The 138,384-nt window shown below is 46.4% G+C and overlaps 8 protein-coding genes across 36 annotated transcripts in view; 4 read left to right on the forward strand and 4 right to left on the reverse strand.

Annotated features, from left to right (window-relative positions):
- Positions 1–466: 466 nt before the first annotated feature.
- Positions 467–36,425, reverse strand: LOC104639309 (excitatory amino acid transporter 4). Of its 17 annotated transcripts, XM_075776459.1 has the most exons (13): positions 35,041–35,136; positions 25,301–25,465; positions 16,131–16,388; positions 15,126–15,263; positions 14,100–14,304; positions 12,851–12,893; positions 11,890–12,230; positions 9,521–9,754; positions 8,273–8,467; positions 7,685–7,819; positions 5,129–5,232; positions 2,831–2,858; positions 467–2,169 (listed from the first exon to the last, which is right to left on the reverse strand). In XM_075776459.1, exons 3-12 carry the CDS (start codon positions 16,342–16,344, stop codon positions 2,854–2,856), a joined length of 1,614 nt encoding a protein of 537 aa, XP_075632574.1. In that variant the 5' UTR covers positions 16,345–16,388; positions 25,301–25,465; positions 35,041–35,136; the 3' UTR covers positions 467–2,169; positions 2,831–2,853. The 17 variants fall into 17 exon arrangements, with proteins under 17 accessions (XP_075632574.1, XP_075632572.1, XP_075632573.1 ...); XM_075776457.1 differs by lacking the exon at positions 2,831–2,858 and having other exon boundaries at positions 35,041–35,144; XM_075776458.1 differs by lacking the exons at positions 25,301–25,465; positions 35,041–35,136 and adding an exon at positions 19,534–20,075.
- Positions 36,426–49,178: 12,753 nt separating this feature from the next.
- On the forward strand, positions 49,179–98,654 carry RANBP3 (RAN binding protein 3). Of its 7 annotated transcripts, none has more exons than XM_075776422.1 (19): positions 49,179–49,282; positions 59,927–59,982; positions 61,405–61,464; positions 69,144–69,347; positions 74,940–74,976; positions 75,067–75,153; positions 76,603–76,674; positions 77,888–77,953; positions 79,750–79,842; positions 80,979–81,082; positions 84,308–84,427; positions 85,076–85,179; positions 87,528–87,606; positions 88,505–88,607; positions 89,512–89,636; positions 91,218–91,338; positions 91,938–92,080; positions 93,864–94,044; positions 94,988–96,538. In XM_075776422.1, the coding sequence occupies exons 1-19, from the start codon at positions 49,261–49,263 to the stop codon at positions 95,029–95,031; spliced, it is 1,821 nt and encodes a 606-aa protein (XP_075632537.1). In that variant the 5' UTR covers positions 49,179–49,260; the 3' UTR covers positions 95,032–96,538. The 7 variants fall into 7 exon arrangements, with proteins under 7 accessions (XP_075632537.1, XP_075632538.1, XP_075632541.1 ...); XM_075776423.1 differs by having other exon boundaries at positions 89,527–89,636; positions 94,988–95,166; XM_075776426.1 differs by lacking the exon at positions 69,144–69,347.
- Positions 98,655–100,892: 2,238 nt separating this feature from the next.
- NDUFA11 (NADH:ubiquinone oxidoreductase subunit A11) lies at positions 100,893–104,794 on the forward strand. Its single transcript, XM_075776438.1, has 4 exons — positions 100,893–101,040; positions 101,192–101,284; positions 103,658–103,780; positions 104,601–104,794. The coding sequence occupies exons 1-4, from the start codon at positions 100,959–100,961 to the stop codon at positions 104,711–104,713; spliced, it is 411 nt and encodes a 136-aa protein (XP_075632553.1). The 5' UTR covers positions 100,893–100,958; the 3' UTR covers positions 104,714–104,794.
- Positions 104,795–107,779: 2,985 nt separating this feature from the next.
- On the forward strand, positions 107,780–112,347 carry KLHL33 (kelch like family member 33). 3 transcript variants are annotated; one of them, XM_075776731.1, is made up of 5 exons: positions 107,780–107,792; positions 108,666–109,193; positions 109,433–110,366; positions 110,761–110,931; positions 111,510–112,347. In XM_075776731.1, the coding sequence occupies exons 2-5, from the start codon at positions 108,671–108,673 to the stop codon at positions 112,084–112,086; spliced, it is 2,205 nt and encodes a 734-aa protein (XP_075632846.1). In that variant the 5' UTR covers positions 107,780–107,792; positions 108,666–108,670; the 3' UTR covers positions 112,087–112,347. The 3 variants fall into 3 exon arrangements, with proteins under 3 accessions (XP_075632846.1, XP_075632844.1, XP_075632845.1); XM_075776729.1 differs by lacking the exon at positions 107,780–107,792 and adding an exon at positions 107,804–107,924; XM_075776730.1 differs by lacking the exon at positions 107,780–107,792 and adding an exon at positions 107,956–108,019.
- A 2,147-nt stretch (positions 112,348–114,494) lies between these two features.
- GP1BA (glycoprotein Ib platelet subunit alpha) lies at positions 114,495–120,559 on the reverse strand. Of its 2 annotated transcripts, none has more exons than XM_010301607.2 (3): positions 120,077–120,559; positions 117,623–118,384; positions 114,495–117,036 (listed from the first exon to the last, which is right to left on the reverse strand). In XM_010301607.2, the coding sequence occupies exons 2-3, from the start codon at positions 117,782–117,784 to the stop codon at positions 114,865–114,867; spliced, it is 2,334 nt and encodes a 777-aa protein (XP_010299909.2). In that variant the 5' UTR covers positions 117,785–118,384; positions 120,077–120,559; the 3' UTR covers positions 114,495–114,864. The 2 variants fall into 2 exon arrangements, with proteins under 2 accessions (XP_010299909.2, XP_075632545.1); XM_075776430.1 differs by having other exon boundaries at positions 118,111–118,384; positions 118,655–120,559.
- Positions 120,560–120,697: 138 nt separating this feature from the next.
- LOC104634947 (butyrophilin subfamily 1 member A1) lies at positions 120,698–130,682 on the reverse strand. 3 transcript variants are annotated; one of them, XM_075776433.1, is made up of 11 exons: positions 129,888–130,682; positions 129,113–129,217; positions 128,146–128,193; positions 127,846–128,038; positions 127,003–127,284; positions 125,873–125,977; positions 124,906–124,926; positions 124,255–124,275; positions 122,974–123,063; positions 122,529–122,561; positions 120,698–121,605 (listed from the first exon to the last, which is right to left on the reverse strand). In XM_075776433.1, the coding sequence occupies exons 4-11, from the start codon at positions 128,009–128,011 to the stop codon at positions 121,088–121,090; spliced, it is 1,236 nt and encodes a 411-aa protein (XP_075632548.1). In that variant the 5' UTR covers positions 128,012–128,038; positions 128,146–128,193; positions 129,113–129,217; positions 129,888–130,682; the 3' UTR covers positions 120,698–121,087. The 3 variants fall into 3 exon arrangements, with proteins under 3 accessions (XP_075632548.1, XP_075632547.1, XP_075632546.1); XM_075776432.1 differs by adding an exon at positions 123,560–123,580 and having other exon boundaries at positions 123,043–123,063; positions 127,846–128,193; positions 129,888–130,602; XM_075776431.1 differs by having other exon boundaries at positions 127,846–128,193; positions 129,888–130,605.
- Positions 130,683–131,377: 695 nt separating this feature from the next.
- On the forward strand, positions 131,378–133,908 carry LOC104634946 (E3 ubiquitin-protein ligase TRIM7). Its single transcript, XM_010301610.2, has 3 exons — positions 131,378–132,068; positions 132,183–132,292; positions 132,947–133,908. The coding sequence occupies exons 2-3, from the start codon at positions 132,235–132,237 to the stop codon at positions 133,465–133,467; spliced, it is 579 nt and encodes a 192-aa protein (XP_010299912.2). The 5' UTR covers positions 131,378–132,068; positions 132,183–132,234; the 3' UTR covers positions 133,468–133,908.
- A 1,603-nt stretch (positions 133,909–135,511) lies between these two features.
- The window catches only part of LOC104634945 (zinc finger protein RFP), a 5,246-nt gene continuing 2,373 nt past the window's right edge, over positions 135,512–138,384 (reverse strand). For both annotated transcript variants that reach the window (XM_075776436.1, XM_075776435.1), the window contains 3 exons: positions 137,905–138,020; positions 136,894–136,953; positions 135,512–136,643 (listed from right to left, as the gene is read on the reverse strand). In XM_075776436.1, the coding sequence (XP_075632551.1) occupies positions 136,129–136,643; positions 136,894–136,953; positions 137,905–138,020 (691 nt within the window). In that variant the 3' untranslated portion in view covers positions 135,512–136,128. The remainder of the gene's footprint in view (positions 136,644–136,893; positions 136,954–137,904; positions 138,021–138,384) is intronic.

Raw genomic sequence — 138,384 nt, forward strand, 5'->3', positions numbered from 1 at the left:
AGCTGCGTTATTCACCTTGGTTCCTGTCCCTTAGGGAACAGAAGACAAGAAAAAGAGATATGAGGGGGAGAAGAGCTAACAGCTTTCACTTTGCTGAAATACCAGGCCATTAATGCAACATTTCAGTGAGTAATGTAAACTCATTATTCTTTAAGCCTCAGAGACCTCTTCCATGTAACCTTTGTTTGGGGTGGCTTTCCTAGATGGAAGTATATGCTTGTGCACTGTGTACTGCATGCAAAGTAAGCCTTGTGCAGCTTAGCCAGTTCATGGACATATGCAAAAGATGGCATCAAAGAGAAAGCTTTAGGGAAAGGCCTTGTAAAAATCTAATTTTAGTATTTGACCCATGACATAGACACACAGAGATAAGGAAGTGTAATGCATAATGCTAAAAGTAATGTCCCTAACTTTGTAAGGTCATGGTCCTGAGGAAAAATTATAGAAAAACCGTAATGGAAAAGCATTGTGGAAAAAATTCCCTTTATTTTTCAAATATGCAAACTATCTTTATTAACACTAAACTCACAGCATGAAGAAAAAGCCCTTGGGAATTAACATAGTCAAACTGCCAGGATGCTATGAACACACTGTACAGCCCTGATTTTCAGTTACCTCATTCTTCCTTGGGCAGAGCAAAAGAAGGATGTACAATTTTAGGGCAGTTTTCATGGGCAGATCTGACTCCTGAAACAAGGTGCACATATCACATATGTAATGTGATGCATGGCCTATCATCTGAAAATCCATATTCTTTATGGATTTTCTCTCTCAAAATTTGAAGAGATGTGTCTTAATCCAAGAGCTCCTCACGTATGTATGCATTGAGATAGATCTCTGCTTCATGCCAAATATCACCATTAGGAGTAAATCTGTTTGCAAATAGGAGAAACTCTGAAAGTTTCTGCAAGTAGAAGCAGCAGGACTGCCATAAAGAAAAGACTGCATAAACTCTCAAATGTTTGATAATTTTAAAAGATAGTTGATAAAATGATGTAATACTTTCAGTTACCCAGTTTTGAAGGCTGAGTTAAGTACAAGGTCAGCGTTGGATTTGGAAGGAGTACAAACACTTTTGTATTCTTGGCTGGGCTCTTAAGGCCTGCCTCCTGGCCAAATCAGATGCAGTGGGGATGTAGGTCTTTGGGATATGCGCAGGGAAGTCAAAGATGAAGTGGGGAATTTTCTCTATACATTGAGCAGTTCTCATTACATCACCAGCAGGTACAACTCGAAGTCAGCATGCATTGAACTCCTTCCTGGTAAACCTTGCCTTGGAAGACTCATTACTGGAATGAAGTAAAATAACCTCTGTTGTTTTAAGGATGGGTCTAGTTGGGTAAATCAGGGTGGGCATCAAAATGAAGTATGCAGCTTTACAGAGTGAGAGTTTATATTGCCTTTCCTTCTTGGATTAGCAACAAAAATATTATCTCTGTGTATATGTATGTTTGTGCACATGTGCCCCTTTCATATGTATATAGAGAGGTGTATGTGTATATATATGTGCAAATTCCTGACAATACTTTTACTGTTTGGGTACTGTAAACAGATAGATAATCCCAATCATAAACTGGCTAACAACATGGGTAAACACCAGAGCTAAAAACTATATCAGCTGAATTCTGAAATTCCCCATGGGAGACTGGTTTGCAGTATTTGAAAATGAAGCCTCTACTTGTTTGTGCTCCATTAACCTTGTGTTGAAAGCAGGAAATCACAAATGGCAAGGTTTGGAGTGTACTGCTTTGTGGGAACATCTGAGATCATGTTGATGCAATGTGGTATGGAGAGCCCCTTTTGTGATATGTTTACATGTCTGCTAACAGCAACTGAAAACAGGTTAGACTCCTGCTGAGTTTTATTAAAGTATCATTAGGATCCTTCCAGATAGCTTTTAAAAATGATCGGGCTGGAAGGACCCTTTGCAGTATCTCTAAACCAGAAAGCACGTGCATATATTATAAAGCCAGAAGGGACCCTTACGATCATCTAGTTTGACCATCTGTATAACCCAAGCCATAGGACTTCCCAGAATTAATTCCCATTTGAGTTAGAGTCCAATCCAACAATATTTTCTTCCAATTCATCCATCAGTTTGCCCTTTATGTGCAGGAAGTCTCTTCAGGATTAGAATTCAATGCTTTCTTGAAAAATTGGACAAATAATCTGAAAAAAAAAAAAAAGAAAAACAAGATGCAGTTCAATGTGGACAAATAGAAATTACTAAGGTAACAATAATCAACTGCACAAACATAGGCTGTGAAATAACTAGCTAGGCAGCAGTTCTGCTTAAAATGATGTAGAAATGTTTACCACTGGAGTGGAGTCAATGCTATCATACTGTTGTGAAAAAATAAACCACTTTATTGGGTTTTATAAGCAGGTCTGTTCTTTTGAAGGTTTAGACTCATGTCAGCTGAGCTGTGTTAATGATAAGCTAGTGCTGTCTTAGCCCGCTATAGATACAAGCTAATGCGGTGTTATCTTAGAACTGTTTGATTAAGATCCAGTCTTTAGATACAGCCATCTCATCAAAGTAAGAGTCTAACCTCACTAAGATTTAAGATAAGATGAACAGACTTGAATTTGCTGTATGTATGCATCATGGACAGTTATACTGATCAGCTGATGCGTAGCATGCTGTTAAACTATGGTAACTTGGGTCTAAGATCTAAATCTTAATGTACATGAAATATTCTTTCCTCAGTGCTCAGCTCTAATAAATCTTTAGTTGGATTGTTGTGTCAAATTTTAGTTACTCCACTTTAAGAAAGATGTGGAACAGCAAGAAAAAAGTCCAGAGCAGAGGAACGTGAATGATTATTACCTGTGAGGGTATACTGGGTCTGTTTAGTCTAGAAAGGAGAAGAGCAGACATTATAATAGTATTCATACAAGATAAAAAAATGCTGCAAAGAGGTGGATGATAATTTGTTATCCTGCTCACTTGCCCCCTGCTAGAGCAGATCTCTTGTCAGAATAAGCAGCCTGCCTCCCACAGTCAGGAAACAGCCTGCTGCCTCAGGCTCTGGGGCCAAATGGAGATACAATACACTTCTATTTACCCTGATGTGTTTTCCACTTTTATGTGAAAAAGATGCATTTGTCCATTTATCTCAGATTCCCAACAATTGTTCAGTCCGTAAAAACAGAATACTCTGCCTACAGGATGTGGAATGTGGCAGCACCTATATATAATCCTGCAATTCTTGAAGGACCAAAAAGAGCCTCAGGGTCTAGCTTTGGACATCTCAAGAAATGTGTTTTTGGAAGCTTTGTTAGTGCTGGGGAGCTAAGCATGGGCAGTTGTGTGGCTGTGGTTGGCAGAGCTGACTCCAGCTGATGCCTCTGAGGTCTTCCTTCCCAAGGTCCACTTGGGTGCACCTCTGAGTGTATGGCTAGGGCTTCTGGATGAAAAGGATGAGTGTGGAAGGCCAGGGTAGAGGGGTTTAAGTGATATACTGGGTTTGGAACAACAAGCAGACCTCAAGTAAAAGCTGCCCAGTTTAGATAGTTTGGCTGTGCAACGGGGGGCTTCTTGCTGCTGTTTCTGAGCTTAGCCATTTCTAAAGCAGGACAGCTACACTGTAGTAACCCCAAAACTGTGGATCCTTTCCATCTTCCTGGTTGTGTCTAGACATTAATTTTCTGGATGTTCATGGTCCTAGAGATTATGGAGCAAGCCCTGCTGGTCCTCTTTACTGGAGTGAGAGATACAGGCTGTGTTCCTGGCCATGCCAGGGAAGGGGGATAGAGCATGGATGAAGCAGATCCCTACTTCTTGCTTGAACCTCTGAGATGTGTTAAACAGAAGCTGAGCTCCATTTGGTAGGAATTGAGAAATTTATCCTGAATTTATAAGTTTGGGGTCTGGCAAACTTCTACAAGTGCTGAGCAGTGATTGGGTACTGACTATAAAAGATAGGAGCTATAGAAAGATAAGTTTTGAAGCACATTCTGGAGCAATGTGACTGAAGGGAAGTCACTTCTGAAAATAGCCAAAGATGAGCAAAGGAACAGTTTCCTTAGGACACTTAGAGTGAAACTGTTTTCTGAGCAAATCTGGGGTGGGTCATTCCTGGCATGGAGGTACCACCCAGCTGCTCAGGTGGGCAAACTGTTCTTAAACTTTGCACTTCCCCTTCTGGTTTCACCAAGAGAACAGCTTGCTAAAGAGAAATGAAGTCAACTGGTGTTTGGCAGAGCTTGGTAGAGGGGAGAGCTGTTTCTGAGGCTGAATAATGGATATAATAAATTCTTCAATTTATTTTCTCTGCTTTCACAATCCTTTAGCAGCTTGCACTAATGAAAAGCCTGTTGACCCCTATTTGTGCTACCAGCCAGCACAGTAAGCCCTATCCCTGCTGTATGGTCCCACATTCCTTCAGGATCTGGGTGACTCCAATACTGCAGACAGAAGGGTCGCCAGAGGAGTGAGATGCTCTCAGGAAGCATCATTGTGAACACCAGGACTGTGAGCAAGGAGGACACTGTGTTTATCATAAACACTCTTGCCAGTGAAGTGCTGAACAGGAGTGCCAGGGCTCTCCAGTGATCTCCAAATGGACAACACTAAAAGCTTTATGTGCTTGGGGGAAGCCACTGACCAACTGAAGGCTGTATCCTGCAGGGAAGAGTCATCACGGCAACGCTTTGGTGCCAATCCACAGGTGGTGGTGTCCCCAACCCACCTTGCCACTTAGCTGTGCTCATACTTTAGCTTGGAAAGGAAGGAGCTCCTAGTCCATCTCATTCGCTGAGTCTTCTTTACTCAGGTCTAGCTCTTGGACCCTATAAGAATGACTAAATCAGGCTTCTGTGGAATAAAACTTTCTTTGCAGTTTAATTGTCTCCTCTTTAATGCCAGTCAGGAAGAGATGGGGGAGAAACAGGATCAGGGAAGAGGCATGTGGCAGAGGGGGGAGAAAAATGTGCGTCTTGGAGAGTGGATCTTTCTCTGTCCTCCACTATGGACTTCTGTTTCAGGTCTTGGCTTTTTACAGCATTAATCTGCACTCTGCTGCCAGATTTCACAGTACTGTCTCACTCCTGGGGTGCCTGCAGGTGTCATTCTGTGGGCAAACCAGGTGGGAGAGCTGCTCTTTCTCCTCTATCACAGAATTACCAAGTTCGCAGTCCTGCGCATCTAGCTCATGCCGGGAGAGATGCTCCACAATGCCAGCCCCCAGAGAATCTCCCAGGACGTTGGTGGTCGTTCTAAGGCGGTCCCTGAAAAATCAGAGAGAAAAATGAAATACAGCTTCTTAGTAACAGCTAAGGGGATGAAGAGTTTCTACTTTTCAAGTCACTCTAATAATTGACACTTCAACATTGTCAGGAAAATGAGTCCCAGAGAGCATTCCTTGATTGTTAGCCCTGAGCACAGGCTTCACATTCATTCCTGCTCTGTTGCATTCCCAGTTTCTCACTGAAAAGATTTGGATTTGCCACAAAACAAGGGAAAAGTCATTGTGGTTCCACACAGACGGTTTCCTTTCCAAAGGGCTGCTAAGGCCTTTCTGCAGACTCAGATGAGCCTTGCCACATCTGTTACACTTGAATTGCATTTTGTTTCACAAAAAGTGCAGAAATTATGGTGCAAACCTATGATTTAGTGCTGCTGTGGAGCCAGATTTCCTCAGCATGGACAGTATACACTAAGACAAGGCACCAGATTCTTTGTGCAAAATAGCAAATCTAAAACACCCTTTGCAATGAGATATTCTCCACAACCACAACACTATGTAAGAGCTGAAGCTATCACCAGTCCAGCAACCCATCACATCCTTCAGCAGTAACAACAGATAAGACTTTTGGTACCTGATTGAAACCAACCTTTCTGGGAAAGTACAAGAGGTAACCTGGTGTCGTAGGAGGCAGAGCCTTTTCCAGCCAAGTCTGCTCTTATGCACAGTTCACAGGAGAAGTGGACCTATTGGACAAGACTGTTTCCAACTGCTCAGCCATGGCTGGGAGCAGACTTTGGCTGCTTTGGCTACAAACCAGCAATACAAGATACAGAGGAAACACAGTCAGTGTATCCCTGAGTCAGGATTTTGTTGTGTTTCAGAAGACTGAGAGAGCAAAGACTGTGCTAAAATGCATTCTTCAATCTAGTTCCCAAGATCACTCCAGTGAAATCACTTATCCCCAGGTTTAAAAGGGAAAGCAAGCTGAAGTAGAGCAATGTAGCTGTGCCCATCTGGATAAGGAATTGGCTGGATGGTCGCACTCAAAGAGTTGCGGTCAGCAGCTCGATGTCCAAGTGGACACCAGTGATGAGTGGCGTTCCTCAGGGGTCGGTACTGGGACCAGCGCTGTTCAACATCTTTGTTGGTGACATGGACAGTGGCATTGAGTGCACCCTCAGCAAGTTTGCTGAAAACACCAACCTGTGTGGTGGGTCGACACACTGGAGGGAAGGGGATAGGCTCCTGGGCGTCCAAAGGGACCTGGACAGGCTGGAGAGGTGGGCCCATGCAAACCACATGAAGTTCAACAAGGCCAAGTGCAAGGTCCTGCACATGGGTTGGGGCAATCCCAAGCACAACTCCAGGCTGGGCAGAGAATGGATGGAGAGCAGCCCTGAGGAGAAGGACTTGGGAGTGTTGAGGGACAAGAAGTTCAACACGAGCCAGAAATATGTGCTTCCAGCCCAGAAAGCCAACCGTGTCCTGGGCTGCATCCCCAGCAGCGTGACCAGCAGGTCGAGGGAGGGGATTCTGCCCCTCTGCTCCACTCTGGTGAGACTCCCCTGCAGTGCTGCGTCCAGCTTGGGGGTCCCCAGGACAAGAAGGACATGGAGCTGTTGGAGAGAGTCCAGAGGAGGCCACGGAGATGATCCGAGGGCTGGAGCACCTCTGCTATGGAGACAGGCTGGGAGAGTTGGGGTTGTTCAGCCTGGAGAAGAGAAGGCTCCGGGGAGACCTTAGAGCCCCTTCCAGTCCCTGCAGGGGCTCCAGGAAAGCTGGAGAGGGACTGTTGACAGGGGCAGGGAGTGACAGGACAAGGGGGAATGGCCTGAAGCTGCAGGAGGGGAGATGGAGATGAGATCTGAGGAAGAAATTCTTCCCTGTGAGGGTGGTGAGGCCCTGGCACAGGGTGCCCAGAGAAGCTATGGCTGCCCCTGGCTCCCTGGCAGTGTTCAAGGCCAGGCTGGATGGGGCTATAGGCAACCTGGTCTGGTGGAGGGTGTCCCTGCCCATGGCAGAAACTAGATGGGCTTTGAGGTCCCTTCCAACCCAAACCATTCTGTGATTCTATGATCTAAACACTCTTCAACTTTGTACAGCCCAGTCTCATCCCCCTTTCTGTGTTTGGTAGCACAGAACCATCACTCTGCAGTGCGAATTTGCTTATTATTGACACAACCTGTCCCTATCGGTCTGGAGATAGTTTCTGGGTGCCTTATAAGATAGAGCAAACTGAGGACATTCTGCTTAGTGACCAGGCTCATCTGCAAGTGACCTCTGATGCCTTGGATCACTGAAGTACGTGGTGAAGACTCCAGCGTGGGCAGAGAGGGCTGCTGTGCAAAGGTCTCATGGATACGGGTGTGTTTTAAGCTTAATGATACAGGTTACGGAGACTGTTTTTAGCAGAGACATTGGCAGTACGGACGAACTCTGTAAGCACTGGCAGGGAGCACAGAGCAGTGCATGCTGCTGAGCAGAGAACTTACAGAAACCAGTCCACAGCGATGATCAGTGTAATGTCTTCAGTAGGCAGCCCCACTGATGTCAGCACTATGACCATAGTCACCAGTCCTGCCTGGGGAATACCTGCGGCTCCAATGCTGGCTGCTGTGGCGGTGATGCTGGAGGGAAAAGGAAAGCATAGCTATGAGCAAAGGGAAGAAAAGAGGTAGTCATATTTGAAAAATGTCAGGAGGTAGCTCAAACTCATCATCTACAAAACATCTTGGCAGTCCTTCTGCCCTGGTCACCGAGCAGGATGGTGACACGTGGGATATCAACACAGGAGCCAGGCTCCCCCCTGCCAGGCCCCCATCCACAACAGACTGCACACTGCAGCTCTAGCTAAGGGATAGCCTGGACCTGGAAATGCAACAAGGGCTCAAGTGGATCCTCAAAGACGCGATGCCCAAGTCATACATGCTTCTACACCCGGAGGTGTAGTACACCCTTCTTTTCCATACTTTTTTTCCCCTCGTTTTATCTTCTGAGCAAAAGAGGAACCTGACCACACCTCAGATAAGCCAACAAAACTGAAGCCCTTCCTGTAGTCCCATAGCTCTTTCAAAAGTCACCTTATTGTGATGATCTGCCCGAAGTCAAGTTCATAGTTGTTGACTTGTGCAATGAAGATGGCTGCAAGGGCCTCGTACAGAGCAGTGCCATCCATGTTAATTGTAGCTCCCACAGGCAGAACAAACCTCGTGATGCGCCTGTCCACACCATTGTTTTCTTCTAGGCACCTGAAGGTGATGGGCAGAGTCGCTGAGCTGAAAGGAATTAACAAAACAACATGAATTGGGTATATGCTGACTTTGGAAGAGGGACTAAGCCTCTGCCTGGTTTATGACCTTACCCACCTGCTTTTTCACCCTGCCATGTGAGCCAGAGGCCAGAAGCTGCTAGGAGAAAGAACAGTCTAAGCAAGGCTTCCTCAGATATGGTGCACGCTGCAGTTGCACATTCAGACATGGCTTTCCTCAGGGGGCTGGGACAGGGGCTGTGTAACCCTGAGGCTGATGATGCTAGTATAACACCAAAAGAAGGTGATGCTGGAGGATTCAGGGTGCACAGGACAGAGCCTCAAGACCAAAACTCCTTTCCAGCTATTAAAAAAACCTGGAACCCTTTCCCACCTCCCTCAGTGCCTGCGACAAGAATGACCCATGTGTGAGAATATATATTGCAGAGAAAGTAGAGAATTGTTTCTGAAAGAGAACATAAGCAGGAAAAATGCTATGTGTTGAGAACGCACGTGGGAGAGGCTGTTATGTGCTTGTCAGGAAATGAATATAGCAAGAAACACAGCACTTCGTGAAACAACAGCTACCTACAATCTCTTGCTTTGGCTGTGTTGCATGGCAGTGGGCGTCATTGAGCATACGAGCGTTTATGCTCTTGCCTCCTGTGAGTTTATGCCAGCTGCATACTGTGTGTATGCCCAAGACAGAGAAATGTGCAAATGCGTGTGAGTACATGTGTATGAGAGGTATGTGTATGGGGAATAATGCTGCAGTTCAGTGGGATTTGATATTTGTCCTGAGCTCAGCATTTCAGTGCTGCGAGCAGAGTCACCACCATGTTTGGTAAGGAGGAATGTGGGCCATGCCCTGATGGTTAGAGGTGGCCACGTGATTAGGGCTCCTGAGCAGGGGGCGTGGGAATTTTTCCACTCTCAAATGAGCTTGGCTGGACCATTGCAAAAAGCTGCTAGTGCTAGAAACTGTGAGACTGCAGTGCTGCACTGAGGGCAACGGAGTGCTGAGGAGCAACCCCAGAGTATCCACACCAGCCCCAACCCTACTCCTAGGTAGCCATCATACCTTGAGGAGGTGCCCAGGGCTGTGATGAGGGCCTGCAGAAGGCCTGCAATGAATACCCAGGGGTTTCTGTGAGTGACAATGAAGTAGAGCAGTGGCAGGATGCAGAGGGCATGAATGAGGAGTCCAACGATGACGGTGAGTGTGTACATCCCCAGCTGGCCTCCCATCACTGCTAGGTCATCCATCTCCAGGATTTTGCCAGCGATTAAAAACATGATCCCAACTGGAGCGTACCTGGGGCAGAAACACAAGGCCGATGCTCAGAACTGGCACCCACACTTTCATACCAGCTTTAATGCATGCTGTCTGGACAAATCCCCAGTAAGCCAGCACATCAGAAGTGTTCACTGAGCCTAATCGTTGGATGATACTGCTGGTTTCTTTTCTGGAGAGAGCTGTGACTTGTTTACCATATGGTCAAAAACCAGCACCTGTTGCACTCTCAGGGACCCCTGAGGAGTCTTCAGAGTCCCTTTCTTTCCTAACGGAGCTTGGGCTGAGAGTATTTTATTTTACTGAGAGGCACAGGGAAGTACAGGAGAAACAGGGAATCGGGGAGTAAAAGCAATAGTGTCCTATAGGCTCTGGGATATCAGCCTTGCTATCTTCAGATATTCACATTTAGGGAATAGGAACATATAGAGAATCTATAGCTGGTGTAGCAAGGACTGGACACACCAACACCTGTGAAAGCAGCCATGGCTTATATAAAAACCCATTCTGAGGTACACTGCTATCCTTTCCATTCCTTATGGATTTTTCCCCCTCCATAACAATGCATCTCATGAGCAGCAGTGAGGCTCCACAGAAAGGAAGCCAACACACAGACATGGAGAAAATCATGGGCACTAAACTAAACATGGACAAATAACTGGACCAAAGAAAATTTCAGCTCCACTGCCACACCTCTCAGGGCTTGGCTTCTACAGCTCAAGAGCTCACATGCAATTCATGCAAAAGGCTCAGAGGTCCACATGCCAAACTCCAACTTAGCCTAGGAGGTTTGGAAAAGTTTCAGGAAAGGATTTCACAAATATTTCATTTCCTCTGACCTTCTTCTTAGAAGACATTCTCGGCTGCAGCTAGTGACCAGATCTCCCTATGAAAAACAAGGTCCTGGGAGATGCTCTGCAGACTGTGGCTTCAGGACGGAGTGCTGGGCTGCAGCTGACAGTCCTGCCTCCTGTACCAGCAGGATTTTGTAAGTCAGGAGGTCTTTCCAGACACTACCTACTGTATGTGCATGGGGAGTTTCCTGAGTGTAACCAATGTGCTATACATCAATACTCTGCTTTCCTTCACTGTAACGGGGAGCTGAAAGAGAAGATGTTGAAGGCACCTTGCACTTGTCTCTGGGAGTAGTGTGCAGGTCTACTTGTTCCACTGTGCTCATGCTCTCCCTTCTGTGCCCTCAAGCAATTCTTATCTCTTCTTAGGAAAGCAAGGCCCCAAGTTGTGGCTTATCCGCGGAGGAAAAGATCCCAGAGGGACTGGGGCTCGCCAGCACTCTGCTATGAGCTCAGAGTTGTTCTTCCCCTTTGTGCCTTTGTATAAGTCCTGTCCCCCTGTGCCCAAGATGTTGCTCTGAGATACAAGACTGTGACTGGAAGACCAGGGAGAGGCTTCAGGGCTGACAGATCCCCTCCCTGTCAGATATACCCATGTATACTGCCGGCCCCGCATCTCTCCTGTTTTGCAGTACCTACCACAAACTCCTATTTAGACCTTGAGCTCAAGAGGGATAAAGAACTTCAGATAACTACATTTGGTAGAATGCTGCTTTCTAGAGAGGATTTGTCTCAGCAATGCCTTGCTTATCTGGACCATGTAGCACAGGCAGCCTTACACAGAAAGCAACAAGCAGCTGAGCTCTAGAGGAGTCAGGATCTGGGAGACCTCAAACTGAAAGGCAGTAACTTTGAGTTGACCTTGTCAACCCAGCTCAGCTCTCAGAGCTAATGCATACAGGTGCCATCCTGATTATTGTTATTGTGATTTGTAGCTAAGTCAGACTCCTGGAACATAGCTGGAAGGAAAGCTTTCAGTGGGAAAGCCTCACACCCTACCCCTGTTGGTAAGGCTAAGAGATCTTCCACTCCAGCTCTCTGGTCTTCCAAGGATGTTTCCAGCAGCCTCAAGGAAAGCAAGTCCTGGTGTACCTGATATTTCTAAGGTAAAAACAAAAAACAGGAAATGAAATGTGAACAAATATCCCATCCAGACTTTTCCCTCCAGCCTGATAGAGCCAAAGGAGAGCTGTGCCCATCTGCTTTTCCTATGCATGTCATCCTTAAAGCTACCCCACTTCTCATCAGGTCAGTGGAAACTGCACCTGCAGACCTCCTGCTCCAACCGGCCGTGCTCCTCACCAGATGATAATGGCCACCAGCCTCATGATGGCTTCGTTGAGGCAGTTAAAGAACTCCCGCAGGGCCCGTCCCTTCTGCTTCATGCTGCCGATCACCAAACCGAAGCACATGGAGAACACTACCAGCCCCAGCGCGTTCACCCCATTGGCTGAGCCCGGGATGGGAATGACTTCTTCAAAGGTCAGCACCTCGGAGACGGTCCCCAGAGCATGAGTGATGTTCTCCAGGATGCCGGTGAAGTTCTCAGGCACAGGGATCTGAGTGGTTGTGACACCTGCTGTGACATTGCTGCTGTGGAGGACGGTTCTGGTGAAGACCCTGGTGCTGTACTGCGTCTTGTACTGAAAAGACACAGATTATCAGATGTGCTCACAGGCCCCGGTTCAGGAGCTCAGGACAACATGCTAGGCTCTTGCATCCCTTCCTAAAGAAAGGAGAGTACTGCAAGTTTCTGTTGACCTGTGTGGGAAACTTGCCTTGCCTGTTCTCAAGCTCCCTAGCTTAGTACTTTCATTAAAAGTTCATAGAGCTGAAGCTCAAAAGAGACCATTGGAGCATCTCAAATCCCTAGGACTGAGATATTCTGGCTTCTCTGATAACCCCTTATACTGCTTCCAAGGACACTAGCACGATGGAAGAGACAAATCCTTGGAGAATCTGCTCCCATTTCACTGCCAGTCCAACCCTGCTACCTGAGATCACATGAACCCTTCCCTGACTCTGAGTGGAGTGTGGGGTGGGACGGAGGTTGAAGCCCCCATCTACAGACAGCTTGAAAAGCTTGTGTGGGGGATGCTATAATACAGACTGATGACTGCAATGCTTCATGGAGCAGTCAGACCTGGGGAAGTGTGAAGGCAGTGTAAAGTAATCGCTATTCCATCCCTCACAGAAGTAGGTTGGACCATGGTCTGGGGCACAGGGCACAATGGGAAGTGATAGGCCAGGTGGGATTTCATACCTGTTTGAAGCAGGCTTCTACCAGGTTGGGCGGGAACATATTCCTGCAGTAGATAAAACAAGGAAAGAGTTATTGACCTGTTTGACTAGCAAGAAAACATGGGCTTCCTGGCCAGTGCCTCTGTCCTGAAGCAGTGTCTCTGGTCACAACTGTCACGACGCCAGCTCAGGATACAGAGCAGATGGGCCCTTTCTGTCTGTCTGACAGAAGACGGGAGTATGCTGATCTGGAGCCAGGCACGCTCCTGCATCTTTTCAGACTTCTGCTGCATCTTTTCAGACTCCAGAAGGTTGTATTTCAGGTATGTGGAAAGAGACTGCACACAGACAGAACTGGGATATGGGTCCATTGTAAAAGCATCATCAAACCTAACCGAACCTTAAAACAATGTCATTTTACAATTTTTAATATACTGCCTTGCTCTCAGCCTCATCCCTAAAGCTGTCATTTGAGCTCTCTGTTATCTTTTACCTCAGAAACATAGCTTCATACTTCTTGAGATGGTACAGCTTTGCAATTCACTGTGTAAGGTCACAGCAAGGGAGGGAGAGACAATGTCTCGGGAACCACTTCCTTGATTTCTTTGGGTCAGTGAAGATGGATATTTGGAGTAGCCTTTGCTGGGTGAATTTCTGAAGGGCATGCAGTCATTGCTAATCCTGCTTCCAACCTAACCTTTATAGAACTTTTTTCCCAGCCCCACCATTTGCTGATCCTTTCAGATTATTTTGCACAATCGGTATTTTGTGAGATGCTCTTTTCTTTCTTCCCAAATAGGAGAGATTCTTAGGTAAAACAAGCAGAAAATAAAACAATGTCAGAAAAATGACACCTGAGATATCAATGGAGAAGTTGCATGAGACTCGATTCTTGTACGCTTGTCAGGTCTCAATCCCATTTCTTTCCTTGCTTGCCTTTGGGTTAAAAACTACATATTAATCTTGACAGTGCTAGACATTGATTTTACACAAGTTTTCATTACTTGTTTTGCAGAGCACACCTTGGCCTCTTGCATTAACACCTCTAACAGAAGGGCTGGACTCCAAAGCTCCAGGCCAAGCATGCAATCTCAGCGTGGCAAAGCCAGTTAGCTAGACTAAGCTAGAAGGAGTAGGCTGGGCAAGACTCAGCCAAAAACCTCTTTCTGTAAGAGTGTATGCCTAAAGCTGTGACACTCCAAAAGGACACTCTGTGGAGGAATGTAATCTCACTGATATCATCTCAACATGAGACCATCTTGCTCACCCACCTCACCAAGTCCATGAAGGCATCTGTGGTCTGCACCTGCTCAATTCTGCCTTCTCGGTGAAGCTTCTCTTTAGATCCTTTTCCTGGGTGGATGATGATCACCATGAGGATGCCAATGAAGACTGCTATGATTGTGGTCACCATGTAGTAGACCACAGCTCGCATCCCCATCTTCCCTGAGGCTCTGCCATCCAGCGAGGCCATTCCTGGGGAGTCACACAGACAGACAAGGTGAAAAGGTCTATTGTCTTAGAGGGAAGGGGCAAGCCTGAGGAAGATTCAAAGTGTTCAGGACACATTGCCTGAGTTGGATGGGGAGCTGGGGTCTCTAGGAAGCACAGCATACAAGGGGCAGACTTTGGAGCTGCAAGGTGGTGTCAATATGGGAGAATGTGGCCTATGGTTATGAAGAAGCATAGCACTGGTGGGTCTTAGGCTGCATTTGGGAATATAACAATTTCCTCATAAAGCTCTCAGAAGGGAAATAATACCATGCCAGTACATTGGGCCTTTAAGTCTCTAATGGTGGGATGTTTCAGCAGGTGGAATGCCTTGCAGTCCCTTCCACTGTCTGAAAGTTTGGCTGGCTGGCATGTCTTCTATGAGGACCTGGATGAAACAAACTCTCCAGCCAGTGATCAACTCCAGCTCTTTTGGACTGACATGCATTAATCTTCCCTAGGCTGTAGGAAACCTGAAGCTGACTTGGGCAACAAACTTGTTGGTGTTTGAGGTTACATGGGATGAAATCCTTGTTAGTATTCAAGTGTTGGGCATTGGAAATACCACACTGCGTCCTCCTTAGTCTTCTAAGAAAGCACAAGGCCTTCTGTTTCTCTTCCTCAGTACTGAGCCAGCAGAGGTATGAGTGTGAATCATGTTCACTACAGCTGTAGGTTCAGGCTTGTCACTATTAGCCAAGCTAATCCAAACATCTCCAGCTGGGCCACAAAAGGGTACTCCAACAACAGCTAGCATCCATCTTTGCTGATTATTGCCTTGGCTGAGAGCAGAAAGCACTTCTCACCTGTAATCAAGCTAGACACAATGAGAGGAAGAACCAACATCTGGAGCATACGCATCAGCAGCTCGCCGGGGAAGGAGAAATACTTGATCTGGCGATAGGTCAGCTGGTAGGGCCGGAGGGAAAATGCCAGGATGATCCCTGTGAATCAGCAAGGGATGAGAATGGAAATGGGACAGTGTGATCCAGTGGTCTGTCCCTCAGTCCTACAGTGTGGCTTTTCTCTTTCTCATCTTCTTTCAGCTCCTCCTCTCCCCAAAGGAGCAAATGCTCTTTCTTTTTCTAAAGGGCTATGATCCAGATTTTACTGTATGCTCTCTCTCTCCCTCTGACATATTTATGTGTACAGGAGCCTCGTACTAAACCACGTGTCTCCTTGTTGCTCTGTCTGCTGCTCCTCTGGGGTCTGTTCCCAGGAAGCTCATGAACACAAAAATGCTGTGACCAGAGATATGATCTCCCAGCCTAACCAAAGTGTGACCACACAGTTCAGAGACTTTGTCCACTCACCTCTTAAAGCTGAGTTCAGCCAATGAGTTAGAGACAAATAGCCTGGATCAAAAGCTAGGGACAATCCACTATTTGCTGGGCAGATTTAGTTTGCATTGTATCAGAGCCCTTTGCATCATTTCCCCCTTCTAGTACTGTCAGGCTAAAGCCGTGGGATGAATCTGAAGAGCCCTTGTGCCTGTAACTGCACTCACAAGAAGCCTCTGGACAAACCTGGATGATTTTTTATGAGAGCTGAATCATCAAACCCTTTCTGTTGTAGACTGTTCCTAAGCTGCAGCCAGAAAGGATCAACAAGGACTCCCTCACACACACCCTCTGCAAGGTCTGTTGTCCTTGCACACAAAAGTACTTCTGATTTGGACGGCATTTTGAGCTGTCAGCTCATCAGCTTCACCTCCCCAGCCAAATCATTATGATAAAATAAAATCTTTGTGGAATAACCAGACTTTTCCCTACAATTATAAATGGTGCCCAGTGTTGCCACCAGCTCCATACCTAGTAAGACTGCAGCAATGGTGAAGAGGACGAAGGCATTTCTCCTGAAGAAGCTTTTAGCGCTGTCAGCAGTGATGCTGTGCATCCGCTTCTTGGCCCGCGCCGCTCGCTTCTGCACTGCCTGCTGGAAGCGCTGCACCCGGCTCTCGGCATTGAGCCGCTTGGCTGCGTCCTCGTTGAGGAACAGGCTGTTGACGTGACTCTGCTCGCTCATGGTCAGCACGAGTGCTTGGTCCCCAAGGCACGGCTCTGCCTATGCTGGGCAGGGAGAAGCACAGGAGGGAAAGCATAAGCTGCAGCACCTGGCACCTTGCCTCCATTTTTAGGTCATTTCCCTGGGGCCCTGAGCAGGTTTATTTGAAGTTGATTAATGAGCTCCACTGCCCCTCTGCAAGGAGCAGACCCTGGGACAAGGCATCTGAAGGGCTGCCAGGGTCTTGTCATGACTGTTCTGGTGTCTCTGGAGAAGCTCTGGCCTCTGTAGCACCCAACCAGCAGTGAGGAGCAGCTTGTGATGGCCTGGGCATCCAGAAACAGCTCCACAGCCACCCAGGCTTGTTTGCAGGAGTTTTATCAGTTTAGACAGGGATGAATTTTTATCACCTGGCAATAACACCAGTTCCTGTACACAAACTGTTCCAAATACAACCAAGCAGCAAACAACATGTCTGATATACCTTCTAGATGGACGAGCTCCTACGAAAACAGCTTTTCCCATGACAGCAAGTGGCACTGGCTATTTCTGCAGAAAGAAACATAATTCCTTTGCCTTCTGTGGAGCCTGAGGATAATGCTTTACTGACGTTCCTTCGAAGGCCAACAGGACTTTCAAGTAGTATCTCATGTCAAACTCCACTGATGGGGTTAACCTGCTGTCCTGCCTTCACAAGTGCTAAAAGCAAGATCAAACCTACTCCAAAGAGGTAAATAAAGGACCAGTTCTGCTCATTACCTACTGGCTGCAAAGCCTGGAGCAGTCTGCTGTTCTTTAACTGGTTACTTTTTACTGTTCTTCAACTGCTTACTTTTTACTATTCATCCCATATTCCTCAGAACAAAAGAACAAAGGGGCTACACAGACATACCAGTTCACTTTGGAGTGCTAGAAGGCACCAGCAATCCAACAGTTCTTATCATTAGGACAATTATTGCCTGACTATGCAGGTGCCTTTTTCCTACTGTCACTGTGTCTTGACAGATACAAGGTCTGAAAATTATTCTTGTTGCCAGGAGTTTGCAAAGAAAATACAAGACTAGATGAAACCAAAGAAGAACAAAGTCACCCTAGCACATCAGCAGGTGATGAAAGACCTTTTTTGGTGTTGCAAGTCAAATAAGAGCTACTCCATTTGCAATCCTAAATTTAAGTCAAAGAAACCATCTCAACTGGGATTACATTCTCTATAAAATACACATCTAGTGTCTGCCATTTGGACCCAGATAAATGCCTATCATGAATTGAAGACATTGCCTTAAAGAGGAATTGGTTCATGGCACAACATTGCAAGGTCATTTCCAACAGTCAGATGGAGGAATATCTCCATTCTGACAGAAGATTTGTTTGCACAGATGCTCATGCCTTCATGAGGTTCAGAGCAGTGGAGAAACACCTGAGGTGGCCCAGCCAAGTCACTCTAAGCCCTCCCAAGGCTAAGCTGTTTGAAGACCACTGGCAAAGATTCTGGGCTTCTGCTGCAGGAACTTTGCAGTGCTGCTGTGGTCACCTAGCATTCCATGGATTTTGGTCGCGGACCAAGCGATTCCACCTTGATCACACATTCACTTTCTTATTACACCACGCTGCTTTTATCTGTTGATGGAGCCAATATACATCAGACTGGGTGAAAACTTTGCCTGTCTTCCTCCTTTTCACTGCCATGAGGTCACCCCTCAGCCTCCTTCTCTCCAAACCAGACAAACCCAGAGTGCTCAGCTGCTCTTCACAGGACATACCTCTCAGCCCTTCACCAATTTGGTTGCCCTCCTCTGGACACATTCAAGGACTTTCACATCCTTCTCAAACGGTGAGGCCCAGCACTGCAAACAGCACTCTGATGAGGCTGCACCAATGCTGCATACAGCAGGATAATCCCCTCTCTTGACCGGCTGGTCACGCTGTGTTTGATGCCCCCCAGGATGTGGTTTGCCCTCTTTGGCTGTCAGGGCACAACTGCTGACTCCTCCTGAGCCTGCTGCTGATCAGCACCTCCAGATCCCTTTCTGCAGGGCTGCTCTCCAGCCACTCCTCTCCCAATTTAGGCTTGTACCTGGTATTACTCCCTCCCAGGTGCAGAAGATGGCACTTGGACTGATTCAATTTCATGCAGCTGATGATTGCGCAGTGCTCCGATCTATCTAGATTCCTTTGCAAGGCCTCTTGTCCCTCAAGAGAGTCAACAGCACCTCCCAGTTTGGTATCGTCAGCAAACTTGCTAATGGGGCATTCAACTCCTGCATCCAGAACACTGATCAAAATATGGAGCAGCCCTGGCCTTAGGATTGAGCACTGAGGAACACCGCTGGTGACCACTCACCAGCCACATGTAGCCCCATTCACTACAACACTTTGAGCCCTGCCATCCAGCTGGTTCTTCACCCAGCGCACTGTGAACCCGCTCATCTCACAGCTGGACAGCTTGTCCAGAAGGATGCTGTGAGGGACAGTATCAAAAGCCTCACTGAAATCCAGAAAAACTACATCCACGGCCTTCCCTCCATCCACTGGGTGAGTGACCTTATCATAGAGGGATATCAAATTAGTTAAACAGGATTTCCCTTTGTGAACCCACGCTGACTGTGCCTGATGATTACATTGTAATTTACATGCCTTTCAATAGTACCCAATATCATCTTCTCCGTAATTTTTCCAGGTGCTGAGGTTAGACTCACAGGTGCGTAGTTCCGTGGGTCTTCCCTCACATCCTTTTTGTAGGTTGGAATAACATTGCCTGGCTTCCAGTCAGTAGGGATGCGGTGCAACTTCCTACAGCAGAACGGATTACCACCTAAGGCAATCACTTCTAAAAGGAGAACCACCAAAGAAATTTTCAAACCCCAAAGACCCTCCTTCTTACTCCCAAACCACTCACTCTTCATCAAACAAGCCAGCACACCTTGGTAAGGTGAAGTGCTACCTTACTTTGACAGGCAAAGCTCCCATCTCTTTAGTGAAGTGAAAACATTCACACTGATGGCTCTGAAGTCACCCATCACGGGCTTGCTGCACACAAACCGGGCTTCCATTCACCATGGTGATCTGAGGAGACCCGTGCTGAACCAGGAAATGCAGACTCACCTCTCCTCCAAACCTTGCCTTTCTCAGAGTTAGACCGTAGCACAGCAACGACACGAATTCCTGTACAGGGAAGTTTGGAGCAGAACCCACACATATAAAAGGACTCACCTGCTCTTTTCTTCAGATATCTCTCCATCCACATGCACTGGAAAACGTACTTTTGTGCAAACAAAATGAAATTTCTATTTTCATATGAGAAAGTTCAGGATTAGTCATTAGATCCCATGTTCCACTATATGCTCAGCAGCTTTCTCAGAGCAAAACATACTGCACAGAAGGAACTCACCAGCAGAACTTGCTCCTGTGATGTCCCCACCCTCTTGCTGACTTGGTCCCTTTCTCCATCTGCGTATTTTGCAATACAGCAGCCCCCTCCACAGTATATTCCCTCTGCATCGCTGGCCTGAAATTGTGTAAATATTCTCTATTGCATCAGCTGGAAGTTTTCAGACTGCTACAGTAAGTCATCAAAGTACTGTTGCAGATTAAGGGTCTGTTAATGGCTTGGATTTTTCTTCTTGTGAGGAAGAAGGTGGCATTGCTCTCTTGGTGAAGGTTCTCCTATTCATGGCTGCTTCTCCAAGCTCCACTCTGTCAGAAGCACTGAGATCTTTGAGAGAGCATTTTTGGAGGTAACTTCAAGGCTAGAACCAGGAAGCACAGGATATTTTGCAAGAAAGTTCAATGTTGCAAAACTAATGCCTAGTTCCTGGCAGTGAGGTTTCACATAAACAGTGGAATTTTGGCTATTTTAGGGACATCAGTCAGAAGATGGTGAAAGTGAAAAATGGGGAAGGAAGACTTTTGCACTATATTTTTTTTGTCCTGCTCTTTGCAGGTTTTGTGTGGTTATCTTCCCATCTACCCAGGGAGAAGTTTTCCAGCTTGGGGGTGGAGGACAATAGTGCTTAATGACCTATAAAGAGCTAGTGTCAGATCAGCCAGATTTTTCAAAAACACTTGGCAAGGATCCTATATGAAAGGTTTTTAAAGCAATGGATATATCATGGGATGAAAGGGAAGATCACTTGTGGTGACAGACAAAACCAAAACGGGTAGAATTTCATGGCTATTTTTGCCAATAGAGAGATTTCAGTTGTGAGGTCCAATAAGAAACCGTGCAGAGTGCTGAGCTATTCATCTGCTCACAAGTGACCTGGAAGATCAAGCTGTGTAAGTGAAAAGCAGTAAACACAGGAAGAATAACCCTTAACTGTACACTCTAGTGACTCAAAAAGATATTGGAAATATCCTATGAAAGCACAGGCTGTCAGAAAAACAGCGCTAGGAATTATTACGGAAGAAATTAGGGGACAGAAAAGAAAATGGTCTTATGATGACCTAGAAATATAGAGCAGTACTCCTGTCTTTAGAGGGTGCGTGGCATCCCCCGGCCTGCACTGCTTGACTTGCTCCAGCAGCACGCGGCTACGTCCTTGCTGGCCAGACCCTGCCCGGCCAGGCATCTGGCTGTGATCGGCTCCCAGTTCCCTTGGGAGCTACGAGCCCACGCTGCTCCCTGACAAGGCTTTCTTGGAGGCCAGATATTTGGAGTTGGTTCCCGAGGGTATAGGGTTGACATTTCAGCCTTTGTCTTGCGATAAAGTGAAAGTGCCCGGGCATGATGTATGTTTGTGGGGAATAATACAGCTTTTATGTTGCAACATTAAATGCTCAAAACTGGTTGGTTGGTTTTGGTTTTTTTTAAGTACTCACAACAGAAAAGAGTGAAATTGTTGGGGCAAATTTTAAGCCATTTACTGAAGGAATTTTGCATTTAACTCAGATTCTAAGAAAGCAACTGTGAAAGCTTTCAATTTCTTCTCACTGTATTTTTTGTGCAGGCTGAGCTTCAGGAAAAAAATAACCAATGTTTGACGCTTCTAAAGCTGCCATCACCGAAATGTTCCTGCACTCAGTTATTCAAACAGCATCATCAAGAAGCAGGCTGTAAGTATTTCTCAAGTTTTTTTTTCACGTGTTGAAAGATTTTGCACTTCCGTATTGAGGCAGTTTGCATTGATTGGAGCCCACAAGCAAGTTCCTCCTCAGTGGTGGAAGTGTGAGACTGTCAGCTGGGGTTAAGGGGTGTCTGAAATGCAGCGTAGTGCCCAGTGCTATCTGTCCACAGGGCTGTGTCTGGGGGCAGGATTTTGGGGGGAGCTGGAGGAGATGGGCTGCACCTGCATAGGCAGAGCTACACAGCTAAGAGAGGGCCCAGTTCCACATGGAGCACAGCTCCCAAGAGGTCAGGGCAGTGGTGCTGGCCAGAGAAGGTCAGTTCTGTGTAGCAGCAATGCATTGAGTTTCTGCCAGGGAGAACAGACAGAGTTTGTGCTGCCCTCAGATAACACATTTCACCGTAATGTTTGTAAACAGCGGGGGACATTCATTGTCCAAGCAGAGCTTCACATGCCTTAGCAGTCCTTCACAATGGGAACAGAAACTACATTGGGAAAAAAATCTACTCCGTGCCTGTGCATGGCTCTGCCCTCACTCCAGTCACATGCAACAGCCTCTGGGGTCACGGGGCTGTGAGATTTCTGAGCATGAGGGACACCGCACAAGATCTTTGGTCTGGTTTTGTCCAGGCAATGGTCAGGGTTAGGCTGTGCTGGGTGAAGAGGAAATGCATTTGACTACATGCTTGCAAACGACTAATGACAGTGCAGCCTTTTCTTAGGGCCTCCATCCAATACATCACCCCTGGGACCACAGAGCTCTCTGGAGGTCCCAGGTGGGACCAGCACGAGAGTCCAGAAACTCGGCTGTGTTCGTGCCAGCAGGTCGAGGGAGGGGATCCTTCCCCTCTGCTCAGCCCCGGCGAGGCCACCCCTGGAGTGCTGTGTCCGGTGCCAGGCTTCCTCAGTACAAAAGACATGGACACACTGGAGAGAGTCAAAGGAAGGGCCACAAAGATGATGAAGGGACTGGAGCATCTCTCATGAGGAAAGGCGGAGAGAGCTGGGACTGTTCAGCCTGGAGGAGAGAAGGCTCAGGGGGATCTTATCAATGTATACCTGAAGGGAGGGTGTAAAGATGACAGTGCCAGAACCCTTCTCAGTGTTGCCTAGTGACCAGATGAGAGGTGGTGGACATGAATTGAAGCACCAGTAAATTCTTCTTAAGCATAAGGAAAGGCTTTTTAGCTGTAAGGCAGACTGAACACTGGAGCAAGTTGCCCAGAGAGGTTGTGGGGTCTCCATCCTTGGAGATATTCAAAAGCTGACTGGACATGGTCCTGAGCAACCAGCTGGGGTTGATTCTGCTTTGAGCAGGGAGGGTTGGACTAGATGACTTCCAGAGGTCCCTGTCCACCTCAGCCATACTATGATCCCTCCATCTTCTGCTGATGTGCTGCGAGACAAGGCTTTACAGGACTTTTCAGACAGCACTGACACCCCATCCCTGGCAGTGTCCTGGAGGTGATTTACATGTATAATTAGTACAGGGCTGTGGTCTGGTTCCCCACTATTCTGTCACCATCTAACCCCTGCACAGGACTCTTGCACCACACCAAAAGATAAACAAGGAAATGCTACTTCATGGAAGTGGCCAAGTGCTGTTTGTGGCTATTGGACAGATCACGAGGACCCTGGGGGTTTCCCAGCAGAGGGGGAGCTATCGGTCAAGTGGATCCTCTGTGAGATACTCCTCTGGGACAAGGAAGGTCCTGGCCACTGGCAGGATATGACATTACAGGGCACTCTTGTCATAGTGTGTGGGGTTGAATAAAGTAAATGCAAAGTTCAAGTGAAGACTTTATCTGCCTTCTTGCCCTGCACTTTGTTCTCTCCTGAGGCAGAATATCAGCAGTCAGCCCGTGCCCTGCTCCCTCTGCCTACATATAGCAGCACACTGGCATGGCTTTCTGATTGTTAATGTGTCCAAGAGATGTCAGCCGAATATCACATAACCAACCCCAAGGAAGGCAAAAAACTGTGTGGCCAACACAGCAGAGGAGAGCTCCAGTCTCCAGAGGGTTCAAGCTCTTGGCTGGGACAAACCTAGTTGTCACTACTCAGAACAAATGGATGGGAGACAATGGTTGAAATGCTGGTGCTTTATATCTTGTCCCGCTATTGCTAATGTTTGCATAAGAACACACAAGGGGTTAATCTAATTAGTCAGTTTTACTCCTGGGACTGACAGAAGTCAGCCAAATTAGAAATGCCCACTGCAAAGTCTCTCCCAGGTTTACCAGCCTCCAGGGACTGGGGGAAGAGTGGCAATATGATCCCAAAGCAGCGGTGTTTAGTACGGCGTGTACTGTCACACCACTGCCATGGGCATGGAGTTTGGCACTTGGGCAAGCCTTGCTGCTAAAGGGGTGACGCCGGAAAAGCATGTCAGAGTAAGGCGTCTCCACCTCGACAATGGTTACCCCAGGCTCGCTCTTCCCTCTGCTAACACAAATCTTTTTTTTTTGTTGCTGAAAGCCAGTCAAAGACTGTGAGATAATCAGCACTTTTGAGCCCACTGTTTCTCTTGTCTCCAAGGAAACTCTGCTATTATGTTCAGCATCAAAATCAGCAGGATTTTCAAGGAGGGAAGTCTCCACAGGTAGCAGCAGGGAGGCACTCTGAGGGGGGAGAAGAGGGAGGAATCTCTGCAGGAGGAGAGGAGTTGGGAAGAGCTTTGCACAAGCTAGGCAGGTACGATGGGGCAAGGCAAGGGGTCACCGAGAAAGCTCCACTAGTCTTTCCAAGGTGGACAGCTTCTGGAGCTGAGTCACCTAGTGAGAGGGCAGAAGTTAAATAGCCCATCCTCGCGTGGAGGGAAGGAAGGCTCAGTGCTTGCAAGGCAGGGATGTGCCAGGCTGTTCCAGGGAAGGCAGGCAGGGCCATGTTTTGCCCTCAGGACCCTGCTCAGTGCCCTGACCATTGCAGTTAGAAGCTATCAAGTCCTCCTTGCTTTTGAGCAGATCATTGGCACCCCTGAATAGGAAGCTAGAGTCCCTCCACCACCAGATGAGTAAAATAGGTGCTTTGCATGGACCATCTTTGCAAGGATGGCAAAGGAGGAGTGGATGTCTCCACTCCTGCCTCACTCTGCCCCATCAGTAGCTCAGTGCCTGTGGTCAGGAGCACTGAATCCAGCCACTGTGCTGTTAGCTGGGTTTTTTTCAGTCCTGAGGACCAGGAAAGAGAGGGCTTACAGACCCCCTGGCTGGAGGTATCCTCACCCCTCATGCTGTTGGATCCTTTGCAGCCTGGCCCATTGCTTGCCCCAGGAAGGGCAGTACAAGCTCAAAGCAATGCAGCCAAAGTGCCTATGCTGAAAATTTCCATTCACAAGCCCAACTGGAGTGAACTCAGCCATCTTTGTGTTGCTATAGCAGCCCCTGGCAGGGCTCTGTGCTCAGTGAAGTGCTAGGGCATCTCCATTTTCCACTCGCTACCTGGCAGCCAGCTCCCTCCCAGCCAACTCCTACCACGACAATGGACCCAGGAGAAGAACGGATCTGCCCAGGGTCCAGCCGTGACCCATCTCTGTGAGAGAGCAACGGGCAGGAATTTCAGCCCAGCTAAGCTCTACAGTGACAAAGTGTTCAGCTGGTTTGGGGCCTAAGTCCAATACTGGGAGGACAAGTGCCGTTCTCCCCATTGCTCCCTACTCATGCTAAGGTCCTGTGACAAGGTTGTCTCTCTCTAGCTCCCCACCAGGCATTTCACCCCAGCCCAGAAAACACAGTCCCACTTTTAAAGCACTCCCGTCTGGGCAGTCCCGTCCTAAAGCAGGGTGAGAGCTATCCCTACTGCTCTCTCACGCATATGCCCAAGGAAATCTCCTGCCATCCTCCTATCCTGCTTCAGCCCCTGGACCTGGCACCGCTCTTATTCATGCATTCAGATTTGCTGACAAAACCACTCACCTGGAACAAGTGCCAGTTGTCAAGCAGGAAGGGCAGCAGGTCTTTTTCGTCTTGGGGGATTATTCTGAGTTGTTTCCTTCTTTAATTCTTTAAGCTCAAAGGCAGGATGGAGGATTTTCTCCTTAGAAAGGTGCAGCGTTAGCAGAGAGCTCTGAGCAGTACCTCCTGAGAGAGGAAAGGAAGACTGTAATATGTTCAGGATACATGGCAGTAGGGGGTGGGGGAGTGGCATGTAGGAGGAGACTGAAAAAAATCTTCGATGATTGCAGGAGACCAGAGGATGGAAAGCACCTGTCACTATGATGTTGCATATAGCCCATACTGGATTTAACACGACCAGTGTTTTTGCACTTTCTTCTGCCTCCTCACACAAGCTGCAAAGAGAGTTAGCAGTAACAGAGAGCAGGGCAAGCTGTTAAATGAGAACCAGATCTCATCCCCATCCCACTCCTGTCCCTCGTCTGCTCCTTCCATGAGGGAAGCTGCGTGGAGAAATCCATCCAGCAGCAACCGCTGGATATCCTGAACGGGCAGGTCCTTCACCAGTCCAGTCTGTGTAAGCAGTACCTCAGAGATCCAGACACATCGCTGTGGTTTGTCCGGATCAGCCCGAGGGGATGGACATGCGTCTGTGCCTCAGCTGAATCACTGTCATTTCCCATTGGTGTTTTAGGGAAGTCACAAGGAGGAATCAATTCACTGAGTGTGCAAAGGAAATACATTAGCAATACAGTCTGTCAGGGAACCAGACTCTGCTTTCAAGGAAGCGGGCAAAACTTCCACTGTCTTTACTGATTGATGTCTTAAATATTGATTCCTGCTGCAGTTTCTTTGATAGAAGTTCCACATTTTGAAATTTTAGATAAGTCAGATTGCAGGTGTGAGCACCATGCAGCCAGTGCTGGCCTCTGAATGGGGCAGAGTGAAAAATTACATCTAAAAACCAAGCCCCAGCACCAAGGTTACGAAAGTACCTCTGTTTCTATTCCTACCAGATACATGACTCACAGGGGATCTATCAGTTGTTTCCTGACAGTAGCCTTCTCCTTAATTCAGGTGGCACCAGTGCAGGGGCTTCGCTGCATGCTCCAGCTTCAGCATACCCACAGTGATGTGTTGTGTCTGCAGCTAGAACTTGCCACCGAGTTTGAACTCATCCAGCAAGAGGTAAGTCAAAGCCAAAGTGTCAGGCTCAGCTGACAGGGAGTCCTGGAACTGAAATCCCCCTGAGCCCTATGCTGGACTCTGTGGGAAGAGGAGAGCCTGCCTCTTCGGCCCAGGTTACAAAGAGCAGCTCCCAACACCAACTGGCTTTTGGCAGACATTAATGATAGAATCATAGAATCATTTAGATTGGAAAAGACTTTTAAGATCATCGAGTCTAACCATAAATCAGGGCAGTGATTGGATGGGACTTCTGTGGACAGGCCATTTGGAGCCTGGGGTCTTGACTATTTCTGTCATCCTCTCTTGTTTTAACTTGCTCCCTCTGCCAAATCAGCATGGACACAGGCCGTTGCTGCATCAGGAGACAAGGACATGCTGTCTGCACCTGACAAATTGCTTGGTCTTCACACAACTTGATTGCTCCTATGTAAATCGAGGAAATGGCACTGATCTTCCTATTGAAGGCTACACAAGTTCAATGAGGTCTCAGGTCATGCAAGGGTCAGCCGGGGACTGGAAACCCAAGCCCTGTACCCAGCAAAGTTTCAGTCATCTTTCCAGCAAAGCACATGTTGGAATGGGCTACACAAGAAGACAATTTTATTCCAAAATGAATGTCTTTGGTTATGGGGAATAGACTCCAGCACTCTGCCTGCACCATGCACCCAAAACACTCCTGCAGAAATGTGGCTGAGAGCCACAGAGCCACAGAGGGAAAAGGAGGCACGTCGTGGCAGAGCAGCCTGGTACATCATTGATCTCCTTTGCTCCTTCTGCTGGGTCCACCACATCGGCTGCCAGTGAGGCAGTCCCACAGAAAGGACATCTCTTACTCCTCATGCCCCTGCTTCTCTTAGTGGCTTATCCAGCAGCTTTTCTTACAGAAGGGTACCCAACTTTGCCGTTTGCTGTCTGCTGGAGGCTCGGGTGACCTGCAGCAGTCAAGATCACTCTTTGCCTGGACAAGTGAATTTCTGACACTACCCAGAGAGGGGCAGAGCTTCCATGCACTTGGCCATCCCTCAACTGCTACGCATCCCTCCCTGAATCTACCTCAGGGAGAAATGGTTGGCTAACATTGTCCTTTTCCACTTCCTATGCCTGAAGTTCAGCTTGGCTCCTAGAATCTGTACTAAGTCCTACCCAGTTTTTTAATCCCCTAGGCCTTTTTTAGCCATGAACACACAGTGATGAATGCCTTAAACCTTCTCCTTCAGCAACTTTTTCCATGTTTCATTTCAACTTGCACCTGTGGCAATGTCCAGACATCTTTGAGTTATTAAACAGGACACAGAGCAGCAGTCTGAAGCTATGGAGAAGAGGTCTGCTCTCTCAAGATGGAGGTGCCTGATGCCCAGGCAGTCTTTCCAGGGTGGGGCAGTCCTTGGGAAACAAACCCCATGGTGAGCTAACTCCCCCAGGTCTCTCCTCTTTCCATGAGTGCCAGGCACACTTGATCATCCACATTGCGCAGAGGCCATGTGATACTGTAAGTTACCAACAACGGATAAAAAGGAAACTCCCAATGTCACCCTTGGGCGAGGCAATGAGAAAAGACATGATAACTGCACTTTGTGTCACTGAGTCACCTTATAAAGGGTCTTCTGATGCTATCCCTGCACAGCTGTTGGAAGATAAAGGAAGTGGTTGTTGAGAAACAGCCTGGCATAGCTTTCCCAAATCAGCTCCCTGGTGATTTTCTCCACAAAGCACCTTTCAAAGTGATTTATGCTAATCTCACAAGTAGACTAAAAATGTTACGTAGGGACAGGGCAGTTTGTTTTGCAACCACTTGCTCTTTAAACATGCCCTCAGTCTGTATCCCTGCCCAAAACTTGGAAAGACCTCGCAGGTGATGTTCTGGGTAAAGGACTCTTGAGACAGATTTTTACAGAGGGTTTGTGTGTCTAAAAGAGAGGTTTGCAGGTCTAGTAGAACAACTACCTTTATCATCTCTTTGGGTTTTTTAAGAAAGACATTGATTATCTGTTGGATCTCTAAAAAGCAAAACACCTAAAGATGGGCTAAGTGTTGATTCATAATGTAATGATAAGGAAAAAACCTGCACATGAATCTCTCTTAGCATGCAGTTACGGCAAATTCAGTTTGCATGCACAACCTGGATGAGGCATTGAGGCTGCAGGGTTTGGTTAGAAAACCCCAAGCAGGTGACTGTGTCCACTGTCTCATGGTTTCACTGTCTTCCAGTAAGCACTTACTGCATTGGCCATTTGAAAGGGTTCAGTACTGCGGAAATAAACCCCATTAAGGAGCATGCTGTGGGGAATCGCAGGTGTGAGCGTACGCAGCCCTGTCACCTAAACGTGCTGATGATGGGCGGATGTACGTGAACCTTCCTTACCTAGATGTGCCATAGGAACACGGATGTTTTCTGTGTAGAAGGCCACTGGGATCTTCCCAGTTGCTAACTGTTGTGGGGAAAGATGTGATTTTCTTGTATGTTAGGCAATCCTTCAACCCTTCCTTCCCGGGGTTTTGCAATTCTGTGGTCTTGTTCTCCTTGTTACAGTAACCTTAATTTGGGGGTTGGGATTAATTTTGTATCCTGCACTGCTCACTCGGCCCAGGGAGCAGAGTCCAATTATGCAGCTGTGACCTTCATTCCAAGTTAGCAGAGTTTCTGCAAATGAATCTCCTTTGTGTTTCACAGAGCTGCTCAAATAATGGAATTTCCTTCCTATGGGAAATGCCAATATTTCAACATTTATTTTTGCCCTATTTTGGAACAAAAAGTCAAAATTTCAACTCTTGCAACACATGAAGTTCAGAAAAATTCAGAAATGTAAAGAAAACGTTTTGGTTTGGATCAGACTGATGTAAATCTACTCTCACCTGAGCTGTAATATTTCTTCCTGTGAGTGCCTCTCATGATAACTTTTTTTACTTCGTTGGACAGACTGCAACTCTCGTGATACTGTGCAGTGTCCCCCCTGTAGCCGAGTTGCTATGGTGCATCATCCTTGATGCAGCCTGGAGGGTGAGCAAAGGCCAAGGAGAACAGGGCCAGGAGGGCTAAAAGAGAAAGAGCGTGTGGTGCAGTTCTCACTGACAGCACCTGCCAGGACATTTTGGCTAGAATTTCTGAACGGACAACGAAACAAAGTGATAGTTAAAAAGTGGTATATCTGATGACAAAAATTACTACCTCAAATTTTTGACCGGGTAGTTTCAACTGATGAGTGAGACAAACTTTTGTGAGCTCCTGAAGTTTCTGTCAATCGAAAGTGCCCTCATTTTCTCCTTGGTTCTGCTGAGAGCACAGATGACGGGGATGTTTCAGGTGTTTTGAACCCCAGCTCATGCTCCCTGCTTCTCCCAGGTGCACAGGGAACTTGTCCTGCACATTTCCGGAGGGAGTTCTGCTTCAGGAGTTTGTGTGATTTGGTTTGTACCCTTTTTTTTTAGAAATCTCTGTATATCGCTGTACAGGCCCAGCCAACGCGAACTGCAGGTGCCTGAGGTGGTTGCTCTGGTGATGCCTGAAGTCTTAAAAATACCATTTTGTCAAACTGTTTAAGAAACTTTACTGACACTTCCGCTGGAGAATGAATGAATCCCCTGCTCCCTCCTCGAAAGGTTGCCGGGTGGAAGCTCACCTGGATTCCCCCAGCATGACAATAGGTACGAGGAGCCATTTCCTCCCCTCCTGTTCTGCCCACCTCTGACTCTTCCTTCCAGCCCCATGCTTTTCTACTGGCACTACAAACTCCCTAGCAGTTGTTCTGCGTGATGTATTTGAAAGAGGCTTGATTTAGGTTTCATGCCATAAACAAGTTCTTTCTAAAGACCTTTCTTCAGCTCGCCTTACTGTATTTGTACATTTAACTCTACCCTATTTTATATTTTACCCATGGCTTGGGAATGCAGCTTTCTTCCATGGTTTCTGCAGTACAGAGACAGTTCTAATGCCCATGTGGCACTTTTTTTTTCATTTTTTTTCTTTCATGAGCAGCCTCCATCTATCCTTCTCTCCCACCACTGCTCTGCCTCCTGCAGCGTGTGCTTGGCTGTGCTTTGTACGGCGCAAACAGCTTCCCCAGTTCTCATGCTCCCAGGTTTTGCAGCTCTCTCCCCGCTCACTGCTGCAGGGTCTGTGTGCAGTAGTTTCAGCACGGATGCTAACAGCCATCACCTGCCCGACTGTATATTAGCACAGAGTTTGCATTCTTTGTTAAGAGGCCCAGAAAATCCCTTTCTGCTTCTGCAGTATTTCAGTCACAAAAAACAAAGTACCAGAGCTGTCTTCTATGCTCTACTGGCATTTTAGCTATTAACCAACTCTTTACACATACTAGGAGATTTTTCTTTTTTTTTGCACTAGGCAGTTCACTCACAGTCACTTACTCAAAAGTTTTGACAGCTGAATTTCAGATGTGCCTGATGATTGCTCTGGCTGCTGTAGGGACAGATGTGCACTGCAATCTCACAAGTGAATTCACAGCAGGTAGAAGCATTTCTCAGGGCCCATCTTCCTGCAGCATTTGAAGCGCTATGAAACGCATCCTGCTGGAATGAGGGACACATCACTCCCAGGGATTGCCCTTACAAAGATTTCTTATTGAAACTCTCACATGCAAATTCATTCAATGAGAATATTTCCTGCAGTGGAGAAGGGTAGTGTTCAATACAGCACAAGATGGATGTGCCTTGCCACAGCTGCCCTGGAAGGAGGGAGAAGCCAGGGTAGATACGATGGCTGGGCCTTTCCCTGTCTCTTTCACACCCCTATTTCTGAAAACCAGTAGCTGCCCAGCAAGAGGCAATTCAGACTGGCAGGTTAGCTGAATGTGCATAACAGAGAGAAATGGATGTGAGCTGTTCCTATCCCTTCATCTCCTGCCTTGTCTGATCTCACTCCATTCCTTCTGAGTGATGCTTTTCAAATAGCGAAGCTCAAATCCGAGGTGGTTTCTTCCATGGTCCAGGGTCTTTTCTGGGGATATTCACCTCTACAGAGTTTTTCTCACTTTGCCCTTTCTCTGCTCTGTTCCCTCTCCAGCACATCTTTCCTGCTGCTCTCCCCCAGCTCCCTGCTGCTACAGCTGGGTGATGATGGGACAACCAAGAATGGCTGGGGAGAAGGGAATCCCACCCAATTTCAGAGTAAGAGTTGAGGTCTCAGGAAACACAGGTTATTAGGTTGGAAGCAATCACTCTGGAACAGTCTCTGGCTTGAGTGATGTTAGCAAGTCCCTGGGAAGCCACGGAGGGAGCCAGTGGCAAGGTGGTGGCATCCCATAGGACAGCCATGGTAGCAGGAAGGCCAAAACTGAAAGAGCAGCTGTGTTGAGAGGAAGCTGCAGAGCTGCGTGGAGGGTATACCATATTGTTTGACTGCAATTTTTATGTAGCCGAGCAATACAAAAACAGTAAACAATATTTCTTGGCAGTAGCAGTCCTCTTAACACTAGCGGATACAATTATTATTTGTTCTGAGCGTGCTTTGTTTCTGTGGATGAGACACTGTGATACAGCACCTTCGTGTACACCCTGCTCCATATTAATAAACTGAAATGTCTCAACTGGCAATTAATTACTTCAGGGGGATGGTTTGCATGGCTTTCCAACAACAGCATGTGACTTTCTTTTGAGCATCCTGTATTACTGAGTTGTACAAACTGGAGAAAGTCAAAAAGCCTTACTTGGTCTGATACTACTGCGGGCTAAGTCTGCCTTCTCTGGGCTGGGAAAACAGGATGGAAATGCTTTACTTCTGCTGCTCTGATGATATATTTGTCCAAATTTAACTTGGCCCATTTTCTTTGGCATTCTCCGCATGGTATTACCATGGCATTGTGCTCTTCTCCAACAGCTCCCGACACTGTATATGTGTATATGTATTACAAGGACAAAAGGGACCAATTGTGATCATCCAGTCTGACCTCCTTTTTCAGGACAGGAATAACCCTGTGTTAATTAATTTTCTTTTAAGTAGAATATACTATTTAGAAAAATTTCTGAACCTGCATTACTCTCTTCTGGCGGTGATGAATTCACCACAATTCCAGGCAAATTATATAAGCCTGGGTCTACCTGACCCTGGAAATTATGCATGATAATTAGGAAGAAGCAGTCAGCTGCTGCTGTAGAGGAGCTGAACTGAACTTACTAACGTTAATGGTAATACTGACATTGACACACCAAGAGGCTGCAGCTTAATCAATGTGGATATGCAAACATTCATGCATACAGCACCTGCAGACACACTTAGAGGCTAAAATGCAAATGAGATCTGGCATATGGAAAGCTTAGTCAAGGTGGATAATCCTGCAGCAGTCACTGAGACAGCAGCATCTCCAAGTTTCTTCCAGATGCCCCCTCAAATCATTGCTTCCCTCAGCGTAGATTCTTGTGGTTCCTTCTCTTCTCCCAAGTGAGATCATACACTGCAGACCCAAGTGCTGTGTTGACTTCTGGGGTCTGATTTTGCAATTTGCTTTCCCTTGGGAAAGTTATTCATTGGCTTTCTGGAAGGAGAAGAATTCAAAACTACAGGACTTCAGAGAAAGCAGAGCTCTAGAGGAAATCTACACTCTTGGCTTTCCTTCACTGAATTGCAGAGTCTCCTAAAACCAGCAGCTTTCAGCCACTCCTGATGGATTTTGTCTTTCATTCTCTCAAGTTCTCTCTTGGAAAAGCATGCTCTACCTCTCTCTTCTTCAGAGATTTTATTTCACCCTTTTTATGACACCCTTCAGTCATGTTTCTTAGGCTCCTAATTTTGACAAAACATCTGTTCACCTTGGGGTAGAGCCTTGCTGTAAGACCCCCAAGTGGAGAACTCAAAGGTTCCCAGATCCAGCAGGAATCTTCACATCTTCCCAATGTGGAGCACCTCCTGGAAGCTGTATCAGGAAGATACAGAATCTCCTCTTAAGGACTGCAGGTGATATTAAATGCATCCCCATGCCTATCTGCCTTTGTGGGCAGAGAATGGTATCTTATATCAAAGTCGTGTTTAGCTATCAGCCTACCTTTGGATCTTGTCCAGTCAGCAAGAACTCTGCCAGATCACTCTTTTATAGGTGTAAGTACATTAATGCAGTGTGAAGTCAATAAACCACCTTTCACATTATAGTTCAATAGGCTGAGCTTCATAAGCTTTTCCCCTCCTGTTACACCTTTGACCACTTTGAAGTATTTCAGGGGAAAGCATGGCCTTCCATTCAAACAGTTCTCCAGAGCTGGTGGCTCAGTGACAGTTTTGGCCCATTCGGTGCTACAGAAGGGTCTGCTGGGCGCCCTTCACCCGCCGAGACTGCACGGATTTGGTGCCAGGGTCTCCCTGGCACACGCAGGCAGCGTGAGCTGTGATTCAGAAGGTCTCTGAATTCTGGGCTGTGATTCAGAAGGTCTCCGTACACGTGGAGGGTGCTCTGAGCTGGCCATCCCCTGCCAGCACGCCGCACAGGCGTGTTAAGGGCGATACCAGCGTACGGGATCCCCGCTGCCTCTCACCCGGCATCCTTGCTGAGTTCCCAGCCAGGGAGTTTTCTCCCCATCCCCTACCATGGACCCTAAAGCAGGCAGGTGAAGCAGTGGCCCCACATGCCTGTGGGTGTCAGGCTGAGCTCAGGCAGGCACGCGGGGCCCAAGTCCTTGCACAGAGAAGCTTGGAGTGGTGCTGGCTGCGCGCTGTCAACAGAGGCAATGCAAGCTGTCTCACAGCTCATTACAGAAACTGAGCCAAAGGGAAGGCACGTTCCCAGCTTATCAGGCCACCTCCTCTGTGAGCTCCCTGATCTACTTTTCCAGTGATTGTTCCTGACCTAGGAGAAGCCCCTGAGAAATCTCACAGTTCATAGCCTGCAGCTAAACAGGCATCTGCAAGCAGCCACGGTGGGGAGCTGGGAGCGTGGCACACACAGTCTGACTAACTAGCTGGAAAATTCCACTCCTCTTCATCGCAGCAGACCATGCTGAAGCGTTTGGGAAGCAAACCTTGCCAACGGTGTGTTTATCTGCTCGCCAGGCTGCTGCTCTGCTTTGCTCCCATGAATTGTGCCACATTTGCCAGGAGCACTATCTGCTCAGTCCTCGTTTAGCACTGCAATAAGAAGTAGCTCTGGAACAGTGTCCTCCCTCCTTTCCTCTGCTTTATAATACATTTTTTTTAGCGCTGCTGACAGTCAGTGCTGACAGAGACATGAAGGGTGAGGCTCCAGAACGGGGATGCCAGTAAAACTGACCTTTCCTCCAGCTCCAGTCAAGCCGAGCACAAGAAACCAGTTCCTCTGATGCTTTCAACTCCTTGCACCTCTGCCAAGTGATCAGCTCTAGACAACCTCTCCTTGTCCCAGATTAAGTCAAAACCTTCTAACTTGTATAAAATTGGTCAAACAACTTACAAGGATCTCTTCTTACTCAAAGACTATCAAACCACGAATTATAAAGCAATAATAAATGTTAGCCTTTCAACATTAAAGGAGTACCGACTGGCTGAGGATCTGAAAGCGTTCATGTGCTCCCAGCTCCCATCTCTCTCTCTCTGCCTTATTTGCGCACATTTTCCCCCCTTCTTGGCACATTCCCACCCATGCACACGCTCTTACCTTCTGAATTTGCAGCTGTGGTCACTGTAGGTTTGTTTAATCCCCTGTTAGGAGGTGAGAAAAGCCTGTGAGTGTCTGGGCAGAAAGCCTCATGCTACAATGTCACTCAGGTCACCAGCATACAGCCAGTGCTAACCAATGGGAATAAATCCCATGGGAATTAGACAGCTGTAAATCCTGGAAACTATGCTTCACACTTTGAATGCACTATTGTTGGTTTCCTTGCAATACTATGCAATGAAATAATACCGAAACCTTTGGATTTAAGCAACAAATCAAGAAATAAACATTATTCAGACTTTTCCCTGTAACAGTCCTAAACCATAGAGTGCCTCACTTGCTAATGGCCACAAGGCACCCCGCTGCTTCTGATCGGGGCGGGGGCATAAGGAAATGCAGAGCAAGCAGCTCCACAATTATCCAAGGGACCAAACGTCCACCTTGCAGCAATAGTGTGCTTTTGGCGCTGACAAGGAGGGGAACGAGGCGCAGGCAAGAAGCACTCTCTGAAGGATTTTACTTAGGTAACCTCAGTAACCAGGTTATTTAATAAGGCTTCAATTCCATGATATGCTTCCCCTTAGACAGGTTTTTAGATGTGTATAAAAGTTTCATCCACATGTTTAAATCATTGCTTCAAAAATGAGTTGACGGGGGAGGTCTGCTAGCACTTTCCAGGTCAGCTAATTTAAAATACAGTATCAGAAGAGGGACTGAAATTTAAAGAAGTGATGCTTGCTCAGTCTAACCAACATTTCCAGGGATGTAGCACAAAAATTACTTCTTGAGTTCTGGTTAAAATGCATATCTTGCATAGCTGTGGTAGAAAATGTGAAAGACTAGACTGAGTGAAGTGACACCATCAATATCCTGCCTTTACTTACGTGAAGCCCAAAAGCAAAGCTGCTTCTCAAAGGTCAGAAGTGAGTGAGCTTCTGTTCACAAAACCTGGATTTGCATAAAATTTGTAAGAACAAATTATATTAGAGATATCCCATACCCTCATCATCTATTCCTGCAACAATAGGAAATGGTACAGAATCTCTGAAAACCATAAGAGAGTATTTCCTGGTCTTTGCAAGTCCCTTAGCACCTTTAATGCTTCCCCGGATCAGAAGTCCTGCCTGCATTTGGGATCTCCCATATGAATAACAAAGTCTTCATGCAAAATTGAGCAGCAATCTAAGTATTCTCACTATACCTTCACGCTGCAGACCTGGAGTAAAGCCTGTGGAGGGCTTGGCAGGCAGGGGGGGAGCCCGGGTTCCAACCTCCGCCTGCTCAGGTTGGACGACAGCATCTGCCAACTCCCAACTGCAGAGTAAAGCCAGACACCAAGCTTCTGAAGATGGAAAGAAATCCTTTGGAGAGGAGCAGTTAGCCACAAGCATCACATCCACGGCTCGCTCCTTATTCCTTCTTGTGCCTGTGACTTCTGCTGGCCCCCGTGTGTGAGGCCCCACCGCCTCCCCTCCAGCACCCGGCGCTGCCCAGGGCCAGGCTGGGAGCCAGGGCAGGACAAGCCGTGGTGGTGCACGGATATCTCCTGTGCTATGCACAGATAGCAGCACCGCGAGAGCAGATGGTTGGCAGGGCTCGGATCCTGTTCACTTGCTGCTGGGAGATGTTGGGCAATGGCGGCTGATGGCAGCAGGAGCTGCTGGAGGGGAGAAGCAGAAAGGAGCCAGGAGGCCTGAAGGCAGGTCTCGTAATGGTGAGAGCTGAGGGAGACAGAGCTTGTCCTGGGGATAAAATGGACTACAACTGGTAATAATGCTGTCTGCTATTAATAACGAACCATTTGCAAAGTCAAAACACAGGAGGACCTTCTCATAGCACTGGGGGCCCTGGGAAAGGCCAAACAAGCTCCGTTCCAAGCCCTGAACACTACAGTTGCGACCTGCAGCACAGGGATGGTGCTGATGCCGCACTTGCTACCGTGTCTGCTGGCCCGAGCTGATCCAGCTGCAGAGCTGCTCTTGCGTGGTTGCTCTTGCGTGGTGCTGTGTGGCACCCTGCAGATGCACTGCCTTCCTGGGAATGCGCTCCCGGACCCTGTATGAGGGTTTCCTTCAAGAGATTGACCACTTCCCTGAGCTCAGGCTGCCTTGGCACCACAAGGGCCTCCCTGAAGGCTACGGTGGGATTCTCCTAGAAAGGTCCTGCTGTCCAGCAGGTCATCAGTGGAGACAGACAGCACATCTGACCTCCAGCTGAGTGTCCTGTACAACAGTGTAAACATGGGCTCTGCAGCCAGCGGCCACAGTACAAGCTCCCGTGCACAGTATCACAGGGTGCTGCACGCATAAATGCTTTTCAGCAAATGTTTCCTTTCCCCTTAAGACCGATCATTTCTATATCTACAGTGAATGGTCACCTTAGAAAAATGCAAGAATAGTCTAACATGCCAGCACTATTTCAATAGATAAATCACTTTTATTGTAATATGCTTTTGAGCTTTAGAGAGAAGTGATTTTTCTTTTTTTTTTCCCTGCCAAAATAATAAATATCTTCCTGTTTTGTTCATAGGCAGTTATAAATCTGCTTCTTACAAAGCAAAGTTTGGAAGTGCCCACTCACTCTGCAATGACTGCATTCACAAGAGCTATAGAAGATTGGAATTCGACTCTCTGCTCCATCTGGACAGGGCTGAAACCCATGGTTTAGGGCTATAATCTACCTAACAGGCTATTCCAAGTGGTGAATGCTCTGGGTCCCTTGTTGAGCCCGATCCAGTTTGTGTAGATACAATGTGGTGAAGAAGAGCCAGAAGAGAAAATTGAGGCAGGGCTGGCAGATGCCTGTGGGACGCTGCACTGATTCAGCAGCACGGAACAAGCACAGATGAAAAAATGCAATCACAGATTTGTGCACTACGGACTTAATACTGGGGAAGCCACTAAGACCATCCCGGTTTGACTGAACAATTCAAAATTCTTCTGTCTTTCCTCATGGGTGATGTTTTCCAGCTCTTGCCTTCTCTGGACTCACCAGTTGTTCCACATCTTTTCTGAAGTCTGTAGCATCCAAACAAGGATGCAGTACTCAAAGCAAAGCCTCTTTGGAGTGGTGATTAGAACCGAAAGCTTACTTTAGTTTGCTTACTGGCAGCATTTCAGATCTCCTTAGGATCCTTTTTTTTGCAGTAGTGCCTCTTACAGACCACAGTGACAATCCTGTAATAAACCAGCAAGATGCAGGAATGTGCTAATTCTCAAAATCTCCTGCAGTACTCTCAGCAGGACCAGTAAAGAAAGCTAGGATTTTTTGGTGTCTGTTATACTGTAATTGTTCTGACTTTTACTACACTTTGTATCACGAAGGCACCAAGAAAAAGAAGGCCATGAAGGGCAGGTGGAATGAATTTGTTGTAACTCTAGAGAGGTGGTGGGAGATCACCAATCTTAATTGCTTCTCAGCTAATTTGCAGAAACCAGTTTCCACAGACCTGACCTCCGCTGGGTGAAAGCCGATGAGGCGACCTGCCACAGTTACTCTGCACTTTTCATAGCCAGCCTTTGTTACAGCCACAACATTTACAGCCCTCCTACCTCCCTCAGGATCACACTATTTAGCAAGGAAGGGATGGCTCAGTTATTCAGCAGCTTTGTACTTCTAATTATTTTAAGCCAGAGAGGTATAAGGCAGTCAGCAATGCTGCTTTGCAGAGAACAGTATCTGGGCAAGGGCCACCATTGCCCCGCATCTTACACACCTGATTTTCCACTTGAGACATTTTCTTCCTGGCTCTAGAGTTAAACAAGTATCAGTAGGATGAACCAGCTTCACATCAGCTTTCATAAACACATTTGATGTGGCTCTGATCTGCTGGGACCCTGAAGGACCCTTTTGTGCCTCACTGTCCTCATCAGCAGAATGGCAACAATGCGCTGAAGACCCTTTGTAAATGATGCTCACTTCTGCTGGTTTAAAACAAGAAAAGTCTGACTACTAGAGACTGATACTGGATTTGTGCAGAGTATTGCTGTGAAACTCAATGTAAGGTTGTTTTGCAAAACTAAGGGAGGAGGTTGATAGCACATTTTGGTCATGTTGGTCATCAGAACTTTAAAAGTTCTGAAAGTTTTTTGTTAAAAAAAAGATCCACAAAAATGTGTTCTCTTGGGGTTTGTTTACATCAAAATACATGTTTTCGTCTTTCAGGAGACTCTTTTTGTTGTACAGAGACAGTTGTCTCCCCTGCATAAACCTCACAACTGAAAACTTGTGTCATCCACCCTGGCACTTCATCGGTGAGCGTCTGTGTGCTAGTGCTTAGCTTGGAGAAAGGCTGACTGACCTCCCTTTAATCCGAGATGGCACTCAGCATACATGATGCAGAAGAAAAGAGACTCAGATAACTAGGTGAGACACTTCATCTCCAGCATGTGAAGTGACCCCCATCTGCATGTGTGGCTTTGGGAGCAAGGAGTGCTGCAGCTATAGGCACTGATATGTAAAGCGTGTCACTTTAATAATGTGGGTAACTGTGATATTGACTGAACTGCTGAGATAAGGGCATCTTTGCTCCAGAATCAGCCTCTGTAGTTACAAACACTCTCCTCGCTCTGGGTCCAAGGCAGGAGTGCAAAAAGCTGTGCTTGCACTCAGGTGCAAGCAGCTGCTGCGGTCTAACCCTGCCATCCTCTAGGGAAGCCTATTCCATCTTTTAAAGCCTTTCAGAAAGCTTTGGTAGAGCTGAGGGGCTTGTTGGTGCTCAGGGGTCTCTCTGCAGCGACCTTCATGCTTACAGTCTCGCAGGGGCAGGTTGCAGAGGGGTGTCCAGGTCAGCTCCCTGAATAGTGGTGTTTTCTGGCAGAGGCAGCAAATGCAGTATCACTGGTTTCCTAAGTTTCCACTGCCCAGTCGAGGAGTGCAGGATGTGTTTTGATCAGGAATATTTGGCATCATCCACCCTGGCCAATGCGAGGTGCCTGCATTATCCCAGGTGGTGTGTTGCTGCTATGCCCCTGATTTGCCCTAGAGTAAAGAAGTTTTAGGAGTATAGCGATGGAGATAGTCCCAACTTGTCAGTGAGGTAGGAGTTGCTCATCTTGTGTCACTGAAGGAATCTGTCATTATTGACCGTATCCTTTTCCTGTACAGCTCTGGTATGCTGATATTTCACCATACCTTCTTCAGTGAGATGTCTCTTGAGCAGTGCCTCCTATAATCTTCCTGGAGGTGAGGCGTGCTGGTGTAAGTGGTGGCAGGAGCAGTGTCGAGGGAGACTTCTGACAAGTCGTCTGGCTCCTCCGCACCTGCCCTCTCCTGTGGCCATAAAGACCATATGAGAAATGAGGGCAGGCATGCTGCCATCCCGGTACCTTGGGGTCTTCCCCCACACCCTGGCCTCAGCATCTCCAGTACCCTGGCCCTTCATGCTATCTGGTGTGAGAGCATGTGCCCAGCCCATCCACTTTGGCTGAGCAGAAAGTTGCTGAGTCCCTGCCTGACGCCTCCCAGGAGCTAAACTGCACAGGGGGTTAACCAAGGAGGAGTGCGTACAGGTCCATGCTGGGAAGGCAGAATCATGTGGGAAGCCTATGCTGACTTGCAGCTGCCCAGGAAGGCTCCTGAGAGGGGTCAGGGTTGCTGTAGTTGGTGGTTAACAAAGGTTTAGTGTCCTGGTTAACAAAGGTATAGTGTCCTGCTCAGCATGGCCAGGACACCAAATACTTATCCTGAGCTGGAGCCAGAGCTGAATACGCCGGGCCCCTCTGGAGATGCCTTTATCCGTGCGCCTCATGCTCTGCTTACTTCGGATTTTTCTCTGACATCTCAAGTCTAGAAAGGTGCCATTTAGAATAAAAATTGGAATTTACATAATCAGTGATTTCGCAAGAAAGCATTCTAACTGCCTAATCACAAAATTGTCGTGGCAAAAGTCATGGTGGCCGATAACCCCAACTAGCAACATCCTTAGGGACAGACACTGATTATGAGACACATCAGCACCACACCCCAAAGCTTTTATTTCCTCCTTAATATACACTACAGTTTTTTGAATGTCCACAGTCTGTATTTCTAATTTTCCCAATTATTTTTGATTTTTTTTTCAGTGCTGGCTTTTTTTTAAGCCAAGGCAGACCTTGACTGCTTTTGTTACAGGCAAAAACATTCCAGACTGCTACAGAATCTTTAAAAACATCATGGAGGTAAAGAAGACAGAAGAGACCAAAGGTATTGACTGTTTGCAGGTGCATCCACAAACTTGCCTTTTAAATCATTTCCCTGGAAGAGCCACCCTCATGCTATACAGCCTTTGCAGACCTGAACCTGTGCACTATATGCTATATGCCTCCAGATTTATGGCCTTTCTGTTGTGGTGTAGTGCAACACCTCTGAACTTAGAGGGGCTGAAATCCTGTGGTCCAGCGCTACAGCACAGGGTGCCAGAGCAGGTAGCCATTTAGAGATGCTAAACAGAGAGGTAAGAGCACAGTGAATTGTATGAGCATGGCCAAAAGCAAGGAAGTGAAATTTTTCAGTAAGAAATTGTGAAAAATCAAGTGCTTGCTTCCCCATCTAGTGGTTATGTTCAGAAGGAAAAATGCTCCAGTAAAAATCAGCTGCTGGTCTCTGGAGGCTGGGGCTGCGTGCATGCACCTTTGGGAGGGATCAAACACCACAAATGTGGTCTTACATCTTTTTGCACGTTGATCCTATTCAGATGGACAGGCAGGTGCAGTTATAACTGCCCACGTCCTCTTCTTCTACCTGCACAGCTCATTTCAGACAGTTTTAAATGAAAGAGATCAAAGATATCACAGAATCATAGAAACATATAGGTAGGGCAGGACATTTTGTACTTTAACTAGCTGCTTGAAACAAGGCTGGCTTCAAAGTTACATCAGGTTACTCAGTTGAATTTGGTCCAGTCAAATTTGAAACTCTCCAAGGATGGAGATTCACCCCTTCACTGGTCCATGTGCCAGTACTCCTCTATCGCCTCAGGAAAGCACTTCAAGAAAACAAAGTCTGAGAACAAAAATGCTCTCCAGTCCTGTCAGAGAATGGGCGTAAATCTCCCTTTTTGCTTGCACACTGTGCTGGCTGCAGAGGAAATGCTGTTTGCACTTCAGCTCGTAAGTTGTGCCAAACACAGGCCCAAACTGCCATGGTCTCCCAGCAGTGCAGGGAGATGAGCAAGATTTCTAAGCCTTCTAATTCAGCCCGTGAATAGCCCTAATTACTGAAAGCCTTACACTTTCGGGCTCCATCATCATGTAGAACCTACACAGAGCTATGAGGACCACCAGTGCATTGATTCGAGTCCTGGACCAGTGTGCCTGCAGGGTCAACGCTTGGAAGCAGCATTCACATTTCAAGTGAATTAGAGATGTGAACTACAGGCTATGAACCCTTCCAAGGCATTTCTTTGTGTTTGTGAGTGGGCTTAGTTGCCCTCATGCACATGCACTTTCCTGGAAGCGATCCACAACTTGGAGTAACCCAGCTTGCTTCCTCCAAGAGAAAACATCAGTTTTTCCTAGGAAGGCAGCTTCAGTGATCCCACCATGGTGTTTTTAGGACTGTGCCTGCAGGTCCTGTGTTTTGGCACATCTCTCAGCCCCTCATGGCAAGCAACACCTGGGCCTCTGCTCTCAGGGCCTAGGAACCCTCCTTCTTGTTATCCTACACCACCATCTAATGGGTGCTGGTGATCACACCACAGCCACAGGACAGGGCTGTGCCACAGCCCATGGAGACTGGGTGCTTTTCTCAGCTGACCCTTAAGCGATGCCTGGACAAGGAGGGCTGTGTGCCAGCAGGAAGTCATTTAAATTCTAGAGTTTCAGGCAGCTGGGCTGTTTGTTACATGCAAAGCGAATTAACACAAGAACATTCCCCTTCATGCCAGTGGTGCGTTGCTTCGTGCTGTTGCTGTTACAGGGTCTGCAGCTGAACTTGCATACAGTTCCTGGAAATGCGGAGTAAGCGCACTAATATTCCCTTATTTTTATAAGCCAGGTTCAGTTCTGCAGTGTGTGAGCATGTGAGTAGCTTCACTCGTGAATCAATCCACTGATAGGACCTACTGACCCTTTCACCATAGCAAGTATTTTACCTTGGAGATTTTCCCACTGAAATCATTGTGAATCCTTGCAAATGAGGATATTAGGAGGAACCGAATTCAGTAACAGCCTGAAAGCCTTCTGCAACTATGCCAGATGCCAGAGAAAAGACAAGGTGTAGGCTGTGCAGGTGGTTGGTTCCTCACATGGGCTTCCTCAAAACTGTCAGGAGATGACCTCTTTCCTTACAGCTGGAGTAAGATTGATGGCTTTCCTTCCTCAGGGAAAAACCTACAGCTCAGTCCTCCCTAAGTGGGAAAAAAATGTTTCAAAAGAAATCACCTGCTGAGTTAGAACCTCTGAAAACATTAATGGTGGTAACCAACATCACTGTCATGTTGTTAAAGACACTCACAACAGCTTATGAACACTGTCTTCACAGTTGCGTGTGCCTTAAAATCAGGCCAACAAAGGTGGTTTTGTTATTGTTGCAATTACCAGCAGCAAATCTTTGTAAATCTATGGCTTGGCAGCTTTCAATAACCCAATGTCATTCCACAGCAGTTTCTGGCTGAGGGTCACGATGCAACAGAGGATCTCAGCAGTCACAAGAGGGATCAGGATTCTAACAAAACGTCGTTCTGAAATGGGTCTAGAAGACCCACAGAAATGGTCTGGCAGATGGGAAAGCCCATGACATTGGTCAGCTGAGTATTGGCATAAACCCATGCTGCTGTTGAAGCCCTATCCTTCCTGCAGTTCCTTGTCCCTGCCAGCCCTCTTGTCCCATAAGGAACAAGTCCTCTGAGAAATAACTGCATCAGTGCAGAGACAAGTTAAAAAATAGGTTTTCAAGTGGATCAAATCCAGCAGAACCTGGCGTACACAGAGTCCTGGATGTGCTTCCCAATAAATAATGGTCACTGTATCACTGCAAATGATAGAAGTGCTGGTAGACGGGACCTCTGGAGGCCTCTGGCACAACTTTCTGCTTGAGCCAGGTCCACCACCAAGAGCGGACAAGGTCTTCTGACCAACACGGTGTGAACATCTAGTGACTACCTTCTTGTCCAGGGCACTGGTAGAGCAATAGACTTGGGAATGAGATCATGATTACCTGTGGTGCTGTCTTCACTCTAGAGCCTGTTTCTTCTCTTGCTAATGGATGCTTACGGCGATGGATCACAGTGCTGAGTGATGCTGTTACTATCATTCTGTGGAACACAACACTGTGTATCCTTCAGTGTCTCAGCTCATCCAAATTAAAAAGTCTCAGAAGTAGAAAGCCTTCAAACAGGGTGGGTTGGGGGTTTTTTTTGGGGGGTTGGGGGTTTTTGGGTTTTTTTCTTGAGAGCTCAGCCATGGAAAAATGTTTAATTTGTCAAAGTCATAGTGACTTTTAGGCCATGTCCCTTTAGAAATGCTGACCTAACAATAGTACTAATCAGAAAGTATGGCATTTATAGTATCTTAATGGCATGCACCCAAAATAGATTCTAGTTATATCAGCAAGTTGACAAGCTCACAGGGTACAGATAACTCTTGTAATTAATTTCTAAAAGTCACAGGAACTGTAAAGTTGGTGTGGGTGGAGTTTACTTTTTATTGAAATAATAACGTGCCAGAATCACATTTACCCTGGTATTATTATAGACTTACTTGAAGATAAATTAGATCAGAATCTGGCCTTCAAACTCTGTTAGGAAAAAACTGATACATTTCCTCTCATGCTAATGATGCTGGAGAAGTATGGGCTCTAATTAGAACATGAATAGAGAACACACTGTGACCTGCTGGCGCTTAAGGTCTAGTGAGTGTAACTTTCTGAGGTACGTTCTTGCTAAATCACTTCCCTTAACTAGGTCACACCACCCACTATGGTAGTACCACGTATTCATTAGAGAAGCACAGCACAGTAATTCCTATAATTAAAGCTGCCCGACATTTCCACGATAAAAGCATGTTCACAGTTTCTTGTAGGTTTAACAGGCTTTAATGCTCTGAAGTGAAATTCTCCATGATGGATATCTGTATCAGAATAAGGACTTAAATTCAAAATGTAATTATTGTTTTTTAGACACCACATAATGGGTAATTACTCTGACACCTTTTCAATATTAGTGTTTGGCTCAGTTTGTAGGACATGTCTGCTTTGGGACAGGAACGTAATTCCATAAAAACTGGAGCTAAGTCAGTATCATGGTTTAACCCAGCTAGCAGCTAAAACAACCACACAACCATTCACTCGCTGTCCCCCCAGTGGGATGGGGGAGAAAATTGAAAAGAAAAAGGTGAAACTCGTGGATTGAGATAAAGACAGTTTAATAGCACAGAAAAGGAAGAGAATAATAATAAAAATAATGATAAAAGAATATACAAAGCAAGTGATAAACAGCACAATTTCTCACCACCTGAAGCTGATGCTCAGCTAGTTCCTGAGCTGCCCCACCTCCTGGCCAACCCTCGGTTCTATACAGAACATGACATCATATGGTATGGAATATCCCTGTGGCTGGCTTGGGTCAGCTGTCCTGGCTGTGTCCCCACCTCGCCTTCTCATTGGCAGGCCTGTATGAAAAGCTGAGAAGGCCTTGACTGCTTGGCAGCAACTAAAACATCAGTGTGTTGTCAACATTATTCTCTTCCAAAATCCAAAACACAGCACTGACCAGCAGCTAGGAAGAAAATTAACTCTATCCCTGCCAAAATCAGGACAAGTAGCCACATTGCATATCACTGAAAATTATGGATCTTGTGTGATTAGAGACATGCTAATGTTTTCAGCTAAATTCTCTGCAAAATTGTCTGCACCTAACATGATCCAGCTCTCCAGGGAAGAGGCACATACAAGGTCTAGACCCACACATAGACTCAGGCTGCCATTTGGACATCACACACTAATGCCTAGCCCTGTAAGCTGCCAGTGGACATGCATGAAACAAAAAAATCTTACAAAGCTGTTCAAAATCTAAGGCCATGATCAGATGAGATGATAAAATCAGCTTTAAGTCAGCTGGGAACAAATAAAAAATACTGCAGCCTAATGACCAGGGTTTCACTAATATTGCCTGGGGCTCATTCTGATTTAGCAGTCCTCCGGCTCACTGTGACAACAGGAATTCAAAGACCCGACCGAAAAGCCTGTCTGCCCGCTACTTTCTCCTTGCTCTCTGCTCTGCCCACTCTCAAATTCCAGTACCTGCACTGTTGGAATGTGATCGCAGACCACCTACCCTCCTATTCTCTTAGGTGCTTGCTGGATATTTTCTTGGCTGTTGTTAGTTGTCAAAAGTTGCATCTAGTCTCTGAAAAGTTGTATTTAGTCTGTGAGTGCAGCTGTGGCTTTAGCCATCATGATGAAATTCCTCTTTTTTCCTCTCCGGGGAGCAGATGCAATGGTACTCACTGAAGAGTTAACTGCTCAGCCTCCCTTTTTAGCCTCCTTACAGGCATTATGCATCAGGCTTTGCATTCAAATACTTTGTATTCAGCCTCTGCACCAAACACAGAATAACTAAATAATATTAATTATTATTAATTTCCTTGAACGATTTTCTCTGCCATGTCCCTTTTATTTTAAGTCTTGGATCCTCTCCAGAATTCATATGCTTAATCCCCATGGAAGTCAATGAGTTCAGCAGCCTTGAGGATCTGGGACTTATTCTAGACAAACGCTAATTTTCCACATCTCTTTCCCATTCCTAGCTCCAGAAAGGAGAGGTTCCTGCTCAGGCCTAACCCAAATTTTTCTGAAGCCTTGCTATGTGTCCTCCAGGTATCTGTGGACCATGCCCAGAGCCCTGCCCTCAGCGACCCTGGGGATGACTTGCTCAGGACCACGTAGCACGTCCAATAGTGGTGAGTTTATTTAAGCCAGGGAAGGATGGCAGACCCACCTTGGGTGAAAAGCAACACTCTTAATGGTATTTTTCTTCTGCCTCGGTAACCTGCTGGGTGAGAGGTTAGAGAGGTTCTTCTGTTGCTTAAAGTGCCCCCTTGAATGCGGACATGGCCTTCCCTGATCTCCATGACCTTTTGAAGATGATGGAGCGTGTCTGCTCAGTGACATAAGCCAGCTTTCAGCCCCCTCTGACACAGCCCACTGGGTCCCACAGACTTGTGTGGGCTGCGAGGTCTCAAGAGATTCTTGACTTGATCCTGTCTCTGTCTGAATTCTGTCTCTAAGCACAGAGGCCTGGGAGACCTCCTTGGTGGAGAGTGAGACAAAGACAGCATTTGATGTCCTTTGCCAGTTTCAAGTCTAGTTGAGTTTTGGCTTTCCTAACACCATTCCTGCATGCTGAAGAAGTATTTCTATATTCCTCTTTAGTAGTCTGTTCTTGCTTCCATCTCCTGTATACTCTTTTGTGCATTCACAAATTCTATGTTTGGCAGAGTTTGTCTCCCGACATATCTACTTATTTCCCTGATTGCTGGGACAGACTGCGCTTGCGCTTGGAGGAAGATGTCCTTAATGAGCTGCCAGCTCTCTTGAGCTGCTTTGTCTTTCAGAGCGGCCTCCCACAGAATCTCACCTCACCTGTACCTGAATAACCCAAGGTCAATTCTCTTGAAGGGTCTGTAGTCTGCCATTTGCCATTCTGACTCCCCTCAGGACCTTGGATGCCACAACTTCATGGTTGCTGCAGTCAACACTGCCATTGATTATCACATCCCCAAACAGCCCTTCCTTGGTCGTACCAGATCCAGGAGGATGCCCAGCTGAACTAGATCATGAACTAGATGGCCCATCCAGCAAGTGTGGTAAGAATTTGTTCCCAACACCCTTTAGAAACCACCTGGATTTCTTGTGCCCCCTGTGTTGCTCATTCAACAGCTTGCGCTAGTCATCATACAACTCCAAATATTATTGTTCAATCTACAGAAAAGTTCCACCAAATGCTGACAATGGACATTGATTTACAGATAGGAATCCCATGTTTTTCTAAATCGGTGCCATTCATTTATTCTTACTAACTTTTGCCAGTCTTGCCGTTTTATCCCTGATGAAAAATTCTCCTAGCGGCTAAAGCAGATGGTTTAGATGCATGATACTTGGAAGGATCAGGAGCCTGACCCTGAGATTCTGCTCTCTGCGAGTGTGATGTCTCGTGAGGGATGTATTCAAACGGTCAGGCACCGCACATGGTGTTCTTACACCGTGCCACCACCTCGAGGCAATCACTAGGGGTAAGACTAAAGTCGCGTCTCTCTCGGTGTCCACCTCTGAGGGAGCTGCTGTTGGCTCCCTCATTAGTGTGCACAGACCTCGTCAGCTCAGCTGCCAAAGAAGCCAACGAAACACGAGGCACCATCAGGAGAGCAACGAGAGCACCAGAGTGTGCTTATGTACTATACCATCTCTATACTGTATACACTATACAGTTATCATTTTGTGGCCACATAAAGCTTTGGTGCACCTACATTTTGAGCCTTATGTGCAGTTCTGGAGATGGTAGTCACAGAGAATGGCAAATACTGATCTTCAGGATGGAGCTGCAGTAAATCCAGTAAATCCTGCAAGACTTTTAACTGTGAGGTACTAATGAAAGCTGTAACAGGAATCAAAGATCGTTTAACTCATAGAGTGAACTTCTGGGTCCTGCAGCCATGGGAGGCTACGGAGGCAGACCGGAGGGCACTGCAATGGAACGGACAGCCGGTCTCAGAGGCCCCAGTCTGACGATCGCAGGTGTTGGGTCCCTGCACGGGGAGTGGGCCGCAGAGCGCGGTGGGGGGCACGGGGATCCCCATAACCTGTCGCTGCAGGCGGACCGCAGCCAGGCTGCGCGCTCGGGCCCAGCCCGGCCCAGCCGACACCGCGGAGACCTGGGCCGAGACGTGGGCCGAGACGTGGGTCTGGGCCGCGTGGCAGCAGCCCCGAGGGACAGGCACCTCAGGCACCTCAGGTACCCCAGGCACCTCAGGCACCTCAGGCACCTCAGGCACCTCAGGCACCTCAGCCGCCGGACGCCGCGGACAGCTCGCGCACCGCTCCCGCCCCCGCGCATGCGCATAATCGCGCCCCGCCCACCCCGGGGCAGCCGAGTGCACCCCGCCCGCGGCCCAGCCGAGGCACCCACACATGCGCAATGCCGCCACGGAACGGCCGTGCTTTGGCGCATGCGCTGCCCGGCGGGCCCGCTGTAAGTGGCAGCCGTCCGGCGGCGCGATGCATTGTGGGCGTGATTGAGGAAGTAAAATGGCGGACCTAGCGAACGAAGGTAGGCGGGCGCTGGCGGTGCGCAGCGGTGCCGGCCGCGGGCCCGTCACCAGCCCGGCGCCGCCGCCGCGGTCCCGGTCCGAGCCTGGCCCTGCGATCCGCTCTAGAGGCGCGCCCGGGCGAGGGCCTACCCTCGGAAGCGCCCGCTCCCTGCGGCCTTTCCGTGCCCCGGCCCCTCGGGGACGAGCGGCCGGACAAAGGGAGCGCCGGGCCGGGCCGCCGCGCTCCCCGCCGGCTCCGCTTTGCCCTGCGGGGCCAGCCGCGAGGCAGGCGGCTGCGGGCTGGTGCGGGGCGGCGGTCCGGGGCTGCTGCGCTGGCAGGTGCCTCCCGCCGGGCCGTGGCACCGGGCTTGCGGCGCGGTGGCTCCCGGGGGCGGCGGCGGCGGCCGCCGGCGGGTCCGTGTTGCTGCAGCGCGGAAAGCGTGTCCTGCCGCCCCCGGGCGCCGCGGGACGAGCCCCGCTCACTGAGGCAGCGAGCGCTGCGCTTCTCTCTCGGGGGATTTGTGAGCCGCTTCGTATCTCTCCTCGTCCAGTTGCTTTTTGGGGTCCTTGTCCGCAACCGTAGGACTGCTGTAAATCTTTCCTTAATTCCCCCTTGTGTTAATCCTCCCTCTAGCAAAGGGAATAGAGCCGGTTATGTAAAACTTGGTGAGGTGTAATAATATATATATATTATTTTTAAGCTGAAAGCCTCTGGAGTAAATAGTGACTTCACTTCTCTCTGAAGAAGGTTAGGAAAACATGGGCTGCACTGCTGTAGGATTTGGATATTCTGTTCCAGAGTGTGTAGGATGTTGTTTAAGTGGCAGTGGGCATCAACAGTTTGCCTTTGAGAATGACCAACTTCCCTCAAAGTCTCTGCAAAACCAAGTTTGCCCTGGCTGTGTCTGTTGTTTCTCCTTGTTCTTCTTGGCGGGTGAAAGAGGGGAGGAAGTGCCTGGAAGGGGGTGAATGAAAGTGTGTGTGCCCCTTCTTTCAGGATAGTTTCTTACATTTGAACTCTGTACCAGTAGTAATTACAATTCTGATATTAATGTTAAACAACAGGAAGCAAATATCTGTTGCAGGTGTAGCTTATGAAGATGAAGTCTACAAGCAGCTAACCACATAATTACACTTAAGTTATTTGACAAATCCTGTGATGCAGCATGTCTTGGGCTGTTGACTCCCAAACTGAAGATGAGCTGTCAGTGCCTGAAGAGGCATGATCAGTGGTCTCAAGAGTGGTAGTAAATAGTCAAATGTGTAACGACTAATTTGCGTGAAACTAATGGCAGTATTTACTTGCTGTCGTTGTAATGACTTTATAATAAATTTTGTTGCTTTATAGTGTTCTTTCAGAACCAGAAGTTTGGGAATGACTATCTTAAGTCATGCAAGCCCCTTTGTTTTACCTCCCCATTGTAGTGGGAAATACTGAGCTCAATGCTGAATGTTTCTTTATGTCTTTTGATGCCGACTTGTCATGTGTTTCTACCCTACCTCTATATTTTTGCAGAATCGTGTAGGCTGTTGCGGGAGGGGTGGGGAAGTGTGGTGCCATCTTTGCTTTTTCATCTGATCTTCCTTTTTCTCTCTTTTTTTTCTTCTTCAGACCCTTTCCTGACTCCAGTGACTTCCCTCTCCTGCTAATCTCTTTAGTTTGTGCTCGCATCTTCTTTCAGAGTTGTTATCTTCATCCTTTGCTCTTCTGTTTCTTCTTGCAATAAGAATGTGATATAATCTTTCCTAAGATAAGGCAAGATCAACTTGCTTCTGAAGTATTATATCTTCTGCTCATTCTAATATCATTGGCTGCAATGATTGGTGTTAGTTTTCTTTCATCTGGTTCCATTTTTGGGGTGTCTGTTCTTTGTATACCAGTGCAAATACACATGCTTTCTGGAATTGGTATCCTTCTGCTGAAAGTCAATGGATTTCCTTGTCTTTCTACTTGCCTTGTTAGCTGTCTCTTACATGGCAGTGATGTTCTCGGGTGACTTTGATTTTTCTCCTCATTCTTAAACACATCAATCTGTTTTATTTTTCCAGTTCTGTAGGTAAAGGTTTTATTTCCTCGCACCCAGGTATTTTCAGTCAAATATATGAAGTGACTGTTTTGGTACTGATAATTCTTTAATCTTGTGCTTCATATTGATCTTCTTGTGTTTGAAGTATTTGATAGCTAAATGTTCATGTTCACAAACCAAGCGTGGTTAAAACAAAGCTCTTAATATTACTTCATCTTGATCTGTACAACACTGCTATCTCAATCATTCTTCATTGTGAGGTGTGAAGCTAATTATTCTTTGACACGTAGTAGACACAAGTACCTAGAAAGAGGTCTCAGTCATTCTTACAGCTTGTTTTTGCTTAGCGTGTTTGAACAATAGCTTTTCTTGTCTGTTCATGCAAGTGAAACTTGCTTAGACTCTTACCTGATTACTGCAACAAACCTTCTTCTGGCCTTGAAAAGTGCTGTTTTGTTCTGCCTGTGTCCTTTCATTGTACTAATGCAAAGCTTTTTTAACCTGTCGCTTTTACCATGGCACCCCTTTCTTTCAATTCGTTCATTGGTTTTTCCAACAGTATATCATCTTTACCTTCTAGATACAGAGAATCATGGAATGATTTGGTTTGGAAGGGACCTCACAGCCCACCCAGTCCCACCCCATGCTGTGGGCAGGGACACCCTCCACTAGCCCAGGTTGCCCAAAGCCCCATCCAACCTGGCCTTGAACACTGCCAGGGAGCCAGGGGCAGCTACAGCTTCTCTGGGCAACCTGTGCCAGGGCCTCAGCACCGTCACAGGGAAGAATTTCTTCCTTAGATCTAATCTAAATCTACCCTCTTTTAGCTTAAACGCATTCCCCCTTGTCCTGTCACTACACTCACTGATAAACAGTCCCTCACCATCTTTCCTGTAGGCCCCTCTAGGTACTGGAAGGCTGCAATTAGATCTCCCCGCAGCCTTCTCTTCTCCAGGCTGAACAACCCCAACTCTCTCAGCCTGTCTCCGTAGCAGAGGTGCTCCAGCTCTGTGATCATCTCCATGGCCTCCTCTGGACTCGCTCCAACAGCTCCATGTCCTTGTCCTGGGGACCCCCAAGCTGGATGCAGCACTGCAGGGGGGTCTCACAAGAGCAGAGTAGAGGGGCAGAATCCCCTCCCTCGACCTGCTGGTCACGCTGCTGGGGATGCAGCCCAGGACACGGTTGGCTTTCTGGGCTGCAAGCGCACACTGCTAGCTCATGTTGAGCTTCTCATCAATCAATACCCTCAAGTCCTTCTCCTCAGGGCTGCTTTCAATCCATTCTCTGCCCAAATTCTGATGTCTGTCTTAATCTATTGTCTTAGATCACCACTAAGATGTTAGTACTGCCTCCAAATAACCATTCTACCAATGTCCTTTACACCTTCAAACTATTTTAATGGATGATCTTTCTGTGATGCATTTCTTCAAAGCTACAAGCATTCCCTCTAATATTCTCATAACTACTTCATTTTCTTCATTTGAATTGTTCCTTGAATTTTTTCCATTCACGTGTCTTTCTCTAGTGAGTTGGTGAAACTGTACACCTACCTCTTTGTAGTGGTTTGATGGCAAGAAGGTGGTTGTTGGGTTAAGGGGGTCCTCTACTGTAGAGAAGGGGGGTGAAGGAGGAGGTGGACCAAGCGCCCCTTTCCAAAGAAGCTTGTACTGTGAAATCTCATAGGAACAGGTCCTGGTCTTGGCACTGCCCTTCCTCATAAGAGGAGATGAGCTGGCAAGTGTGGAGCTAATGAAGAGGAAGAGAGAGTAACTTCTCCCCAGTTGTGTGAAGTTTGTCACAAAGATTTAGTGATGTTGTGATAAAAGCTTTGGGGACTGGCATTGTGAGAAGTTTGATCATTGAAAACCAGGATTTTGGAATGGTAGGCGCAATTGTTATTGTTACTATTGTATAAAGTATGAATGATATCAAGACTTTTCTCTGAAGTCTTTGGTATGATGTTCTTTGGTATTCTAGCTGGATCATGTCTTAAAACTGACACGTTGTGCACGTGGCAGTGAAGTATCATGGAGAACTGGACAGCTTCCCGTCAGGCATATATTCATGTAAACCTGAATGCTTTTCTCATTAACTTGTTGTTAATATACAACTAGTAATTTGTTTGTATATAACTTGCTGCTGAAGCTGTTCTTTAGATAGGATTTCCTTGTGTTAAGAATGAATTATTTTATCCCTTTTCAGCCATTGAAAAGGCACAAGTTTTTCTCAGGGCTAAAACTTGATGGCTTTCTTCACGTGTCCTCTTCAGGAGGTGTCTGTACCACCTGTGTTGGCAAACTCTCTCCTTAAACACCAAACAGCACAACTTATTTTGCTTTATGAAATTATTACAATCATGAACTGCATGCTTGGCAAGTTTACTGTAACTGCCTTAAACGTACAGAAGGTGAGATAATTAAAGCAGTTCTTTCAGAGTGAGAGTATCGTTCCTCTGCCAGCCTGGTATGATGCTAACGTTGCTTCTGTGCTGTTTCTGGAGTTTTTTTGCCCTGACTATATAATCCTGTTTGCCTCATGGCAGCTTTCAGAGAGAGGAAGGTCTGTTGTTACTTTGAGGGGAAAAGCTGCACCACTGTCTCTGTTTGTAGACCCTATAATCAAGATACTTTTTCCCATAGTGATTTACTTCAGATAAACTAGTGGATGCAAAGTTAGACTGAGTGATTGGGTTTGTTTTTTTTCTTTTGAGATTTCCTAATAATTCACACTCAAATGCCATAAAGTACTATTTAATTTAGAAGATAGAACTGTCTAAATGCTTTAGTTTTTGTTAACACTTTTTGGAGTTCTTTATAAATGTTTTATCTACATTGCAAAGTAGTTGGGCTGCCTCATGGTTTTCTTCTTCCTGTCATGTGAAAATAAGCTACTTTTTTTTTTATTCCTGTCTTGTAACATTTGCTTTGTGAAGTACCTGAGCTGAAATAGTAAAATTACCTAATGCAGAGGGTGACTTATTTCGATTAATGCCACAAGGGCTTGGGAAATGAAATAACACGTGCTCTGCAAACTCAAAAGGTTTGTGCTTTAAGCATGGTGTATGAAACTTTTATTTTGTCTTTAATATGTAAAAGGCATTCTACCTTCTCATGCCAGCTGTGGAAGTGCTGTCTGGAAGTAGCCTGCTTACTCATGCTATAGGAGACAAAAAAATAAAGGATTTGCAGGTAAATGAGAACATCGGATGTTTTACTTCATAAAAAGCAACTTATCAAAGTTTTGAAAATGAGGCAGAAGTGTCTTTTTTCTGATGTCAGTTATATTTGCCATGACATCGCTTGCGAAGTCTGGCTAGAAATGATCCAGTCATGTTTCTTGTACTTTCTGACATGAAGTATGATTGGACTTTACTTGTGGGGTCTTTCTTGGAGATCAGCTGTTGGTGTGGTAACTTGCTCATTGGTTTCAGTCTATTCGTAGCTATTGGAAAAGAGTCTTATTTGTTACCAGCACCTTTAGAATTTTATAATGCTGCAAATTACCTGTATCTCTTTTAATGTTTTTTTTTAGCATGCTTATTCTGATCTTTGTAACTTAAATAGTATGAAGGTGAAAAAAATTTGTGGCCTGAGCTGTTCAAATAAGCATAATTAAACTTAACTTTGAACTTAAATTTTTCTTGACCCTCAGATGAGCCTTTCACAGGCAATAAATTACCACTCTGAATATTTTTGGTGGTTGACAACCTAATTGCTGTTCTCCTTTTTAACACTCTTTTATTGCTCACAGGTATGATCTACTTTTTCTCTCAGGTGATGTATTGTAATGAGTTAAAGTCAGAGCTTGTATGGTTTTAGTGTTGAAGATTGCTTCTTCAGATCCAAGCAAGGACTTGCCTGCAAGTTTCTCAGTGGGTTTTTTTTCTGCCTGTCATATAGGTTTCCATGTAGTCAGGCACTATTCCACTTTGAAATGTAATTTGGAGTAAATTTAAAAAGAAAGTGTTTGAAAGAGTGTTGTTCTTAGCTTTAAAAAGAAACTTACCTCGTAATACCCTGGCTACAGTGGGTCTGGTGAGGATGTGAGAGTTGTTTTCACGGCGTGGGACCTGGGTTCCTTCTAAAATCTAAAGATTTATTTGAGTCTGCAAGATGGTTGGTGATCTGGGTTGCTGCATGACCTGTGAGGAGAGACTGGAGGAACTGGGCTTGCTCAGCCTGGAGAAGAGCAGGCTTCAGAGAGGCACATCTGGAGTTTCCTGGGTCAGTAGGGAGGTTAGTAAGAAGATAGAGCCAGGCTCATCAGAGGTGTATGGACAAAAGGTGAGAGATGGAACAAGATGTTGAGACTGGATATAGGGAAAAGGTTTTTTTGTTGTTGTTTTGTTGCTGTTTTTCCTACCATAAGGACATTGAGCAGTAGAAGAGATTACCCTGGGAGGCTGCTCAGCCTCCATCCTTAGAAACTAAGACCAGACTGGATAACGTGATTAACCTGGTCTGACTTCATAGCTGACCTTACTTGGAGCAGGAGGTTGGACTAGAGACCTCCTGGGGTCCCTTCCAACCTGAATTGTCCTGTGCTGTTATGGTAGAGACACAATGTTCTCGGTGGCAAAGGAGAAGAATGCTTTCTTGGCTTTTGTCACTGCTTTGCCATGGGATTTACTCTGTAAGCCTGGTAACTCTCCAGAGAAATGCACCTCTGCAGTATACCAGGTTTGAGTTTCCCCCCCCCATTTTGTGCAGTTTTACCTTGTCTTGTCTTTTCACTTACGTGGCCTTCAGATGTGGATTCAAAAGGGACATGGCTTTTGCATCTATACACTCAAAATACCCATTGGATTTTTCAGTAACGGGTCATTTCGTGCCACAGCGAAGGTTTAAAACTTTGTATTGCAAAAATAACTATTGTGGCCCCTAGAGATGCCACCAGCTGCTATGGTTGCATTGGTGTGAACGTGTGGAGAGGTAAAACAAGGCCACGTTTTGTCTAGTTGCAGGAAACATGGTTGACATCACAGTTTGGTACAGCTACAAATGGTCATGTATCAGAGTTAAAAATCTCATGTCAAATAGTATATTTGACTTGAAGATGATACCTCTGCCTGAGCCATTGAGATAGTATTTTTCTGTGTTTTGGTTTCCAAGGCTTCCAAAGCAAGCTGAGTAGGTTTAATAGTACATGCACTTTTCTGACAGCATACAGGGCATATATTGATAATTAATGACTTGACAGTGAAATATATTAAAGGAATCTAGCCTGTTGAGGTTTTTGTAGTTATTCATGCAGGTTGAAATGTCTGAAACTTACGAATAAACTGCAGGAAGGAGTTCTGTGGATTCGGTCACTTTTCAGACTGGTTTAACAGCTTACTGCTGTTCGGAAGTAACTAGGTGGTTTGTCCGAGTCCCAGATCTTCAGACTAGGGACTTAGTGTCTCTATAACAGTAATTACTGAAGGTCTGCTTTCCTTCTTACATGCTTGGGCTTTCTCAGAACACCTTTCCTGAGACTGTCTTAGTTAGAAAATTGACATTTGTTTCTGTGTCTCCAGCTCCTTGTTTTCCCTTGTTTCTGTCTGCTTGTCTGGAGAAAAACCAAGTCTGTTGCACAATTTTTACGACTTGTGTGTCTATTCATCTCTTAAGTGAGGGAGATCTCATGTTCTTTTACATATATTGTACCTGAAGTGTGAAGGTTGGGGTTTTTTCCCTTTATCCTGCTTTATTTTCCCTTTAACTTCATGACAATTCTGTGGACCCGACAGATCCATTTTACTGTAGGTCATCCTTCAGACACCTTAATGGAGTGGAAGCATGCTCGCTAAATGAGAACATGACCATCCACCTCTGATGCTGGCTAGTACATATGACAGCGTAATTCTCTTTGGAGTAACACAAAACAGTAAGACTCAGAAAAATATGCAGTGTTTAATGAAGGGTGGTCAGATTAGTCAATCTAGTGATTCCTTCTTGCTTTGGGCTAGAATTATGGAAACATTTTCCAGCATTGTGGTCTTGTTCAGGCTTTAGAAAGGACATGGTGAACAAGTGTTCCTGACATAGCTAACAGCTACTCCACTGCTTTGAGTGCCTGCCGTCTCGTAGTTCCTGCCTGATGCCATCATGTCCGTTGGTCTGATAGCCAGTGAGTAATAGTGAGATTCCTAGATCTTGAGTACTGGAGGACTGTGTTCCTTTAGCTGATAGGAACTCACGTGTTGCACAAGTGTTGTCTTTTCCCCCTTGACTAACATGCCTGGTCATAGTTTGTTTTACTAGCTGCTTTTTCTCAGTCTCATTTGCCTTAGCTGGACACAATCTTGAATATTTCATTTTTTTTCACTCCATTTTCTTCTTTGGTTCTTCTGTCCAAGATTTTTTTTTTCTGTGAGCTTTTTGCTGTTCCTGGCATCCCTGTTCTTTTTTTTCTGAGCACTCAGTTTTCCATCACCAGATTCCATCTCCTATTTTGTCCCGTTCCTTTGCATCAACTTCTTTGGCTCCCCATCCTAGTCTTTTGCCAGCCATCCCGTGTTTCCTCTGCACTTTGCATTGTTGTTGGATTTGCTGTTTTTATTGTTTGCTTTCTTCTCTCTCCGTACTTCAGTCCTTCATTAAGCACTAAATAGGCAAGTAGTTCTTTTCTGCTTGGTCCTCTTTGGTATCTGTGGAATTTGTTACAGGAGCCTCTTGTATGTCGTGCATTACACAATCAAGTCCTGCTTTCAGGCAGATCTCCAAAAGGGAAGAACTAGTACAGCGTTTTATTGACTGTTTTGGGAGTCTCGGATAAAAATAGTTTGGTAGAACGTGTGCTGGTGGTTGCGGTAATTATAGCATTAATGAATACTAAAGTATACCAAATGTGGTATAAAGAAATAAACGTAATTTTGAAGTGAGAGGTTAAAAGCTTGGACCTTACACGATGGAGCCTCCCACAGGCAAGTTATACTGAGGCCAGGGGAATCAAAATGGATCCCTGGCTTGTTCCCACAAACTCTGGTTTTTGGGATGGGTATAGCAGTTAAGTCTTTGACTTCTGTTAGTAGATTGTTTTTCATTTTTGAAATAGATTGTCTGCATTGCTCTCTTTAATAAGCATTTTTTTAAGATTCAGCACTATTTGACGGATAGAAGAACTTGTAAAGGAATAAAGAGCAGGCAAAATGCTGTGTAAGGAGCTGTATTTCACAATTAATTTTACCTTTTGTAGAACAAGTTAAGTGTCTTGCAAAATCAGTCTTGCAGTGTTTTTGTTGGGTTGTCTCTTTGAGTTAGACTCATGGAAGAGTGGAGAGGCTTTTTCCACTGTCACAAATGAATGCAGAGTTCTTGAAATAATTTTCATAATTTTTATGTGTTTGTCAGGTAAAGTTTCACTTTTTCAGCTAAACTGATCTAATACCTAGCAGTTCCCCAACGGCCAATCTCATCCCCTTTTCCTTATATGCTGACCCAAGTACTTTACTGATGCTGCAACTGATTTATGGAGGGTTTTGTGATACTGTCATTTTTTATTTTTAGGTGCAAGGTAGTTTGTCTTGATGGCCTTATATTTCTTCTAGAACTTGAAAGCCTACTGTGAAAAAGTTTTAACAAAATTCATTTTCTTAAATGTCTGGTCTTGTTTGTAAGATTGAATAATTGCAAAGATGGAACTTTTGCAAAAGAAATTAGCCACAATAGAGCGCTCTGTGAATCCCATTGTTTCACAGCAAAGATGACAGATGTTGTACTCGTCTTTAGCCCTGTAACCACACAGGAGGGTTGCTGACCACACAGTGTATGTGCAATTTCTCTTGAAGTACAACTCATGCACAAGGTGTACCAGTTTGTTAAACTCAGGAAAGCTTGCTTCTGCTTTATTGCCTTCCTCTCTCCCTTCCCCCTCCTCTTTTTTTTTTTTGTCATTAAGACATCGAGGTAGTTTTGATGTCATTAAGGGCAATGGAAAACATACACTCACTCCAGAAATTCATTCTGTTCTTGAAGGCTCGATGTTGATGTGTTTATTTAGAAAATAGTGCCCTGCTAATATTTGAATCGGAACTGCAAGTAGGAAGTAGATGTGCTCTTAAATTCTGCAGGAAAGACTGGTCCCTCTAATAGTACACATGGAATATTTGATTTAAATTGTAGACCTGCAAATGTTGAAGATTTAGGACCTTTCTAAAGGCTTCAATGATAATGAAATGCAAGTATAATCAAGTGTTAGAGCTAGGTGACCTTTAAGAAAGGGGTACGTGGGTGTGTATAGCAAAACTGCCTTTGTGCTAATGCATTACTATGGGGAAGGAAAAACCTTTTTCTGCAAAACATACACGTGTTCAAAAAGTAAACTACTGCAGCAAAGGGCCTTTTCTTCCCTACAGTACAGTAGGGAACTTTTACAGTACAGTAAAAGTATTGGTGTGAAATAAAGATCTGGAAGGAAAAGATGAATAGCTTTCAGATATCAGCTGTATTGTTCTTAAAACACACTTCTTTTTTTCTCTTGAAGATCAAGTCCTTATAATTACATGTTATCAGGAACCAGTGGAAACAATTTGTGTTAACTGAGATTTAACTGGTTTAGGGATTCATTGTCAGTAAAAGCAGCCTAGAACACTTTCATATTAGTCAATAATGAACGTGGTTGGAAAAAACCCAATTATTTCTCTTTTTACAGAAAAACCTGCCATTGCTCCACCTGTCTTTGTATTCCAGAAGGATAAAGCACAGAAGGTAAGGGATTGTTGATATGGTGTGTTTGCTTTTGTTCTGTAGCCCTGACTCATTCCATGGTGAGAAGCCATTGATCTATATTGTTTTGAAGTTGAAGATGGATAAGAGAGCATTAACATTATTAATGGGCATAGAGTAAGGATTTACTGGAGGGTTAAAAGTGGGAAGATGTATGATGGTGGCATGAAATGTGTAGCTCTTCAGAAAGAAGATGGACCAAATCTGGGAGAAAAAGTATTTTCAAAGCTGTATCTTGAACAGGTGGCAAAGGAGTGCTGACAGTTGCAGTTGCATGAGAAAACTGTAAAACTTCTTTTTCTAATAACGAAGTTAAGACAAAGCAAAGGAAGCCATGGTCTAGATTATTGCTTTTCACCTTGGCATATTTAAATGTATCTCATATCTTTGGTTAGTAAGCTGTGAAGTATCTAATTACCTTGGAAAATGGCAGTCTCATTCCCTCCTCTGTCCCTCTACCCCTGCCATGTGTTCCTGTCCCCTGCCTTTGGCTCTGCGGTAGCGGTCACGCAGTGCGGAGGTAAGTTGGAGCTGTGCCATAGGCTGCTGGAAGGTGTTCTGTGGGTGAGTGTGTGTGGGACCGGGAGGCTGATACTACTCAGCCTGTGGCTGCAGAAGGAGTAGAGCTCAGGAGAGAAATGAGGGTTGAAGGAAGGAGCAGAACCTTCTCTTTAGCAGAAATTGCTATTAAGGTAGATGTAACAGAAAACCATGGCCGTGTGGACAACGTGCAGTATAGTTTGCAGTCCTTTTCACTTTGAAAGTGGCACACAAAATGTTATGGATGAGTGCTAGGGTGTAGTTTTCCTTTTTTTCTTCTGCTCCCAGACAGTAAGCCTTCTAGTTTCTTATATTGTAAAAATATTTTTAGTAAAAGAAATTGATAAGAATCTCTCTATATTGCAATTTTTAATTCTACCTGGTTAATAGTAAAAGCTGTTAACGTTTGGAAAAAGAATAATCAAGGTTACCCTTATTTTAGCTGAAGCTGGTGGGAACCAAGAGAAGTGTACTCATGTACACATGATTTACTCTTTGTTGAATCACTGGATTGTTATATTATCTGTGCAATCAGAAAATCTTCTCGAATGTTTGAATAGGAATACTGAACGGTTTTGCAGTTGGTAGCTTTTTTTGGTTTGGAACAAGTACCAGACTCGAGCTTTCTCATGGGTTTAGTAGGCATATTCCTCAGCAGGAGCTTGAAATCTTTTGTCAGCTTGAAAAGGATTTAAATCTGCCATTCTTCTAATATTAGCTAATCAAATTAAGTATATCTTAGAGTAAACACTTTTGAGACATTCCTTCCAATTACACTTTTTACAGTGACCGTTTAACATACTTTGGAGCGAAGGGAGTGCTAGTGTTTGCGCTGTCAGTTTGGATCATGTTGTTTCCTTCTAGGCTCCCAATCACCTGCTGTTGCTTAGACTGTTCCTGAAGCTCCTTCTGAGTTACACCATGGTGAGTTTTCTCCCCGGGTGTCCTTTATCCTGTCAGTGCTTCCACAGGTAGTCTGGAAGCAGCGGTCACAGCAACGTGCAACCCAGGCAGAGCAACGTGGTCCTGTGTCCTTTCTTTACTGGCCTGGTCCTTCAGCGCTAAGCTGGCAGGTCTCGTGCTCTCCAGTTCTTCATGTTGTACCTCCTGCTTCAGTGCCAGGCTGTGCAAGCTCCTGTGTTGGGCTGTGGGACAGCTCTCTCTCACTCTGGTATGCCTGCAGAAAATGTTTGTAAAAAAGCCAAAAACTAAAGGCTTAATGTCTCTTTTGGCTGGCAGAGCGGACCCGGGGTTCCAGGGAGAGGGACCTTCCCCACTGCCTCTGAGGATTATGGTGATGCTGAGAAGGCAGCTGTGAGCAGGACAGCCTCTGCCAAGGCCAGGTGGGATGGGGAGGAGGGACTGTGTGTGACGAGGCCTGTGGGTGAGCCAAGCATCTTGGAGGCACAGGGGTCAGAAGTGAGTTGGGAATTGAGCTACATACAAAGTGATGTTGGTGCTTGAGACGGGGCCAGCTACGGGCAGTACAGGCATGGAAAAGGTCTAGCTCGGCTGGGGAACAGGGCTTGCTCTTGAAGAGTGTACCAGTGACCTCTGCTTGATTGCCAACTTCCAAAGTGTAATACATCTAGCAACAACCATAAATGCTTATGTTAGTGCAATGTGTGGAGATGTACAATTTTCTTAAAAAGGGGGAGGTGGTTAATAATCATTTTGGTAGCTTATACTGTGTGTATTTGAGACTGGAGAAAGAAGCATCAGTGCTGTGCTTCTCGCTGGCTTATTCGATAAGGGCCAAAGCCTGCTTGTTGGTTGTGCCAGTAGCTGTTAATATTGTGTCAATGCTACAAAAAATAGTCAAAGCACAGTGCTGTCAGCCAAAAGTAATAGCCACTTAATATCAGAACTGAGCATCCGGGCCAGCTGAGTGTCCCTTTAATCAACTTAATCAAGAAGAGGTAACTCAGGTTACGCACTAGCTGAGACCTTTCACTGTATTTTTGGAAAGGCTAACAGCTAAGTGGTACAGTTAACGCTTAACTCCACTACTGTTTGCATACAAGGTGCCTGGGTAAGTGTGCTGCCTGCCACAAAAGTTTATCTTTATTAAAGTTAGCAAGGAAAATCTATTAAGAGGAGCAATGTTTTGAAGAAAATGCAAAACTAACTTCAAAATAGTTGACAACACACTTTAAAATTGTAATTTATCTATTTAAATTACAATTTAATTTACATAGATAAATTACGTATTTTACATTTAGCAAAATGTCTGTCTAGTCAAGTTGGTTTTCTTCTGGAGCTGTAAGCAAAGTGTTCATGGAGGCTTTTCAGCACCAGCACAGCAATCTGACAGTAAGCTGAGAGAGAAGACATTGCATTGTGCATTCAATTAACTGTCCATCACCATTGTTCAGATGTTTGCCTGGTGCGCTTCCGCATCAAACAGGACATCCTGAGCAGAATTATTTTGTTGCAGTGTCTACAGCCTCTCTCAGTATCAGGGCGGGGTTGATGCTGTTGTTAACAGCATAATGTTGTTAACATTGTCTACTATTTAAGTTAAAGAACATTATTTTTCTAGAAATCTCTACTTAAGTTTGTGCTTGTAAAGTGTCAGACTTCTATTTCTCCATTAGAAGTTGGAAAATATTCAGCACTATACTAGTCTGGAAACTGGGTTTTTAACTGGTTGTTCCAGCTAAGGTTCTATACGGTTTAGTGAAACATCAGAACCTGCAGTTTGTTGTGTTTATTTAGAGGGGACAAAAAGTGCATGGTGTTCAGAATGATGCCTCTTAATTTTTCTTTCAGTAAGGAGGTTCTAGTTGTTTTCTTTCACAGTTAAAAAGACAGGATTAGTCTATCTGTTCTGATTCTCATTATAGATACCAGTTAATGGTAGATGTTGGCTGTTTCCACATTTGAGTGAGTCTCCATTTTCATTATTCTCATATCTCTTTAACTCTTTAAGAACTAATTTTACAATGTGTGAAATGGAGAGAGTTCTTGCAAATACCTGAACGATAGCATCCAAATACCTTCCTTGTTTGTACGCTGCTATCCATTTTGTCTGACAAGCAGGGCTTCTAGTCCTGACACTAGTTGGAAAATTGCATCAGCTTGGGAAGACTCATAGCTGTTAAGATCTGAAAGCAACATAAGGTCCTAACCTTGCTATGTTAAGCACAGAATATTACTGTTACTCTGTTACCTATCCCAATAACTTATACAGAAACTACACTGTGCTTTTCATAGCACTTTTGAATGAAAGATTTCCATTGATAGATACAATTTTTTTCTGTGATCAGTTTTCTGTCACTTGTAAAAACTTGTGTTTCTGCTCTGAAACTGATTTTAACTTCTACCATAAAACCATGTCATGACAGTTTCTGGCCATAGGTTACTTGAAGTCATTTTATGAAGTTAACTTTTAACATGCATTTCTGAGGTCAAAGTATTCTGAAGTCTTTCTTGCATTTACACATTAAGTAGGTGTAATAGTTCAAACAAATTTAACCAGTAGTGTTGTAAAGAAACAATTTGTCCAAAATGCTTTTAAAGTAGTGTCCTTTGTTCTGCAAGCGTGAGCGGTGGTCATCTTTCAGTTGTTACTGATTCTCACAATACTGGGATCATCATGACTCCCTAGGCATGAGTACTACGAAAAGTAGATTTAAAAAATATTTTTGCACTTTAAAACAAACCATTGTCTATTATGTAGCTTGCACCTTGTCCTCTTTCCTCCACCAGCCTGGGTTGGGGGTAATGGTAGAAGATAGAGAACACTATTTCTAGCTTGTTATATAACTAGTTTTGGTCGGTGTACTGCTTTCTGTAGGTGAATTGGTAGTGGCGAGCTTTTAAAGATGGCTCTGAAGGAGGAGAAGTTACATGGTATTTAGGTCATCTCCCATATGTAAGTGGTGCTGCAAAACGATGCAAAGAGCTTAAGGGCTAACTGGCACCTGGGTCACAAAGGTAAAGGGGTAGTTCTGGAGTGAACAAGGATTTGCATCCTGAAGTTGTTAGATCTGTCATCATGGTCTTAACTGTGGAGCTTTAAAATAGATATGGAGTTGTAAAAGTGATTTAAGTGATTAGAAAGATGGCATTCCCTTGTAGTCTGGAGAGCAAGATCATGAGTTTTGAAAAGAGAAGGTTGTACTATACAATACATAAAGTAAGGATTGGTTGAAGTCCTGGTTTGATGTAGTGTGATTTGGAAACGACTGGGTTTTGGTGGTTCGAGGAGGCGGAAGATTAAAAAATGTTGTTCGTGCTGTGGGCGTGACTTGTAGGTTTAGGATGGTGGCAGAAAGAACCGTGGAGAAAGTAACTTGTGTAGGGAGAGGCAACAATATCTCCTTTTAAGCTCCCTTAGCATCGTTGGCACAGCTGCCAAGAGGTTTTGTTAGGGAGACCTAGTTGAACTGTGATGTAAGTCAATAGTATACTTCAGGAGTTAAAATTAATGCTTAAGAATTCATAATTGTGAATATATTGCTATACTGCCGCACTTCGAAGAGCAATCAGAAACGTGTTTGGAGAGAACAGTTGTGCAAGCTTAGAGGAATATAGAGAGGCTGATATTATCAAAGACTACTGGGAATACCACAAGAGTTGTCCTCATCTCTAAGCAGGTAAAGATATACTGAGAATAGTCTTTTTGGGCGATTGAATATGGGTGCTAATTTGGGGGAAATGAGGAAAGGAGGCATAAATAGAATTGAGGGGAAAAACTGACTTAAGAGTGTTTGTGCCAGTGTTTATAAAAAAAAAAGAATATTATTCCCTTGCCTATATTTGGTGGTTTTAACATCATGTTAATCTTAGCTTTCATGTATTTCTTCACCTCTCTCCTCATTTCCTGCAATACAGAGGAAGCCAAATCTCCAAGTAGACTTTTATGTATTTAGTCTAGGTGTGTTATTTTTGTGCTTTAAAATAGATGTTGTTTAATCTGACTGAGCAAGGTAAGTTTTGTGTAGGTGGCTTCCTAACGTTATTAATCTCTCTGTTGATCTTTGTCTTAGTATTTCAGATACAGGAACAGGTTTCTGCCAAGTTCTCCCTAGAGCTGTACTTATAAGGAACGTTTCCTCTAGAGAAGAGAAGGCTCAAGGAGAGACACAAATCATCACAGACAAAAAGCATTGCAGCAAAAAGGAAGGGAATGAACTGTTCTTTACCAACGCCAAAAGACCTTCAAACGAGAACTTAGATCAGAATTTATGAAGTTAAGAGATGAGAAAACACTTTGAATAGTAAGCATGGCTGAAGACTAAAATTAATTTTAAGATCTTGCAGTTTCCCTTGGATGTGCTTTTTTGAGAACAGCTGTACAAACTTCTGTCTGGAGCAGTTTTGGTTTGACAAATCCTTGAGGCCTTTGTTGGTTTTGTCTTCTATGACTTAAACCACATACTGTTCACAAAATTCTGAAACTTGCAGTAGGTTTTGATCCATTTAATATATTGATTTTTTTAAAATATAATTTTATGTATTGACCTGGCCAATAAATTCTCATCTTGGCATCAGATTTTTCTGTATAAAAGTGGTGATTGGCAAAAATTGCTCTTTTTGTTTCTTTTCTGAGTTTCGTAGCAATATTCTGGTTTTGCTTAGGACAGAAATCAGATTTATGCTGGAAGGTTACCTTGCTTATTTCACTTTTTAAAATACTTGTGATGTATTAGAAGAATTACTTAGATCTTACGCATGTTTACTTAGCCTACTTTGAGATGTTCTAAACTGTATTGATGTGAATCACTTGCAAAATAATTTATTCTCATTTCCACTTAAGTATATAGCACAAGTGTGCATTGAATATTCTTGCCTCTTCTTGCATTATTAGCAATTTTATCTGCAGCTAGAAGTCAGTGTAAATTGCTGGTAAGGCTCCTTCTTTCTTTGAATTTCTCCAATTGCTTGCTGAACCCAAGCATGTGAGCTACTACCATCCACATGATCCTCTGACAAGGGGTTCAGCAGGACGGGCTTTTTGTCTCCTTTAGTTTTGTGTTGGTTTCTTTGAACCTATTCTAGCCTAGTTTAGTTTAACGACTTCTAGCTCTTGCTCCTTGGCAGTCATTGCATTGCCATCCTACGTGCAACTTTGTGGTTTCGTAGTTAAGATTCTTGCTCCTTTCCCCTCCAAATTCTGTGTATTATGGCTGAAGAATAATAAGGATTTAGCTATTTTTGTGTGGAAACACTTCCATACCCTGTTCCTGTGCATTGTTTTGCTTCTTATGGATGCTGGATCTTCTTCAGCCCCAGGGTCTGTCTGTCTATAGTTTCCTAATCATTCCCTGTTGCCCCAAGATCCCTGGTGATGGTTGGCTGCTCCTGAGGTTCATTCTGGCTGTTGACAAAGACAGTCTCCCCTGTCTCCTAGTACTGCTCTGCTTACAGCTTTCAGCATTTTTCCCTGCTGTGGTTTTTAGGTTGTTCCCCCGGGTTCTTGTAAGGCTGTGTGAATAAAGGCAGGGTTGTCTCCATCACCTGTACAGCAGTAGGACTGGGTCAGTGGTCTGCTCAGTCCTACCTCAATCAGCTCTTCTGTAGTGGTCTGACCCTCCCTAGGAAGCCAAGCAAAGGTGGTTATACTGCTGGCTCTCTTCTGATCACCGAGCTGAAGGCTTGCAGATCTACAGATTCTGTTGACAAGGCGACAGAGGTTTAAATGTTAAAACTGTTCTGCACGTTTCCTGAAAACTAAAAACCTGACTGGATCGGTGAGATCCAGATCCAGGTCCCTCGCAGAGAGCGAGCTGCTGTCTCCGCTCGGTGCGGGTGAACTGCTTCTGGCCCCACGGATGGCCAGAGAAGGTCTGGCAGGATTGGAGAGGTGTGGGGAGAGGTTTGTGTTGTGAGGTATGCGGGGAGGTTTTGGGGGAGTGGAGCGAGAGGACCGGAAGACGCATGCAGTGTAAGCCATGAGAAAAATCAGATCTTCGGTGCTGCTGCTTGCATAATTGGTTTTGTGGTTAGTGTGATGCAGGTAACTTAATTCTTGTACTTTTTTTATGTCTATCTCCCCTTGAAGGGGAAGAAATCTGACATTTGGAATGCAGTTAACTTTGAAAGTGAGACTTAGCATAGAAAATGGACTGGGAATAATGGGTATAAAACATTGAGTGGAGGACTGAGGTGTTGACCTCTTGACTTTATGTATGAATAACATACATATAAATGCTGTGACCAGTTCAAGATAGCCTTTGCATGCTGTTCTTCTGAGCCAAAGAGGTAAGAATAGCAGAGTGCTAGAGTTGGTTTAATTTTTGGTGACAAACAAAATGTTTCTTTAACTCTTCTCTCTTGTTCTGTGGGGTTTGAAGTTAGTGTTTGGGTCTGTTAGTCACAGCTTCATATTAAAACCAGAAAATTTTGAAAATACAAAAATCCAGCACCCCTAGCTTTACCTGATGTTATGTTATCCCCATGAAATATATTTTTACTCTTTTGAGCCTGAATGATAGTAACTTCTTGCAAGATTTAAAACTTGAGTAACTTCACTGAACTGAACCTGCTGATAAAATTGCATGTATTGCTGTCTTTTAATACTTGCTTCTGTTTGAGGACAAGCCAAGTCATAGCTTGAAGAACTTTGGGCCCTTAAGATTTAAAAGCTGCTGTTTATTTTTGAGGTTACTGTTTACAGTTTTGCACGGACCTGTGCAATGATGAGCATTTTTAGTCTCTCTTCATTCTACTGAATGCTTTCTGAGAGCAAGTCACGGTTATGTGCTCCTGAGTGACGTCTTTGCCAAGCTGCTTGATTCTCAGATACGTCTCCATAAGACACCATGAGGCTTGGCCCACAGATCGCTGCTGGGAGAACGTCCTTGCCCTGTGTATTATCCATGGAGTATAATTTAGTCCTTTATCACAATACAATTGTTCAGGCTCAAAGCCTTTAACTTTTCATTCTTCAGATGTGTGCAGAATATGTTAATGCTTAATTTTTTGTTCTGCAAGTGGGGACCTGCAGCATTAAATGATCTGAAGAAAGTAAAGAGTCTGTAAAGATGCAGCAAATCTCAAATCCCATTAGTGTGCACTAGCTATCCTGTCAGCCCCCTCCTTGAAATAGATACGCACACTTTTTCATTTACAAAAGAAAACATTGGTGTGGCTTTTCAGATAATTCAGTCATGTGAATATGAAAGGATTGTGTGTCTTGTGTGAATGTTACAATAATGAATTTCTGTTGAGAATTTTATAATCAACCCCACCTCCCTCAGACATGGTCTGAAGAAGCAGTGAGGGACAGTAATTGCTTATTTAATTCTTGTTTTTGAATCTGGGGGTAAAAGCAATTAGCTGTGCTTTAGGCCTTGAGAGAAGGAGTCAAACCCCAACAACCCCATGGCTGGCAAAATGCTCTTTTGCTGGGGACACCGACATTTTTGGTTGACTTTCAAAAAGTTCCAACTAATGTTTTTTGTGGGGAGGGGAAGCTAATACAGCAGATTCTGTTACCTGGTTTTGTGTATTTTAATTGGTGTCTCAGCAGCAAGTAATTCCTTCTGCCATACTGTGAAAAGAGTGGAATTTTAAAGGGATTAGCAGATCCACTAGGACACCTGCTCTCATGTTGCAGCCTTGCATTGAAGGGACGTTGTCTTTTCTGCTCCCAGTCCCCTGCAGAGCAAAAAGGTTTGTCGGATTCAGGCGAGGACCCCCAGGGAGAGGTTGAGCCCCCCCACCATGGTCTGGGTCACAAAGAACCAGCTGGTGAGCGCGACTCTGAGCACCCTGCTCCCGCTGTTGCCTCAGTCAGTGCTACCCTGAGTCCCACTTCTGAAGCCCAGCTTGCTCCTATTCAACAAGAACTGGCAGGGGTAAGTGTGAACCTACCAAGTACTTCTGCTGCTGAGGGGATGAAAGGAAAAAGTCCCTTCCACTAGGAGGAATCTGTTACTGTTAACTTCAGGTAGTGCAGCCCACTACCTGTCTGGTTCTTTGATCTCAAGGGTTAGTCCCCTCCAAGCTGTTGTTCTAATTAGAAATGAAATTTGTTTGGACTCCCTAGTGGGTGTAATTATAGAAAACACATCAAGTATTAATTTTAAAATTTAGTGTGTAAACCGTTTGTTTGCTAAGGATAAGAGCTCTTCTAAAAGAGTGAGAAAGTGGGTATATATGAGGGATTTGCTTCAAGCAGTTAGAGGAGGATCATTTATTCCCTCTGAGCCATAATGCTGCAGCTTGACGAAGTGAGCAACTAATGCTGTGTTTCCACTGGATATAAACAGGAGATTGTCATGCCAACCTGTAAGGTACTTAACAGATTAACAGCAGCAAGAAAGGTGCTAAAGCAGAATTTTGAATTTAGGTACTTTGAAAAAAAAAAATCAGTACCTTGAGGTAGTAAAAGCTGGCAGTGCTGTTAATTTAAGATTTTTTTTTTCTACTGGTGGTGCAGCAAAATATTTTTTTAAAGATTAGATGACTAAATGACTGCTACCATACAGTCCATCAGAGCAATTTTTAAGTGTGTTCTAATCTTTCTGGTTGGTGGACCATGTTTTCTTGGTGCAGGTGTCACTGCTCATTGTGATCACACACACTAGGCATGTACTCTGACAGATTTTCACCTGTTAACACTGCACCTCATAATACCTGCACCTTCTTCTTGCACTAGTGTGGTGGGTTTGGGGCTTGTTTTGTTTTCCAAGAATGAGCCACTTCAAGTAAACCCAGTGCTGAATGGATTGTCATGGCAAGGTACAAACAGCTGTAGGTTAAGCACTTTTTGGTGTCCAAATTGTTGCTTGATGACCTGCTGTAGAAATTTTCCTATTTCAATTTTTTTGAAGGTTAAAGTTTTCAGGAGTTAATATTTTGAAATATAGATGGTAAACATAGTCACAGACTTATGTCAATTTTCTGTCGTTTGAAATGGCCAGTGTTATAGAACTGGCCAAGAGAACTGTATCAACCAGACTTCCAAGGAAAACTGCAGCAAGTGGTCATTATCTTAGACTTGTTCTTAAAGAGCAGAAAATCTTACCCCAGTTAACCCAGGACTGAAAGAAATTTAAGAACCAAAAAAGCTGTTGGGGAATGTATGGAGTAATTCTTGGCTGTACACAAGATATCTACACATCTTTCAACTTTACGCCATTCACTTAATTTATGGAATAGTATGGACATGTAACTGGCCTTCATATGCACTGGCTCACATTTTTCAAATTATCCCAGTTTCTTAGAGTAAAACTGTCTCTTATCTTGAATTATAAAGATCAATGCATCTTCAGAGTGCTCACACTGGTTTGCTGGAGCAGAAAGTTTGATGTAATGTTCCTAGGACCTTGGGAAGATAGACGAATTAAGATTGAGTTCTGAAGAAGAGACACTGCGTATTTCTCGTTTATTTGGTATTGTTTGTACATGCACAGGCAGGTATTTTTGCTACGACATTAACGTGGTGTGGCCAGAGATACAGTCTCTCGCAGAGCTGCTGCTGTCTTGACTTTCACCTGTCTAACCCAAGGCAGCCTATGGCAGGGTGCAGCCACGCCAGCAGGACTCCATTGTTTAAGAGGTTCTGGAACAGCATTTAAGCAACAGCCACGACAGTTAAATAATACTTACATATGTGCAGAGTGTCTGGATTGCAGACTTGCTGTACCATGCTCTGAAGTCCTTTTATGTAAGACTTTTTGCATCTTCAAGGTATCTTTCAAAGATAAATACTGTAAGTGTACTCTTACAGATTTTATCTAATTATGTTGACCTTGAATTTTTACCTGAATTCTCCCTTGCCTTCTGGTTCTGCTCATTGTGACTAAACATAACCTGACAAATTTGTTGAAGTTTGTGTAAGTTCTTCTCTGTTAGTTTGTTGTAACAACTATGTGAAGAAGTAATAGGTAAAGTAAGTAAAGAAGCAGTGTTTGTACTTCAATATGGGCTGGCTAATTACTTTCATTTGCACTTTTAAAAAGCAGTTAGTAGCCTTAAAAAACATAATTTGGTTAATTAGAAATGTGTCTGAATTGTAGGAGCCTCTATTTAGAAATAATTGTAACTTTTCTGTGGCTGGATTTCTAAAAGAGGGAGGAGTGAATAAGTGAAAGGTGGCTTCTGCTCTTAAATGAGGAGTAAATTGTAGGTTGGATGTTCATGTTACTAGTTGAAGAGTCTCCCTCTGGGCTTCTAATGTCAAAGAACTGAATGGAAAGAAGTTGAGTCACTTTAATGGTTCCCAATAGGATGCGATGGTCCTGGCTTTCATTTCTGTTGTGTAGTACACTGGTGTAAAATATGCATTGCTGTAAAGTACAGATTGAGTAGCCTGGGGAGAGAGGCCTGAAATGGAAAGGCTGAACTGCTGTTTGCTATCACTAATTGCAATCAGATTTTTCCCCCCAGTCTAAGTAAACTGTTTGTCATACATATATTCCCTCTATTTTTTGTCTAGTCTCCCCAGCTTCTCCCTAATAAGCAACTTCTGTCTGCAGCAGTAACTTTACAGTATGGCTTCATCAGAAAATGAAGCTTATGCTAATAGAGTATATCTGTGTCCCCCCACTGCCTGTGCCATCTACCTTTGACTTGTCCAAAGGAGCTGGGAAGTACGGAGATCTCGGGTAGAGGCAGACTGGAGAGGAGAAAAAACATCTTGTTGCCTCAAGTATTTGACTTCTCGCCGCAGGGTATTCCACGTTGTTTGTCGTCTAGGTAGGGTCTGTGGGAAATCAGGCTTTGTTAGATCGTGTGCATACAGCTTTATTTTCTTGAAAGCCTTTCTTCTAATGTAGGATTTAGGAATATTTGTCAAGATCTGTAAGACCAAATTGGTCATTGGTGAAGGCATTACTATAGTGGAAAAACCTGAGATTTAGCCAAGGTTGAGGAGGCCTGGTAGGTGAATGCCCAGGTAATGGGGAGTGAATATTGGCAGCAGGTTTTTTAATAAAAGCAAGGAGACAGCGGTGTGTGTCTCTTACTGGATGCTCAGTATAACAAAATCAAAAACCAGTTCCCAGTAGTGTTGGTAACTCTGCAGTGGAGTAACTCGTGCATATTCTCATTCATTTGAAAACAGAAAATGGAACGTGGATATCTTAAATGCTCAGGCAGGAATTTCAGTACTGAGGTAGACATTAATGAGGCTCTCTGGCCTGTCTGTGCTTGGGGATCAACCTATGGGATTATGACTTCTTTTCTTCCCTGGCCTTTAAATTCCTGAGTCTATGAAAGTTTTAGATCTCTTGTTGCATTTTTCTGGTAGGAGTTATTTACAAGGTCTGTCCCAACTTCCCCAAGCAATAATTGAGTGAGCAGTGTAAGGATGGGAGGTGGCGTACCAAATGATCTAACTATTTAGATGCCTATGTAGGGGAGGAATACATTTGAGAGAAAGGGAAGTCCTTTTTTAATTCTGTGCAGCATCTACTTTGACTAGGGTTGGCAATGTCAGTAACTGCTCTAACACTTGTCATGCGGACTCTTGCATAGCTTTAATCTAAAACTCTTGGACTAGGAAGCACGAAAATAATTCAAAGAGTAGATACTTAACTCTGCTTTGCCCTCAGTAGGTGACAGAGTTTTGGATATTGATGTTCCTTGCCCACTAAATGTGTATTTAGTATAAACGTGTACTTAGTTAGGCTTATGTTAGTTAATGAAATCACAATGATGTGATAATTTGAAGCTTGTGCTATACAAGTTTGACCTTTTTTTTTGGTCTGTGTTACCTGAGTGTTGATAATACGGTACATATTAGTAACAGCTTAAGAAATTTTTGAAGTTCAGGGGGAAATCACTTGTTGATTTTTAAGGGTTTTTGTACATAAAGATCTGCAATTCCATTTATGCAAATTTTTTACCAAATTATTTCCTTTTGCTTTCAGGATTTTTGCTAAAATTTGAAACAAATTGCTCGTGTATGTGACACCACTTTCTGTGCAAAATAGAATTTTTTCTGACTTCAGGTGCCGATTGCTGAAACAGATAGATGATATCATGGTTTTCCACTTTAACCTTATCTTTTGGGAAACTAGTGTATGTTGGTAAGGGAGGTGCCTACTGTCTTCCAGTAGCGTGGAGTACTCGACCAGTTATGTAGGAAGAGCACGGATCATCAAATACAGTATTAATGCCATTGGGGTGATAGATCTGTGTGGATGGTGGGGGGTGGTGTTCCAGAACTGCCAATAGCTTTTTCATGGCCCATGCTAAAGGTTTCACAAGTACTTGACCAGGATGCTAGCGAGGTAGCTCTACTTTTCTATTAATGTAAAACAAAACAGAAAACCCCTTAAACTTAACTGCAGAGGCAAAATGCAGTGGAAATGGGTTTTTATTAGCGTTGAGTGAAATACTGATAGTACAGCAGTACCTAGATTCTAAATAGATGCAGTGCTAGGCAGGAAGTCTTGTACTTTCTGGTATTCTTATATCCACAGCATGTCTTTCAGATGATAGTCCTGTGCAGCCTCAACCAGTCGTGCTTGGGGAGGGGGTCTGTGCTGTGGGGAGATCTGCGCTGGGGCTCTGTCCATGAGCTGCTGTTCCTCTGCATCAGCCAAGCTCCGCAGGGAGGCTGCGGGAAGGGGACGTGTCCCTCCGTGTCCTGGGGCAGGAGCGGGACGCAAGGGTAGGGTTGGACGAGGGAGAAGGTCCGGCATGTCAGGAGGTGGTGTTATGAGACGAAGGTGCTAATGCTGCCCTGGTCACCTTCCGAGGTGAAAGGAATCCATTGTGGGATTATGTTTTGCAGGAACAAGGGAAGTTATATCAGCTGAGGAACTGGCAGAGAGTCTCTGAGAGAGATGGAGAAATCCTCAGAAAAGATGTGAAAGCTTTGTTCAAAGACACTTTGAATATTGGGATAGCTGGTAGCCTGTGATGCTTCCTGTTTCGTTCCTGGTACTGTGGAAGATGCTAGGAGTCTAGTCCATTGCTAATTCCTGTCAAAATATTATAGTACTGGTTTATAGAGCATGTCCTGAAAAACATTCCTCCAAGGCTGTCCTTCTGTTGAAGGAACTGATGTCAGTTATGTTAAGAAAAGTGCTTTGGAGTGAACTCCCAAATAATGCCTGTGTTCGTGATGAGCTTGGAACTTCTGTAATGTTTTAAAAATCAAACCAAATTTGAAAATTGTCATTTTCAGATTTTCAATAGAAATATGTAACTGTCATAATTGTTATGTAGTCTTTAAGGATGTTAGTGCTTGGATATGAATTTTTCAGGTATCTTATTTGTAAATTAAATATTTTGAATTAATCTTATTTAATAGTATCTGGGTGAAATTTAATATGCCTACATGTAAGTCATAAAAATAATGCTTTGCCTTGAGTGTCTGTCACTGACAGTAAAGAAAAAAAATAATCTCCAAAGTGATGATTAAAATATTTGGATGTATTCAAAGAGGTTGAAATGTTCAGCATGTGATTTTTATCACTGTCATCTGATTTCAGAGATCAGCAGATGGATCAAGTCCAGAAGATGGGGATGGTAAGAGATTTGATTGTAAGATTAAAAAACCATGAGTATATATGTCTCCAGAATTTTGTGCATTTTCTGTAACTGCTTTTTTTTCTACAGAATCTGATCGAGAGGATGGGAGCTACTGTCCACCTGTAAAGCGTGAGAGAACTTCATCCCTAACTCAGTTCCCTCCTTCTCAATCAGGTAAATGTTGTTACAATATTATGAGAGGTGGGTTTCCTTCTTACACTCTTTTGCAGTTGTGTCAGCAGTCTTACTACTGTCTGTGCTTTGGCTTAAGACCACAGCGAACCTGACTTTTTCTATGGTCTGTGTTAGCAAATTCAGTGAAGCCCAAAGCAGTTGATAGATATGTTTTTTTAAAAATACTTTGTCTGTAAGTTTATATATATGTTTGACTTACGTTTCTCTTCTGATGTGTGTACTTGTCAGGCAGTGACAACTTCGATTGTCATTGCAACTTCCATAAAGGCTTCTTTGAATATTGCTGACAGTATTTGATGGCCTTGGTTTACAGGAAATCTTTCACTTTCCAAATGTCTTAAATTTTTTGGGGTTATGTTTCTCAAGGGTGGGGAAATTGTTTGTGAAACCTGCATCATGTTTAAGCTTAACGTAGACCATAATAAAAAGAGAAGATGGAATTAAAAAGCAAACATGAAAAAAAAATCTAAAATACAAAAGACAAGTGCTCCATCTTTTAGTATAACAGTGTTGAGATGAGTTTTCTGTCTCTCTTCAACATACTGAAGCTTCTTCCACATCCTCATAAAAGCTACAAGAGCTGATAAATATTGCCATACTTTACCTGATGCAAGATCATCTGTTGGAGACAAAAGCCCCAACCTACTATCGTTGTATTGTGACTCCTGATGCATCTACCTCCTGCTCTGATCATCATATTTCATGAACTGCATTGTTTGTGATTCTTTTTACGCTGCCAAAAGTATTTCAACTGCTGAACAGGGCCTTGACCAAACTCCTTACTGCTTCCTTCTCTAGGTCCCAGCAAAGGGTGGAAAAGAAACACTGTACTTTGCCTGTTCCTTTCAAACATTTTTTGCTCTTTTGTTGACTGTTATGCTTAAGTGTGACATCTGCAAATACTCTGGTGTACTCTCCTCTGTTTCTGTAGAATTTTTGTCCTTGGAGGACAGTTCAAACATAAGTTGCCTAGCTCTTAGTGCAAGCTATACTATCACTCTTAAGCCTCTTGAGGAGCCCAGGTATTAGCTTCCACTGTTTAGCAGGCATTGCACTCCTTTCTGCCCTCTCTGCAGAGGCCTTTTGAAATGTTATATGTATTTTGTAATGATATCATACATTCTAACAACACTTTTAATTCCTAGTTCAGCAATTCAGGCTGGGAATCCTGCGTTTATCTTCCCTCCAGAATAAATGACACTTGCTCTTTTTCTGTTTCAGGAGGAACTAAGGGGATTTTGTGGGCAATGACCTGTTTACTTCTGTGGCTGTAATACTGTTTTAGTTTAGAAGAAAGCTAAAATAAACAAAACAAATGACTAGAAAAATCATTTTCAGTTTGCAGCCTTGATATGTCTGGGAACAGAGTTTATAATTAAGAACAATATACACAACTTCTCTTTATCATTCTTTTTTTCTTGACTGCAGTAACAAAGAACAACGTCTTTATGCCATCAAGCTTCTGTGAACCCTCTACAGGGAACTCTGATTCGGAACCAGGTGAGCTTCCTCATTTTTCTGCTTTTTCTCAGCAAACTGCTGTCAGTCTGTCACAATCCAAAGTACTCTGATACTTCAAAAGTAAGGCCCTATCTGGGAGAATGGAGGTGGTGATGGTTCTGATTTTACAGCTGTTCTCTTGCTCACTTCATTGCTTGATCTCATGCTTGCTGGAGGTAATTAAAATAAAAAAATACCAAAATTCTTAAATTCTTCAGGAGTGGTGGTGGAAGACTGCAGTATAACTCTATGCCCACCTGTTAACCTCAAGATAAAACTTAAATGAAAATTTCCCTTATCTACTTTGGATACTGGTTTTTTGATACTGAAAATCAAATCAACCGCGATCTGTGGTCATGATGTTCAACCATGATCTGTGAACCCTGTGTTGACAGTACTGCTCGTTTTGTTAATCGCCATTGTTCTGCGGTTTGGTAGTGTTGGTATCACTGTAGCACATTGTTACCTTATGCTTAAATGGCATGAGAATAATGAAATACAGTAAGATGGTAAGGTGCTGAGTTGTCTTATTCTGAGTGCAGCCATTGTGCCCCTAAAAGGAAACATTTTATAATTATACTCTGGAAGTTCGTAGGAATTCATTTTGTAATAGCTGTGGATTTATGAATATTATTTTTTGAGATTTTGGTATTTTATCTAAAAGCTTTAACTGTAGTTAGGCAAAGGAATTTCTTTTACTTTCATACTATAAAAACATAAGGTAAAAGTAAACGGAAACAAGAAACTTATGCTATGCAATTAAGTTTAACTTAGTTTATGGTAGCAGTTGGGTGCTTGCTAGCAGCTGTCATATTCAGTCATACTTTTGATTGTCCCTTCTTTAGTTTGATTCTCACTTAAAATTACTGTTACGTACTTCTATTAAACCTCTAAGTCCTTTACAGAAGGAACTCCATTTCTCTTGTGAAAACAGTCTGTTTCATGTTTTTCCTGAAAAAGAATTTTGTATTTTTTTTTTCTTGCAACAACTTGTGTTTCTGTCTTTGAGATGTATATTTGCTGTGATGATCACTGGAAATTCAGATTTCTTTTGGGAAAAGGGAATTGGTTCTTTGGAAATCTCCTTATGACTTTGGATATTTCTAAAACTTGTGGGTTGTTACAATGGGAAGAGCTTGAGGAATTTTGTGACTGACTGAATGTATGTAGTATGTTATGGCTAAGTCCTTGTAATTTTGTATTTTGCTTCTAGAGGAAAAGAGCAGTGGATTCCGGCTGAAGCCACCAATACTGATCCATGGTCAGGCACCTAGTGCAGGTGAGTTCAATGTTTTATGCAGCAGTGTATAGAAACCAGTTCAAGCATTTTACTTATTTAGGAGTTGCCCCAAACTGCTATTGTAACTGGGAGATGGCAGTACCTGTGTTTATGCAGAAAAAAATCTTGTATTCTCCAGAGCAGTTATGCCTGTATCCACTGTGCAATGTCTATACTCATATCTAAATTCTGGCTTGGATTGGTCATGCATTTCTGAAATGTATCTCCTAGTTGTCTCTGGTTAGCCTGCTTTGATTCAGTTCTTAGAGTAGTCCTGGGCTCTGAACTCGGTTGCTTTGGTAGCAAAGTGGAAGAAAAAGGGTGCTCCAGGAATGCCCTTAAAAAGTTCAGTGGGCGCTCAGTCTGGGAGCAGGCCAGAGCAACGTCTGAAGGGTTGTTTGCTCCCCACTTCTCTCCTTCACTTTTGACGATAGTGTAGATGTCGGGTCCTTGGTCCTGCCGGTTCAGCTGTACAGTTTGGCTCTTACTGAGTTTTCTGGTAGCTGATGTCTTTCCCATACTGGCTAGGTCTACATCAATATTACAGCTCCTTAGGAGTTTGAGGAAAAAATGAAACTATTTTGGTAATGGAAGTTTATTATTTGTTATAAATATATATATGGAAACTTATTTTGTTGGCAGGGAGAGTAGGAAATTTAAAAAAGAACAAGCTTTTTTGAGCTGACATATGAACGTTTGAACTTTGATAGTTGTTGTGTTTCAGTGGTTATTGTGTCCTTTGAATATGGGTGGCCTGAAATGGAACTAGTTGCAGAATATTCAACTGAGTTGCTGTGAATAACTTCTGTGGCAATACTTCATTGGATCAAGAGTTTGTCTTTGTTTTGCTCAGTGAAGAAAAACTGAACCTTCTGGGATTGCCATAACCTTCTAGAATTGACGTTAGCTTTTTTGTGTTGGTTGGTTCATTTTTTTTATTAAGTTGTTTAAGGTCAGTTGGCTTTTTGAATCAGAGGGGAATTAAAGAGTTGGGAGTGCTCTGTATCGCTGTAGCAAACCAACAAGGCTAGGTTAATTCAAAAAGCCATAAGGTTGTTAAATGAAACAACATCTAAGATTACACTACCAAGACATTTGATTGCATGAAGAATGGCAAAAAAAAATATCATCATTTACCACTATTTGTAAACAACTTCATTGGAAGGAGAAAAGACTTGGAATGCATAGTTGAATAACATGTCAGTTGAATAAGCAGGATTGCTTGTGTACTGTTCATTTCATGTATTTTGACTTTTATTTCTGAGTCATTGTCATAAACTTTCCTTCTATGTTTTTGTGGGTAAGGTAGACAATATATTTTAAAGTGTCTTTTAAGGTTATGAAGTTGTCTTTGCTATTTGGACTAATTCTATTTTGAGACTGAGGGATGGGAAAGAAGGGAGTGGAAGCTCTTTAAATGCCTGGTTTTCCATTGTATGTTCTGTTGGGAAGCAATTATAGAGAATCATAGAACCCCCGACTGGTTTGGGGTGGAAGGGACCTCACAGCCCATCCAGTTCAAACCCCCTGCCATGGGCAGGGACACCCTCCACTAGCCCAGGTTGCCCAAAGCCCCATCCAACCTGGCCTTGAACACTGCCAGGGAGCCAGGAGCAGCCACAGCTTCTCTGGACAACCTGTGCCAGGGCCTCCCCACTGTCATGGTAAAGAATTCCTTCCTTAGATCTAATCTCAATCTACCCTCTTTCAGTTTAGAGATTAATCAGAAAATCAGATGAAGTTGAATTTTTCAACTTTAAAGCTTTATAGCTCTTGAAAAAAGTTTGTACTTGCAGGTCTCCCTAGCCAGAAACCGAAGGAACAGCAGCGAAGTGTGCTACGTCCAGCAGTATTACAGGCGCCACAGCCAAAAGCTTTCTCGCAGATAGGTAAATAATGCTTTTGCTTTCTAGAATACTGCGGGGAGAGAACAAAAATACAAAATCTGTTCAGTGTAGTGTTTTGGGTTTAGTCAGCATCTGCCTTTGTTTTTTCTAGGTTTCTCCTTTCAGAAGAGAAACATCTTAAATGTTAAGTATATCTGTGTTACATAAGGGGTAACACAGTTGAACCTTCAGTTTTTGTGTAGGATGACTGTCTGACGTTGCCACGCATCCAACTTTCGTGTAGTCCGTGCTTGGTTTTTGGAATAAAAACACTTTTAAGGGTGTGGATTGACAATCTCAAATGGTGGTGTTGACCATGGTGTAATAAGCTACAGCTGATCAACTGAGCAGTAGTGGTAGACTTCAGCTACTGCTCAGTGATTTAAAATGCCTAAATCACTAGGAGGTGCCTCTAGGCTTGGGAACCGTTTTGGAGTTGGGACTTTGAGATACACTTTTAATTCTTAGTTTGGTCATGTGTGTTATGTTTATTGTATTGTTAGGGAATTTGATATAGCTAATAGAAATAGGCTTGACTAAACCTGGAAGTTAAGGAAAAGCTGTTCAAGGTGTCCACGTCTCCTAAACTCCAACACTTCCCCAGCCACCCTGCCTTTTGTTGTTTGGAAGTTCAGTTGGACTAAAACAGAAGCAACTTGAGTTAACACTGAGTCTGGCATAGAACCAAACGTTTCTAGCTTGATTTCTTGGCATGTCTGTTGGCACAGATTGGACTCTACAGAGGACTTAATATTGGGGTAGAAATTTTCAGTGGGAGTTCAGTATGTAAGTAGCTAGATCAGTCCAAAGAAGAGTCCTGCTGGCTGTGAACAGTATTAGATTGGAGCAGGGTGGTTGCTTGAAGTTGCATGTGCTGAAGTCCCTGCAGCATTTGTATAGATTAAGTGACTTTTTGCTGACTTGATTTTCTGCATTTGAAATTTTGATTCTGCTAAGAATTGCTGAATCGTGGTCCTCATGTCACTTGCAAAATACTATGGGAACTCTGTAGTTTACATCACAGTGTTTCATGGACTTAAACACGAAAACAGCATGCAATTTGCTATGGAAAACTTCCTACTTTTAGGACCATCTAAGTATCTAGAGAATTTATGTCACTTTGTCATTCCTTGTTGCAGTTCTCAGCAGTGGCACCAATGGTGTAAATATCCCGCCAGATTCTGCGGCCACATCAGAATCACTAAGTAATGCAACACTGAAAAGTTCTGACTCTGAAGACAAGGTGAGTTGGAAAAGGATTGGAAGGACACTCAAGGTGATGAACTTTAAAATAGTATTCTCTGACTGGAGCCTTTTTGTTTAGTAATGAGTGCAGTTTCATTGGTGATAGCCCCCTTATGTATCCGTACTATGGTAGTACACTTTAGATGTAGTTGTAGATTTTGTACTGTCCTAATATTATGCTATATTTATCTTTACTAACTCAGGAACTGTAACAAAGATTTACTGAATCCTCAGTTTAGGATGTTTTTTCATACCTATTTTCCCTCACAAAATATAAAAAATTGCTCAGTTCTACTCCCACTGGTTCCTTTTAGTCCTTCTAGCTTTATTTCTGTCTTGTTTAAAATCTTACTGCTGCTTGAGTGATGCCATCCCTCCTATATATATTGAATTCCTGTAATTTGGGTGTCCTGGTTCAGTGATAGTCAAATACTGCTTTTTCATCTGATCAGGTTGTGTAAAGAAATAAATCTTCCTCTTACAGGTTCATCTCTTACCCTGTGTGCAGGGAGTGGGTCAGAGTAGGGAATTGTCTTCTGTGAGTGGGGGGAAAAAAGCCATCTCCTCCAGTGACTGTCACCAGATCTGACTGGTGCTGCTGTGAGGCCAGAGACTAGGGAGCATTTACTAAATTCCTGTTCCCATCTGAAAAGGCCTTGGTTTTGTGCTGGGTGAACTGAGTGGTTTGTTGCACATGTTCAGTCTTCTCAGACTGCCTAGTGAAAAAGTGATCCCTTGTCCATAGATGATGGCTTTACTGGTGTTGTCTTGATTTCTAACAATTGAATATGGAATGGTGATGAGAAACGTGAGCTGTGCAGAGATCAATACTTGTTGGTTTTTACTTTAGCAAGGTCTTTGACATGGATGGTCTCCAGTATTTTTGCCATAGTCAAATTGGAGAGAGATGTACTGGTTGGGCAGAATTTAAAGTGGGTGGAAAATTGGCTGAACCAGCAAGCTTCAAGGGTAGCAGTCAGTGGTTCTAAGTCTGGGCAGCCGGTTGCTGGAGGCATTCCTCTGGGGCTGGTACTGAGGTCAGTGCTAGTTCATGTTTACATGAACAACCTGACAAGGTGGGGTGAATCTTGTTAAGTTTGTAGATGCCAGTAGACTGAGGGAAGGGGGAAATGGTCAATATGTTGGAAGGCAGGGCTGTTCAGAGGAATCTCAGCAGGCTGGAAAAATGAGCCAAGAGAAACCAACTGATGGCCAACAAATGCAGTCCTGTGCCTAGGGTGAGATAACCCATGTGTCACAAGGACTGGAGAGTGACTGGAAAGCAGCTATGCAGACAAGTGCTTGGAGATCTGGTGTTGCATGAAGGATGCAGAGACAAGTTTTCATGTACAGAATTTATTAGCAGGGTCTGTAGCTGATAGTATTATTTCTAAGGGTGACAGTTATTTTGGTTTGGAGGAGAGGAGAGCAAAAGGGGAAGGAAGAAGGGAAAACTTCCCATGGGACAGCCAGGAAGACGACAGGGGTTCCCCAGACAGGCATCTTCTCACTGGGTGTCCTCTCCAGTGGAGCAGGTAGTGTCCCATAGTACCCTTCCTATAGTAATTATGTAGTTTTCATCAGGATATGCTCAAACTTCCTGCTGTTGGGGTTTTATCTACTTAGGATGCTGTTAATGCTGAGCATGCTTCGATGAGGGGCAGCTGCTATGTGTTCATTAGTCGTTAGGCTTTGTGCATGCATATTGTTGGGTCTTCTAATGTAAATCAAAAGCCATAGGGTAGGAAATTAGGAGAAGGGGAGGGAGTGATTCCCATGCTAGTTGTAATTGCTTCCCAACATGACTAAAGGATTTGCAGGTGCAAGGCCCTGAGTATAAAGGGATGAGAACTATAGTGTGAGAATAGGGGAAGACACTGCTATGGCAGCTGCAGTAAAAGGTTACAGAGCCGCTAACAGAAAGCAGGCTGCAGAGGTGCAGAATAGAAGATGATCCTTAGCAGGACAAAAGGATGTACTGGGCTACTTTAAGACTGTAGCCATTAGGTTCAGAAGAGTGATTATTCCCCTTTACTTGCCACTGGTAGGTGACATCAGGAGTGGTGTGTATATTTTGGGGCTTGCCAGTATGTGAAAGACACACAGCACAAAGGTGACTAGTGACTGAAGCACATGTCTGATGAGAGTGTGAAAAAGCTGAGTATGTTCTGCTTGGGCTAGGGGTGAGGGAATTGAGTTGTTTTCCTTAACTGTCTAGTAGTGGGCTGTAGCAAGATACAATGAGACTTGGAAGAGCTTACGAAACAAATGAGAGACTGCAAGTGCAGGGAGGGAGGATTCCAGTTGGGTATTAGGACAGATTTATCATATTTAGTGCAGTTGAATATTGAACCAGGCTACCAAACTGTAAAACTGCCATCCTTGGATATTTTTTGAGACTTGACTACATGAGGTCTCAGGTAGCCTGGCATAATTTTGAAGTTGATGTTGCTTTGAGCATGGTTTGGACCAAATGGTTATTAGAGATCCCCTTGAACCTTAACTATTCTGTGATTTGTTAAGATGCTCTAATAAACAGAGGAAATCTTTAAATGCAAAATTTGCCTTGTAGCCCTAGAGATATTATTGACTTGTTATTTGTTGTGGTTTAACCCCAGGCAGTGACTAAGCACCACACATCTCTCCCTGTTCCCCCCCTGCAAGGGGATGGGGAAGAGAATAGGGAAAAAACCCTCATGAGCTGAGATAGGCAGTTTAATAGGATAACAAAGGAAGAGAATAATAATATATATAAAACAAGGGATGCACAAATGCAGGCTTACCACCTGTGGAGGACAAAAACCCCACTGATGCCCAGTCTGATTCTGGGCAGTGATTCTGCCTCCTGGCTAAGCCCCCAATTATATGCTGAGCATGACATCATATGGTCTGGAATATCCCTTTGGTCATTGGGGTCAGCTCTCCCAACTTCTTGTGCACTCCCAGCCTCCTCACTGGTGGGGTGGGGTGAGAAGCAGAAAAGGCCTTGATGCTGTGTAAGCACTGCTCAGCAGGAACAAAAACATCCCTGTGTCATCAGCACTGTTTTCAGCATGAATCCACAACATAGCTCCATGCTAGCAGCTAAGAAGAAAATTAACTCTAGCCCAGCCAAAACCAGCACATAATTGTAAATGACTGTGTGACTCACAATGTTGTAATGTGTTTTTTGTTTAAAGAAACTCAATTACCTAGGCTAAAGTTTTCATTTTCTTTTCTTTAGGCAGGAGAATGTCAGAAAAAAGAGTCCAACAATACTTCAGATGATGACAGCTGTGAGAAGGCGGAACTAAATGCACAACAAGCATTTGTATTTGGGCAAAACTTAAGAGATAGGGTTAAGGTAAACATGTGTTTGTTATCTTGACTATGAGTTGATGTATATAAGCGAGTATAAGCAGCAGTGAAACAGATCACTTGTTGGCATGAGCATTACACACTGTTTATGAAGTACTTAGAAGCTACTATATTAACGGGGTTAAAACCTACACGTACATGTGCAAAATTAGAACTGTGAACACTGGCTGTTTAGTAAAACTGGCCTTCCTGACTCTGAATGAATGAATTCTGTTTAGTAGTGTAAGAAGCTTCTTCAAAAATAAATACATCTACTGCAATCATAGGTAACACTTAAAGCTCAGTGCAATGTAATGTTTTCTCTTACCCTTTGGGTCAGAATTGAGTTGAAATGTGTTCCTAAGTCTCGGTTGCATGGGAGGATCTTAACAGAAGGGTGAGAAAATAAAAATAGGACAGCCTGGGTTCAAACCTGTGCATGAAGTAATTGAGTTGGATTGTTAGTACCTCCTGTTGAAGACAGGTTTGAGCAGGTTTCCTGGTGTAACAGAAGAAAGTGTAATACTGGGACGTAGGCTTATATTGTTTTATTGTAGAAAGTATGTGTGGATGGAACTTCGTCTTGGGAAAGAATGAGCAGAAAATTTTGTGGTCAGTAGTTAAAACTGTCCGTACATACTTGCTCTTTTTATAGCTAGGAGATGAAAGCGATGAAACTGCTGATGTGCAGAATGCTGGCCTTCCTACATCAGACGTACCTTCTGCAACGAATTATTTTCTACAGTACATCAGTTCCAGGTGAGACTACAGGAAAACCTGTAGGACAGTTTTCCTTCTTCTGTGTTCAAAATTATTTGTGATTCTGCTCTTTACTGGATGCAGGGCTTATACTGGGTCAGTGGGAACCCAGGTTTCTGAAGAATGAGGTGGCAAACTTCAGATCTGAGGGAATCTTCAATCATCTGGTCAAGGGAGATGCATTTGACACCATTTATTTGGCCAGGTCCTCACCAAAGCCTCTGTAGAAAACTAACAAGCATAAGAAGAGAGAAGTCTTCTCATGAGTGATTAGAAAGAAACAGTGATGGAATAAATTGGCACTATCAATAGAATCCTCTATTGGTGGTGTTCAATATGTTTCATATACGATATGGATAAAGAGAAGAACAGTTAAAGAAAGTTGTCTGTTCATGATAAGCTTTTCAGAGCAATAGAAATGGCCCATATGGATAAGCAGGAACCTAACTGTGGGAGGTCTTTGAGAGAATTTCTGATAAGTTAATAGCATCAGAGGAAACTTGATGTAGGTATACGTAAAGTGAGGCAGCCAGGAGAAAACTGTACTAATTCTATATATACCGTGATGAACTCTGAACTGACAGCCTTCACCTAAGGCTAAGTTGTCGATGTGGCTCTGAAAATGTTAGCTCAGTAGTGGTAAAAAAAAATAAATCGAGTAGTTTTACAGAAAGAGTAGAAAACAAAAGAATTTATTACTACACAGAGCTGTGAATTCAACTAATAACTGGAAAAGCATGGGGAGCAAATCCCATGGAGAGCAATAAAGTAGAGCGACATATCTGCTCCTGGAAGAACCTGAATTGCCGAACATTTGAGGCCTTGAAATAATTGTGGGAAAAGCACCAGTGTGTGCTTGCCTTGTCCTTATATTCTGCATTTTTAAGACCCTGTTGTTCACCACGAAGTAGGCACTAGACAGTTTTGCAGTCTTAATCCCTTTTGACATTGAGCTTTCCGGATGATGCACTGGAGAGTTGGAGAATGCCACAGAGTGACTGTGGATGCCAGGTCAATGCCTTTCCAGAGACATGGTCAGATGTCATTAATCAGATTTGGCAGACAATAACTTCTAACATGTGGTCTTCAAATACTGGAAAACTTGTCTTTCAACTTGTATGACATCTACTGCCATATTTCGACTGAGTCTTCACTTTGGGAGGATTTGTTTGTGCATGGTAGGTCAATTGCCAGAAACCTAGTTTTGGGTTTGCCTTTAAAAAAAAATAAAAAAATCTCTTAAGTGGAGTTGGCTCTGGTTTTTAGCTGAGATGGCAAGACATTATGGCAATCAACTTGTAAAAGGAAATTTCCTCCCTTTGTGTAACACACTACCGGTCCTTTAAAAATTATAAATGTCCTAGATTGCCTGGCAGTTATTGGTAGATCTTACTGAGTTCCCAGATGGCATTTGGAGCTCAGAACTGTGATATTTAATTCCCTTAGTAGGCAAAACTTTCTTCCCCTGAGGATTTCCTCTGTTCTTTGAATTGCTTTATTCAGAAGTAGCAACTCTACATGCACGGTTCAAAGGTTGATTTGTTTCCATTTGAATCATGTAGTTGTGTATGTGCCTCCATTTTCCAAACTTAGTGAAATGCACGTAGGCTTGATTCCAAGTGATCTACGTTCTGCATGTTCGCTTACTAAGTGTGTTGATGTCAGGGAGGTATGCCTGAAGGGAAGGCAGATGAACAATGACTTGTTACGTTTTTGAGTCAGTAAAATAGTGAAGCTATTGTCCTTCCTAAATGGGATTTAAAAATCTGTTAATAAAATGCCACAGGGAGGAGAATGCTTATTCTAGAAGGAAGATGTGAGGGGTGAAACTTGATTGTGAAACTTCCTGGGGAGGCTGCAGCATTGCAGCTAGTCTAATAAAAGGCATTACTTATCCCTGCTGCCTTTGCTTCAGTTATGATACTGCAAGTCTTTCTTTCAATTCTTTCCCTTTCTGAGAAAACTGACCTAAAAATGTGTAGTGGTTCAAGTTTGTGCATGTTGAATACTGTCTAAAAAAAAAGTATGTTACATGATGAAACAGTAAGGCCTCACTTAGCATTCAACATTGCTTAATACATAATTAGATATCCAAAGGGAAGATATTTAGTAACAAAATCATTTGTAATCTTTGAGAGAATTCTCATTCTGTAAAACCAGTATGTGCTCTCATGTTACTAAGTTGAATTAATTTTTGCTTATGTTTCTGTGTCAACCAGTGCTTAATTTTTAAAGCTAGTGACAATCACTTGCTTTTTCGGGAATTTTATCAGTAGAAGATAAACAGATACTGTCCTGACTTAACACCAAACAAAACCAGGGGTTTTTTTTGTTTGTTTGTTTTTCAGTGTAGAGAACTCTACAAACAGTGCAGATGCATCTAGCAATAAGTTTGTTTTCGGACAGAACATGAGTGAGCGAGTCCTAGTGAGTATCCATTGTGTATGAAATGTTGTAATTTTGTGAGTAGTTTGTTACAGATTGTCACTCAGGAATTTTGAGAACCTTTAATTATACTTGTCACTGGAGCACAGTTTTCTTTCAGTGATTTCCCTTGTAGGTAACTTATTTTTGAGTGCAGTGTGGGGGTTTCATTATGAGCTATTGTCTGCCACAGCAGCGCTCTCCAGGATTTCCCTGCCAAGCTTTACCAGCGTAAGGAGATTTGAGTGCCTTCTGTCGTGCACGTGGTTCTCAAGTCCAGGCACTTCATGGCACAGCTTGCTGCTTTAAATGGCTTCTTCAATATAAGTATTTAAGGGTGTTTTATGTTTGCTGTCCTTCAAATTGAGAAAAGGTCAGTGATGTGACCCCTCAGCGGTGGGATTTCGAGTCCAGCAGTAAGGCAGCTGCCTTAGTACTGAGGTATGATTCAGGAAATTCTCTGCTTATTGTGTACCAACCTAAGGTATAACTTCTAGTGCCTCGCTGTTTCCTACTCTTGTTCTTACTGCTCTGCTGGTACAAAAGGGAAACACATAATGCTGTGTGTTCATACCTGTCCAACCACCGAGCAAGGAGTTCAGTCAAATATGCCTTCGGTTGAACTGTAGTTGAAATTGGTTTGCTGCTTTGAACATAACTTCAAAATAAGAGTTGAAATTTGGTTTTGGTTCAGGGGAAAATAATTTGAACTGGTTTTCAGGTTATGCTCCACTCAGTTCCTTGGCTGGGGTAGTAGGATAGCTTTTTGCTGGGGGATTCTTCTTTTGCGGTATGGTTTGTAAACACTGGGGCTTCACTCAGTAATTGATCACTAGTCTTGTTCTGCAGAATTAGCGTATGCTTTCTCTCTTCTGTTTACCTGCTCTTCTTTTTGCAATAGAGTCCACCAAAATCAAATGAGGGTAGTACAGAGAGTAATAAGGAGAATGCTGCTACAGAGTCGGGGTCTGAATCGTCTTCTCAGGAAGCCACACCAGAGAAAGGTGAAAAACAAAATATTATTTTAGGAATCGTAGTTAATCCTGTTTAAATGATGGAATTTTTCAATATCATGCTACTTTATGAAAACATAACATTTTTATGTTGCCGTTACTGTCTCCTGTAACTAAAGATATGGGCTAGGAGTGGGAGGTGATGTGCTGGATGCTATGGAGTGTCTTGTCCTTTTGTCTTTTAATATTAAACATGTACAGGCTACATTGTCTTTTTTTCGTGGTCATTCTGTGGTATTGGGAGTATCTTCGGCAGAATGAAAGTAGAGGGAACTAACAGAGCAATTACTTGGACCTACAGGCTGTAGAAGAAATAAGGCAAACTGTTTTTTAACAATTCTATTATACTTCCAGTGACTGAATGTCCGAGTCAAATGTATATTGCATTGAGTGGGTGCACCAAATGTGTTGCTTGAACCAAGAACTGTTTGCTGGATTCTAGACTTCTGTGACTCCTTAGATTGGCAAGATTTTCTGGAAATTTTGGGAGTTATGGGTTTTCTCCAGCGAACTCTTGCAAGCCAAAATGAAAGTGGAAAATGAATTGTGCTGTACAAGTGTAGGCACAGCTGTATAGCTGGTGGCAGTATCAGTACTGCTAGAGCACCTACAGATACATAGGTCTCCATGTGTTAGCAAAGGTTTTGAAATATTGTATGTAGGGACAAAATTTTTCAATAACTTACCTCCTCTGTCCCTTGTGTCTTGTGCTTTTAAAACAAGTCTTAAAAGACAAGCTTTAACTTCTGCTTTAAACTTCAGTCCTGTTTTCCAATGTTCTGTTAATGTCTGTCTTTTGTACTTTATTCTCTAAATTCTGGTATACTTGGGAGACCTTTATAAATCATACATAATTACATGCTAATCATTCTCAAACTTTCAAAATGTTGTTCAGCTAATAATGTTTCAGAGTCACTGGCAGAGTCTGCAGCAGCCTATACTAAAGCAACAGCCAGGAAGTGTTTATTAGCGAAGGTAGAAGTGATTACTGGGGAGGAAGCGGAAAGTAATGTGTTGCAGGTAAGAAACGGATAAAATAGAGGAGCTTTGAGTTTATGGGGATTCATATGGATGTCCAGCGAATGCACACCACCTGACTCCCTACAACTCAGCCATCCTCTATGTCTTTAATGTATTTTCTCGTGTTAAAATGCAAACTTTGGATATTTGTTATCAGATCCTTACTTTGTTGTTTCTTAATTTCTCCTTTCTGAATAAACTTTAGTGTTTGGGCCATCCAGACAAATCTTAAGCATACTCTCCTGAATCAATCACATAAAAGCTTATGTGTCATGCAGAGGAATTATTTGAAGAAAATGAAAATGAACTCAGTATTTTTAAGTTCTTTAATTATTGTACTACTGAAGATTTTTTAAACTCAGAGTGGACTATTATGCCAGCAATCTGGTTTCTTTCTTGCGTAGCAGAAACCATAAAACAGTACTTGGGAATATGTCTTGAGGTACTTAATTTAATTAGTGACGTTTTGGAAGGATATTCAGTCCTGACTTAGACTTCTCATTTAAATCATGATTTATTTAACATTGTAGTTATTCATTAACTTAAATATGCTTGTTAACTTCAGTATGTCCTTAAGAAAAATGTGCAGGGTTTTCATGTAAAACTAAGTGATATATATTTTTTCCTCCTCTCTCTGTCCTCCAATTATAGTTTTTTCTTGAGATCTTTAAGTTTCTCAGCACCTGAACTGCATTATGTTTTTTTAAGGATAGCTTTTTGCTCTTACGGACAAGCTGGGTTATTCTGACACCAGATAGATGCACTGTGTCAGTAACTAATGCATGGATATCAGTTGCACTTGTCCTACAAAATAGTAATCTGTAATGTTTGTCATCTCGGACTTCTCTTTACCAGACGTGAATGGCCTTTAAATAGGTGTTCTGGTACTTCTCTGTTTCTATGTAATTCAGAAACTCCTGGATGCTTCCTGGGGGATATAAAGTAGAGATATTTGGCAGGGCAAGAGAAAGGGAGCTTTTCTCGGAAGCAGGAGCAGTCCTACCATGAGAAAGTACAAAAGGCATACTTTTTTCAAACTGATGAACCAGGAAGGCAGGGAAAAATACCTCTTGTTTATTTATGACTCTGGGTCAGGCTTTGAGTTAATAATGAGCTAACTTTGTTTGTTCATCCTTTCTTCCTTAATACAGGAAGAATTTTGCTTTGCTTTCATTGTGCTGGGTCTTCCCAGCAACAAATATCAGCCTCAGTGGTGCAAAGTGCACCTAAGACTTAAAAGAATTGACTGATTTAAGACTATAGATAATTCTTACCCAGTCTCTATCACAGTAAGTTTCCTCTGTGGAAGTTTGTACCTCATCTGAAAATTGTTCTTGTTGTTTGATCTTGAACACAGGTATCCATTAAGAATATATAGTGTCTGTTAATAAAACCATAGGAAACCAGACAGCATATTTTTGAGGAACTTATTGCAAAACAGGAGTACTTTGGTTTCCACAGCTATAAACAGTTTAAAATTCCAATATAAAATCTGAATTTTCTTTAACTAGCTCTAGGTGACTAAATAGGAAATATATTATTACTTCAGTCAACCACTGTGTATATATTTTTCTGTTACAGATTCAGTGCAAGCTGTTTGTATTTGATAAAATCTCTCAGTCTTGGGTGGAAAGAGGGCGAGGACTTCTGAGACTCAATGATATGGCCTCCACAGATGATGGAACATTACAGTCTCGGCTGGGTAAGAGGAACCAGGGGAAATGAGGTACTAGATGACAGTCCTGTTTTCATAGGATGCTTCCATGGCACGCAGCAGCATCGACTTGAGGTTACATCTTAGCTACAGCAACTCAGAAGCAGTTTGGACCTTTTCACATCCTTTTATTGCAGTAAATGTGCCAGTTCCTGCCCCTTCTGCCCCTTACAAAAGCACACTACACTTAGCGACTAGAATATTTGACTAGAGATTTATGGTAATGTTCTTCAGATCTGGGCTCTTTGCTTTTTGGGACGGGGTACTTGTGAGGGAGAAGTCTCTTTGAATAGTGCATGATTGTTCAGACTGGCAGGAATGTGCATTAGCCTGAGATTATCAGCTCGGATCCAACTGCTGGACTCTGTATTAACGTACAGACTAAATATCTTTAGACATGACTGATAATCTTGATTAGCCTACTTTCTTCTGATTAGCAGTTGTGGCAAAATTCCTGTTTTAATGGCTTTCCCATAGTATTCTTTGTAAAGAGACTTAAACATTTACACAATAAAAAGCCATTTTGGCTGTTTTAAGCTTCATGTTGCGTCTTTTTCCACCTAACTAATCTTGTATGTTGGCTTTAGTGATGAGGACTCAGGGGAGTCTCAGGTTAATCTTAAATACCAAGCTCTGGGCTCAGATGCAGATCGATAAAGCCAGTGAGAAGAGTATCCGGATCACTGCCATGGATACAGAGGACCAGGGAGTTAAAGTTTTTCTTATATCAGTGAGTATTGGGTTTTGTTTACATCTTAACCTTCATACCAAGATTGGTGCTTGCTTAAGTTGTAGTTGAGGTAACATTCCCATTCTTCTTTGCACCCTACCTCCTTACCCCCAAACCCTCCCCGAAGACTAGGGGCTTGGCAGACTTTGCTTGTCTGAAAAGCCATACTAGATGTGAAGAAATGCCACATAAAAGGCTGTCCTAGGAAGCCAGATTGTCCAAAGCGTTGACCATGGAGTCATGGGATCTGTTCCACACCTACTGAGACTATAACTGTAGTGTAAGGTTAATGCAAATAATTTTTTTGCTATCAAGGGAAGTAGGCATTTTGTAGATTTCTATGTAACCAAAATTAGATCTACCAGAACTTGTAGCATGGGAAGGCTGTCATTGTCTTATCTACGGTGTGGGTGGATGTATAGGAGCGCACTGGAAGTGAAACAATATCTGTCAAGAACATTGAGTTAGTAGTTAAGGATAACACATTTTAACTTTGACTTTCTTTTAATACAGAGTATTCCAAGCAGTAGCAGAACAGTGAATATGATTTCTGTGCTTGCTAAATGGGGAAACAGCAATCCCAATTAGAATTACTAGAACACTTGGGAGATAAAGTCAGCAAGAAAGAAAGGTCATTCTCTAATGTCTGCAAAGAGCACTTACAGATTTTGAGAGGTCTGAACACATTCTTTTGGCTTACACTGATTGTACACAAGGGGTTGCTAAAGAATTAAGTGTTCTTAGGGATCAGAAATTAAGAGAACAGCAACAAATGGTCAGCTTCCCCTGTGACATTGGGTTTGTAGGACTGGAATCCGGAGTCCCAGAGTGGAACTTAATGATACTGAGTATGTATTGATGAAGAAAAAGCAGTGAAATTAATGGATAAGGTTTTTTCAGCATTTTCCCAGATTTTAAAAGTTTATCTGCCATCAGGTTATTCACTGTTGATTTTAGTGTTAATAAAAAGTGTCTTGTATGGAATAACTTATTAACTACAGCTCATTGCAGGGAAATTGTGCAAATATAGAGGTGACAGATTTAAGTGACAGATGGGGAGGATGGAAACAATATTTATGAAAGAATCTGAGAAGTGGGATTGTTACCTTACAGTTAACTTGAAGTAATGGTATTAGTAGTTAATATGAGGAGTTAATTGACATAGTGAAGACAGTTTCATTGTGTTCGAAGGGAGTTCCCTTTTAAATAATGTCCATTAAATACTTAGTTCAGTAGGCCTAGAAGTTGATTCCATTGAAGGCATGAAGTGGCCATTAACCTTTGAGAGTAAGAGAGAGATTCCTGGATAGGTTGTCACAAATGCTTCCATCTGCTACAACTTTATGTCAGTGCCTCATGAAACAAATTACTTCATTATGATTAACTAAAATGTGAAGTTGAGTGATTGACAAACCTGGAAGAATCTGTGCAAGACAATCTTTTTAATTAAAGATCTTTTTAGCATAAGCTTTTGGGAGGTGTCAGCAGAGCTGTGTGACTCCTGGGTGAAGGTTATATAAAATCAGCTAGTACTGGTTATATTAGCCAGAGAAAGTTGATGCTGAGCGGAGAGGAATATACTCTCACCATCAAAGTTTAGTGTATCTGGCATCTTGCAGTGTATACCACAACCCATTCTGACCTAGCTTGAAAAACCCTACATGAGAAAACTGAAAAGTAGATGGTGAAATTGGGCATGACTGGTGTGTATTACATAAGCAGTGTTTTATTCTAATTCTTTGCACCACTTTCTTGTTTCTGAATATTAAAAAAAAAAATGTAGGCAAGCTCTAAAGATACAGGGCAGTTGTATGCTGCATTACACCATCGGATCTTGGCCTTGCGGAGTAGAGTGGAACAAGAGCAAGAAGTCAAGAATGTAGCACCTGAGCCAGAGGTAACGCAATCAAATGAGGAAGACAGTGATGATGATGTCATTGCACCTTCAGGATCTGTTGGAACTGGTAAGCAAGAAAGATAATGGAATTTCCTCTTTTTTCCATACATCTTTCTCTGTTGTTCTTTAAAGCAGACTGTCCTCTCTGTAGTTCTGTATTATAGATGTACTTCTGGCCTGTTACTTCTCACAGGTGTGTCTGGAATAAGACTCATTGCATGAATTGCCTTTTTGAATGCAACTGTTTCTTGCTACTTCTCCAAACTAGTAAAATGTCCTCTGTGCTGCTTCCATCTGAGTTAGTGTCAGTTTAGCAGAGGTTATCTGTGCTTCAATTAGTTCTAGCTTTGTTTATGAGATTTTTAAGGGGTTGTGAGTTGCATTTTTTCTTCAGCATGGCCGAGGGTTGCACGTGCCCCAAGAAGACTGTCTTGGGCTACTTTCAGCAGGCAGGATCCAGACTGACCCTTGAGTAGTGTGCTATTTGGAAATCAGAAGGTTTAAAATGGGGCACGGAAAGAATGTAATTAATTTTGTTGTACATGAGGAGAACATAATTTTAAAAAAGCATGAGTCTTCAGTTTGAGGAAGGCTTCCTTCTATACTCTTCACTTGGGAATCCTCTGTGTTTTGCTTCCTTACGGCTTACAACATCCCATCTTTGACAGAGACCAGTCCTCTATCCTTATTCACTGCAGGGGAAAAAAAAAAAGAAATGAATGTAAACAAAAGTAGTGAGTGGATTGAAGAGGCTGGAAACTTGAGTGTTTAGGTTCTGGGATGCTACGGGGATCCCCAAGCCAAATTAGTCAAGAACAAAGTTCTGGAGTGGACAGAACTTAATCTGGAGAAGGAAGATGTAAGGGGTGGGGGAGGGAGAACTCTACAGTTCTTGTCTGTCACTGGAATCCTGAATTTGAGACTTCTGTAGCCTTCTCAGGTAGAGTCTCTTATTGTAAGGCAAGAAACAAGAGATTTCTTATGACAAAGAACTGCTTTGTTTGTTTCAGGTCCTAATGAGGAAGGTGATGGGCAGAACGTTGGCAGCACATAGCAGATGTGAGCCGATCTGCTTGCAAGGCTGCTATGAACACCATCTTGCAGGCATCTCTGGATACCCCAGGCCAGCTATTATTTCAGGCAGTGTTGGAAGGCTCCAGGACTTAAGAACTGTGCATCCCTGTTCTGTTTGTTTGGTTTTTTGGTCTGGATCAGTAGATTCCACACAAAAAAAGCAGACTTGGAAACTACCTGAATGTGGTTTGGGACGTGAAAGCTCATCATATTGATGAGCAAAAAAAAAAAAAACCCCCAACAAAAAAACACCAACAAAAACAACAAACATTTCCCCTCATCCTTGTAATTGAAATGGCACATTACAGCTTGTCACAGCTTTTCATTGGGACCTTTTGACTGTTTCTTCAGTAGTTCATGTCTTGCAGGCCTCCAAGATAGAACTTTCCGACACTGTTCCAACTTGAATTCTGCTTTCATAACCCCTACTCTCCCTTACGAGTTTCTGCCACTTGCAGGGAAACTGTGTCCTCACCAGTTCCTACACTCACTGACTGCCCTTTTGGGTTCATTCTCTTTTTGGACTGCAGATGGGACAGATTATATTTTTACCTTTTAATCCCAACGTAGGTTGTGGACACTGTTGTTCCCTGTCTAGTGGGTTTGTAAACAGAGAGAAACAAAACATTGTGGTTCACCAGAAAAGCTTTTTTAATGCGGTAATAAGAGACTTTAAAGTCTACAGGACGTTTTGCTAAATCCTTTTCTTTCTTCCCATTTCATTATTGTTATTTGGGGATTTATATTGTGGTGATACTTTTTTATTTTAGTTTTTCAATAAGATGCTCTTGTCTGTTGAAAAAGTGAAACTATTGTTTTGTACTGTTCTTTTCTGTTACTATTTAAGGGAGAGCTAAGCCACTATATATAATAGATGTTGCATACAATTTTTCTTAGAAAATGATATATTTCTGTGGCTACAGTAAAGTGTAGGAGGCATACAGGTTACACCTTCAGAAAAGTTGATGAGGAAACAGCTGTTAGCCCTTGGAAGACTAAAATAGGCTCATGTAATGAGCTCCGTCAGCCATTAAAATAAATCTGTATAATAAAGCAGCTCTCATTTAATGGCTTGATTCAACAAGCCATTTAAGCACTTGCCTGACTTACTACATGTGAATAATCTTACTGAAGTCAATGCAACTATTCATGCTTAAAGTTGAGTACATTTTTAAATATCTTGCTGAATTAACAGCCTTAAATAGAAAATTAACTTCTAACCCTTCCTGTCCCTGTTCTGTTTCCTGAAGTCTTGCAGCATGAAGAAAAAGGTAATATTGCCAGCTTCGAATAGTTTGGGCTGAAGGATATTGTATTCTGTTCCACCAAAATAAAAGAAAGAATGTGTTTTCCTGTGTGTAATTCTGAAGTACTCCTACTGTAACCGTAATTCACTTTTTGCTTTGGATGTTTTCTAATAATTTGGGCCTTTTGTGTGAAAGTTGAGTTTTATTTTGTTATTAAAACATATGGTATATTCTTGTCCAGCAAAGTTGGAATTTGGTAGTCACTAAGAACAGTGACCAGGTCACTTTCCCTGTAAATTCCCCAAACTGTTCTATTTCCTTTATAAATAGTTTACTGATAGATAATTTCTCACTTGCTTGCTCTTTCTCCTGTAGGTTAAGGAGACCTAAAATGCACCACTTAAAAGAAAATTAAAGGGGAAGAAGCATTTACTGTAGCATGAATTGAAAATGAAACCCCAGGTCGTAGCACTAAAGCAACTTTGAAATTATTCAAATAGCAAAACAGTCCTTATTGCCTCTATTTTAATGAAACACACTTTTCTTCACTGTCAGTCGAATGTGTTTCATTCTGCCTGTTGTCCATTGTTAACCACGGTTGGAGACTTAAGCTGTTGGGGCAGGGGTTGCTTTGCTTTTCTTGATAGCTGGTTGGAGGAACATCTTGGGTTGCTTTTCCAGGGAGCGAAAAGGGCTAATGATCAGCTGTGCCACTGCATTTGTGATCTCTCTGGGTTGTCTGCTCGTGCTTTTTTGCATTTTGGGGTTTTTTTTTCTCCTTAGAGTTATGGGGGTTTTTAACCCTGCACAAACCTATTGATGCGCACCCCTTCTCACGCAGCTCGTTAGCAGATGCATAGCATGTTTCCTAATGCCCACCCACACAATTTCTGTGTCACGAGGTCTGGGGAACTTCTGTATTTTCAAATAAGTGATCTGCATTTTGGATCTTGATCTTTTTACACTGAGATACTCAGATTTAAACTCCTCTTTTCACACAGCCTTGCAGCATAAAGCTGCTTGTTGTCAGCATAAAGAAGATTAATAAGGTGTCCTGGTCAGCAGGACTTGTGGAGCAGCAGGCGTTATTTCCTGGGCCCAAGCTCCATGGGGTCTATGCAGAGTCTCACTTTGAGGTGCTTTACCTAAAACGAAATTGATGGTGCATGAAGATCCAGAAAAATGGAATAAGCATGCTTGCTCTGGGGTTTAGTGGTGATACACAATCACCTACAGCATTCTAAAAAATCTGGCAATTATTTACTGATTCAAATTTTATTTCAGCTGTAAGCTTTGCATATATGTTTATAGTGAAGAGGAAGATATTAGTGCGACCTGCTAACAGAACTGGCCATAGATGGAGTTCCTGCCCTGCCCAACAAGATGTGTTAGGCCAAAGCAAAACTCTTCTTTCACTCTCTGCTTTAAGCCTTAGTAAACTAGAGACAGGTAAAGCCAGATAATACCCATGTGTTTTGAAAGATTTATGTAAGACTGTCATATCAAAATGTACGTATGAACTACATTAAAACTTTTATCAGAAAACAAGCAAACATAACACCCCGAGCCCTGTGCTGTATTTCCTGTGCTGGCCATGGCTGTTGATGACCGGGTTTGCTGCCTTACAACAATCTTCTGCTTGCACCACCCTCCTGCTGCATCTTTGCTCTTAGGTCTGTTGTTAACGTAGGGATGTTGTTAGCAATTACTGTGTATCTTGACTGATGTGGGCACAGCCTTTCAAATTTTCCAGGGGGGAAAAAAAAAAGATACTGAAGAATATAATAAAGTTGAGCACATTTGATGAGGAAAATGTTGCAAGAATGGTGGTGTTACTAAAACAAGAAGTAAACCTCTTATCCATAAGATTACATCCACAGGAAATACAGACATTAAGGTAAGAAACTGTGTGGTTACAACATCTTTCTGTAGTCCCGTTCCCGGTGCATGATGCACTCCTTCAGAGAAGACAGGGCAGGGAAAGATCTAAATAAGCCAGTCCTCAGCAGCCCTCCACTGAAACCAGGCTGGGCGGATGGCCAGATCGCTAGAAGCCTGCAGGAATAAAACCCCAACTCTGTAACGACTCTCCCAGTTTCCTGGTCACGGAGGTATCGATTCCATTGCTTAGGTATTGCTGCCATTAAATGACTGTTCCTAACGTGTCCCATTCTGCAGTTTGGCCTCTTGTTTTCCCAGTGAGTGTAGAAAATGGTTTATTTCCTTTCTAGAAACATGTTGCATATTTGAAAATTTACCATGTTTCCCCATAATCTTCTCTAGTTTTAGGAATTCCAATTATGATAATTGCCATAATTTGTCATGCAAGATGTCATTAAACTGACTTTTCACTGTGTGCTTTTCTCCCCTTGTTCTTTGGTCTTTCTGTGCACTGACATGCTTAAACTGAACTCTAGAGTCCATCATGTGGGTAGTAGATAAACTCAGACAGAATCTTAGAAAGGTATTTTAATTTTCCAGGGTAATCTTTTTTTTTTCCCCCTGTGAGGATTAGCACGGAGCCACAGAGGCGCTAAGAATTGCTAAACTAGTCAATCTTAATTCCTGTCTCCTCTGTTTTGGTACAGGTACCTTGCAAAGAAATGCTCCAAGATAATTTCTGTAAGTCTCTTGTTTAAAGGTAGTATTCAGAGTTTCCTTTCAAGGGCTTAAAGATATGGAAGCTGACCTTGTCATCAAGAACGCTCGTAATTCTGTTGCCAGGGTGGGCAGGGAATGCCTTTTCTAAGGAGATCTGGGAACTAAAGGAGCCATCCCTGGTTGAATTCTGGTGGCTTGCCGTCAGCTCCTAAGGAAACCTAGGAAGAGTGAAGTAGCGATGTCGTATTTGGTGTCATCCTGTTCAAGAGACGGGAGGTGTCCAGCCCCACTGGAGGATGTTGCTGCTGGTACCCGTTAGCTGGGCGGTCTGTGCCAAGCCGCAGCCTGGACTGACTGCACACGGGAAATGCTTTTTATATCGGCCACTGGAGAGTCGCTCACCGGTGTAGTCTGTTTTGCAGACAAGATACAATTCCTGTTTCTGCTCCCGGAGAGTTTGGGGAGTGAGTTTAGAAGCAGACAGGAGGTCTATTGATTAAGGCCATAAACAGCTCTGGGAAGAGGAGGATGGGGAGATGGTTTGACTTGCTGGTGGGTGGTTCCGCATTTCTAAAAAGTTAGAGGTAGAAGGAAACAAAGTTATTTGCAGCTCATAGTACAATGGCAAATTGCTCCCCCATTTAACAGTTAAGGGAAATAATACTCTATTAGCTAGTGTGTTTGTAGCCATAGTCTATGGTTAATCATAAAATATTTGGTGTAAAGCTAGTGTTTTAAGAGTAATGTTACTTACCTGAAGCTGATGCTCAGCTAGTTCCTGAGCTGCCCCACCTCCTGGCCAACCCTCGGTTCTATACAGAACATGACGTCATATGGTATGGAATATCCCTGTGGCTGGCTTGGGTCAGCTGTCCTGGCTGTGTCCCCACCTCGCCTTCTCGTTGGCAGGCCTGTATGAAAAGCTGAGAAGGCCTTGACTGCTTGGCAGCAACTAAAGCATCAGTGTGTTGTCAACATTATTCTCTTCCTAAGTCAGCTGCTATGAAGAAAATTAACTCTGTCCCTATGCAAGGCTTAATGACTTCCATACGCTGCTGGCCGTGCCGCACTAGGGGTGTGGGGAGTAGTTAGAGGCGCTGGTGACCAATGGCTGTTTCTTGGGTACCGTGGGGAGGAGCAGCCGGTGCTGGGGGCCCTCCACCATGATTGGGAAATACACAAATAAAATATTTCATAGGCTTTTTCACATAAAGGGGAAAGAGAAGTAGCTTAGCCTGAGCTAAGCGTCAATCTGGTTATGGCTGTCTTCCATTCAGTTGGAGTTATTTCAATGCTGGGGAGCAGGGCTTGCAGGGATACTGCTGAGGAAGCAGGGTGGTCAGCTGTTGAAGGTTTTTATTAGCGAACAGAACTGGAAAAAGAAACACCTACAGTACAGCCTGCAGTAGAGGGTGGCCCAAGTGTGTCAGAATATCATTATTTCAGAAGGAAAAAAGGGAGATACAAATGTAACAGTATACAGAGATAGCTAGAGAATTAGAGTCCTTGAAAATTCATAAAAAATAATCCAAATAGTATTTATCTACAAATATAGCCCTGATGCAAAAAAAAAAAAAAAGCTGTAAAAACCTGTCAAACCACCACAGAACAGCCGGCATTGGAAAATGAAAGGGCCAGAGCGACCAGACACAGGGCTGCACCATCGGAAAGCGACTGCAGAGCCACGGGCGGGGGATGAGCTGAACACATGAATTACAATTCTTTATCTGAAGGATTTCCGAGGGTACGGGCGGAACCTGCCAGCGGGAGCCGCGGCACAGACCGCAGGAAACGCCGAACGAGAGCGTACGGCCTGTGCACCGCCGGGGGAGGCCCCGGCCCTGCCAGACCCGGCGCCCCGCAGGCCCCGACCCCGGCAGACCCGGCGCCCCGCAGGCCCCGGCAGACCCAGGCCCCGACAGATCCGGCTCTCCGCAGGCCCCGGTCCCCGCCCGCCGCCGGGCGAAGAGGGCGGCGCGGCCATGGCGGGGCGGTGCTGTCCCCGTCCTCCCCTCTCGCGAGAGCCCGGCGGTGCTGGCGGCCGTGCCCTTGCGGCGCCATGGCGGGGTACTTGGACGGCCCCGAGGGCGAGGAGTGCCCGCGCCGCACCTGGCTCACCACCCGGGTCGGCGCCGCCGCGGGTGAGGATCGGGGGCGGGGGGCCGCGGCTGAGGGGCCCGGGGGGTCCCGGAGCGTTACCGGCAGGTGCCGGCGGCCCGGCCCGGGCTTGACGGCGGGAGCGCGGGCACCGCCGGCCGGGGCCGCGCTGACTGACTCCGTCCTGTATTGCAGGCTTGGTGGGGACGGCTTACCGCATTATACTGCTGCAGCCCAGCTCGGCCCTGGCCGCCTTGCAGATGGCAGCCACGGACACCGTCACCATGGGTAAGGGCCCGGGGCCGCCGTGTGTCCCCGCTGCCGGGTCGGGCCGGTCCCCGGGGCCGCCCTGCTCTGCCCCGGCACGGGCAGCTCCGGTGAGGCCGCCTGGTTCGGCCTCCGCCTTCACCTTTGTGCTGGGGATGGGCTGGCTGTGCTCCTCGGCGCCCTCGGAGGCAGGTAGTTATTGTGAGGATGGAAGCCAGGAGCCATAGTGCTAAAGTGACTTGAAAGAAGTAAGTGCAAAGCTTTACAGCTGGTGTTTCCTTTTGCTGTATTTCCTCCAGCACACCGCTTATTTGTATGTCAGATCGTACTAGAATAGAAGTTATTCATACGCGGATAACATTTTCTGCCGGATAATGTAATAGCAGTAGTCATATGGGTGATGGCAAAAGTAACTCCTGGATTAACACTTGAGACAGAAGAGCCGTGTCAGCTCAGGCTGAAGATGCATCTGAGGCAGTCTCTGCCTCCCGCGTTCTTTATTTAAAGACATGTTCTGTATTTGAAGTTTTGGTAGCACGTGTTTTGCGATCTGAAGTAAAAGGTGTGTATTTGCAGTGTTTGCAGCACAGTTAGTTTGTGGACAAAAGTATACTGGGACCAAACTTATTTTTTTACTTCATATATTTAGGCATTACACACAATAAGTCATGCTTGTTGAAGAGCTAACGCAATGTTTTTGATGGCAAAAGGAAAATAAATGTGGAGGTTTTCTCATCGTGCTGTATAGCTAAGAAGAAACTATGCAGTTGCCTTGAATTGTTTGTGCTTTGGAAGAGAAAGTGGACACTGGAGGGACAAGCAGGGAACGGAGGCAGCTGTCCAGGTGCAAGGTGCAGATCTGCAAGGCTGAAGCTCCCCCAGCCCCATGGCCAAGTGCACAGTTTTCTTCTCGCCAAACTCTTCTTGTTTTTCAGTCTCCCTTAATGGCTGATGTCACCTTTGTTTCTCCCTGTGCACTCGTGCTCTGAACTGGAGGGTCCAGATCTGCGTTTTTAAGTTGATCAGCTCTAACACAGGACCTGGAATCTCCTGTAAGGAGTCGAGCCATAAAAGGTCATTATAATGGACCAGATAATGTAACCAATTATGATTTCAGTAAATCCGGTAATCCTAAACCAGTGTATTGGATCTTCTCACCAGTTCTCACACCTGAGGAAGGGCTTATCCTGCCCGCTGGTAAGGGGCCAGAACTTGTGGTCTGCAGCCGTCTGTGTGTTTTACCTACAGACTCCTCGGTCCGAGCAGGGAAGCTGAAATACAGCCCTTAGTCTGTGAGTTTTGTTTCTTCAGTGGTCTTTTCAGTTGACTTTAGGATCAGCATAATTGCATTTTCTGCTGAAAAACAGCAGAGGTTTCTGACATGAGCTTGTGGTTTACTAGTTTACCATAGAGATGGAAAATTTTTATCCTGGACATTTTTGTTGTTCCCAAGAAAAATTAATTGAAATCTGCAGATGGTGCCTGGTAGCCAGTTTCACATTTCATGATCAAGAACTTGTATCACAAAGAAAACCTGTGTCAAATAGCTTGACACAGCTATTTGCAAATTTTTCAGTTACATAGATACAGGGTCTGATGGGATGAGGTATGTAATTCAGTGGACAAGACAATGCTACTTTGCAATTTCTTAATTCTATGTATGAAATCAGTTTACAAAATCCAGATCAGTTTACAAAATAATTACAAACACAGTCCATTTTTCTACTGTCCAAAAGTCCTTGCAAGCCCTGGGCAGGCCGAGGAGCGAAGTGCCGGGACAAACCGACCTTAATGAGAGCAGAGCCATCCCGGTTTCTCCGCCTGAATCCCTGCGACTGGGTTCACAGGGAGTCGTGAACTGAGCTTCAGCCAGAGCCCAAACAGAGCTCTGCTATCCCCTGCACCCTGGGAGAATGTTCTGCAGAGAAACCTGCTTCTCCCTTCTCTTACCCCTGGCTGTTTGGGGGCTGCCCCATTGCCTCATCTGGAGGGGGTCTTATTAAGTCTGAGCTAATAACCGGGCTGGGTGCGGTGGCTTTTGTCCGCAGCCGTTGGAACGCACCTGCCTTGTGTGCTGGCACGGCGCAGGGTTCCTGGGGAGCCAGTGAACGGCCGAGCTGGACCTGTTTGCGCAGGACCTGCATGGCACAGAGGTGGCTGGGCCAGGGGAGGTTCCAGAAGGAACCGAACGGGACTTGCAGAATGCCGAGTCTCACCATACGATGGTAGGATACGATGCCCCAGGGTAACCAAAAGCAGATGCGTCTTCGTTTTCCTCTCTTCTCCCAGAGGAACTGTTGTACGGCACGCCGTGTCTCAGAGTTGTACTTTGTATGTACGTTATTGTCAGGTCCTTGAGGGGTTTTGTTTTGGTTTTATACCTCTTGTTTACAGCTACACTGGGAGCTGTGTTTGGCGTAACTACCTGCCTCAGTGCCCAAATCCGAGAGGAACCGGACGATCCCTTGAACTATTTCATAGGAGGCTGCGCAACAGGAGCTGTCTTAGGTGCAAGAGGTAAATGTGGATAATGCCTGTAATGAAATAAGCCCTCTCTTGTTTTAGAAAACTTTCTATTAGGGAAAAATGTAAAATAATCTTGATGTCAGGTGTATTTGGTAAAGATTCATCTCGGCATGTGAATTCCGTTTCCTGTCACTTTTGTTGGCGCTCCACTGTGCAGCTCTGCTAAAATACGTACTGCCACAGAAGGAGTCCAGAGAGAACATCAAGCTGATTTACAGAATGAAAACAGAGCTGGCCCAGTACTGCCAATTATAACTACCAGTAATAACGTGAAATTGCAGCGTATGAAGGATGTAGTTGTGGGAATCCATGTTTTCTTGGCAACAAACGTGATTTATTTTACACAGAAAACAATGTCATCTGCTTTGTGAATTCTTCATGATCTCTGAGGGACAAGCTGTATCTTCCTGCTGTTGCTGCTATGGCATCTTGTCAGGCTAGGTTAGCTCCTGCAGATATTTATACGGCTCTGTTGTCTGTAGGCGTTTTCAAACTCAGCGTTAAAGATGGGATGAGAGTTCGAAGCAGTGATTGTTGTTTTCGTCACTGAAATACACAATTTAAGATTGCCTGTGTAAGGAGATGGGGTGGTGGATTATAGAAATTGATACTTCAAACTGCAAGCTAAAAGCATGAGAAAATGTAAAAAAAAAAAAAAAAGAGTCACTTTTCTGTTTTTTCTTGGCAAACGACGTTACTGATAGTCAAGGGACTATGAGCAGCTCACGGAAAAATTGCAGAGTCTGTCGAGATCTGCCGTATAGTACTTGTGCCCTAACAGATCTTTTATGGTTTGATTTGTTTTTTCCAGCTCACAGTTACATGACTGGCACCACTGCATGTTTGGGGTTTGGAATTACTGCTGCTCTGATGAAGATAGGTAACAAGGAGGGCTGGAGGCTGACGGGACCTCCCAAGCTGTAGATGTAGCCTTTCCTCGCTGTGAGTTGTCTTTTCAGTGCTGTATGTAATAAGACATTGTGTAATAAAGATACTGTCAAATCAGCAGTTGTCACAAAATTTTGACATCGTCTGCCTGTTGGGGCTGAGATGCAAAAACAGTGGAGCCATTGGAGAGGAAGCTTCGATCTGCTGCTCCTGCTGAGATTTGGTTTTCGTGCACAAGTCACTTTGCCTCCGTGTCTCTATTACGTGTGCAAGCTTGAGGGGTACAATTACTGTTGTCAGTCTGGTATTTTAGTTGTTGTTCCTGTAATTCCATAGAATCCCAGCCTGGTTTGGGTTGGAAGGGACCTCACAGCCCATCCAGTTCCCACGGGCAGGGACACCCTCCACTAGCCCAGGTTGCCCAAAGCCCCATCCAACCTGGCCTTGACCACTGCCAGGGAGCCAGGGGCAGCCGCAGCTTCTCTGGGCAACCTGGGCCAGGGCCTCAGCACCCTCACAGGGAAGAATTTCTTCCTCAGATCTCATCTCCATCTCCCCTCCTGCAGCTTCAGGCCATTCCCCTTGGCCTGTCACTCCCTGCCCCTGTCACCAGCCCCTCTCCAGCTTTCCTGGAGCCCCTGCAGGGCCTGGAAGGGGCTCTAAGGTCTCCCCGCAGCCTTCTCTTCTCCAGGCTGAACAACCCCAACTCTCCCAGCCTGTCTCCATAGCAGAGGTGCTCCAGCCCTCGGATCATCTCCGTGGCCTCCTCTGGACTCATTCCAACAGCTCCATGTCCTTCTTGTCCTGGGGACCCCAGAGCTGGACACAGCACTGCAAGGGGATCTCAGCAGAGCAGAGGGGCAGAATCCCCTCCCTTGACCTGCTGGTCACGCTGCTGGGGATGCAGCCCAGGACACGGTTGGCTTTCTGGGCTGCAAGTGCACATTGCTGGGTCATGGTGAAATTCTCATCCCCTAAACACTCCCAAGTCCTTCTCCTCAGGGCTGCTGTCCATCCATTCTCTGCCCAGCCTGGAGTTGTGCTTGGGATTGCCCCCACCCATGTGCAGGACCTTGCACTTGGCCTTGTTGAACTTCATGCGGTTTGCATGGGCCCACCTCTCCAGCCTGTCCAGGTCCCTCTGGATGGCATCCCTTCCCTCCAGTGTGTCGACCCACCACACAGGTTGGTGTCATCGGCAAACTTGCTGAGGCCACTGTCCATGTCACCAACAAAGATGTTGAACAGTGCTGGTCCCAGTACCGACCCCTGAGGAACGCCACTCATCACTGGTGTCCACTTGGACATCGAGCTGCTGACCGCAACTCTTTTAAGTGCGACCATCCAGCCAATTCCTTATCCACCAAGTGGTCCATCCATCAAACCCATGTCTTGCCAATTTAGAGACATTTAGGGACAGTGTCAAATGCTTTGCGCAAGTCCAGGTAGATGACATCAGTTGCTCTTCTCTTATCCACCAGTGCTGTAATCCCATTGTAGAAGGCCACCAAATTTGTCAGGCAGGGTTTGCCTTTAGTGAAGCCATGTTGGCTGTCACCAATCACCTCCTTATTTTCCATGTGCCTGAGCACAGTTTCCAGGAGGATCTGCTCCATGATCTTGCTGGGCACAGAGGTTTCAAGTGGGTCCTGCAGGATTTTTTGGCAAGGATTGGCATTGCACGGCACTGAGTCCATCAGTAAGGGTTTGGAGTCAAAACTTATAGAGGCACTTGGCTCTAGGTTGAGGATGAACAATTTGGGATGGGGGAAGGAGGTATAGATTGCCCACAACAAGGTGTTTAGGAGCCTGGGGGCTTTCTCTGAGAAGCATTTAAGGAAGTCTAGAGCTTACAACTTGAGGGTTAGAATTGGGGAATAGCTGAGGTAGGAAGGGACCCCCAAAGATCTTTCTGCTCAAAGTTGGAGCAGGTTGCTCAGGGCTGCGTCCAGTTGAGTTTTATATGTGAAGCATGTCCAGCAAAGCCACCATGAAGGAGTAGAGGGTTGAGGCACAGCATGCATGAGGAGAGGTGAGGAGAACTGCATCAGTAGCCCGGAGAAAAGAAGGTCGAGGGCTGCTCTAACACCATTTTTTCACAACTTAATGGTTACAGAAAAGGCAGGCTCAGGTGCACAGTAACGGACGAGAAATAACAAGCACAAGTTGCAGAAAGGGAATGTCTAACTAGATAGAAGGAAAAAAAAATCTCACAGTTGGGTAGATAAGTGCTGAAAAATAGACTTGGAGAGGCTGTGGAGTTGTCATCTTTGGGGACGCAGAATTCAACCAGACACATGGGAATGTGAGGGGACAGGGACAGGACGTTTGGGGACAGAGATGCGAGTTAATAGGGAATGAGGGCACTGGGGGAAGCAGGGATGTGGGATAGGGGAGCACAGGGAGGTGTGAGGGCAGGGGAGAGGAGATTGGGGAACCGGAGACACAGAGATTGGGGGACCCAAGGACAGCAGAGGAGGGGACAGAGCGACACACATGGTCACAGCCATGGCAGGCTGTGCTGCTCCCTGGTCTGTGCTCTCTGTGGCTGGTGGGGTCCTGGGGGCGCAGGATGGTCCTGGGGACGCTCGGGGCTGGGCCAAGGGGCTGGTGTCTCCATGTGCTCCCTGACGTCGGGGCTGGCGGGACCCCTGGCTCTTCGGTGCCGGGGCCGGTGGGGCTGGGCTCCGGGAGCACAACACGTAGTGGTGGGGGTGTCACCCCCCGTGGGGCTGGGGGAGCAGGGGGTTGTTTCTCTCCCACTCAAGGACTTTTGAGGGGGCTCTGCTTCACCCTGGGCGCTGGAGGTGAGCAAGGTTTAGGGGGTGTCTGATGACCCCCAAGAGGACCTGGCCAGGGTAACCTGGGGTTTACAGCCCTGCCTGCACCTTCCACTACCTGAGAGGAGAAAAAAAACCTGGCAGCTGCCACCCACTGCCTGTCCTCAGGGAACCCGGGTGTCCTCACTGCCCCATCCCAGGGCTACTGGTCCTCGGACCTCCCTCTGCCTGGGCCTCTCCCAGCTCCTGGCCGTGGCCACGTGTCCCGTCTGGGCTATAATTACCCAGGCGCATTCCTGGGGAGTCACAGGAGCTTCCCGGAGCGGCGGCAGGCGGTAAGGGGGGACGAGTGCGTGGCATGCCGTGCAGCAATGCAGGACACGGCATACGGCACGCACCACGCCGGGCTGCAAAGCGCACGGCCCGAGCAAGGACACGCGACACCATGCAAACACAGCGAGCAACACGTGAGGCACCACTCGTGATGGGGCAGGGGGGTGGCAGCGTGCAGCGCACCACGGTGTGACACAGCGTGCCAGGCAAGGATCAGCGCACCCTGACAGTAAGCGGTGCAAAAGGGCGCACGACGTGCAATGTCACACGCAACTCGCAACGCAATGCATCGCGACACGCGATAGCGCGAGACACAACAGGCAGCGCACAGCAGTCGCTGCTGTGCACTGAACGGGTGGGACAGGTGGCTTCGCTGGGGAGCTGGTCGGGGGACCAGCGGCTTTGCCGCTGTTGGAGCACCAGTAGTTTCAACTATGGGGCAATGATTGGGGACGAACTTGGTAGCATCTGCTATAGGGTGGAGGGTTTGATCGGGGACAGTGGCCTGAGCTTTGGGGCTGTGGCTTTTGGTTGGGGCAGCAGCGCTGGCCATGCATCAATAGCTTCATCCTGAGGATTCAGCAATGAACCAGATGAGGGACATCAGCCTCAGCTATAGGGCAGTGACATGGCCTGTTGGGCTCACCTATGGGGCTTCAGTTTTGCCAATGGGATTTAATTCAGCTATGGGGCAGTAGCAGTTCCTGGTGGCCTCAGCTACGGGGTAGAGGCTTTAGCAATGGATCCAGCAGCTTTCACTCTGGGGCAGTGCCAGTAGCAAGACCCCACGTCCCCAGCCAGGACACCTGCCATGGACCAGAAGGCTCTGGCTATGGGGATGACACCCTGACTCCCTGCTCTGTGTGTTCCCACAGGCAAGATGTGGGTTGCAGAGGGGCCAGCCCCCGCTCAGTGGCACCTGCGGGATGGGGCCCACGCTGGACACTTCCTGGCCACAGCCGACCACCTCCGCACCGCAGGACAGCTGGTGGATGTGGCCGTGGGCCCGGAGGGTGACATGGCCCATGCTGTGGTCCTGGCCTCCATCAGCTCCTTCTTCCTCCGCTTCCTGGAGGGCAGGACCAGAGAGCTGCGCCATGGCCCCCCACCCCATGTCCCCCTGCCACCCGGGGCCACGTTGTGGGGCTGGCGGGCTGTGCTGGCCTTCGCCTATGGGGGAGCTGTGCCCCACGGCCGGGAGAAGGAGGTAGAAGAGGCCGCCAGAGTCCTGGGGGCCCCACGGGTGATGGCTGCCTGTGCCCCGCAGCTGGAGAGTGACCCCCAGGAGGGGGGTCCTGAGCCCCTGGAGGAGCAGTGGGAGACACTAAGAGCCATGGAGCAACTCCATGCCAGTGGCCTGGGCTGTGACCTCCAGCTCCGGGCAGGGGACGAGGTCATCCCAGGTGAGTCGGGGGCAGGGGTCTCCAGGAAGGGCTGGGCAGGGGGGACGGGGCACGCTGGGACAGCTGGGTCCCCTGGCAGGGATACTAGGCTGGGATGAGGAGCTAGAGGTGTCCACAGGGCTTGTCTCCTCAGGGGAGCTGGGGGTTGTGGGGAGGCCCAGGACACTTTCAGTTCTCAGGGGGCTGCACGGTGCAAAGGGTCCCCCACTGGCCCCACCATTCTTCCTCCTTCTCCCCAGTTCAGCGCCTGGCCCTGAGCTGCTCCTGTGACTTCTTCCGGGCACTCTTCACTTGCCCCATGCGGGAGGCCACCCATGACCCCGCCGCCCCACTGGCCACAGGGCTGTCCCCGGCCGAGCTGCGCCTCCTCCTCTCCTTTGCCTACACAGGGGCTGTGGCAGGGCCGTGGCCCACGGTCCTGGAGGCAGCTGAGACCTCCCTGCGCTACCAGGCCTGGGGGCTGCTCACCCTCTGCCTGGATGTTTTCACCCATGGCCTGACCCCAGAAACTGGCCTGGACGTGCTGGCCTTTGCTGTGACTTACGGGCTGGCCCAGGTGGGCCGTGTAGCAGAGGACTACATCTTGGCCACCTTCCCCAGTGTGGTGGCCACACAGGCCTTCCTGGATCTTCCTGCTCACCTTCTCATCCGCCTCCTCCGCTCTGACGGTCTCAATGTCCTCCACGAACTGGAGGCCTTGGAAGCAGCATCCCGGTGGCTAATGGCTAATAGAGATGACCAAGAAGATCTAGCCAAAGAAGTCCTGTCATCTGTTCGCTTTGCCCTCATGTCTGGCCAGGAGCTGAAGAAGGTCCCATCAGTGACTGCAGGGGTAGCTGACCCAAAGGTCCTCCACGAGCTTGTGGTAGCAAGTTTGTCCCCCATGGCCCAGCTGCCATGCCGAGTGCGCTCCTTGCAAGAGGTGCTGGTGGTTTGTGGTGGAGACAAACTGACGACCAACATGGCTGCCCGGAAGCCCAGCAGACACCTCTGGTTTGCCCACCGCTATCTCAGTGCTGTGGGGCTGGTGAAGCAGGTGGAGTGGCGGGCACTGGGACATTTTCCTGATGGCCCACGCTTCCGCCATGCTGTAGCTGTGGTGGGCAACATCCTCTACGTCCTGGGTGGAAAGCGCTACTATGGGGTCCGTGACACCCTGGCCAGTGTCTACAGGTGAGAGCTACAGAGGACCTAGAAGTGCCACATGGTACCAGGACATTGTGGGACCAGAGGAAGTGTTGACAGAGCTAGAGCTGCCTCATGGAGCCAAGGCATTGTGGCATTGCAGTTGGTCAAGTGGCCCCAAGGCATTCTGGGATTGGTGCCCTCCCACTCAGGGATGTTACAGGCTTTTTAGGAGTAGGGCAGGGAGGCTCCTATCTAGAGATGCCTCAAGGCATTATGGGTTTGGTGTTGCCCAGAAGGAGGGGATATTCCCCTGCAAGGGGACCATGTGGCCTCAAGGCATTATGGGATTGGCTGTTTGCTGACCTCAGTGGTGCCAACATCACCTCATGGCATTGGAGGTAACAGGTAGTCTCTTGCCCCCTTTACCTCTCAAACCCAGGTATCAGCCTATGGATGATTCCTGGGAGCGCCTGGCCAGCATGACCTGTGGGCGGAGCTATTTCGCAGCTGCGGCACTCGGGGATTTCATCTATGCCCTGGGGGGCAGCTCGGGTGACCTCTACTGTACAGACACCGTGGAGTGCTATGACCTGGCCAATGACACCTGGAGGTGAGACCAGTTCACCTGGACACCTGCTTTCCTCTGCCCTAGCAGCCCCTTGCATTGGCCAGTGGTGCCATTGAGTGGTCTTTGGGTCACTGAGCCCCCAATGGAGAATGGACCTACGGTGGCCTTTGGGAGAGGTCTACTACATGAGCAACCATGTCCCTTGGGGGTCATTGGGTGTTGGCCAGTGCTGCCTATGAGGTGGTGAATGAGTTTTTGGCCAATAGTATTCACTGAGGGTCTGTTGGCCATCTGCCAGTGAGACGAATCATTTAAACATCTTTCAGCTATGTTCATTGGGTGCTCTGTTGGGTGTTGGTCAATATTGTCCATTGAGGGAGTCCACTGTGGGCTGACAAATGGTGTCTTTTGGGGTCTACAAAGTGTTGAACAGTGATGCCTCTTGGGCATTCATTATGTGTTAGCTGATGCTGCCCACTGGGGCTCATTGGATGTTGGCCGACATTGCCTGCTGAGCGTTCAATGGAGCCATGACTCACTGGAGAACTCCTGGGCAGGCAGTCACCATGGGACTGCCCTGCTTACCCTGCCCTTCATCCCCTGCTTCTCTTCTTGCCCAGGAGGTGCCAGCCCCTGCCGATGGCTCTGTGTGGGCATGCGGCGTCTGCCCTGGATGGTGCCCTCTACGTGTCAGGGGGGTGTGATGAGGCATTCCAGTGCCAGACGTCCTTGCTGCGCTACATGCCGGGTGCGCCTGCCACAGTCCTGGCCCCCATGAATGGCCAGCGAGCTGGACACATCATGGAGGAGGCAGGTGGGCAGCTCTATGTGGCTGGTGGTCTGTGCCAGCGGGATGGGCAGACTGGCTACAGGGACCAGCTAGCCTTTGAGGTCTACAGCCCCAAGCTGGACATCTGGGTCCTCCTCAGCCCCCTGCCCCATGCCCATGTAGTTGGGGGTGCAGCTGTGCTCGGGGGGGAACTGCTCGTACTGGGAGGGTACAGTCATGAGACCTACCGTGACACCCACTTGATCCATGCCTACCAGCCAGGCACTCGGCGCTGGATCACCCGGGGCACCTTGCCCCATGCCTATACTGATCTCCAAGCCTGTGTCCTCACTGTACCCCCTGCCTTGCGTGGCCCCGCCTACCCTGAGGATCCTTCAAGATCACCTGACACTCCCAATAATACTTAGGGGGGCTTAAAAGCTCTGCACCTCATACTGGGATCCCCAGGTAGCATCTATGGGCACCTCTATGGGACAAAATTGCCCCCAGATCTCTCCTCCACAGTGAGTTCCAGCAACCCCACATGTCCTAGAATGTGGGGACCCCGTGGGACACAAAGTCTCCCCACACTGCAACCCTGCACTCCCCTGCCCTGAGCCCTTCACTGGGAGGTGGGGATCCCCCAGTTTCCACTCCCATCCCCCATAACTGGGTTAAATAAAAGTGGCTCCTGAACTGCCCATCTTGGTCTTCTTGTTTCTGCTGTTGAACCCAGACATCCAAGTGCTTCTTGCAAGAAACAGGAGAGCAGGAGACCAATGGCCTGAGTGTGCTGGATGGATGGTGGTGGGGACCATGATTGCCTGGATTCCTGGGTCCCCTGGGGAGCAGTGGGTGGATGGCACTGGAACCTGGGTGCCTGCATTCATTGGGCACGGGAGAGGGTGTGTGTGTCTCAGGATTGAGAAGCATCTTGGGGTATGTGGGGGATCCTGAGGGAAGAGGAGAGTCCTGTGGGTACCAGGGTTCTGGGGTAGATGGCAGGATAGATGGGGGACATTGGGGGATCATGTGGGCTTTGGGGTTCCTACGTGGTTCTGGTAGGTCTTGGCTTCCTGGAATGACCTGGACTGCTTGGTGTGTGGAGACAGGGGAGAATACTACAGAGGACTTGCAAGGAGAGGTGGAGGTAATGGGGATTCTGGGAGATATTGGGGTACCAGTGGTACCTTTGGGGAGGGACTTGAGAATCCTGGGATGCGTAGGGGAGGGTTGCAGGTTCTCACGGCTTCCCAAAACAGTATTTTAGATGTGGTCTAATGAGCACTGAGCAGAGGGGGATGATCACTTCCCTTGGTTAACTGGCTGTGCTCCTTCCTCTTAACCCAGCCCAGGCTTCTGTTGCCCTCTCTTTGCTGCCAGGGTGCACCGCTGGATCTTGTTCACTTTTCCGTCAACTGAGACACACAGGTCCTTCTCCATAGGTCTGCTCCCCCACAGTCTGTCTCCCACCAGCATTGCTGGCGTCTTTCTTCCAACATATATGACTTTGCATTTGTCCTTGTTGGCTTTCATCAGGTTTCTGTCAACCCGTTTCTCCAGGGCGAATGGTACTCCCTGAATGGTAGTCCTATGGAAGCATATGAACTGATCCCTCCCGACCTGGCATCATCTGCCAACACGATAAAAGCACGCTCGGTCACTCCTCCATGTCATTGATAAAAATGTTAAACAGAAGTGTTTGCAGCACAGCTCTGTGTGGTACTTCACACGTTACCAGCGTCCAAGTGGAGGATGAGTCATTAACCGCTAGTAACTGTTCCTGACCTTCACACCGCTTTTTACCTGTGCAATTCTCCGGCCTTTCAGAGCTTGATGGCCTAACCTGGATGCCATGACATTGTGGGAGAAGTGTCAAAAGGAAGTTAAATCTCATGGAGAGATGAGAGCTGATGCATGCTGCCCCTCCACAGAGTGTAAGCACAGGAATGTGAGAAACAGCACAGTTACAAAACAAGAAAAGGCATCCTTAATCACCAACATTGCTATACAAGACCAGAAGGGGCTGAAAAATGTCCCAAGATGTCATAAAAGTATCTGATAAAGGAAAAAAATAATTATTACTCCGCTTTGGTGAGACCCCACCTGGAGTACTGCACCCAGCTCTGGGGGCCCCAGTACAGGAGAGACATGGAGCTGTTGGAGAGAGTCCAGAGGAGGCCATGAAGCTGATCCGAGGGCTGGAGCACCTCTGCTATGAGGACAGGCTCAGAGAGTTGGGGTTGTTCAGCCCGGAGAAAAGGCGGCTCCGGGGAGATCTAATTGCGTCCTTCCAGTACCTGAAGGGGCCTACAGGAAAGATGGTGAGGGACTGTTCCTCAGGGAGTGTAGTGACAGGACAAGGGGTAATGCGTTTAAGCTAAAAGAGGGTAGATTTAGATTAGATTTAAGGAAGAAATTCTTTACTGTTAGAGTGGTGAGGCCCTGGAACAGGTTGCCCAGAGAGGTTGTGGAGGCCCCATCCCTGGCAGTGTTCAAGGCCAGGTTGGATGGGGCTTTGGGCAACCTGGGCTAGTGGAGGGTGTCCCTGCCCATGGCAGGGGGTGGCACTGGATGGGCTGTGAGGTCCCTTCCAACCCAAACCAGTCTGTGATTCTATGATTCTATGATTCTATGACATGCAGCGGGATGTTTTTTCCCACATAATTCTACAGTGAAGGATCAAACATTTGGGACAAAAGTCAGGAAGCTGGGAATAAGTGGCCTTTTGCTCTCTATCTTCACTATTCCAAGTACTGAAGACAACTTTGTCATTCACCATACCCTGCCAGGACTATGGGAGGCCCAATGAAATGAAACCAGCACCCATTTGAAATTCAGACAAAGAGACTATTTATTCTGTGATTAACAACCTGGCACTGAAGTGAAAGCATAGTGCATCTTTATGTGCATCATTTGAACAGAAGCAGTTGGGACACAGTGTACAAAGTAAGCTCTGCTTTCCCACCCTGAAACCAGGCAACATCAGCCCCAAACTATCACTGACCACTTTAGGACATCTTCTCCCCCTGCCAAGTACCCAAGTAATTATTTCAGATCTAGAAGCCTCAGGGTATGTGAGAATAATGCTAGGGGAAGGGGCTGGATGGCTTCCCCTGAGCAAGCAGATCTTTCCTCTGTAAAACAAATGTACGTGAAGCAGAGCCACGACTCTCCATCTCTTTCTCTGAAGAATACAGAAGCATTTACAAGGTGTTGCCAGCATATTTCACTCTGACATCACCAATGGCCTTGACACCCCTGTCCAGACTGTAAGCAGAAGGGGTCCTCAGGGAGCCGAGGCTTGGGACCGTCAGCTTCCTGGAAAAAGACTTGAACGAAGCATTCGGAGGACTATGGTGGACCCACAGCTCCTTTGTGGTGCAGAAGGAGGAACTTGCAGGAGGACTGCGCTGTATCCCCAGGTCTTTAATTGTGCAGTAAGTGACCTCAGGGCACAACTCTACTTCCTTGATGGTACAGAACGTGGAGCGCTGGAGGGGGCTTTTGAAGCTGCTGAGATGCATCTCAGGGCTTCCTGTCGACTCTCTCCAGCTTAACAGTGGATACTGCACCTCTTGGGTCTGCAGGGACTTGTGCCAGGAAGATCTTCCCACCAGACACATCCACACCAGCCAGCCTGCTAGAGCCAGCATGGTCAGGACCAGCAGAGCCAAGGAGGCCAGGTAGAGCACCCAGTGCAATAGGCAGCAATGCCTCAGCACCCACTGGCCCCACTGCGGACCCTCCCCACCTGCCCATGAGCGCAGCAAGGGTAACACCAGTCCTGGGGTGGAGCACGGGCAGAGGGGCACAGATGGAGGTGGAGGGGAAGGTGCAGGCTGGGTGAAGTTTGTGGTGTCCAGGGGAGCTGGCGGTGTTGGGGCATGAGTGGAAAACATGGTGGTGGAGACCACCGGTGTGGTTGACGTCAGAGGAGGAGATGAAGATCTAACAGTGGAAGAGGCCTCTAGCGTGGCAGTAGAAGGCACTGCTGTGGAGGTGGTGGAAGATGCGCCGGGGGACACCATGAGAGTGGAATAGGTGTTGGTAGTTCCAGCGGCAAGGGTGGTTTGGGGACTGCTGCTGGTGCTGGGAGGTCTGGTGCTCATAGTGGTTGGCAGTGAGGTGGTGGAGACGAGGGTGGTGGATCTGTGCGACGTGCTGGCGGGAGCAGCAGTGACAGTGGCGGCCATGCTGGGTGTCTGTGTGGGTGTCAGGGCGGGACTGGCTAGTGCAGGAGTGGTGGTGCTGGGAGCTCTGGTGCTTGCAGGCGTTGCAAGTGAAGTGCCTGGGGCAAGAGTGGAGCAACAAGGGGTGCCGACAGGAGGTCTTGTGGTAGTGGGGGGAGGCCAGGTAACAGCATGAGGCATGGTAGTGTGCTCTTTGGGAGTGGATGGATGTGGAGGGAAGAAAGTGATCGTGGTAGGTTTCTCCCTCATTTCTTCCTCTTCTTCCTCTTCTTCCTCTTCTTCCTCCTCATCCGCGTCCCCCATGTTGCCGCACTTGGGCTTGAAGCGGATAATGGGCTTCTGCCAATGCTCAGGGGGGCTGTGGCACAGCACCTTCTCAGGGGCAACCTCCACCTTTGTCTTCTCCAGGCCCCGCTCTGGCTGATAGACACTGCCTTCATTATCCCTGATCCAGTTCCGCAGGTAGCGCAGGCCGCAGTCGCAGTGCCAGGGGTTCTCAGTGAGGAAGACGTACGCAAAGAACTGCCCCTCAGGGAAGAAGTGGGTGGGCAGGGTCTGCAGGCGGTTCCCTGAGAGCCAGAGGATCGCCAGCTTTTGCAGCTCCTGCAGCAGGTCCTTGGGGAGCTCCTCTAGGACATTGTCTGAGAGGTCCAAGTCCTTGAGTTCCCTCAGCCCCGCAAAGGCCTCCCGAGGCAGCGTCCGCAGCCGGTTTCCTCGCAGGTCCAGGTCCTGCAGCTGCGGCACAGCCCTGAAAGCCCCTGGGGCCAGCGATTCCAGGTTGTTGTAGGCCACGGCCAGGCGGGTGAGTTGAGGCAGCCCCTGCAGGGTGGGCAGGGCCCCCAGCGCGTTGTGGGAAAGGATCAGCTCCCTCAGGGATGGCAGCAGGTGCTTGGTGTGCAGAGACTCCAGCCCGTTGTTGGACAGGTCGAGATCCTGCAGCTGGGTGAGGGGCAGGAAGGCAGCGGTGGAGAGGGACACCAGGTGGTTGGCGTTGAGCAGAAGGATGCCCGTGTGCACGGGCAGGTCTGTGGGCACCGCGCTGAGAGCCTGCCCTGTGCAGTTCACCTCCAGGAGGTCCTTGACCTTGTTCATTTCTGATGGGCAGGGCTGGCCTGGGTCAGCAGTGCTGGCTGGGGACAGCAGGGCCAGGAGGATGAGCGAGAGCAGGGCAAGGACCCGCATGGCCTGGAGGGGAGAGATGAGAGGTGTGGGCACAGGCACACACCTACACATGGCCTTTCTTCCCACGCAAGCACCGTTCACAACAGAGCTGGGACCCCCCCACCCCAGACCCTCTGGAAGCCTTCTGAGCCCCACAGCTCCTCCCTGGAAGGATGGGAGACATGAGTCCCACACCTATTGCCAGCATCCACCCTGTCATCTTGTTCTTGGAGGGCAGCAGGCTCAGCAAGGAGACACCGTCTCTGCCCTTTTGCTCATCTCATCCTGCTCTGTGGGAGGGAGAGCCTGATTCATATACCTCCTCATGGCCGTGCCTCCTCTGCTGGGGTGGCATTGCTGCCCTCACCGCTGCAAAAGCAGCAGCTCTGTGGTGTTCACGTCCCTGCATACCCACACCCACCCCAGCCCAGGAAAGCCGTGTGCTGGAAGAGGCTCCCTGAATATGCCCTTACCCAATGCCAGCTGAGCCCTCTGCTTGATTTGGATTCACAAGGTAGGAGCATGAATCATGTGAAAAAGAGCTTCTCCTGCACAGATGTGGCTACCCAGAGTGCTGATCCCCAGTGGACACCGCTTCCCTGGGACTCACCTGTGGACCCTCCAGCATTTGCTCTCCTGCTGCTTTGCCTCCCTCCTGCCCGAGGACCAGGCGCTGCTCTGGCGCAGCACTGGCGATGGGGCTGCCCAGGCCCTCTATCAGCACGCACAGCTGTGGGAACGGAGCTGCAACTTCCTGAGCAGCCAAAACCATCTCCTGTCCTTCAGCAGAGCACTTGCTTTAACTGCACTGCCACACCACCGTCTCCTTGGAAAAGTCTCAACCAGAGACCAGCTCCATAATTTCTTGATTCTGCGCAGTAAAGGGGGGAGGGTTGCACCCAGGAGGAGCCCTTGCATGTCCCCCTGCCCTGCAAGCTGCACCTTTTTCCATCCCGGCAAAAGGGGCCCTTGCACAAATGTCTGCCCTTTCCTTTGCTTCAAGACAGCTCTTTCTCAGCACTTCAGTCCTTGAGGCACCTCAACCTGGGGACGACAGCCCAGTTGGCATACTAGTGAGAAACAGTTTCTGTACATTACCTCAGCCGGTTGTTTGTGGTGTAGATGAGGGATCCTTTCTTTCTGGCTTGCCGGGAAAAACAGGGATGACTCTTCTGGAGAGCTGAGAGGCTTCTTTAACATTTGTGGGAGAAGCTGCAGCACAGACCAGGCAAGGAGATTAGAGGCAGAGGAAGGAGCTCGGTTTTGCAATTCCTCCTGCTGTCAGTTCCTGCAGCCGAGCTGTCTCCACTTCCCTGGCCCATAGGTCACTGCAGAGCATCTTGGACTGCAGAGCTGGAGGGTCACCTAAAAACTGCAAGAGGAGATATTTGTTTTCTATTGGTTTTCCATTCTCTGGATTGTGGTGGGTCAACCCTGACCAGCAGCTAAGCACCCACCAGCTGCTGACCCACTCACTGCCTCTATAGCAGGATGGGGGAGAGAAATGGAAAAGCAAAAGTGAGGAAAAAAAAAAACACCCCACCTCTGTGAGTCAAAACAAAGACAGTTTAATGAGTGAAGGAAAGAGAGAGAGAGAGAGAGAGAGAGAGAGAGAAAAAGTGATGCAAAAGCATTCACTCACCACTTCCCACCAGCAGATCGATGCCCAGCCAGTCCTCGAGCAATGGTACCTTGGAAAAAACCTCCCCTCACCCCAGTTTTGTTGCTGCGCATGACACTACGTGGTATGGAATATCCCTCTGGTCCATTGGGGTCAGCTGTCCCTCCTGTGTCCTCTCCTCGCCTCTCTCACCCCAGCCCACTCACTGCAGGGGCATTTTAGTCAGCGCGTAGTAAGAGGGCTGGAGGCAGCAGCAGAGGCAGAATTTGGGGGGGCTGTTTTTTGGCTCTGCATCAGTGATTTCCAACACAAAGTAGGGGATAGGAAGGGAGAGAGCAAATGTATCCCTGGCCTTCTCATAGCACCCCAGGGACTAAGCCTGCACATGGCTTCCCCTCCTCCACAGCAGTACTCTTACCCCCACCCTGGACCTACAGCATCCCCCATGACACCACCAGTCGGTCTTCCATGCCACAGCCCCACATTCCCAACCCACAGCCTTTATCATTGCTTCTGTCTCCCTTTTCCAGGTGGATAAATGCACTGGGACACTTTGAACCCTCAAAATGTCCTTCACCCCACCTGCTTCACTCCCTGAAGAAGAAGGAGCAGAAGACCCAAGCAGTCCACTGCAACAAGCCTTGTTGAAGGGGAAGGGGCAGCCTGTACCAGAGGAAAGGGGTGGACGGGTCAGAAATCATCTGCAGGCACACTCTTCCCATGGCTGGTTACGAGCAGTGAGGAGGAGGTCAGGATTGATCCTCCACTGCTCCAGAGCCTGTTCCCACACCCTAGGGGTCAATCTCCCATTAGGTTGTTGCCCCAACCTTGGTTTCACCTGCAGACTGTTTCGAGTGGGTGTTTGGAGGGAACAAGGTGATCCAGATTGTTTCCCACATCCTTTAGCACCTCATCAACACTGTATGTGACTCTAGGAAATAGGAAGGAGATCATGAGGTGATGGTGCCCGAGGGTCATAGAAACATGCAACTGCATCACCCCTGGCTTGAGGAGCATAGTGCTCCTTCTCCAGTGCAGACAGCAAGGTCTGTATCTTCACCTTCACACCAGCCTTCTTTAGACACATGAACGTCTAACTGCTCTTCAGAGCCCTGGCAGTAGGGCCACCCTCATGCTGCCTGTTCCTGTAGACTTGTGACACTGTTCAGGGCTTTGGAACGCTCTTGTGCTGCGTCCTTCACCAAGCCCCTCAGTTACTGCAGGCCTCACAGCTGATTTGGCATCTGCTGCATTGCGTGGGCTTGTGCATGGCGAGGAACAAAGCTGAGACATGAACACCAACCTCTGGGAGCATTACTCCTGAGGGCCGGGCAGGTCTGGAGGGAAAGGCAAAAGCCCTAATAGCATCTCTGAGCTGCTCCCTTTGGGCTCCTCCATGGTGGGAGAATGGAGCTGCCCTAGGCTGATCATGAACAGACCTACCCTGACACACATACAAGTGCATCCTCTTTCTGAGAAGCCCATGAATTCAGCAGTAATGGTGAAGCCTTCCCTGGGGAAGGTCCATGCTTGCTGGACATCAGCTGAATGGAGGATCTGGTGCAAAAGCATGTCTGGCCTCAGAGGAAGCACATATGTCTATCATCCCCTTGCAGGTGGCAGTTTCCACTACTGCAAAATAACCTAGAGTTGCCTGAAAATATGGAGAACCTGGAGTTCCTCAATATGAGATGCCCTTCCTCATATTAATTTTTCATTTCTCCAGCTTCATTTCAGCCCACATGGGTCATTCTGAGCCTGCTCCAGGATCCTCAGCACTGTAAGAAAAAGCAGCTTTTCCTCCCCCAAAATGAGTGACCAAAGGTGCGATCCATCTCAGTGTTAGATGTCACCAGGTCACAGGTAAGCTTATCACCTGGGCTTGTGCTGCAGGCAGGTGTGGGGACAAGCACAGCCATGGACCACTGACATGCCTTCGTTGTGTCCTGCAGGATGTGGTGAACCATTTTCTCCAAAGTGCCTGCAGCTCCCCACGGGGCTAAAAGGAGGTGGGGACAATGCCTCAGGCACAGACATTTGGCGCTGACACACGTACAGGCAAAACCCGCTGAAGTAACTTTATTCCGTGCATTTAAAAAGAAATCCCTGTTGTGGTACTGTCTGTTCAGTGGGAGTGGTGTTCAACAGGTAGACAGCAAGGATGAAAGGCAACAGTCATGGGTTATAATTGGGGAAACTCTGACCAAACATAAAGGGTTAATTCTTCCCCTTGAGACAGGCGCAGCACCGGGACAGAGGTCCAGAGAGGTAAAGAGATCTCCACCCTTGGAGTTCCTACACAATTCAGCTGAACAAGGTGCAAAGACACCTAAGGCAGCTTTGAGGTTAGCCCTGCTGTGAGCAGCAACAGAAACCTCAACAAGTTCCTTCCTTCTGTGAGTCTGAACTCCTGAGGTCCCCTAAAAAAAGCCTTCTCTTGCTCCCTCCCCTTCATCACGGCCACATTTTGAGCCACGTCCCAGGACCCAGCCAGACCCAAGGGTGGACTTTTACGCCCTCAAATGATGCCAGTGGAAATGTGAAGATGGGAATCTCCTCATCAACACTGAAAAATGCCACCCGTCCCTCATCATAGTCCAGAGAGACCCGGATCCGCTTGGGAGTCTGGATTTCAGGAAGGAGAGTGCGATTAGGGAATGTGAGAGCTTGGAAGTGCCCTGCCCACTGCCCCACTGCCCAGATGCCCTCCTCTGGCTTAAACTCAATCTCACCCTTCCTTTTCACATCTTTCCTAGAAACTCCCACAGTCCATCCCCCTCCATCCACTGTCTCCACCTCCCAGTAGTATCTCCCCGAGGTGAAGCCTTCACGGCCCAGCACACAGCGCCACGGGTTAAATCTCTCCGGAATGTCGGGGATGTCCTGCCGTGTGTCTTCTCGTTTCACACTTTTGCAGTCATCAGACAGGACAAGGTCACAATGGGCTGTGTCTGGATCCAGAACCACGTTCACTGCAGGAGAGAGGGAGTCAACACATCAGGGCAGATTCACAGATTCACAGATTAGTAGGGACCCCTAGAGATCATCTCGTCCAACCCCCTGCCAAAACAGGATCACCCAGAGCAGGTCGCACAGGATGGTGTCCAGGAGGGTTCTGAATCTCTCCAGAGAAGGAGACTCCACAACCTCTCTGGGCAGCCTGTCCCAGGGCTCGGTCACCCGCAGAGGGAAGAAGTTTTTCCTCATGTTCAGGTGGAACTTCCCGTGTTCCAGTTTGTGCCCGTTGCCCCTTGTTCTGTTGCTGGGCACCACTGAGAAGAGTCTGGCCCCTTCCTCTAGACACCCACCCTTTATAGTTATAAGTGTTGATCAGATCCCCTCTCAGCCTTCTCTTCTCCAGGCTAAACAGCCCCAGCTCTCTCCGCCTTTTCTCATACCAGAGATGCTCCAGTCCCTTACTCATCCTCACAGCCCTCCGATGGACTCTCCCCAGTAGTTCCCTGTCTGTCTGGAACTGGGGAGCCCCAGGAGAGATCTTTGCTGACTAAAGGTGCAAGCAATAGCTGGCAGACTGCAGCATGGGAAGCTGCACGAGGTGATTCTATCAGTGCAAAGAACGAAAAATGAAGCAGAAAGATGACACCTAGCAGAGAGGGAAGAGGATTGTCAGCAGACCTCCAGGCTGAAGAAGTCCCCATGTCTCTAAAATATGGCCAGCACTGCTCACTGAGGATCAGGACACTCCAGATTTGCCTGAAACTGGGGCATGCACCAAACGAACAAGGGGTCTGAGTGTTACACCTTCCCCTGTAAACTGAGGGTTGGCACAACCATCCCTGGTACCACCAGCATCCCTGCAGGACTGCAACTACCAGGGAGGGAGATTAAAGCGTGGAAGATGATTAAGCACCCTGGAAGACCAAACTTTAATTACCTGCTGCTATAGGCACTGCGTATCTTCTCCATGCTTTAAAAACAAAAACAAAAAAAACCACAGATGAGATTTAATCTGAACACACTTGTGCTGGATTAGCTCAGGATAATGATATGCCAGTGTAGTCACACATTTTCTGAATTGTTGCTGTATTTGTCAAAGTCATCTCACAGTGCGTAGCTTCAGAACTTCAATGTCTACCCCCGTGAAAGGGCTCCGTCCATTTTCTACAAATATAATCACGCTGCCTGTCCCAATTCAGACGTATATCTATGGTCTATTTGTACTTTCTTTGAACACTGAAAGAATTTTCTTCTTAGTACAGAAGGATTACAGGCAATAGCTTAAAAACACATAGAGAGCAAAGGAAAATGCTGTTTCTGAAATGAGCTCAGCATTTGCTTCTTCTTTCTTTCCTAAAAGGAAAGCCAAAACCAGGACATACGTGCAAAACCCAGATGAGAAATTGGCCCAACTGAAGCCTCTCCTCTGTAGGAAGGAGAACCATACTCACCAAGTTCTCCAGCTTGCTTCTCTGAAAAAGAAGATAAATCAGCGCAAATGGGATATTGTGGGATATTGACTGGGATATAACCTCTCCCGTAACAGCCTGCGTGTGCAGGTTTCTGCCAACACTTGGCAATGCAAAGACCTCTCCCACCCCCAGCCTGGAGCTCTGCAGGTGATGGTGTGGGTTGTGCTGCTCCAATCTGGAGCGGGAAGAAGTCTCTGGGAGGTCCCTCGCCTACAAGGGACCTGTCGCAGGGCAGTCGCCCCCCCCGCGCCGCCACTGCAGTCACCCATCCCCAACCCCAGCCACCACCTTCAACCAGCTTTAATTTTTTGCTTCTCAGATTCACTCTCTCCTTCCCCCTCTATGCCCCAATCACTTTTTGGTTCACGTCACACTTTAAAAGTGAAAATTAAAAAACCCAACCAAACAACCAAAAAACAAACAAACCCAAAACCTACCACCCTATAGAGACTCTATAAAAAAAAAAATCCTTTGTGTGGCATAGAAGGAGACTCACCGATTTCTGCATCGCAGTCCCCTGAACAACAAACAGAAACACACGCACGTTAGTATTTGACACAGTCCCTTCCCCGGGACCCCAGCTAAAGGTCCACACAGGGGAGGAGAGGCTGTGACGGAGGGGGCAGATGCCCTGTTTTACACTCTGATTGCCAGGATGCTCGTGATCCCTGAGCGAGCGGATCTCTGCTTATTTTCTCCATCATTTATTTTCGCCTGCATTGGCAAAAATTTAGCAAGAGCTGATTTTTAATAGCAAAAGGGCTATTTCTTGGTAATTCTATGAGCTACAAGCAAGCAAGCAAACAATAACAACAACAAAAAAATGCCCTCTTCAAGTGTTTGGGGTTTTTAAAAAAATTTATGGTAATCAAACAATCTACATCTTTATAAGAAAACTCTCAGCAGCTTAGATTTCCATAATCTTCCCCTAAAAAACAATAACTTTTCAGTACTATCTCACTACTTAAATTAAGAGTAAAAAAATTAAAAATTAAAAGCACTGACAGCCACTCAGGGAAAAAAATCCTAATGACTTTTCAGAGTGAATTTTCACATTATTAGGGGGTCAGGAGAGGGGGGGATGTAAAGCATCTGCCTGAAAAGAACATTCAGACAGAATGAGAGGATGAATAAAAAAGTCTGAAAGTTTTCACAGAGGATTTCACCGGGAAAATGGGGAGCGAGACTTACGCAGTGCTGCCTCTTGCATCGCTGAAAAGCAAAACCAGACCAGAGCATCACCACCAAAGCAAATTCCTTTTTCCCCGATACGCTTGCTGGGGAGGGGGGAGGAGGCTGAAACTGCTCCTCAGCCCAGGACCTCCTCAAGACCTTTCTTCTCAAGACTTTTGGGGATCTTTCCCACCCTCCCCGAACCCACCTTGGGCAGAGGCCAGTGCTGGAGAGGGCTCCAGCTCTAGGGCAGCGGTGAAGGGGCAGGTTTGAATCGACAAGGGGAGGGGGAGCATGGGGTTACATTTCACCTTCGGTGCTACCTAAGCATCCTGCCCCTGTGTCTGCTTAGCGCTGAGACAAAGCTGAGGCCCCTGCAAAATGGCATGTGCTACCCTAAAGGTTCCTCCAGCTTTGGGAAGAACCTTGGGAGCCATTTGAAAAACAAAGTTCATTGTTGGTACAACATCTGTTCACGCTTTCTTTGGTTCTGCAATGTTTTTACTTAAAATTACAACATCATTTCATAATTTCATAAATTAATTTCACAACTTTCTCTAGCTGCTAGCCAAACCATTTCTCTCCCCATCTCCCCCCAGAAATGTGCCCCATGAATTCTTCCATTTGAGGGAATTCTCAAATTTCTGGAAAATGGAAAGTAAAGCTTACCTATTTTTTTTTCATGCTTTCCTGTGAAGGAAAGAAAGAAATGTAAATAATTTCAAAAAGCATCCCTTCCAAAGAGCACCGATTAAACCACAGCCGGAGTTGCAGCCACTTGCAAGGCAGAAGGGCCGCGGGGGCTGGCAGTGCTGCAGTACCTGCACGACCCACCAGCTCCAGCTCCTTTTGGTAAGAAATAGAGGATTTCAATTTCCTTTATTCCTCTGTATTATTTACCCCCCAAGAGGGGTCTTTCAGAAGGAAAGGGAGCCCTGCCAGGCCACCAAAAGTGCCAGGGTTTTTTTGCAGGGCCAGGCAAATTATTGCTCCATTTCTGCAGGCAACGTTTCTCCATCCTCGGCTGGGGCAGAGAAACGGCCGGCTCACACTGCTTTGATGCCCACTTCCTTCTTTGCTGGCCTTTTTGTTGGAGAAACAACCTTTATCACTCTCTACAACTATCTGAAAGGAGGGCATAGAGAGGTGGGCGTTGGTCTCTTCTCCCAAATAACTAGCAAAAGGACAAGAGGAAATGGTCTCAAGTTGGGTCAGGGGAGGTTTAGATTGGATATTAGGGAAAATTGCTTCACCAAAAGAGTGGTCAGGCATTGGAACAGGCTGCCCAGAGAGGTGGTGGAGTCCCCATCCCTGGAGGTGTTCAAAAAACACGTAGATGTGGCACTTTGGGACATGGTTTAGTAGACATGGTGGTGTTGGATTGACGGTTGGACTTCATGATCTTAGAGGTCTTTTCCAACGTTAAAGATTCTATGATTCTATGATTCTTTCTTTTCTTGCCAGAAATTAAACCCCTGGGTCTTTAAGTTCCCTGGCACCGTACATGTGTCCAAGACACCAAGACTCCGGGACCATCCCGGAATTTCTCAAACCCACTTGTTCGTCAAAACCAGAGGCGGCTGAAGAGGACAGTTGCCCAGCCCCCCCTTCCCCAAACACCGCGCCAGGACGATACCTTTAATTTTATACAGATAAACAGCAATAATAAGGAAAGCGACCACAGCAACCAGGACCACACCCAGGGCGGTCATCCAAGGACGGGCGTTTTGGAAAAAGGGATCTGAAAAATAAAGTCCCGAAGGGGTTAGGTTACTCTGCAAGTAGCCAAGGGAAGTAGGTGATTTCTGTTTCACACAAGCTCATCCCAAGCAGGTCTGAATCCCATCAAGGGTGAAAAATCAGTTCCTGACTGTACTTCACAAAGTGACAAAAAATAATACTAAAAAAAAAAAAAATCCATTTTGGCAATTTAGCACTTGTTTGAGGCTGATGATGTTTTGTCTGCATACATTGGGGGGGGGGGGGGGCGGTTTTAAAGGGAAAATGGATTTCTAACCAAATTATTTCTAGTTAAATCATGCTTTCTTTTCCTTTGGAAAAAAAATACTGCATTTTATTAGGCAACATAGGATCAGAAACAGGGTGACATATGCATCAACAGCAACACTCCAGTGCAGAGCAGGATCACCAGGAGAAAGGTACAGGCCTCCCAGGGAAAGAGTCTCCCAAAATTGTTCATTCCCAGACCAAAAAAGGAACAGGATGCAGCTGCAAAGCACGTGATACTGCGGTGCAGTTCGACATTGCATCCCTGCCCCAAATCAATCTGCCAGCAAAAAGGAGCTTTTCTGTGTGTCAAGGAAAAAAAAATAAAAATATATTCAGTATGTGCAGATGCTAAAACAAGACACGACGATTTATTTCTCATACCAAACCTGTAGAACGGGATTTCGCAGTGGGTGAGACTAAGGGCACCGGTTGGCGCCTCCTTTTTCATTTGGTGCCAGGGTTACGAATGTTTGGACATAACCCAGGTGTCTATATAAACCCTGCTACAACGAGGGCTGTCTTTTTCCTCCCCACGCTAAACTACCCACGCTCCAAGACAAAACTGATGAATTTTGGCAGCACACGTGCACAAATGCTGCCGAAAGCTGCAGCTGTTTGCACGCGCAGCGTGCAAAATACACTCGATGCGCTGAACGCAAGCCTGCAAAATGCACCTGAGCTTTTCTGCTGTCGGCGCTTTCCAAGCTCAGCTCCATCGGGAACGTTCCCAGGGCGATGCCCTCGTCCTCTGCTCACCTGATATGTAAAAAGATGATCCCCGTTCCTGGCTGTGCAGGGCATGACGGACCGAGCAGGAGAGTTTTTGGTTCACGTCTCTGGTGAGGATTATGCTGCTTTCCGCTGCAAAGAGGCCGCTCTTGTCCTGGGTAACATTTTCCGAGAGGGATGGGAGATGCCGCCCGTGGGGATCTTGCCACAGCACTTGGGGCTGCGGGTACCAGCCGTCCGAGCGACAGGCCACCCGGATCCCCCCGTCCTGGTACTGCTCCAGCACGATGAGCGGGGCAGAGCCGCTGGCTGCGGGAAAACGGAGACCCGCGGTGACCCTGGGATGCCGGATATTGGGGGGGGGGGGGTTAGATGGCCTGGCTGTTCCTTTCCCTGACAAGAAGGGATGAATTTTGACATAGACAAATCCCAGGTTTTTTGGGGGGTTTAAGTGTCACCTGGAGTCAGGACATTTCTTGCAGGTTCTTTTCACATAACTCAAAGATCTGCCCTGGAGGCTACTACTGCAGCAAAACAATCTGCAGGCGTGGATATTAAAATATACAAGCACAAACCAAGACATGCTTATTATATTACCCACTACCAATTTTTTTTCATACACCCACTTATATGAAGAGAAGAATATCAAGAACACTTCTGAAGTAGGTAGCATATCTCATGAGCTCCTTACGGCCGCTCGGGAGGCAATTTCACCTCTCCGAGACATTCTTGGTATTTTCAACCACGGGACTTAATAAAACCCTATTTCCAAAGCAACCACCTGAAAATGCTGCTGAGAAGAAGGATGCGGAAGAAGAGCGCTGGTTATGAGCAAGTAAACGAGAGGTACCAGGGCCACAGACTACAGACCTGTCACCTGCAGCTCCACCACAGCCTCGTCATAATCCGAGTCGCGCTGAACAAAGCAGGTGTAATTCCCTCTGTCAGACATTTGGACGCGGAAAATTTTCAAGTCCACGCTGCCATTGGCGAAGCCGTCCTTCAGCAGCTCAGTGCGCCCTTGGTATTGCAGCATCTGCTCCCCGTACTGGTCCTGGCCCCCCTTGTAGCGATGCACAAAGGACGAGAAGTGTTCCCGAAACCAGGTCACCTCAATGTCCCGCGCGCTCTGGGCCGGGGAGAAGCGACAAGGCAACACCACGTCCTCACCCATGGCCACGGTGATGGGGCCGGGGGGTCCCGTCACGTTGAACGGAGCTGGGAGAAAACCCCGGAGGAAGAAGAAATAACTGTGAATTTGCTCGGGGGCAGGGGAGACGAAGCCTCTGCTACCATGAAAGCTCTTCAAATCCCTAAACCATGATTTGTTCTCAAGGGGGCAACTGCTGCCCGTGCTGCTCGGGGCTGGGGGAAAGCAGGATGAAGAAGGAAGGAAGTGGCTGGAAGGTTTCTGGGTGGTTGGCTGGGGAAAGCAGACAACATGGGTACACAAATAACTCAAATATCCTCAGCTATTCACACCTATTACAAGAGAAAATAAAAATACTCTGGGCATCTTTTGGAATTTATAAAAAAAGGCTTATTAATAAGCTGGCCACTCAACTCATAGAGAAAGTGGTTTCTGGTTAGAGGAAAACAAAAGCAAATCAACTTTTTTTTTCTTTTTGGCAAGGTAACTTTCGAGTCAACTGTTGTGCTGCATCCTTTTGCCAGGGCTGCCTTGAAGGAGCTGCTTCAGGTCAGCAATCTAACAGAAAAAGAGCCTAGAATAATTTATAAAAGATTTTTTTTTGTGTGGGTTTTTTTTCCCTTTATTGAATTGGTGCTGCAAAGGGTCCAGTGCACCCTGGACACAGCCCAGTAAAGCGATGATGTGCTGGGAACATGCCAGGAACAGGGAAATCAGGGAGGGAAATGGCAGCAAACTATAATCAACTCATCGGCATCATCTAATCTCCCCCTGAGTTCAGCGAGGTTGTGCGAGTGCCTGTGCTGGAGGAATAAGCCAGGAGCCAGAGGGATGCTGGCGCGCTCAGAAGCGGATGCGGTTTACGGCAAAGGGCCCAATCCTGCTCTGTGCTCTGTGTTCATGGGGAGTAGCTGCGATGGCAGCTGGGAGGAGGTTCAGGCTGGAAGCAATGCCGCAGGGATCAGCAAGAACCACGGGGATCCCTACCTGACTGAAGCTCCTGAACTTGGAGAACTAAACCATAAATGATGAAAGCTGGCAGAGAGCAGCAGAGGTGGGAACTGGAGAGCATCCTCTTCGCTGTTGCACAACCTAGAGACAGGGAAGGAAAGGGAAAGGGCAAAAGGGAGGAGGAACAAAGGAATACAAAAAAAAAAAAAAGGCAGAATTCACTTTTAAAGGGGTTTATTGCTGATTGCAGCCCCTTTTTGTAACGGCTAGGGAAGAGCCTCAGATGCTGAAGGTTGAAATCGATTTTTCCATCGTCAGCCTGACTTTAGTGCTTTACATACCAAGTACCCAACTGGCATAAAAAGTTGTAGGAATTTCCCATGGGGAAACAAAGGACAAGCTGCAACATCTCCTCTAATTCCATGAAAAGTGGCATTTGTTTTAATACGGAGCCCTTGCTTTTCTTATCCAGCCCTAAGAACGAGATGGCAAGGCACAGGACAAGAGGGAGAAGCCCAGACCAAATGCACTCCTCCTCCGAGACAAATCTGGGACTCGGTAGCTCATCCCCTGCCACTGCACCGAGGGTGGGAGGAGGTCTCAGACCAGGGAAAGCAAAATGACCCAAACGCTAATTCAACACCCAGCAGGGACCTGGCCCTGCTCTGAACTCCCCCCCCTCCACCCCAAACCCTCTTATGACTCGCTGACTTAGTCACGGCTTTGTTAATGAGAGGGAAAAACCGCGACCAATTCAGGGCGATGGCAGAAAGGGATTTCAAACTGCAGCTTTCCGAGAGACGCCACGTACCTGGAGGCCCCGAGCTCTTTCATGGGCTCTGAGCTGGGGCAGGAGCTGCTCGGCCGTCACCCGGTGTGTCTGGAGGAGTCACCCAGATCTGAGCTAAGCGTTTCCCTGTCTGAAAATCAAAAAAAAAAAAAAACCCAACCCAAACCGTCACTCTGTGTCCCAGCCTGCCACTCGTTTCCTCCTGCGCTGCCTCGGCTCAAAAATGAAAGTCGTTGAGTGATTTGGGGTTTTTTTGGCAATCCTGTTGCTCCGGAAATGCTCTTCCAGCAACGTCCACAGGCACATCCCTGCCCCAGGCACCCTCTATGGCGGCATATCGCAGCCTCCTCCCACGGCTCTCCTCCGGCTTGCGAGGGGATGGATAGCGGCAGCGGTGTGCACATCCCCCAGGAAGAGCTCGGAGGCACCAGCGGGAAGGAGGGAGGTGATGGAGCCGGGATTCACACCCAGAGGCTGCGCAGGGTTGACAGCAAAGCCCAGCACTAGCTTAAAAATTGTTTAAAAGCAATTCTCCCCGGCCAAAGGGCGAGGCCACCGAGGATGGTTTGTTCAGGGAAAGCTGCTGCCCTGGGATGTGTTGGAAGGCAGCCCCGCCGGATGCTCAGCCCAGCCGGGTCCGGCGCCCTCCCATCCCCGGCCAGGAGTGTGAGGGAACGCGGGAGGTGGGAGCATCGGCTTGGGTGAAGGGACCTGGCCAGGGACCTTGCCAAAAGGGACGACAAGGAAAAGAGGGAGGAGATAAATGAAGTGTACAGAGACACAGACCTGGCCAACAAATGATAGTGGAGCTAAGTATAATAAACCAACCTCATCATTCACAGAATCCCAGACTGGTCAGGGTTGGAAGGGACCCCTAGAGATCATCTCGTCCAACCCCCTGCTAGAGCAGGATCACCCAGAGCAGGTCGCACAGGATGGTGTCCAGGAGGGTTCTGGATCTCTCCAGAGAAGGAGACTCCACAACCTCTCTGGGCAGCCTGTCCCAGGGCTCGGTCACCCGCAGAGGGAAGAAGTTTTTCTGCATGTTCAGGTGGAACTTCCCGTGTTCCAGTTTGTGCCCGTTGCCCCTTGTCCTGTCGCTGGGCACCACTGAGAAGAGTCTGGCCCCTTCCTCTAGACACCCACCCTTTATAGTTATAAGTGTTGATCAGATCCCCTCTCAGCCTTCTCTTCTCCAGACTAAACAGCCCCAGCTCTCTCCGCCTTTTCTCATGCCAGAGATGCTCCAGTCCCTTACTCATCCTCACAGCCCTCCGATGGACTCTGTCCAGTAGTTCCCTGTCTGTCTGGAACTGGGGAGCCCAGACCTGGACACAGAACTCCAGATGTGGCCTCACCAGGGCAGAGCAGAGGGGGAGAAGAACCTCCCTTGACCTGCTGGTCACGCTCTTCTTACTGCACCCCAGGATGCCACTGGCCTTGGCCACAAGGGCGCACTGCTGGTCATGGAGAGCTGCTTGTCCACCAGGACTGCCAGGTCCTTCTCCTCCATTTACCAGTTGAGCAATCGAGGCAACACATGCCCTGAAAACATCTCCACCCTGAAACCCATTGGCAGCATGACAAATCTGGGCAAGCAGCGCCTGTAAGGAGCCAGACCTCTTCCCTCATCACAGTATGCAGCTTGGACACCCAGAGCATGGCCACTGGTCTGTGACTGGTGTCCCCAAGGTACATCCCACCGGGCTGGAGGTGCACGTGGTGCTGCTGACCCAGGAGGGCTCTGAGCATCCCGTCGCAGGAAGATAGAGCCTCTTCCAGTGGTGCAAAAGGCTCTTATCACACACCCGCAGCTGGTCGAAGGGAGGGAAGATGCGGCAGATCCGGTGATGCAAACAGGACGGGGGCATGCAGGAACGTCAGCGGGGAATCCCCAAATTCAAGCGTTACATGAGGTCACGCGCCCGCCAGCAGGTTCAGGGCATGGGAGGTCATCACCAAGAGGAGGGGAGGTGGAAGCTCCAGTGGTGTGGTCTCCACAGAGGCGAAGGTGCTGTATTCCCAGCTGTGCTCTCCAGGCCATCCAGCCCCTCCGGACTTTGATCTGCTCATTCGAACAAGCTGGAAAAGCTGGTGCAAGCCCAGTCCAGCCGTGAGCTGATGAGGAGGTCAGGGGAGTGGAGAGCAGATTGAACACCTTCAGACCCATCCAAACCCTCCTTTCCTGGAGTCAGCCTGCAGGTGAGTGCTGGCTGTCTAAAAAGCGCCTGAATGCTGTGACATTTTCTACCATCTCTTCTGCTTCTTTATCATCTTTAGGCGGTCTCTGAGTCTCGCATTTTCCACTTTCAGCAGGGAATCCTGCCTCCCCTCCTGTTGGTTTTCTGCAGACTTGCTGGTATCCAGGATGGAGAGAGAAGAGAGGGAGACCCTGGCCAATGAGGTGGAGGAGATGAGTGGAAGAGGTGAGTTTGTAGAAGGGAAGAGGAGGGGGAACTGTCCTCTGTCGAGGAGAAAAATGCATCCTGCTTCTGCTGTGGAAGAGCTATTTAGGGTCAAAGCACCCGGCGCTTGTCCCAGCCTGGGCTTGAGACGTGGCAACTGCAACACCCCCAGCTGAATTCTTCATGCTGTAGACCCACCACCAACACCCAAGACACCTGAGCTGTCATCCTTGGCTCCCTCCATTGCCCACAGAAAGCAACAGGAATTTGGGGCCACAGGTTATCGGGCTTGGGGTAATGTCTGTCACGGTCTGCACTGGTTGGTGCCCAGATGTGCCTGTTTGGCTCTTGCAGCACTAGAGACACCCAAGCTCAGGTCCAGGTGTCTGTGCAGCAGATGACCACCCATCCAACTCAGGTGCATCCTCCTCCAGGAAACTGAGGTCTCCTTGGCCAGGAATCGCACGGAAGCTCCTGGATCAGGAGCAGGGGCAGGATTAGGGTAGCGCTGAGGGGGGTGGGCAGTCCAGCACAAGGGGGTTTCCCACCCCACGCCAGACATCTCTGCGCAGGGGAAAAGAAATCGCCCTGTCCCTTCTCTTGCTGGGATGGATGCAGCCCCAACACAACCCTGGGGCTGCCTGTCCTGAGCAGCTTCTCCTCCTCCATCCCCAGCCAACATGACCCTGGACCCAGACACTGCCAACCCCTTCCTCATCCTGGCTGGTGACCAGCGAGGCGTGGGACGGGGGGACAAGTGGACTTCGCTGCCCAACAACCCCGAGCGGTTTGACACGGAGCCGTGCGTGCTGGGCAGCCTGGGATTTGCCGCGGGGAGGCACTGCTGGGACGTGGAGGTGGCTGAGGGGGGAGACTGGTGGGCTGTGGGGGTGGCCCAGGATTCTGTCAGGAGGAAGGGGGTCCTCAGTTTTACCCCCCAGGAGGGGATCTGGGCCGTGGGGCAGTGGTTTGGACAATACCATGCTTTCACAGACCCTGACTGGACCCCCCTGCACCTTGCCTGCCTCCCCAGGGCCATCCAGGTCTGCCTGGACATCACAGACAGGCAGGTGGCATTTGCTGACGCTGAAAACAAAGCTCCAATCTTTACTTTCTGCCTGGCTTCATGTCCTGGGGAGAGGCTACGCCCGTGGCTCTGGGTGGGGATGGACTCATGGCTCAAGCTGTGCCCCTGACGTGGACGTACCGTTGGGGGAGGTGGGGTGGGAAGGAAGACTGGAAAGGTGAACACCATCATCTTGGGTCTTGATGCCGGAAGCTGGGAGGGTCCTGTGTCCTGCTGACTTCTCCTCACATGGTTCCTCTGGCCACCAGTCGGGAGGACTGGCAGGTCTCGGAGATGGATGCTGCCAAAGAGCCTCCTTCATCCCCTCCACCCCAGAGCTGGGACTGCAGAGACAACAGGGAGCACGGAGATTTGGTGCACGGAGGAGCTCGGTGCCAGGTGGCCCCAGGGCAGAGAAGTGGCATTGAGTGCCAGGGCACCACAGAGCTGCTTTCTACAAGGCCATGAAAAAATACAGCAAGTTCAAACTCCTTAAAAGGTGCTGGAGTAGTATCTCTGGCTTTTTTCTATTAAGCTTAATCATTAAGTTAAAAAAAAAACCAACAAAAACCCACCAAAAAACCTACCAAAACCCAAACATGGCTGGATGCTGGAGCTCATGATAACACTTATCTTCTCCACACCCCCAAGGCCTCTCCTTGCCTTACTTCCAGTTCTCGCTGACATGTGCGTTAAGCACACTTCTTATAGCAGAGCACTAGTAAAAGCTACAGGGGCAGCCAAGGAAAGTAAGCAAGAAATTGGGAAGCGTCTGAAGCCCACAGGCGAGGCAATTCCCACAGATCTGCCGTCCTCTGATCTCCCCCCATCAAGGTCTCCTTTTCCTCATATAGGATAGACTAGACTAGTTCAGGTGGAAGGGACCTACAACGATCCTCTAGTCCAACTGCCTGACCAGAAGTTAAAGTTTATTATTAAGGACACTGTCCAAATCCCTCTCAAACACTGACAGATTTCTGCCAGCCTAGATTTCTTCTTCTCCAGCCACATCGCTGGTTGGACCATCTTAGTGCCAAGTCAGTTGTCACCTTTGTGGTGGCAGCTGGGTAGAGGCAACAGCATTGGTCTCCCCAGTCTACTCCAGTAGCTGGGAGGAGTTGCAGCACTGGGTCAGGCAGAGATATCCTGCCCTGGCACTAGGGGATGGGCTCACCAACCCCTCTGGCACTGTACGGGGACAGGTGACATCCTGTTGCACCTGGGCTCTGCACATCTGTGGGACCAGCAATCCAGCAAAGCAACCCAGGGCACCGTCCAAGGAGCCAATCCCAAAAGCAGGGGCAACTCATGCTCCTGGCAGAGCACAGAAGAAGGGCAAATCCTGGTAGGAATAGACAAGGTCTCCAACCTTCTGTCCACATCTTGGTGCCAGCACGTCCTCAGCTCCTGGTGCCAAAGCTGACATCGTGCCTGTGCAGGAGGGAGAGCTTACCCCTGCCAGGGCCGTGGCTCTGCATTTCCAGGAGCACACTGGGAGGGAGGTGGACATCCCACAGCTGGAGCACCATGGCAGCTGGGTACGTGTCCGGAAGAGCTGGAATCAAACCCTGCAGCAGCACCCAACTCAACAGGTCACCGTGGGCTTCTGGCCACAGGGCAAGGAGAAGGGGTGGGCTTCACCCTTGAGCAAGCTATGATTTTCACAGATGCTTTTTCACACACACCCCTTTCCAGAGGTTGTATGAAACATCCCATGCAGAGTTTGTGTTTGTGGCATCGTTTCTCTTTGAATCCTTCCCCTCTGCTCCAGCCCCCAACTCCCTTTCACAGTCAGCTTTTTCAACAGAAGCAGACGGAGCCAATGTGTTCAAAGCCCTTCTGATCTGTTGGCAAGGTCTTGTGGGATGGGGTTTTGTTTCACATTTGTTCGACCAGCATGTGAGCTTCGGTTATTTATTGGTTATTAATGAATAATTAATAAATTATTAATAACTTTGGTTATTCATTTTTTTTGCTTCTACCATGCAATGCTACAAAACCTGGCAGTTCTACACATCAGCAAGTTTCAAATCAGCGACTCCTACAGCCTTTTCCTAAACTTCAGCAAATTCCTGGTATTAGTTCTTTGGCCGGAGAAGATGTAAACCCCTAAATTTTCTTTCCAAGAGCCTCACCATTACCAGAGAAACAAACTGAACATTGAAGAATTATTGGGTAAACTAATTTGTTAAAAAGCAGTGATTACAATTCCACCCACAAAATTATTTGGGGGACAGAAATCCTACTAGCACCTCCTAAAAAGATGAATATTTACTTGTGTTTCCTCAAGATAACACAAGAACCAAATCAGGCCAACCACAGGGACTAATACATGGAATCTGCTCAGGTTTCAGGGCTACAGAGCATCATGCCATGGCCAGGTGGGCTGCTGAGCAAGGTTTCATCCTCCTGACCCACCTGCCCATTTCCTCAAGTAAAAATGTGCCTCACTAGGCACTCCAATGCCACTGGAATCCCCCCTCATGGCTCCCCAGAAATGGCCATTCTTAGAATCATTCTACAATTCTATTATTCTTCACCCAGAGCCCTGCTCTAAGCCTCTTCCACTGCGGTAGGACCAAGACTGGGGAAACCCATGGATTTCTGCTCCCAGCGAGGCAACTCCTGCTCACCACAGACAGTTCAGTCCTTGAGGCTCACGGCAGGAGATTGATGGAGATGGCAGAAGATTTGTAAGCGTTGAGAGTCCCTAAGGACCAGCCAGATAGGGATGCAGGAGGGCAGGGTGGCCCCAGCACAGCCTCCTTGGAGGGACACACCTCCTCAGGTCTCAGGACAGTTTGAGCTGGGACCCCTTACCCACCCAGAACCAGGGGTAGATTTGCTCCCCCGCAAACGTGGCTTGCGGGAAAGTGAAAATCACAGCCTCGCTGTCCACGTTGACAAACATCACCCGCCCCCTGGCATGGTCCAGACAGACCCGCACCCTCTGGGGGATGATGCTGGGAAGGACAGGGGTGGGAACTGGGGAAGTGAGAGCCTGGAACTTCTCCTTATACTGTCCCACCGCCCAGATCCCCCCCAGTGGGCTCATGTCAATCGGTCCCTTCCTCTTCACAGACTCCAGGGCCACCCCAACAGCCCAGCACGACCCATAGCCCACCTCCACCTCCCAGCATGGTTGCCCTGAGTCAAATCCCTTGCAGCCCAGCACGCAAGGCCACAGGTCAAATCGCTTGGGGTTGTCAAGCCGGCTCTGCTGAGTGGCTCCCTGCATCACACTTCTCTGATCTTCTGACAAGATGAGCCGAGACTGAGCTGTGTCTGGATCCAGAGTCACGTTCACTGCAAGAGAGCAGAATGGTCAAAGAACGAGGGGAAGAGATCAGTCCTGGGAACAGTTTTACCGTGCTGGGTCCATGTTTGGTCCTGGCTTGGGAGGAAACTTGGCAACACTTTTCTTCTAGAAGGTGCCCAGCTCAAAATGCAGAGCAGCTCCGTGCCCCAAGGCATGTGAAAATTCACTGTCCCCAAAACACGTGCTGCATCTCTCACAACCAGTGTTAATGGGAGGAGGCTCCCCAGCGGAACTCACCTTTAGTGTACAGTCCCTGTGATTCCTCCACTCCTAGCCCTGCGGCAGTCGTCAAAGCATCTGGAAGAGACGGAGCCCAGAGGTCACCTGACATCTGGATAACACCACCAGCACTGGGAGGTACTTTGTGGAGACCAGCTCCGGGAAGCTGGTGAGCAGAGATACTGCATCGTTCCTTCCCCAGGGCACACATGGCTTGCTGTGCCTGCTGGCTTCCCCAGTTGAAGCAGGAAGGAAGAAACCTGAAGCAGCAGGAGCAAAAAGGAATTTGGGGCTTCCTAGCAGGAAATGGACATTGACATACTGCAGCACATCTAGAGGGTCACCAAGGTGGTTTGAGGACTTGTGGGATCTTTGTCTTCAGAGATACTCAGAACTCAACTGGAGAAAACACAGAGCAATCCCACCTAGTTGTACCCACTTCGAGCAGAGGTTTGGACAAGATGACCTCCAGAGGTCCTTTCCAGCCTAAACTGCTCTGCATGATGCCAGGGTCTGCCTGACAGTCATTTCAATTGCTTCTTTGGGGATAAGCCTCCTAATTAGGAGAGCATGAGCTGAGAATCATTTGGGCACGTTGGGACGTCTGGGACTTGTTCACATCCCTGACCTGCTTCTGACCAGGGAGTGGGTCTGGAGCACAGATCTAGAGAAGAAGGAGCTGTGGCAGCATCCAAGTCGAGTGTTGCACAGAGGGTGTTGAAACAGGTTCACGTGCACAGCAATTTATTAGCGGGCTCCATAGCTGATGATGTGAACCAACACAAACATTGACTGTTCTTTTGGGGAAAAATAAAACCAAATAGAGATCAAGAAAGAGCAGGGCGGGGAGGAGGAGGGGGGGGGGCAGGAACACCCTCCCACTTTAGCTGGGACACCTCTCGAATATGTCCCCAGGAGATGCTACACAAGGATTTTGGCTTTTTCTCCTTCCTGCAGCGCACTGACTACCCTCGTTCTTTCCACCCCCAGGACGCTTCTCTGTTCTCCTCCGAGATCCCTTCTTTGTACCTTGAGGTTTTCTTGCCGTCTCCTCTAGCATGGGAGCTTTTTCTGAGCGGATGCCGGGCCCTTTCTTCAGCTCATTGCTCATCTGCTCCTTTTGCTGGAGTTTTGCCCTCTCGCACCTGGAGTCATACAAGCCACAGCATTTCAATTCCTCCTTTAACTCAGTCTCCTGTTAGTGTCAGTTGCTAGAGGCCACTTTCCAGCTGAATTAATACCCTCCACAAAGTTCATTCCAAAGGTTTGGGGGTTTTTTTGTTTGTTTGTTTAAAAAACCAGCACACAAGAGCATCAACAAGAAGAGAGATAGCAGGTCTCATTGGCTAGGTCACTACTCTGACCTGATATTCTAATTGCCAATTAAACTTGTATTATGAGTGGTGGTCCTGGTGGCCTCAGTCACCCTGTCCCTTCAGGGCAAACCTGCCTCACAAGCAGGTGCTGAAGCCCTGAGTCGAGGGCACCATGCCCCGGTCTCTATGCCTT

Source organism: Balearica regulorum, chromosome 26 (genome assembly GCF_011004875.1).
Source record: "Balearica regulorum gibbericeps isolate bBalReg1 chromosome 26, bBalReg1.pri, whole genome shotgun sequence".
NCBI lineage: Eukaryota > Metazoa > Chordata > Aves > Gruiformes > Gruidae > Balearica > Balearica regulorum.

Bases quoted from the DNA above. Each gene is read 5' to 3' on its own strand.
- RANBP3 (XM_075776422.1), top strand. From the start codon at position 49,261: ATGGCGGACCTAGCGAACGAAG. The intron at 87,607-88,504 runs GTGAGTATCCAT...TTTTTGCAATAG, and splicing joins ACATGAGTGAGCGAGTCCTA to AGTCCACCAAAATCAAATGA. The intron at 92,081-93,863 runs GTGAGTATTGGG...AAAAAAATGTAG, and splicing joins TTAAAGTTTTTCTTATATCA to GCAAGCTCTAAAGATACAGG.
- LOC104634946 (XM_010301610.2), top strand. From the start codon at position 132,235: ATGGAGAGAGAAGAGAGGGAGACCCTGGCCAATGAGGTGGAGGAGATG. The intron at 132,293-132,946 runs GTGAGTTTGTAG...CTCCATCCCCAG, and splicing joins GGAGGAGATGAGTGGAAGAG to CCAACATGACCCTGGACCCA.
- GP1BA (XM_010301607.2), bottom strand. From the start codon at position 117,784: ATGGTTTTGGCTGCTCAGGAAGTTGCAGCTCCGTTCCCACAGCTGTGC. The intron at 117,037-117,622 runs GTGAGTCCCAGG...TCTCCCCTCCAG, and splicing joins AAATGCTGGAGGGTCCACAG to GCCATGCGGGTCCTTGCCCT.
- KLHL33 (XM_075776729.1), top strand. From the start codon at position 107,816: ATGCCGTGCAGCAATGCAGGACACGGCATACGGCACGCACCACGCCGG. The intron at 107,925-108,665 runs GTGAGGCACCAC...GTGTTCCCACAG, and splicing joins GCAAACACAGCGAGCAACAC to GCAAGATGTGGGTTGCAGAG. The intron at 109,194-109,432 runs GTGAGTCGGGGG...CCTTCTCCCCAG, and splicing joins AGGGGACGAGGTCATCCCAG to TTCAGCGCCTGGCCCTGAGC.
- LOC104639309 (XM_075776447.1), bottom strand. From the start codon at position 16,344: ATGAGCGAGCAGAGTCACGTCAACAGCCTGTTCCTCAACGAGGACGCA. The intron at 14,305-15,125 runs GTGAGAAGTGCT...GTGACTCCCCAG, and splicing joins TGTGTCTAGCTTGATTACAG to GAATGGCCTCGCTGGATGGC. The intron at 8,468-9,520 runs GTATGATGGCTA...AATTCCTTTCAG, and splicing joins GCCCTGGGCACCTCCTCAAG to CTCAGCGACTCTGCCCATCA.
- LOC104634947 (XM_075776431.1), bottom strand. From the start codon at position 129,197: ATGCTCTCCAGTTCCCACCTCTGCTGCTCTCTGCCAGCTTTCATCATT. The intron at 124,927-125,872 runs GTATCGTCCTGG...TTTCCTTCACAG, and splicing joins TTATCTGTATAAAATTAAAG to GAAAGCATGAAAAAAAAATA. The intron at 124,276-124,905 runs GTAAGCTTTACT...TTTGCTTTTCAG, and splicing joins AAAGCATGAAAAAAAAATAG to CGATGCAAGAGGCAGCACTG.
- NDUFA11 (XM_075776438.1), top strand. From the start codon at position 100,959: ATGGCGGGGTACTTGGACGGCCCCGAGGGCGAGGAGTGCCCGCGCCGC. The intron at 101,041-101,191 runs GTGAGGATCGGG...CCTGTATTGCAG, and splicing joins CCGGGTCGGCGCCGCCGCGG to GCTTGGTGGGGACGGCTTAC. The intron at 101,285-103,657 runs GTAAGGGCCCGG...TCTTGTTTACAG, and splicing joins CACGGACACCGTCACCATGG to CTACACTGGGAGCTGTGTTT.